Raw genomic sequence first — 144,179 nt, forward strand, 5'->3', positions numbered from 1 at the left:
GAAATATTTAAACAATCGACATATATCAGTATCATGTGATGGGAAGTCATCCAGTAATCGAGCATAATAATGCAAAGTTAGGATAACAAACAACACTAATCAAGTTTCTAAAGGAGAAAAGCGAAAGATGCCAAAGGGATAATCAAAATCAAAAGTCGAAAACGAACTGACAATGCCATGGCAAAAAAATGAAAAATGATCAAAAGACAAACAACAGTTACTGTATACAAAACACAACATAGAAAACTATATATAGACTGAGCAACACCATCAAAACCGGGGGTGATCACAGGTGCTCCGGAAAGGTAAGCAGATCCTGTTTCACACGAGACTTCCGTCGTGTTGCTCATATGAGTTCAAACCAAGTGATACTAGCTTACTAGCTTAACGACAAAGAATCATGCTGATTATTGTATTAGGTAGTTCGAAAAGCAGACACAAAATAAAAAGGAATATTCTACTCGTATTATTTTATTAAATTATATTGGAGAAATAAATTAAAATCAACAATCAAGAACTAGTTTTCCTATATTGCACCGATTATTTGTCTGCAAGTATTGTGATGAAATCATATAAAAGTAGTTTTGGAAGAAAAGCTAGATAAATAAGAAGTACCAGGTAAGTTGCACAGTATCGTGTACTGTTAATAATTTAATGTATAACAGTTTAACATAATTATGTACTTATTAACATTAGAGAAATTACCAAGATAAATTTCCTAATTGATCAATGAACTATGTGTGTGTTTCGACATTGATTGACAAGCTTGATGCTCTTGTTGGAAGAATTTAGAAGATTGTTCTGCATGGATAAAAAAGTTCTGCACCACTGATTATTATTGAATAATAATTATTGATACAAGATAAGGTATTCAAATTCATAAATCAAGTTAATGTATTATAATAAACAACCTCGAAGAGTTGCTGCAAGAGTTCTTAACGTGCAGAAAACGAGTCATCAGATTTATCACCCCTATTCTGACCAGACTTTGCTTTGCATGTCAACATTCAACACAGCCAAAAGTGACAATCTTTCTATACCGCAGACACTGTGGTGTAATATTAAAACATTCAGGGCTATTTGTATAACCTTATTTTATTTTTTTAATTTGAAAAGATTAAAGTTGATCTATACATAAACAAATTATTACAAATGTGTGATAAAATCTAAATGTGGACATCAGTTAAATAACCAGTCGAGAATTATATAGCTCAAAATCTTTCCCTTTTTAAATGGAGAAATTTACCCAAATTATGTATTTTTACAAACAGTGGTACCTACAACGTGCACAAAAGTCATGTCAAATAAATATATTTCATGAAAAAAGTATCATTGTCCAAATTGATCTGCCGGACAATCACTTCCTTTTTGACGACACTTCGAACTTTTATAATACCTACTGAGCATGGAAGTTTTCGTCACCTATTTCTTAGCTTCTGTCATAAGAAATTGATTGATATATGGTCTCGAACTATATTATTATGAGTGGTACCGTGTCACCGATTTCCAGATTTGCAGGGCAGTCAATTTCTGTTTGACGACACTTTGAATTTTTTTTAATTTATTTTGTGTACCTACTGAACATAGAATTTGTCGTTAAAGTCTAATAACGAAGCGGACCGTCTTTCTTTACACGCCATTGCTTGCAAATTAAATTAATAAATGCTTGCTCGGCATGTACATTTTTTGTACTTAAGAGGTGGAAGTCGACAATAGCAAAACCCATAAATCCTAATTTTGAGTTGACTGCTGTCCTTATAATTAGTTTTAAGAAAAATATTTAGATATTTAGCAAACCATTTTTGTTTATGTAGTATTCTTAATGTTCGCTTATTGGTATATATGAGATATCCGAAAAAAAGATTGTTAAGTAAAATGACATAAACGATAATATTTGAAGGGCGAGTAAGGGATTCTGCTAATGAAAAATATTTGTGTGTCTTTAAAACAAGTTTTGTTAAAAAAAAGCCAGTTTATTTCAATACAAGAACAAATTGACTTGTAGTGACGAACACTAAGTACCAATTGAAAGCTGACCGTCTGTTGTAATATTCATCCACCAGAAAGCTGTAAACCAAAATGTTCAGCATTTTGCTTGTGCGTACAGTCTTAAAGATCTGTGTGTTTGTTATTTGAAATCGGTCTAGAATATATAGTAACCCTGAAAACTGGTTTTCGCAATTACATAAGTACTATCCTAATATAAAAAAACACTATTTATTGAATCAATATATGTATATGGTCTTACTCTTTCGAAAGGAAATAGTAGATGCATTGTTAAGTGAAACGAGGATGATAATTTAAGTTGCGTTTGTTGGTTTATAACTTCTCCATTTTGAGTTTTTAATGAAAACTTTAGTACTTTCTCCAAGTAAAGTTTCAGAAAATGTTTGTGTCTTTTATGTCTAATTATTAAATGGGAATAAAAAATTTCTACTTTTCAATGATAATTGAACCAAAATTTGTCCTTTAAAGTTGATAGGAAGCGTTGTAACCTTCAATCATTTAATTGCAGATTACATGTGAAGCGTTTGGTCTTGATAGTATTTGATGATAGTGAATTATTTCTGAAGAGGAATTCTGGTATATGAAAAGACTATATTAAGCGAATGCGGAATCTTTCAAATTAAGGGGGAAATTACGTCATTTACAATACAGCTTCATAAAAGGGTCAGTTTTATATGAAATTAGGAAAAACAGGCCCAAGTATAGTATACGTTTAAGTAGTTCCGGCTAAATTCTTTCGCTGGTATTTATAATATTCATACGCTGAGTCCTAGTGGAGGTTTAAACAATATACTAACAGGTCGACAAGTAACCCTAAACCTAACCCTAAAGGGCAGCAAGTCGACAGGTCGACAAGTCAGTTACTGTAGGTCGACAGGTCAGCATATAAATAATTGGTCTCCAACAATTGGATTATTGAGTCAGCAGGTCGACATGTCGACAGGTCAGCAAGTCAGCATCTCGATAGGTCAGCAAGTCAGCAGATCGACAGGTCAGCAGGTCGACAGGTCGACAAGTCAGCAGGTCGATAAAATATCCTCACTAAGAAACTTTTTAAAAGACGCAGACTAACCCTTACCCTAACCCTAACCCTAACCCTAAAACTAACCCTAACCCTACAGGGCAGCATGTCGACAGGTCGACAAGTCAGCATATAAATAATTGGTCTCCAACAATTGAATAATTGAGTCAGCAAGTCTACATGTCGACAGGTCAGCAGGACGATAAGTCAGCAGGTCGATAAAATATTCTCACTTAGAAACTTTTTAAAAGCTGTCGACCTACTGACTTGTCGACCTGGTGACCTGTCGACCTGGTGACCTGTCGACCTGCTGACCTGTTGACCTGCAGACCTGTCAACCCGATGACTTGTCGACCTGCTGACCTGTCGACCTGATGACTTGTCGACCTGCTGACCTGTCGACCATTTAACCTGCTGACCTTTCGACCTGATGACTTTTCGACCATTTAATCTTTAAATTACAGTATTTTAAATGCATACAATTCGCATAAAATTGAAAGGAACTACAATTGTTTTATAAAATAAAAAAAAAAGAAAATAACTGAGAAAAACTCCTTTATATATATAAGAACCAATTTACCTACTATGAAAAAATAATAATCCGATGGAACTACAATTAAGTATTCTATACTTCATCCGAAAAACAAACTGTTCAAGGACGACTCTTAATTTGGTATATCTATTTTGGTGGAATAAACATTCTAATCATTTCGTTCGAGAGAAAACCAAATCAAACGATAGCTTTTGCCTTGGAGGAAGTCATTCAACAATAAAGAATTGAATTCGTCTGTTCATCAGCTGTTAAACTGTCTATCATTTTTGCCATTTGAAATCCTATTCCATATATGTTTATTACAGGAAATGAACTTTTCAGAATGTTTGTTTTGTTTAATCTGCATTTATTTGTCAATTTTACTAATTAAAAGATGATAATCTTTTCAATTATGCATTGATAGATATACATTTATATTGATGAGCAAAGCATACAATGGTCCTTTCGACAATGAGTTAAAACATAATTAAAAGTTTCTAATAGTAAGAAATTAAGTTATGTTGCAAGATTTGATTCAATGGTACACTTAATACCAGGAACCAACAACATTGCCTTAGTTTAAATGTGAACTTGAACAGAAAGGTAATTAAATGTACTATTTGAGAGCCGTAAACAGTTTCTTTTAACTTTTTTCAAATTAAAATCGACATCTTGACGTAAGGGGAATAAAATATTGCCTGTTGTCAATGAACGGCCTTTTCTTGAAAATGAACTTAAAGTTTATAACTACGGGATGTGAATAACTCAAGAATTGATCTGGTAAAATACTGCCTGTTGTAAATTAAATGGCTTTTCTAGGTAATAAACTTTATAACCACGGAATATGGAGTACTTAAGACCTGTTCTTTCGTGTGCTATTTGAGGCTGATGCTGAATTCACCGACATTTGTAAGTATGAAATTTGGGACCAGTTGGATTCGGCCGAATAAACCCTGCAGGAAAAATTAAATTCGAAAGTGAGCTATCTCAAACAAACAGGGAAAAAGGGGGATAATGAAAACAGCCATATTGTTTTGCTTCTGCAATTGTCGAAGCTGACAAAAAAGATGTATGACCTAAATTGGCTATTTAAAAAAATACAGTTACAAAATAGATATGATCCAGGGCCTTACAAAAAGAGATTTCATATACACATTAGCATCTTTGTAAAATAAATTGTGTAGCAACATTTATTTTTTGGTACATGGATATCATTGGTCTTAATCTATATATTAATGACAAGATTTCAAAATGATGATATATTTGCAATTTTTAAAACAACAATTATAATCCGATAGCTGTAACAAACAAATATGTTCCTTTTTGGATTAATTTTGTTGAAAACCATACCTCTACTAATTCCTATCTCCTCATACCTATGAATGCCTCCTTCTTAAATAAAAATGAAAATTTTTATGCTATCGTTGTAAGAAAAAATGCAAACCCTTTTCTGATTCAACGGTTATGCTAAAATTAAATCCAATAAACCTGACTTTTCAAACGTATACATTGATGGATCAAATATTTATTGCTGCCTATCGAGACCGAGTTGCAACGCTCCAGTTGTCTCCTGTTACATTCAGGATTACTACACAAAAGCAATGATTCTCACCTTACAGTTTATTGCTGCTTCTGATAAATCAAAATTTGTGATATGTTCTGATTCTCTTTCATAGCTTCATGATATTCGAATGCCAAAGTGAACCCCGTAAATTCTAAAATTCTATACATTTTGAGGTAATAAAAGGATTTGTAATTCGTAAAGAATTTCCCATGGGAACAAAGGTTTTAATTGTGTTTCCATGTGAACTTTATTTTCCCTTTGGAACTTGGGAACTCTAGCTTTTCCAAGTGAATATGCAATATTCCCATGGAAATCTTAAACTTCCCTAAGAAATCTTTCTTTAAAAGTACATGTGACCTTCTGAGGTGACATTTGTCAGATACAATTTTTTTTATATTTTTTATTCCCTTACTGTTGTAAAAAGAATTTTTACAATATCTCTTACCAGTAAAATGTAAGATTTGCCAATTCTGGTATGGCAAATTTGTTCTTTTGTGGTCTAGACATCAACTGACATTTACGGATAAACAAAGTTGTAGACCAGGAAGAAAAAAAATCCTATAAATATACTAATTGTATATCAAATATATATTAGAGAATATATTTTTCATTAAGGAAAAAATGCCTAGGGAAATGTCTGATACCTGTAACAAATTTAATGAAATAACACCAAATATTAGTGAAACATGAAAACTTGATATAATTTTGAAAAACGACAATACATACGTGTATCCTGCTATCAAAGTTTAATATCAATAACATAAATAAGGCGTAGTATGCTTTTGGAAATACTTAAGATTATAATATTGTTTTCACTTGAGAGAAAAATCGGATTATATTTCAAAATATTTATCTTTAATACATGTATCAGCTCTGATTGTTTTATTTTTCTTATCGCGATGTAATATAGTTTTATTTGCAATATACATTCATATGTCATTACGTATAAGGGCTACAATCTGTCGATACCTATATATTTTGGCATTGCACAAGGTCATATTCTTCTCTGACTGTTAATGATGTCTTTTTACTAAATCCATTGGATGTTGGATGACTTGTGTGTACTGCTTGATATTTTAGTCTTAAGATACATGATTTTTTATTAGTTGTTATTGGCTTTGAACTAGCAGTCAGTAACTGTGAGTACACTCAGATCTGTACTTAATGTGTTTTTTTGTTGTAGAAGGGGATGTATAAATACCCTGCCACGTCCGGTCTGTGTGTTGTTTTTTTTTTTTTTCTTTTTGTTAGTTGTTTTTTCTGCTTTGTATCGATCTGATGAGTTCAGCCCGTTTCAACTGATTTTACAGTGTGTTCTTAATAAATATTTTGCACTGTTACACCACTGTTCCCGGTAAGGGGAGGGCTTGGCGCCAGCAAACATGTTAAACCCGCCACATTTTGTATGTGCCTGTTCCAAGTCAGGAGCCTGTAATTCAGTGGTTGTCGTTTGTTTTTGCATACTATATTTTTTTTTTCGTAAATTGTTTTGTAACGCCGTTAGTTTTATCTTTTGAATCAATTTACATTTGTCATTTCGGTGCCTTTTGTAGGTTACTATGCAATATGGATATCATTTTGGTCATTGTTGAAAGCTGTACCGTACGGTGAACTATAGTTGTTAAATTCTTTGTCAAATATTTGGTCTCTGGTGGGGATTTGTATCGTTGGCAATGATACCACATCTTCTTATTTTTATAGTTTAAGAATAGTGAACTTTAAAGATCGCAATGTTGTTTAATTTGCACCCTTTTGTCATATATATATATAATGTTAAACTTCTGTTTTTCTCTTTGCGGAATTTGACCATTAAGCTTCTAAACCATCGTGACAATAACACATTGACTGCATCTTAGTCCAGTGGCCTAGAGCGCTTAGCACGGTGCAAATTGGCCTGGATAGAGCTGGATAGAGTTAAATGAAATTCTAAAATTGTGATCACTCGACGACCAGAAAATACAGGCCATTTGATGCAGGTGAAAAAAAAGTTCATTTTCAATGCCGAAATGCAGGAAATATTCTATCTTACAACAAGCGATTTGACCCTTTGAAAATATATATACTCCAATTACATTTTTTTGTATTCTTAATTAAAAAAAACCATAATGTCCATGTGAATTACAGAGTAAGTTATAATTATTCACTCAACCAGTAACATCTATCCCTATTTAATATATTAGTGCAGATACTATAGAGAACTTATCTGACATTTGTCATTACTACGCCAAATTAAATTGAGATATTGATAAATAATTCAAAAACACAATTTTTAGGCACTGTTGTTACGCGACAAATACACCCGCCCAGTAGTCAGCACTTTTGTGTTGACATGCATTATCATTGATATGGTCATAATTATAAATTTATTGTTTATAACACTTTGAATATTTCGAAATACTTAGGATTTTCTACCCAAGGAAAAGATTACCTTAATAGCTGTATTTGACAAAACCTTTCGGAATTCTTGGTCCTCGATGCTCTTCGGCTTCCTACTTTGTTTGGCCTTTTTGACTTTTTTTATTCGATCGTCACTGATGAGTCTGTTGTAGACGAAACGCGCGTCTGGCGTACAAAGTTTTATTCCGGACTTGTAGAATATTGTATGTCTTTTCGTCGTTTTCTATTTTTTGCCATGATCTTATCGGTCTCTCTTTGACTAACGAGTTTTGATTCTCCCTTTGGTAACAGTCACCTCTTTTTAATGGAGTTGAACCATATCCTTGCAATATTTGAGAGCTCCGCAAGGAACCAGTTTCAACATAGTTATTAACCATCATTATATTGGCTATTTCAAGTCCTTCCCCTTTATCCAGGACGAAATATTTTAGAGACATACTCAACAGATTTATTGTTAATTGAATTTATTCTCGACAAGAATACGCAAGATGTATTTGATACTTGACATAAAATAAACAAAAAGAAGTACATATCATTCAATCAGATGAATTGGAAGTATTGTTCTCTTAAATATTAGGTGGAAGTCAGCTCAAGAGAACCTGGGTCCACGGTTTATTTCCAGGATCTCAAACTATATGGAAACTCTTATATGATTTTAATACAAATATGACCCAAAATAATTTAGATGAAAATTGATTCAACGGTTATGCTAAAATTAAATCCAATAAACCTGACTTTTCAAACGTATACATTGATGGATCAAATATTTATTGCTGCCTATCGAGACCGAGTTGCAACGCTCCAGTTGTTACATTCAGGATTACTACACAAAAGCAATGATTCTCACCTTACAGTTTATTGCTGCTTCTGATAAATCAAAATTTGTGATATGTTCTGATTCTCTTTCATAGCTTCATGATATTCGAATGCCAAAGTGAACCCCGTAAATTCTAAAATTCTATACATTTTGAGGTATTAAAAGGATTTGTAATTCGTAAAGAATTTCCCATGGGAACAAAGGTTTTAATTGTGTTTCCATGTGAACTTTATTTTCCCTTTGGAACTTGGGAACTCTAGCTTTTCCAAGTGAATATGTAATATTCCCATGGAAATCTTAAACTTCCCTAAGAAATATTTCTTTAAAAGTACATGTGACCTTCTGAGGTGACATTTGTCAGATACAATTTTTTTTATATTTTTTATTCCCTTACTGTTGTAAAAAGAATTCTGGTATGGCAAATTTGTTCTTTTGTGGTCTAGACATCAACTGACATTTACGGATAAACAAAGTTGTAGACCAGGAAGAAAAAAAATCCTATAAATATACTAATTGTATATCAAATATATATTAGAGAATATATTTTTCATTAAGGAAAAATTGCCAAGGGAAATGTCTGATACCTGTAACAAATTTAATGAAATAACACCAAATATTAGTGAAACATGAAAACTTGATATAATTTTGAAAAACGACAATACATACGTGTATCCTGCTATCAAAGATTAATATCAATAACATAAGTTTTATTTGCAATATACATTCATATGTCATTACGTATAAGGGCTACAATCTGTCGATACCTATATATTTTGGCATTGCACAAGGTCATATTCTTCTCTGACTGTTAATGACGTCTTTTTACTAAATCCATTGGATGTTGGATGACTTGTGTGTACTGCTCGATATTTTAGTCTTAAGATACATGATTTTTTATTAGTTGTTATTGGCTTTGAACTAGCAGTCAGTAACTGTGAGTACACTCAGATCTGTACTTAATGTGTTGTTTTGTTGTAGTAGGGGATGTATAAATACCCTGTCACGTCCGGTCTGTGTGTTTGTTTTTTTTTTTGTTTTTTTTTTGTTAGTTGTTTTTTCTGCTTTGTATCGATCTGATGAGTTCAGCCCGTTTCAACTGATTTTACAGTGTGTTCTTAATAAATATGTTGCACTGTTACACCACTGTTCCAGGTAAGGGGAGGGTTTGGCGCCAGCAAAAATGTTAAACCCGCCACATTTTGTATGTGCCTGTTCCAAGTCAGGAGCCTGTAATTCAGTGGTTGTCGTTTGTTTTTGCATACTATATTTTTTTTCGTAAATTGTTTTGTAACGCCGTTAGTTTTATCTTTTGAATCAATTTACATTTGTCATTTCGGTGCCTTTTGTAGGTTACTATGCAATATGGATATCATTTTGGTCATTGTTGAAGGCTGTACCGTACGGTGAACTATAGTTGTTAAATTCTTTGTCAAATATTTGGTCTCTGGTGGGGATTTGTCTTGTTGGCAATGATACCACATCTTCTTATTTTTATAGTTTAAGAATAGTGAACTTTAAAGATCGCAATGTTGTTTAATTTGCACCTTTTTATCATATATATATATAATGTTAAACTTCTGTTTTTCTCTTTGCGGAATTTGACCATTAAGCTTCTAAACCATCGTGACAATAACACATTGACTGCATCTTAGTCCAGTGGCCTAGAGCGCTTAGCACGGTGCAACTTGGCCTGGATAGAGCTGGATAGAGTTAAATGAAATTCTAAAATTGTGATCACTCGACGACCAGAAAATACAGGCCATTTGATGCAGGTGAAAAAAAAGTTCATTTTCAATGCCGAAATGCAGGAAATATTCTTATAACAAGCGATTTGACCCTTTGAAAATATATATACTCCAATTACATTTTTTTGTATTCTTAATTAAAAAAAAAACCATAATGTCCATGTGAATTACAGAGTAAGTTATAATTATTCACTCAACCAGTAACATCTAACCCTATTTAATATATTAGTGCAGATACTATAGAGAACTTATCTGACATTTGTCATTACTACGCCAAATTAAATTGAGATATTGATAAATAATTCAAAACCACAATTTTTAGGCACTGTTGTTACGCGACAAATAATTGCTCACATGGGAGCACTATGTAATTATATCTTCTCTACAAAGATCAACTGCTGTATCAAAAATGAATATCAAGAAAAATTATTTGTACAAAAAATCCGTCATCATTCAATCAATGGAAATAAAAGTTATCTTAATATTGTCTAGTCTAGTGATGGAATGCACACATTTTTTTTGTCAACTTATATTGAAACTGTATCCCAAATGACTTAAAACATTTATTCTATCTTCAAATAAATGATGAAACGGGTCCATCCCATTCATATGGATGCCTAGATTAATTCAGTCCTCACTGACGGTACACCGGTATTAAGAAATATTGTATTTTCGGTTTCTTCAACTGAGGAGTGCAGCCCCCATCCACAATGTGCAGTCAGGTAGGGATAGGGGTATATTAGATCTGCTGCATCCTGTCGGGACATGCGAATGCTCTCTGCATATTTACTAAGTCTGTAGTGTTTTGATGAGTCTTTTGTGGGCGAAACGAGGGTCTGGCGTACTAAATTTTATTCATGGTACCTATGATGAGTCCACTGCTGGTGGAGGTTTCTCCCCGAGGTTATCACCCGCCCAGTAGTCAGCACTTTTGTGTTGACATACATTATCATTGATATGGTCATAATTATAAATTAATTGTTTATAACACTTTGAATATTTCGAAATACTTAGGATTTTCTACCCAAGGAAAAGATTACCTTAATAGCTGTATTTGACAAAACCTTTCGTAATTCTTGGTCCTCGATGCTCTTCGGCTTCCTACTTTGTTTGGCCTTTTTGACTTTTTTTGATTCGATCGTCACTGATGGTGAGTCTTTGGTAGACGAAACGCGCGTCTGGCGTACAAAGTTTTATTCCGGACTTGTAGAATATTGTATGTCTTTTCGTCGTTTTCTATTTTTTGCCATGATCTTATCGGTCTCTCTTTGAATAACGAGTTTTGATTCTTCCTTTGGTATCAGTCACCTCTTTTTAATGGAGTTGAACCATATCCTTGCAATATTTGAGAGCTCCGCAAGGAACCAGTTTCTAACATAGTTATTCACCACTATTATATTGGCTATTTCAAGTCCTTCCCCTTTATCCAGGACGAAATATTTTAGAGACATACTCAACAGATTTATTGTTAATTGAATTTATTCTCGACTAGAATACGCAAGACGTATTTGATACTTGACATGAAATAAACAAAAAGAAGTACATATCATTCAATCAGATGAATTGAAAGTATTGTTCTCTTAAATATTAGGTGGAAGTCAGTTCAAGAGAACCTGGCTCCACGGTTTATTTCCAGGATCTCAAACCATATGGAAACTCTTATATGATTTTAATACAAATATGACCCAAAATAATTTAGATGAAAATTGTTCGTATTTTTTAAGCATTAAAGTATCATTATGATATACAATACTTGTACAAACAGATTTATGTCCCAGATGGTTAGGGAAGGTTGAGCGCCTACAAACATGTTTAACCCCGCCTCATTCTTTATGTGTCTATCCCAAGTCAGGAGCCTGTAGTGCAGTGGTTATCGTTGGTTCATGTCTGTCATACTAAGCATTTGTTTTTCGTTATTTGTTTTATTATAAATTAGGCCGCTAGTTTTCTCGTTTGAATTGTTTCATATTTTTTTTTATTTCGGGGCCTTTTGTAGCCGACTATATGGTATGGGTTTTTTCTCGTTGTTGAAGGCTGTTTGGTGGCTTACTACCACTTAATTTAACTCTTATGAATAGTTGTCTCATTGGCAATCCTACTACATCTCTTCATTTTTATTTTATAAATGTGACACATTGTTGGCTTTGAACTAGCTTTCAGTAACTGCGAGAACTCTTAGATCGGCACTTTGTATCTTTTGTTTTATGTTAGTTGTTTTTGTGCTTCGAGTCAAGCCATTTCCAACTGATTTTTAGTTTTTTTCTGATGTTGTGCTGTTACACCACTGTCCAAGGTTAGGGAAGCGTTGAGCGCTCACAAACATGTTTCACCCAGCCACATTCAATATGTGGCTGTCCCAAGTCATGAGCCAGTATTTCCGTGGTTGTCCTTTGTTGCCGTCTGTTATTTTTGTTTTATGTTAATTGTTTTGTCCTAAACCTATAAATACTTAATCCCGCTTCATTTGGACTCTGTTGGATAGTTGTCTCATTGGCAATCATACACATCTCCAATATCATATTGGAAACAAATTACATGAACGCTATAATAAGTTAAGTACATGTTCATTGTACTGTGTGGATGCGTTTTTAAACGTGTATACATGTTTTGCAGATACATTTTAAAGGGTAACACACAGGTTTTTTAATAATAGACAGGTATCTACAATATGTCTAATCTTTTAATCGTTCTGAACCGATAAAAGTTGTGCAAAAATTTTACAGAAACAATCAAAGATCTGTTATTAACACCATAGACTCAACTAGCGAAAAACTCTAAACTATGACATACGATAACTGCTGACGAGGTTCCTGACCTGGAACAGGTACATGGAAAAGTGGAAGGATTAAACTAGTCTTTTACGACCTCAACCCTCTCCCTTTTTAGTTTAGGTCAGCAAATTAACAAAAAAACACATAATAAAAAGCAGAAACCAATCTACAGCGGAAACAATCAAATGCAGTCGTTTTTATTCGTGAATTATTTACTTATGGATCCCATATGGGAAATATTTCATTTTTAAATTAAGCTGAACAAACTTTTGTACGTAAGCAGCATATAATATTGATAGACATATATTACATCTTTCTCACCTTATTGTTTGTTTTATGAGAATTTTCTTTTTCTGACAGATCAATGCAAACAAACCAAAAAATTGATCTGTTTAATTAAACTGTAAAACTGATATATTTATTACTTTAGACGTTGTTAAAGCAATGATCTTTTGTGTGTTATAAAATGTTTTTGATGAATCTGACAAAACTGATGTATCGTTGTTTATGTCTTGGCTATGATTTATACATTCTGCTGGTCAAACTGTTGTTGTTCATTTGGCATTGACCACATACATGTAAGCTTAAAGATTTTGTAAATATCATTTGACGTGCACAGAGCATGACGAGTTCCCTACTGCAGTAATTGCAGTAATGTCCACATTTTAACTTGACTTGTCTATGATTTATACATCCCAAACGGTTGCCACACTTAGTATGGATTTACTACCAGGATGACCATAGTGTTATCCTGAAGTGTAAGCTGTTCCATCTATACCAAAGACACCAGTCATGTTGCTCATGATTGACAACTTAGAGATATATATTCCGTATGAAGTTGAATTATAAATCTAAACTACTATTATGTAATAAAGGTTTAATCTTTAATATAAATGACCTGACATTGCTACTGACTTAAAAAATACTTTTCAAAAGACAGCTTGCAAATTAATACCCTGACACTAAAACGTTGAAAGTAGTTGTGCTTGATAAATGAAAAAAATATTCATGCAGCATTGCCTAAAAAAAAATCGTTCCACGCAACTTTTGTTCACGTATCACAAGTCCCAAGTTTTTACAAACATATATTGGAGGAATCGGCTAAACTCAAAACAGAAAAGACTACGTGCGCCGACAGGTTAAGCTCTTTTGCTTATGGCGCAAACAAATGTTTTATTTTCGCTTTCCAATTCGACGTTTCAGAATCTAATGCATTTTGGGTAATACTTTCAAAAGCGTACACCAAAACGTTGTGATTGGTTAAAGTCCCTTCAAACAATAGACATTAATTAAATGACAAAACGGTAATTCATTTGAGGGTACGAACAATGAAATTACCCATAGTTCTTAAAATCTCAAAACGGCGAATTGCTGGTGGATATTTATTCTAGAATCACGTGCCCTGCGCAGTGACACTGATTGATTGATTCATAGTTTACCAGTGGTGTACTGAAATTGATTGATTGATTAGCGTTTGCTTTACCTCTAGGGGTGCACTGAAATTGGCAAAATACATCTATATATTATTTGTTAGTCAACGTCTATTCCCACTGTAACAATAACATACTAGAAAATATGCATTCGAAAAATTTCCTGTCTCTTTTCTCTTAAATAAGAGTATATAATCTGAAGATAATTGGAAAAGTTAAAAACAACATCATTGAATAAGTGCATTATCTGGTGTTTATTAAGTTTGTTTGTTTTCCTTTTGTCTAATTCTGTTTGTAAATCGTTCTATTTTCAGAAAAATAAATCCTAAAAACAAAATTAAACGTGCATATACTTTCATGAATTTAAACGATTATTTCATTATGCTAGAGACATAAATACCACACACAAAACAAATAGTTGTCATAAATAACTGCAAGTACTGTTTTTTTTCCAAAGTTCAGTTCTTTCAGCACTATTTTGTTTTGTTTCATTTCTTTTCATTTTTTAAATTTAACGACTACTCTATTCATAATTTTTAAACTGCAGTTGGAAAATGGCCAATTTATATAACAGAATTTAAAAAGTATTGCGAAAGTTGTGAATAATTTAACAATTACGAACTTATGTCACATGAATATAACTACATGTAAATCTTTGGATCATGTTAATGTATAGAACGTTTATTTTTTCCACTGCAACACTTTTAAAGAAAAAGATACCAATCTTGAATCGGTGTAAGGTTGAACGCTCGTTAAAAATGCTCGTTTCATAATTTTCATGTATAGACCTTTTATAGCCGACTATACGGTATGGAATTTTCTCATTGTTGAAGGCCGTACGGTTGCCTATAATTGCTAACATCCACTTCATTTGAACTTGGATGGATAGTTGTCGCATTGGCAGTCATACCACATCTCCTTATTTCTATATCGTTAGAAACTTTCCTTTTTAAGTACAAGTCTTTCCCAACCCATTTTTCGCCTTTTGTTTTATGTTAGCTACGTTACATTTGTATGTCACTAAATATCAATGATCAAACCATTGTATATGTAATTATAACTCTGTAAGTACATTGTGTATAACACAACAGTATAACAATAAACAGTTTTTATTCAGGAATTTGAAACAATAATAAATATATGTAACACAACAAATGAAGAATAAATACTATGATTTATCCTACAATGATAATGGAAATTGATAAAATGAGCAAGACGAAGCAAGCATGGTCACACATGAATTAACATTTAGAGAAATAATGAAAGCAGCAATGAACTTTGTTAATATATATATTATGAATTTAAAAATAATGATAACAATAAAATGTGAAGTGATCAAGAAGTTCTAAATTGTAAATAACATTATTGTTTATTATTCAATGTCAAATCAATGCTTCTTTAGGTCCATTAGCACAAGTTACCACACATCTCAAGAAGGTTACGAATGGATAATGTCAGTATTAATGTAGCTCTTACACAAGGGTAGGTAGAGCAATTTTAAAGAGCATAATCATTTCCAATTTTTAGAACCTTGCATGAAAATACATCTTCTTTTTTCCTTTTTCCTTATTAGGAACTGACATTATATCATGATTTATTTATTTTCCTTGTTTCTTGCTGCAATCCTATGTCTCTTTAAAGACGATCTGTTGGTTGTCGTTTGCTTTACATTCACAATCAATCTTGAAAGAAGATAATGTTCACATCAGTATATATGCAAGGCACTTAAATATGTCTTGACATTTCTTCATCAAGTTGCCGATACTGAAACTGCCATTATAAAAATGATAAAACTAAGTGTGGACAATGCTGCTTTGTTGGGCTTGGCGGGTTCATCAGATAGTTCTGAAACGATAATGTAAATATCAAATGAAAACATTTTGTAACATTTCGATGTGAAAAATATAATAACCATACAAGAAGTACTAACTTTACAATAAGGTCATAATATTAATTATACGTACTAGTATGCAAAGCAGGTCACGTACAAGTCTGATAAAGTAGACTTCTGATCACATTGGACTTCGTTTGTTATAGTTCAATCCCGTCCATCTATAACAAACTGCCAGTATAGGCCAAACTGTTGAATTTGTGCCATTCATCTATCATGCATAGTATTACCTTCGTACAAATTCTTTATGTGCATTTATTCCTGCTACACTTGTACATGTGATTACTACACTCCAATGGTTGAGGGAAAGGGATGTATGAAGTTATAGGCACTCGAACTTTCCCCCGAAAGCATTAAAACTCGTATACAGGAGGCGTAAGTTCGGCTGTGTGGGATGAATATACACTGTATAAACAGCCATGCCCGATTGCTAGTTAAGTTCAATCGTATGCCCAAGTGTTGCGTAAACAAAGCCCTTTACATACAAAAGAACATAAAGGCTTGTAATCCAACTATGGGAGTATGTCTCTGACCTATTATTGTTAGGCAAAATATCTGCCCTACCTCTCATTCTGTCCCCCCTTATGCCAGTCAATAAACTTTACAAATCCTACCAAATGTATATTCTGCTAAATTTGTTCTAGTGTGAAGTATTAGCCATTCACCATGTATACGTGAATACATTTAATTAACATAAAAAAATACTTTAGTGTGCAGTTGTATTCTTTTGTTCTTTATTATAAATTATAGTTGCATGCCAGCTAGAGTTAGACAAGCTCAGTTTATAGATTTTGAAAGAAAATACAATCGGAATTCAGATTTACATAAAGAAAGAAGTTAGTACTCACTATTTCTAACCGCTCGGCTAGGTGGATTGTTATCTGAAATAGTAAATAAATGATAGATACAAGTACAGAATATTACAAAAGGAGTAGTCAAATAAAAAACAAAATTAGAAAGCTTCTGACTTATTTTATTTTTTACGATGGTCAATAGTCAGTTATAGTTTCTGTATCACGTACTGTTTGAAGTGGAGGAAGAACGAATCTATGGAAAGTTAAACATACATTTTTTGAAATTTTATTTCAAAGCCAGCTTACCAGGTACAATACAAAACTATATTGTCAAGGAAATAATCAGATATATAATTGTTTATGTTAGTTTTAGAGAAGATGTGGTTGAACCAGATTGATTTTGACAAATTTAGATATGTAAAGATCAGGCGGTACCCGATGGCTAATATGACACTGTACATATCGTCCCGAATGTACAGAACATTTGAATTAATACTATTTACATGTAATGTAAATGAACAACATTAAGTCAGCCAGAATATTCCAGTATGGTCAATCACTACATCTTGTGTCAATAGTCATATTGATCTACTCATAAATACCCGGATCAGTCTAACATAGGTCCTACAGAACTATATTTTGTGGCTTTATCCCACACACAGATTTAACGAATTCATTTAATGAAAGTAACACTTTGGATAATTTCGTGCGTCCCAAGCGCTTTTTTTTTTGGGGTGGGGGGGGGGGGGGGATTTACCTTTATCAAGAACACTCAAAACCAAATATTTCAGACGTATAAGACCTGACAACATGAGGATCTATATAACCAATAAGGGACGTTAAAAGAGTAGCTAAATTCATCATAGGTCAACCTTGCCCGAGGGAGTTGGAACCTTAGTTTTTAAATAATTTGTAAATTTTTTAACGGAGAATTAAAAAAAATGATGTCCTGAATTATGTCAGTAATGGAGAACGGACTATTGAGCTGATGATACTCTGGGAGACTAACAGTCCGCCAGCAATGGTATTGATCCAGTGATAGAAAATGAATATATAACACTTAATATAGTTTCATGCGTCCGAAGCACTTTTCTAGATTTACTTTTATTAGGAACGTCAAAAACCAAAAATGAAAGCTAACTAAGGATGACTGTATAAGACCTGTAAACATGAGGAGCTATATGACCAAAAAGGGATCTAAATGAGAAACCAAATTCATCTATGGTCAACTTTGACTGAAGGATTTTGAACCTTAGTTTTCATGTGTGTAAATGGGGTCATGGACAACCAACTTATCCAGAAAAGTAAAGTCAGGACACAGCGTCTTCATACGCGAAATATGAATACATGTATATGTAGTCTAGCTGTCCAAATGGTTGAAATATAACATCCAATTACCTTCTAAAATATGAACTTCTATACTTTTCATTATTTTGTCAGGACTTCTACATATATATGCTCCCCGATCTTTTAATGTACTTCTTTCTATTATTAGCTGACTAATTAAAGAACGTCTTAGAACATCTGCTTTCATTGAAATCTTCACTCTCCCTGACCACTTGGCACTTTGCTGTCTTATAATACTGCCTTCATGAAACCAATCCACACTCTCTGGTGCTCGTTCAGCACCAGTTGCATTGCATGTTATTATGATTGTCCCTCTGCTGTCTAGAAGTGTAGTTCCTTTTAACGAAACACCTAAAAAGATATGTATTCCATAATATGATCCTTCAATAGTGATTTTTCAAGCATGTTATATGCTTTAGGTATTTATCTCGTCTATAGCAGCATATAAATACAAAATATGTATTTACACCATGGTTATGTTACAGCAGTTTTACTGAATTTTGTATAACCACAATAATTGATTACGTCTCAATTTGTTGCATTATCGTTGCTAATATCAACATGCAAGTCATACAGACAATTTGAAAAATAAGTTTACTTTATACCTATACCCTAAAACGATGATTCCTCTAAATCAATATGTTAAATGGAATATTTTATATTATCATGAATCTAAGCAAATGTCCCATAAAATCCTGTTTTTAAATATTCCATTAAGATGTTTAGCTTTGTTTTCGGTTGAAATAAAGTCATGAAAGTCATAACAATAAGGATAAATGTTTTTTTATTTAATTTTCGCATTTTTTATAAAGTTTAATTATAGTTGGTTATTATAATAAGTTCAAATGAACTATGGACCACGTAATCTATTGCAACGTATTGCAGCCTGTCGTAATTAACTTGAACCATTTTTCTCTTACAGTCACTGGGCCAGTTTGTGTAAGAGTGGGCCTGGCTATTTTATAGAGATTTGACTTGTGCTATGGTAAAATGTTCTTTGGATATTGGTTTAAAACTAAATATACTTATCTTTCGAGAAGTTGTGTTAAAAATTGCTTCTTTAAAGCAATTGGATTCGTTTGAAAATAAGCTTTCTTAAAATGTCACGTTAACCAATGGTTGGTGTTATTAATTATGCTTTCAAGATAAAAAAAAAACTAGTAAAAAAAACTAATATCTATTGAATGTAAATCAAGTCGCAGACACGGAAAACTATCTGCTTGTCAAAGGGATGATAAATGACTTAAAATGTCTGTTTTAATTCCAATTACACAGTATTAGACGGCGTATTTGTTCGGTTAAACATGAAGACAAAACATTTTAATCGCTAGATTTTACCAGAGATATATAATATGATATGTTTTATATGTCTCTTTTTAACCGAATATATAGTAAGATTTTTTTAATAAGTCGCAAATAAATCAGTGTGATTTTTCAAAAGCTCTCTAAACAAATAGTTTTATTTTTTTTTATTTTCATAGAATCAACCGCTATGTTGATGGTCCTCATTATAAATCAGATAGACAGGGTTGCTAAGCTAGGTAATTGGCAAACGACTTTTATTCAAATAATTTTCCCTTTAAGAAAATAATATTATGTAGAAATATATATGTCAGGTAGTAGCCGTTGTTGAATAAGTAAACAATGACCTTCATAATCTAACTTAAAACGAAGAAACCAATTATATCGTTATTTGTGCTGGGTTGCTGTCTTATTTACTTATGTCCAACATAATCTTATATTCATGATAAGATTATGAAAAATCCGTTAAACGCTTCAAGATATCGGGGATATATTTGTGACATAACACTACAATATCACTTAGATTTAGCAATACCTGGATTTATTTACATCATAATCCTATATAACGTTTTCAGCCTGAAATTTTTAATAGAAAGGATAGATCATTGATAACATAGAGCATTTTATTGATAACTTGGTGTTAAATTAACTTGCGCTCATCATCTCCAACAAGTTGTTAGAAAAAAGGAAAGCAAATTCTACTACAGTCCAATGTACTGGAAAATCCACTTAACTCAGTAAAATTATAGACACTTCAGGATCAATCAAATGGTTTAAGAGCAATGAGTTAACATTGATCATAATTGACGAACACTGAATCGATGATTGGGATCGTTGGGGATTGTTTTTTAAATGTTGCATACCAGTAGGTAAAGCTTGAGACCACTTGGTAAGATAAGACGTACTGGTATGAGACTTAATTGTTACACGTGTAAGCTTTTGACCACTGGATAAGATACGACGTTTAAGGAACTGTTTTTAACAACAGCTATTTCCCCTGGCTAGAAATTTGAACAGCAATTTGAAATTAAAAATGTATTCAATATAGCATTGAAACCAAAATTTCACAATAAACATAATATAACTTCATCACCATATTCATCAACACTTATATACATACATAGATATCACCTTTAAAATAAAAATAAAACAAGCTGATCAAATAATCTCAAAACTGAATTGTGACTAATATTTTCAATGTTATTCAAAATTTTTTGAATGTTTCAGATATATTTTATTGTTACTGGACAATTTTCACCATTAACTTAAGCCTAGTATAGATTTATGGTGTCAGTCGAGTTCGGTTAATAATGCAGTGAACATTTTTTTTATTTAAATATATATAAAATAGCATAAAAAGCAACTTAATAAATTCAAAAATGACACCTTTGTTTTGTTAAACCAAGAATTTAATATAATCATGATAATAGAACTTCCATAGTAATCCTGTGATAAACTTTTAAAAAAGGAAATGTGTTCCAAAGTTACAGTAAATATTTATTTCAATTAAATTTAAATAATTTTTGTCAAAATTAAAGACATGGCACACAAGAAGCACTTTAATAAGGTTTAATTACCTCAGTACATGTGTGTTTTACAGGTAAAAAGAAAGCCCTATTTTTCTTAAACTCGTGTACTACTTATCTAGTGAATTCAAAAGGACTTGCGATTTCAGTTTCACAGGATGTTGCAATTTTGAATGAATGTTATTTAGAACTTAATAATCTCTGACCAGGTGTGATCTTTTTCATGAGTTGCTAAATAAACAAGAATTAATTTATTGCACATTTAATATTAATTTTATAGAAGTATAAAAAAAATGTTTTTTAAATCATTTGATTAATGCACTTTTGATTAAAAAAAATTTATTTCTGATTTATGAAATATATCTACAATGTTACGTTATTTATAAAACAGATTTCAATACCGTAATTTTAATTACATTTTCTCTATAAAGTTTTTGAATAAATAATGCATGCAATTTAAAAAAAAAAAGGTATAAACTCATTTACATTCTACACTTTACACGAACTTGTTGATGGAGAGATTTTTCCAGAAGTCTTTACAATTTTACTAGGGAAGTCAGAGGACATTAATACAACATTCTCTGCACTATTGAAGACTGCTAACACCCAACGTCAGATTCACCGGAACCCAACAACTTCCTTTTTTTGATAACGAAGCTGTTGTCTAGAATTCTGCCAGATCAGCCTTTCTAAGAATCAATATCAAAGGTTGTTTTTCCAATATTCCCAGTATATTTGCCATAAAGTGCAGTCAACAGGACTCGTCACCAACTATAAAGAAGAACCAGACTTCCAAAAAAAAAAAGATGTGGTATGATTGCCAATGAGACAACTCTCCAAAAAAGACTAAATGACACAGAAATTAACAACTATAGGTCACAATACGGCCTTCAACAATGAGCAAAGCCCATACAGCAGAGTCAGCTTTAAAGGTCCCATATGAAAAATGTAAAAAAATTCAAACTAGAAAAACTAACGACCTAATTTATGTACAAAATAATGAACGAAAAACAAATGTGTTACACAGTAACAAACGACAACTACTGAATTACAGGCTCCTGACTTGGGACAGACACATACAGAACGTGGCGGGGTTATACTTATTTGAAGGCGCCAATCCTCCCACTAACCTGGGACAGTGATGTTACAGTACAACATAAGAATAAACTAAAAAAAATAAGTTGAAAAAGGCTTATCTCATCAGATGGGTACAGACAGAAATACATCTAACAAATCACAGAGTGGACATGGACGTGGATGGCTACTTATACATCCCCACAACAAAGACAGGTTTATTCCCGATTGTCCCACTTTTTAAAATTTTAGAGTTCTGATTGTCCCACATGAAAAGTTCTGATTGTCCCACATTATTTTATGAAGTAAAATGTTCTTAGATAAACAATGTAACTGTTGTTTGTTTTGCTAAATAAACAAGAATTAATTTATTGCACATTTAATATTAATTTTATAGAAGTATAAAAAAAATGTTTTTTAAATCATTTGATTAATGCACTTTTGATTAAAAAAAATTTATTTCTGATTTATGAAATATATCTACAATGTTACGTTATTTATAAAACAAATTTCAATACCGTAATTTTAATTACATTTTCTCTATAAAGTTTTTGAATAAATAATGCATGCAATTTAAAAAAAAAAAGGTATAAACTCATTTACATTCTACACTTTACACGAACTTGTTGATGGAGAGATTTTTCCAGAAGTCTTTACAATTTTACTAGGGAAGTCAGAGGACATTAATACAACATTCTCTGCACTATTGAAGACTGCTAACACCCAACGTCAGATTCACCGGAACCCAACAACTTCCTTTTTTTGATAACGAAGCTGTTGTCTAGAATTCTGCCAGATCAGCCTTTCTAAGAATCAATATCAAAGGTTGTTTTTCCAATATTCCCAGTATATTTGCCATAAAGTGCAGTCAACAGGACTCGTCACCAACTATAAAGAAGAACCAGACTTCCAAAAAAAAAAAGATGTGGTATGATTGCCAATGAGACAACTCTCCAAAAAAGACTAAATGACACAGAAATTAACAACTATAGGTCACAATACGGCCTTCAACAATGAGCAAAGCCCATACAGCAGAGTCAGCTTTAAAGGTCCCATATGAAAAATGTAAAAAAATTCAAACTAGAAAAACTAACGACCTAATTTATGTACAAAATAATGAACGAAAAACAAATGTGTTACACAGTAACAAACGACAACTACTGAATTACAGGCTCCTGACTTGGGACAGACACATACAGAACGTGGCGGGGTTATACTTATTTGAAGGCGCCAATCCTCCCACTAACCTGGGACAGTGATGTTACAGTACAACATAAGAATAAACTAAAAAAAATAAGTTGAAAAAGGCTTATCTCATCAGATGGGTACAGACAGAAATACATCTAACAAATCACAGAGTGGACATGGACGTGGATGGCTACTTATACATCCCCACAACAAAGACACTAAGTACAGATCTTAGAGTATTCGCAGTTACTGACAGCTAGTTCAAAGCCAATAAAAACTAATTAAAAAAATCATGCATCTAAGACTAAAATTTTATGATTTCATATTATATTCCATGTTTGATGATACTTCAATTGTACCTACTACATGTATGTGCAAAATATAATATGTTAGTATTATTATTTGTTCATGTTTTTTTTTCATATTTTATAAGTTACAGTGATTAGTAACTTGTAATTAACTGACACAGACTATAAAAACAAATTAATCACTATCAAAACAATTCCCAATTGTCCCACATTTAAACTTCCCAATTGTCCCACAAACATATTCCCGATTGTCCCACAAAATTTCATTACTTTTTTACCTGTAATTTCAAAAAGTGGGACAATCGGGAAGACACCATCAGAAGAACAATTTTATTAATTTCTTTAATTTTTATCCCTTTTTGATATATATTGTATAGAATATATCCCAAATTATAATAATAGATATATTTCTAAAATAAGGTTAAACAATTTCAGTGATTTTGTTGGCTGTTGTTACCTCATTAAAAAGATAATTATACATTGTATAACTATTGTACATTTTTTGTATGTAACCATGAAACCTATGTAGTTCTTATTTAGGAATTTAGGAAAATTAATTTAAAAAAAATAACACATGCCAAACAAGAAGCACCTAAAATATTTCAAGATCTTTCTCTTATATATTCAAACAATTGTCAACAAATTATTTGTGACTTTTTGTCCTATCAAATTTGTGACTTTATGTCTTGTGACTTTTTGTCCTGTGACTTTCTGTCCGTTTACCAGGTTTAATTACCCTCAGTATAGGTGTGGTTTTTAGGTAAAAGAAACTCTTTTTTTTAACAAAACTCTAAAACTTTAAAATTAATATAATTAAATTATTATATAAGATAATTTGATTTAACTATCTCTATTGGATAAATCTGAGAATCATGTTATAATGTAAAAATCTGTTTTTATAATATATCTTTATTTTATTGTGGCTGTTGTCATGTAAGTTAAAAAGAAACTTATTTTAACAGATAAAAATTAGAAAAAAGTAGAGGTTATTTGGTCCAGTATGGTTCAGACTGGTCGAGTATTGTTCAGACCTTTGGTCGAGTATGGTTTAGACTGAAAAAAATAGGTCGAGTACAGTTCGAGAATGGGTTAAGACTGTTTCAGACTGGTCGAGTAATAGTTCAGACTATTTTCAATGGCAAAGATAAGGGTCAAGTACAAATCAGTACAGTCGAGTATGGTTAAGACTGGGGTCGAGTAATGTCGAGTAAAATTCAGACCAATTCAGACTGGTCGAGTAAAAATCAGTACAGTCGAGTACAGATATAGGCCATTTCAGACTTTTACTGGTTTGTAGTGACATGTAAGCTTGAGAGCACTTGGTAAGATGATACGTGCGTGTATGGGTCTAAATTGATAATATGTAAACTTAAGACCTCTTGTTAAGATGAAACGTACTTGGATGGGTCTTATTTGTTAGACATGTAAGCTTGAAACCATTTTTGGGTCCTCAATGCTCTTCAACTTCGTAGTACAAAATTATAAGCCTGATCTCTTTAATATTCTTTTTTGTAAGATGAGACGTACTAGTTTGGGTCGTTATTGTTACATACATTTTATGGACACCATCACAAATTGGTTGATCTATACGATGTGTCTGTGTCTAAACTAACTAATGACATTTTTACCACGTCTTAGATTGTGTTTTAACATCTATGTCGTCTGTCTGCTAAGTACCGAACGTGACCTATTCCCGAATATGACTGTTTTGCCGAGTGTGAATTTGCATTGCTATACGACGTGTCTCGGTATTTTATACATCTAACATTCATGTATTTATTTATGATGTTTCTGTTGTGGTTTTGATTGGATAATGTGTTATGTCTTATCGTTTGTAGTCCAAATACTTATAAAATAGCCTTTCAATACCGTCATTATCATGATAATTGTTTGGACTAGTATTGTAAAAATATTTGTATGAATTTCAAGATTATATATTCGTTACAAAAATACGTCACTGTTTGATGTCCTGTGCTGTCTGTCGTTAATGGAAGATGTTCTTTGTTATTCTGTTGTTTACATGTTGTATCGACTATTATATTATTTATTTGTGCGTTTCTCTGTGATGAGTGTTCTTGCGTGTGTTTGTGCTGTATTTCTGTCACGTAGTGTTGTCACTTTAGCGATATTTTTTAACATTGCCATATAAGCGGGAGGTTTGGCTAGCCATGAAACCAGGTTCAACCCACCATTTTTTCTTAAAATATCCTGTTACAAGTCAGGAATATGGCAGTTGTTATCAAATAGTTCGTTTCTGTGTACGTTGGCTTTTGTTTTTGTTGCATATCAGTGTTTCTGTTGTTCCTTTGTTTTCCTCTTATAGTTGATGTGCTTCTCTAGGTTTTAGTTTGTAACCCTGATTTGTTTTCTCTCAATCGATTTATGACTTTTCAACAGCGGTATATTACTGTTGCCTTTATTAACATATGTAAGTTTGAGAGCACTTGGTAAAATGAAAAATGCATTTACTTGTTTGGGTCTAAATTGGTACACATGGAAGATGGAGACCACTTTTGTAAGATGGGACGTACTTGTATGGGTCTTAATTGCTACACATGTAAGCTTGCGAACACTTGGTAAGATGAAAATTTTTAGTATGGGTTTGAATTGTTACACATATATTAAAACCACCTTGGAAGATTAGACATACACGTATTTTGTTTTTTTTATAATTTCCTCAATATAATAATAATATTAAGGGTGACATATTTCAAAGGATTACATACGATATCTGTGTTATTGTCTTTAAGAGAGTCGAAACTAATTGAGTGTCAAAAATGAGAAAACATTTTGACGGCAATTCCCAGACAAAGATAACACAAAAAATAAATATTTAGTGCAGTGAACACGCAATAGAAATATAACGCGCGGTGACAAATAGTTTATGCATAAGACAGAAAATTTTGAATTGAGCAGAGAATGTGCAAAAAAAAAAATGAAAACAAGCTACAATGTATTAGAAAAGGGGAGGATTAATAATAACAAAACTATTACACAGTTGCACAATGTTCCCCGCCGCTTTGTAATTGTGCGATTTAATATTCAAGAGTACTAGACTAGACCAAAGATCAACGGCAGATACATGTAGTCTATAATAACATCATGGAACGTTCACATATTATGCCAAAAGATTGAACGTTATTGATAGTTCATTAATATATTCATTACCAGAATATGAATCATCATACACAAATATAACTCACAATACAACCCCGTCACATAATATGAGGTGCTTGCATGCAATAAGTCAAAAGTTTATTAGATAAATACCATGATACCTCCTGCATAAATCATTTAATCGAAGTGATAGTGAAATACCTGATGACTAGCAAACCTAGTAAATATGAAAGATATCTGACAAAAGAACCCATAGTTGCATTACGCTACAACAGGCCAAAATGTCGATTTAATATTGTCCACTACACATGATGATACGCATTCTAAGTATAACAGATTTCGGACTTACGGTTAAAAATTGAGTGGGGTTTGCAAGTTATGCCTAAATACGCAAAAAAATGGAAGAAATGATTTTATTGTATCATATAAAAATGCAATATAATAAAATGCAAAATATATTGCAGTGTATATAAAAATGGCAGCCACACAAATCCACAACTAAATGTTGTAAGAAGACTTAATTAAAAGGCTTTTTGTTGGAAACAAGATATTAATGCCAGATCTTGTAAAGGCTTACAACTGTTCTAGGACCTGAACGATTTAAAGCTTGACACATTGTATTGAAACATAACTATTGTTGAAAACCATGCATTGACCCCTTGGTGTTTTTGTTTTATGTGTCGTTGGGCTGCTTTATTATTAGCGTAAACCCCGCATGTACTTTTATTCATAGTATTACTTAGACTTTTCTAAATTAACTAATTAACAATAGATTTTTAACAATACATACCAGGAGATATTTTTCTCTGTGTGGCTAAAATAAAATACTAGACATCAAATAAAATTTACATTTTATATTAAAAACTCTAAACATAAATTAAGGAAGGTTGTCAACCAAAAGATAATAAAAATTCATTGATCAAACACATAAAACCAATTTCAGACTTTAACACACGATTCTGAATTAGGGTACGATTAAGACCAAAAGTTTTTGAACCTAAACTAATAAATCATTAACACATTAAGCACACTTGAATCAAAACAATATTCTGATTTCTACAGACTGAAAGTAGCCTTAATCGATGTCATGATTATATGATTTAAATTATACGTTGTCACACGATTATACATAAAATGGTTCATATAACTCAGCTCTTTTGTGTTAAATATTGATGAAGTTCAATATAAATGTAATTCATACACAAGTCTACAAATGTTTGAGAATAAACACTGCAAATTGGTTACAACTTGTAAAATATATTGTAATAGGATCTCTTACTGTCGTTAACATTTTTATTTTTCTTATTGTGTTTGCCCTATGTATGTTTGATACTATATTTTTAAGTCTTTGGTTTAGAGGTTAGGACTTTACTATTCGATTGCTGTGATGTTTTACGTTTTCATATTCCTAAGTATCCTTGAACTACATGTACATTTTGTACATGTATGTTTTTCTGCTATCGTCTCTATAGTATTATTCTAGAATTTTGTTTATTCCATTTAAATACTTTTTCCACCTTTTCCTTATCATTATGAACGCAGAATGTACTATGAAACTAAGAAGGGAAATTCACGCAATTTGATTGGACGAGGAGTTGTAAATATGAGCTAACTTACGTAATACTGTTAAATGAACTAAACGTAGTCGTGTTACAATAGAGGATATTTGACATTCGTAGGTATTTGTATCTTTCGGTTGCACATTATCTATTACGAGGTTCCATCTTTCTACTGTTCTGTTATAGTTTGACGAAGATACACTGAAACGTTTATCTGAAGTCCAGGTTAGATCACCTATTGTTAGTGGATGACTAGAATTCAATATGCCCCACTGAACCTGTAATAAACAAATGGATTAATATTAATCAACACTCCCCAAATAAACTATATCAGTAGTTTAATAAATAATAAAAAAAACAGGAATACACGAAAAGGGGCAATCAAATATCATAAGTCGCATTAAGACAGACAACAAAGTGACCAGGAAAAAGGATGAAAGTCAACCAAACACGTCCTACACTGACAACTAAAGATTGAAACCTACGAACCTTAAAAAAAAAACGGAGTGAATATAAGTGTTGTGTGAAGGTGAGTAGTTTCAACCGCATGAGGTAAAAAATCGCGAAGCAAAATCAGATAAAAAAAACAACCATATAATTGGTGATTACAGACGACAAAATATTAAAACATAAAAACAATATTAGGTAGGTAATATCCAAGGGTTGACAGGTATTATAGAAATACAATTTATGATCACCTAGACTTTTCTCATTTGGCATTAAAACCAATGCTAAAAAGGGACGTCCTTTCTGGCTGCTCGGCATGTTTTAGTACGCAGCTACGTCAAGCAAGGAAAAACATAGGATGTTAAATTCGATGCATCGTGTAACAAACAGTGCCACGATTTATATATGGCATATACACCATTGTAACAACTTTATGGGGTCCGTAGATGACCTGTCTCCGGACAAAATTTCAATGCCTATTAAAGATAACCTTATGTTCTTGTGATAGTCAATATTTCCCGAAATAGTTCGACTGGACTTAAAGCCAGCAACAATCAATAATTCTAGATATATCGGATAACGCCGAATTCAAGCTGATAGTGCTTAAAACTTCTCTGGTAACAAAGCAATTATAGTTCATCTTTATATATATTCTTTTATCTGCAATCAGCCAACTATTGTACAAATAACAGGTACACAATTAAATTTTTGCTTTCTTTGCACTTGTACAAATAAAGTTTCCTGTTACCCCGCTTCCATGTGTGAGCAAGCGGTAATGTGAATATTTCTTATTGCGTGACAGTTCATTTTAGGGTCCTCTTTGCGGTCCTCGTTTAAACTATGCCGATGTCTTTGAAAAATCTGAGACAACTATTTGGATTTCAATAACTAAAACTTCAAGTGCCGGTGTAAATTGCAGGATAAAAACAATATATGTACATTGTCGGAATAATAAAATGTATTTGTACTAGATAAGAAACAGAAGAAAAGCTTTGCGAGCCTCGCTTTTCGTCCTGTTTTGAAAGCTCGTAAAATAATGTTTATATTTTCCGACAATGTACATATATTGTATATATACAAGTCTAAATTGAAAACATATATATAAATATGGGTTTCACCTTTTACGTTGGCTGTTGTTATTCAAATTAGATTGTGTCTTGAACAAAAATGACTAACGAACAACACGATCTCCGCAAGTTAATATAAACATTCCTCTTATTTATCTAATGGACAAATTTCATGAAAAAAATCCATCAAACAACCATATAAAATCGATCAAGCTTTACTCGAGCACATTTGCATAAATTTATTTTGCATTGGTCTTGAATGTACATAATTTATTTCCTTTCCTACTTTAATTGTCACCCCCAGAAAGGCCGCCATAAACTACATATCGACAGAAAAGTTGGAAATTCATATTTGATCTCTAATTTCTCACGGGATTGTATATAAAGCCTAAACTATTGATTGTCTATTGTGACCTCATTTATATTTTACACTCGATGTCCATCAATTAAATGAAAACAGAATTTTAACAGTAATTACAGGATGCAACTTGTGAATGACAAGTGCATTTTTTAATGATTTTTCCAATATTTTATGTTACTAATATTACAAGCAAAAGTATATAGTTTAACGTTGCAGGAAATCAAAAAGTAATACAACAAAAATACCGAACCCCATGGAAAATTCAAATCAGAAAGTCCTTAATCAAATGGCAAAATCAAAAGCTCAAACACGTCAAATAAATGGAAAATAAATGTCATATTCATGACTTGGTACAGACATTTCCTTATGTAGAAAATGGTGGATTAAACCTGGTTTTATAGTAGCTAAACCACTCACTTGTATGACAGTCGCATAGAATTCCATTATATTGACAACAAAACATTTTGTATTTACATACATTTAGAAACGGTTTTAATATATTAATTTACGTTTCAGGGCTTTCGTGGTCGAGTGGTCTAAGTAGTTCAACTACTGTATCACTAGCCTGTCAACACTGATGTTGTGAGTTCATTTTGATAAGAATTGGGAATTCCGTCCATTCATGTATAAAAATGAGTCAGAATTTCTCCCGTTTTTAATTGTTTAGTTGAACATATCATAAGAACATGCATGTTTTCTCCATGTCAGAGATATTCAGTCAAACTACTAGAGTGGGGATTAAATTAATCCTGGGCCATACATTTGAAAGAAGTAGGAAGCTGTAAAATCAGAAAGTTGTAAACTCTTGTTGGAATTAGAATATAAAAGGGTCTGGATAGCAATATACTTAAATCACGGGTAAAGGGGTCACTTCAATTCTTTTGTGGTAGGACATCCAACATCCCAACCATTTCGTATATTTTGAATATCAAAAAGTACATAGTTACATGTTTCCGCGTTTTGCAGTATAGCGGAAAAATACTGCCTAAAATTTCGATCATATTTTGTATGGGCCAATGATGTATGATTTGGTACGTCAGGTGACCTAATGTTTTGTTATGGTAATAATTTCTCGCGGATACGAGAAAAAATGCTTAGGTGGTCATTCTAGCCGTAGTATCAAAACTACCTTTTCGTGTCAGTTTTGATATTGTCATATTCATGATGAAGTTCGGCTTCTTTACCCAGAAACGGTTCTTGCATTGCCCCGCGACGCAGGTTTCCAAAATATTTGTTTTTCCTGGGCGAGTGTCCGTTTATGACGGGTATTCATAATATGATATTTAATATTAGGATTTTTTTCGAAAGTATATAGAAATTTACTACTTTTGTTGCTGCATGGTACATTTAGTATATTTTTGTTTTACCAAGTTGTGTGTGATTTACTTTAAATAGATTCTATCATTGTGATAAAGTATGTATGCATATAATGAGATTACTGTATTGTTGTATTAGATGACATAAAATTTGATTAAATGCTGGCTCCAGTCTGTCTGCACGGCAAAATGTATATTTGAGTTGAGTCTAATTTAGTTTTCCAAAATTATAGTGTTGTTAAGACATTACCCTATCATATATGTTTTGACAAAAAATAGACTAAACGCTATATTACTCTAAGTTTAACAAACATCAGATGCATTTACAACTGTGGTTTTAATCGCATCTTTAAAAAATACTAACATCTGACTCAGTTGTTTAAGATACTAGTGATGGATTCCGCAACCTTATCATACATTTTATCTAAATTTCTCACCCTTATAATATATAATGAAGCGTTAAATAGTGACCTATTCCAGCGCCAATACTGTTGACGTTACGAACGTTCACAACAATATGATAAGCAACTCTGATAAAAAAAAATCCTACATTTAACAGGTAAGCTATATTTTGTGTTTTGTATCTATAAACTTAGTATGTTTAACATGTATAACGACCGTTTCTTAAAATCTATCAGACTTGATCTTATTTCTTTTAATGATTTTTATCAAAACGCGAAAATGGTGCGTGCCAGACGGTTTCGTTACGAATAATAAACTCTACAGGCGTGTTTCCGCTCTTCAGAAGAATGCATAATTTGCGAATGAATAATAAAAATAATAATAATAATAATAAAATTTGAATGTTCTATGGCATATCTTATGTATGGTTTCATTATCGAATTTACGGTGATTTGTCGGCCAAACTGATTTTTTGGCAAAAACGAATAGTTTTCACAATGGCCATATTTCCGAAAATGTTAAGTTATCAAAATTCAAAGTTTTGTTTAAATATACGTTGATATGTTAAATGATGCTTACAAACGTAATTTAAAAGCTGGCGTTTTACAACATTCACGCCACAATTAAATTTCCAGAATTTCCAATGCTGACTTTGGGCGCTCTTTACAGGTTGCTGCATCATGATTGATTAAAGTATTCTATTTCAAGTATAACTTTTCCGTAATTTTACTTGAAAGCTTCAAAACGAGTACATACCTTTTGATAGTTTGCTTACTCATTAAGACATCGTTTTTGAACACATCCAATGTCTTGCGAGTCTTTCCACTTAACGATTTCCGTACGATTTGAAATTGGTCGGTTCGGGACCCTATTAATGTTTTTTTCGAAATCATATCGAAAGGTTTTCATATTCCTCATTTTAACGTTTTTTAAATATGTGAGCAATTTAATGTTTCTGCGATAGTGGGTTTGTATTGTTTAGATACTTTTGAAGTAAAAAGTATAATTGATCGACTCTGAGACATATTAAATTGATAGTCCCTGTTCGACCTCATTCATTTTAAGATAAAGAGAAAAAAAAAACAGAATATAATAGGTTTGCAGACATTATCTGTTAACCAAGTTCTGTTCTTTACCTGTTAATAAATTACATCAAATTTTGGAGGATTGCAACACAATTCCATATTTCAGTCCTAAGTATGAAATCGTCCAAATTATAATTGCATATTATTATTCTAAACTGTTTCCCAAAATTGATCGCCCTGGTGAAGATCATAAAAAACATTTCGTTAAAATCAAATATATCAATAAAGGTTTTGATTTTGTAAATATTGCCGGTATTCTTAATGATCATTCCGTTAAAGAACAAATTCCTGGTTATTTTGATAATACTGAGCTCCCTCTTATTTGTTATGTTTACAAAAAATCTACCCGGAAATATGAGTTTAATTATAGCGAAGTGTGTAAAGATGTTAATATCAGTGACAATACACTTACGTCATGAAATTGCAGTAATTCCAAATACATTTATGGCCCCAGTTCCCATGTTATAACAGGAGAACTTAATATCGTCATTCCTTAGTTAAGGACCTAAATATCGTCCTCTTTTTAATTATCAAATAGAATGAGTGTCGTAACATTATCCAGGACTCACTCCCAACTTACTGTACGAAATGGATAAAACGAGAAAAAGCTGACAAAAAATCCTTTAAAGTTAATTTTTTTTTTAATTCAGTAATGAACATAGTTGATATTCGTATTTAACCTTTTAAAGAACATTTTACTTCTATAACAACAACCATTATAGCCCTATTTCTCGTATCAAACATAAGATTAAGAACTCGCCAAGGATTTCTTTTGTCCCGGCTGAATTGGCTGCCAATAATATCAATATTGTTTGACGTAAATTTTACATTGAGGTTCTGCAAAAGAAAATCACGAATTCACCAACATTCCAACTGACTTCATTTTCGGAAAATGACATCTGTAACAAACAAAAACGTTTAGCTACCTCTTTACAAGCAGAACCAAATAACATGAAACTTCCAACTATGTACTGGCTTCCGAAGCTGCACAAAACAACTTACAAATACAGATTTATTTCTTTTTCAAGCTATTCTACTACTAAACTGTCATATCTACTTACTAGTACACTTGGTACAATCAAAAACCTGGTAAAAAATTGTTCAAATAAGTCCTTTGAACATAGTGGAATTAATTACTTTTGGAGTGTTAAAAAATCGTTGGAAGTTCTTGATAAATTGCATGCTCATATTGGTGATTTTGAATCTGTTCAAAGTTTTGATTTTTCTACCCTATATACCACTTTGCCTCATAATCTCATCAAGAAAAAAATTACATACCTAATCAAATGGGCATTTAAAAAATCAGAATGCGAATATATATGTTAAAACTCTTATAGGTCAGTAATATCAAACAAAAGAACTATGCCAATTGGACCTGCTTTGATACCATAACTGCACTTGAATTTTTACTAGATAACATTTTTGTTCGCTATGGAGATTCCGTATATCGTCAAGTTATCGGAATTCCAATGGGGACTAACTGTGCACCACTTATTGCGGACCTGTTTCTGTATTGTTACGAGTTACAATTTATGACTTAAATCAGCAAAGACCCATCGAAACAACATCTGATACAAAAATTTAATAACACTTTTAGATATTTGGATGATATATTGGCTCTCAATAATGACGACTTCAGTATGTACACTAAAGAGATTTATCCTGCTGAACTGACTTTAAAAAAAGCTAAGACTTACAATGAACACTGCTTTTTCCTGGATCTTGATATCTATGTCTTTAACGGGAAGCTTAATACCAAAATTTACGATAAAAGAGATGATTTTTCATTTCCTATTGTTAATTATCCATTTTTAGATGGTGACGTTCCCTTGTCACCCTCTTATGGTCTTTGTTCGATTCGTTCGTGTATGTAACAACGTATTTGCTTTTAATGAAAGAAATCTCAGTATAACTGAAGCATTATTACACCAGGGTTTTCGATATCACAAACTTGTCAAAACATTTACTAAATTTTATCATCGGTACAAAGACATCATTCGTAAATATAAATCAACATGCAGACATCTTATACGTTCAGGTATTTCACATCCAATCTTTTATGGTAATATTCTATACAAAGCACAAAAATATCGTCATTCACCTCAAAAGCTAACCAAACTTTTAAACAGACTTATTCAATTGGGATATAGTTACGATATTGTTGTCAGGTCATTAAAGATGGCATTTTTTGGAATTAATATTGATTCACTCATAGGGGCTTTGCATTGGAATAATTACCTCTATTCTAAAACCAGTTATTGGCATGATACGGGTTATGTTCTTCTCGTATATTTTATGATGGTATGATACTAAACCCCTAACGGGAAGGATTGTGCTTGATTTTCATATGATGAAAACATAATCTTTCAATCAGTTTAATTGAGGTCTGGAGCTGGCATGTCAGTATCTACTAGTAGTCCTTTGTTAATTTATGTTGATCATTTACTTAGTTTTTTTTGTTACCTATTCTAACTCGGACTTCTTTTAAACTGAGTTTTACTGTGCTTATTGCTGTGTGTTTGTTTATTCTACATTGGCTAGAGGTATAGGGGCAGGGGTTGAGATCTCACAAAAACATGTTTAACCCCGCTGCATTTTTGCGCCTGTCCCAAGTCAGGAACCTCTGGTCTTTGTTAGTCTTGCATTTTTTTTTAATTCTGGTTGTTCATTTATATGTTTCGGAGTTTAGTGTAACGTCCATTTTCTCTGAACCAGTATACATTTTTGTTTAGTAGCCAGCTAAATCCCGCCTCCGGGTGCGGGATTTTTTCGCTGTGTTGAAGACTCAATGGTGGCCTTGAGCTGTTTTCTGCTCTTTGGTCGAGTTGTTGTCTCTTTGACACATTCCCCGTTTCCATTCTTAATTCTATTGATTGATTGTTGTCTTAATTTTATTACTCTCATATTTTATATGCAAATGATAGAAACGAAGATAAGAACAACAACGTCATAATTAATAATTTGATAAATATACTGATATAATAAAATATATAACAGTTAAACATTCTGTGAATAAACAAGTAACATAATAATTCTAAAACTTCAAACCTGTGGACAAGAACCACAAAAACACCAAATTATAGCCAGACACTCCGATACGAAGCTTCTAGTCCGATACCTACATGTATAGTGATACAACTGTGAAGACTGTTTTAATATAGTGATAAGCGATTGTTGGGAAACCCAATTTATTGGAAATTTAGAGAGAAAAGAATTAAATGATTCAAACTGTAAGCTACTCAAATTCTTATGCAAATGAAGACATTTGCGATATGAATGAAAATTTTGTCGGAATAATTGGTGAATAAGATATGGTGCATGGTACATGTAACGGCTTTAACAGAGGATCAAAATTATGAAAATAACATCAAGGCCATTAAAAAATCGAACAAAGGATTTTTATGAATTGTGCTGTTCGTTCGACCGAGGTTCAAAAGTTGTCAATGAAGTCTATTCTGATAGAATTAAAAAATAACCATTTCTTTTCAAAATAATCCATGTTTAAATACATTTCATACATGTATGCGCGGAACTTGAAAGTCAGTGTACAACATGTACCTGAAGATTTGCATTTCGATAATTACAATTATATTTTCCCAAAATTCTGATCTTTCTAAATCTAATTTACCAGTCATTACTACATATGGTGAAGTGTTGACTATTTAAGTATAGGACTCTATTCACCAAGTCTCCACTACTTCTTTCAAATGGGGGGAGGGCTTATTCCTACTTTTCGGAAGTAAATGGAAATCACTGAATTTTACATTTCTAACCCTATTATCTTACTCAAACATATGAAAGTATCTATGTAATCCATAAACAACATTGCCGACGGAAGAAGAAAAAAAATCTCTCGATTATCGATGGAAAACGCCAAATTATGTCTTTATACCGATTGAGACGCAATATCGCGTGCATGACGTAACTAAAGTAAGACCCCCCTTTCTAACCCGGGCTTAAAATACAACAATGCGGAATTCTTGCAGTTCGCTATTGCATAATAAATCAGATTTGTGCATTGAAATATAAACTGTTTATGACATCTGATATCTTTACTCATTTTTAAAACAGACTTTATATAAATAATCTAATAGATTTAACTCGCTCGTGTGTTTAAAAATAATAGACAACGGTCGTAATACGAGAAGATAGAAAATGTAAATGAGAAATCATTAAATATGGATCTGATAATTTATATTATTTGTTTATCGCGTCCCAATCAGTCGGGAACTGTTTGGATACAATTCAGTTCGCTGCATCATTATAAAATCTTTAATGCATATTATTTAACGGGCTAATTCTCGCTTTACGATTTAAAGCAATTAAACAATAATTAAACTTCTGTTGTTTGGTTTCAAGTTAAAGGTATTGATTTTCAGAGTGCTTTGAATAAATAAAATATAAAAATTCAGTTTTAAATGAATTGCGACTATTTAAACTATATATTGACGGTAACGAGAAGAAACTGGAACATTATTGTAACCACATTGTTACAAAAATGTCTAAAATGCATAGTACACTACATATCACGTGGATGTTGTCATTTCCACCCCTACATGGTTGGAGTAGGTAAAACCTGTAGATATGTCCTGTGGCCATCCTTTTGAGTGGGATTGCCATGCCGTTAGAGTGGGTTAAACCTGTATATGTTCAATTTGCCCATCCCTTTGAGTAAAACTGCCACTTCTTTATTTTAATCATAAGCATTGATTATACAATACCTTTAGAAAATAGGAAAAGCTATTGTATTCAATGTTTTACAAAAATTAAATGTTAAATGAGTGGGCTTCTCACGTTTAAGGTAGGTAGGTAATTAAGTTGTGTACACATGTAAACATTAGTCAACAATCGAAATTAACGATTTGGCGATCTTCACTCCGCCTTGTAACCGAAAGTTCCTAAGCCAGGTAGCCGTACTGCTAGTAAAATCTTGTGATATAAAGTGACACATCAGAAAATATGACTCATCGTGGAGAAAACAAGCTTCTATACACTGTTAACAAACACCATCTTCTGTGACAATACAATCAACTTTCTTTGCCTGAATAATTTTCAATCAAAATTATATCGGCAAATTAAATATTAAAACAAGAGTGCACACGCTGAAATGTCTCGCCTGTTTTACGTATCATTGAATTTATGTTGAAAGCCTGTAACATGAAAGTTTTACTACAAGTATCACATAAACTTAACATTATCAAATGAAGTACATTGTAACCAACAGATGAACCACGTCAGACAGACATGTACTGTAACACCTGACAATAGTTCCATACACCAAATATAACTGACCTATTGCTTAAAATTTCTGCGAAATAAACCAAAACACAAAAACTAAACATTGTCCAATGAACCTTGAAAATGAGGTCAAGGTCAGATGAAACAGACCAGACGGACATGTATAAATACCTTACAATCATTCCATACACCAAATATAGTGGCCATATTGCTTATAGTATCTGTGAAATAGACCAAACCACAAAAACTAAACATTCATTTTTTGTCCAATGAACCATAAAATTGAGGTCATGGTCAGATTAAACCTACCAGTCGGACATGTACACCTTTCAATCACACCAAATATAGCTGACTTAATGCTTATAGTTTATGAGATACGGACTTGACCACGTGACTTTAAATAAAGGCAACATCAGTACACCACTGTTCGAAATTCATAAATCTATTGAGAAAAAAACAAATCCGGGTTACAAACTAAAACCGAGGGAAGCACATCAAATATAAGAGGAGAACTACGACACAACAGAAACACAACATTAAAATGTAACACACACAGAAACGAACTATAATAATATAACAATGGCCGTTTTCCTGACTTGGTACAGGACATTTTAAGAAACAAATGGTGGATTGAACCTGGTTTTGTGGCTAGCCAAACCTCCCGCTTTTATGGCAATGTTAAATATAACATTAAAATGACAACATTACATGACAGGACTACAATACAAATAAATGGGAGAACATATAGGACAGAGAAACATACGAATAATAGCTAACAAACTTTAACCTTGATTACGTATCTATGAATCGAGGTCGAGGTCAGATGAACCTACCTGATGGACATGTAGACGTTGCAAGGAACCCATATACCAAATAACATAATTATCCTATTACTCATAATAAGTGAGTATTTCACTTGTCACAAAAATGTATTTTTTTTTCAAGCAGTCACTGAACAATGACAATGAGGTCAAGGTCCAATGGACATATGACAGACGGAAACTTCGAAACATAATGTATCTGCATACAAGGTATGAAGCATCCAGGTTTTCTACCTTCTGATATTTAAAGCTTTTATTTAAACAATAAGTTTACGCCGTCGCCGTCGGATTGTAATCCCTATGTCTCGCATTATACAACTATCGTCACAGGCGAGACAAAAACTTACATTTTTTGTTCCTCTGTGCCTTATTGTACAGTTCAAAATTGCCCTGTCATTTCGATGGACGGTTATATTTTGAGCATCAGCGAGAATTTCTGGTGGGAATCCAACTCGTAATTGTCTTCGATCTAAAATCCTTTTGTAGGAAAATCCACCTAAAATGATAAAAGAAAATATTGTCACTTGAATAGTTGATAAACTGTCGAACAAATTTTCAAGAAATTTCAGAGCTCTTGCAGAATTTTGTTAGCAAGAGAACAAACAAATATTTTTTTATTTATTCTTTTACATTTTAGAAAATGTATTTGTCAGGGAGTTAAACCATTTGTACAACAAATTATTTAGTATAAACGTATCTAACTTTATAAACCATAAAGAAAAAGACTTCCATTACGCATAAACAGGTACACAAAAAAATAACTTAAACTAAAACTTAGGAAGCAACGTAAAACTAAAACAGACCTAAATAGTTTGTACACGAACCCTGCAAATAACACTGCATTGTTCGCGTATAGTCTTACAATTATAAAGATGAAGATTACAACGCTAGATCAGAGCATGAAGCAAATGGAAATTTAAAATGTGCATCTTAAAACCGAACTTAGCACCAATTTTAACGTACCGTTAGCAACACAGCGGATAATCTAAGAGTTCTCCCAGTAACTGAATTCGAGTTGAAACCAAATATCAATAGAGACGCAAAAGATACCAAAGACAAAAACAAACTGACAACGCCATGTCAAACTAAGAAAAGGACCAAAAAAAACAAACAACAGTATATATAACACAACACAGAAAACTAAAGACTAATAAATAAACGGTGTTTTCCCAGACTAAATATTAATCATGATACATCAACGTATTTAGTGTAAAGACGTCATAACCAGTATATGAAAAGCACGACAGTGCACGCGCACAATATAAGTTTCGATAGGATGTAGGACCATAAGTGTATGTTACTGTATAGCAATTATTATACATATTTAGTTATGTTTTAAATCATTAAAAACATGATCAAATTTTGTTCAAATAAAGACAATATTCAAACATCTTTAGTTAGTAATGTTTTATTGATAACGTTAAATAACAAGCTTATTCAAGGGATTACTAAGTTTACCTTGAATAGAATCTGTTGACACAAAAAAAATGAATATAAAAATAAGATGTGGTATGATTGCCAATGAGACAACTCTCCACAAGAGACCAAATGACACAGAAATTAACAACTATAGTAATGTAAAAGACCTTTTTAAGAACGCAAAGAAGACCACAACAGAATATAAGCGCACTAATTCTGTAATTCCACTCTTTTTTGAATCCCCAAAATAAGTGAATATATTTCTTGTTGTAGTAAGAATACAAGGTTAAACCTTTTTGATTAAAGTTCAACCAACTAGAACCAAAAGTCTAACGCTTACACGGAACTTCAGCTTTCTACGATGCAAACATGATTATGTGTTTAAAGCACAGAAGACTAGAACGAATAACTAATTCGTTTTGATGAATGAAAACGCTGCTGAAATACATAGTTACATTATTTAAGATTAAACAGTAATCTTGTTATCCAAATCGATGCAAATTATATTGCTGTAATTGTTTGTAAGTAAAAACTATAAGCGTCAATTTGTTTGCTGCTATTCAGCTATAACTGTATGCATGCATGGTTCTTCGTTTCCGTTCGTCTTATCCAGATTTAGTTGCTGCATGAAAATAAAACAAAGGAAGGAATAAGTTTGCAAAGTTCCATAGATATCTTTAACCGGAGTTGTTAAATTTCGAAAATAAAACATTTCGGAAATCAAAAGGTCAAGATTGGTACTAGTCGTTTCTAGAGTGCAATCTGATTAAAATACAGATCCGATGTCCAAGCTTTACTTACAAGGATCTGAAAACGCTCCGTTCTACTTTCTGTTTTAAAGACCTTTCGGAATCCTCTTGTTTTGTCGGATTAATACACACCTTCGAAAATTTGAAGGCTGCAATTTCATTGGTTGATGTAACAATTACAAAAAAAAGAAAGTGAAACGGAGTGTTTTTAGATCCTTGTAAGCAAAGCTTGGAAACATGATCTGTATTTTAATTAGATTGTTCTTGAGTGTTGAGTGCTAAGTTTCAATAGTTGATCTGAAGGTGTAACACTTAATCAAAAGTTTGGACGGTCAAAAATACAAAACGTTTAACAAGCATAAAAACAATAAGGACATAAACAGAATAGGCGAAAACCGTCTAAAGTTTGAGGGATTTAAAATTTACATATAAAATATATCTAAGTCACGCCAATAGGCCGAGAGGCTAATAATGCTAACTGGGCTGACTTACTGGTTATTGTTGTATCCGGGCTGACTTACTAGTTATTGTTGTATCCAAGACTTTTTCTCAATGATTTATTACGAGGAATGCATTTTGAACCATTTTGGATAGAGGTCATTTTAAATGTGCTGTCAGATATTGATATTTTGGCATGAAGAAGACATATAGAGACTGAGGATATATCCGGAAATAAATTTTATATATATTTTGTTTTTCGTGTTATTCCATATTTGTTCCGGTGGGTATAATATTCATATCGTTGATAAAGAAAAATCGTAATAGTTTTCTTAAAGAGAATGATAGCATGCTAATATAACTACAAAAATGTACAATTCCTGACAATTCATTATGATATTCTCGTTATAACACCTGTCACAGTCTTTTTAAAGCATACTCGCCTGATGATGTAAAGCCATAGCTCAGACAACTAATGATATTCCCATTATGACACCTGTTACAGTCTTTTTAAGGCATACTCGCCTGATGATGTAAGGCCATGGCTCAGACAACTAATAAATTTTACAACAAACATGGGAATATAAAAATTCACTGATTGCATTACAGGATCAAATTATCCTTAAAAAATAAGTTCTACTTTCCTGCCTTCATAAGATCACTCACACACGTAATATGATTAACGACAGGAAACTGCCGTCTCCATCTGATATTGGGACACTTTGTCAATAACAATTATAGAGCTTAGCTTTTTATTCTCTTGCATTATGGGGAAGTACAGCTGTATGGCAATTAAACAAAAGAACTGCTTTTATCTCATGGTTCATGTGTATTATTTTCAGCAATATCCTGATTTTAAAAAAATAAAACGTTTTACTACCAATTAAGTTCTAGAAAGCGTGTTGTTATCTAAATAAGCCATTACTTCGATACGGCTGATTTTAGTTCATATGGTAAAATGGGTCAATATGATGTTTTATAGTCCATGTTATTTCATTAATGATGCTTTATCAGGTAGGCTATGTATTATTTGATTACGCCTTTCTTTGTGGTTTGTTGTACAATATACATTTATATCAGGTTGATGGATTTTTAAAATAATTTGTATCATTTTCACAAATTGACACGCTAAAATAAGCCACTGGTTCATGTTATAATATTCAGCGTTTATCGAACTGAACTGTTAAAGCATTCTACATAATACATTCAGATTATAACTGTTCCGTAAACGTGAAATTGATTAAGATTTTTTTTCATTTCGTGCATTAAGTTCCAGTCTGATATCAAGCACACACTCAGACAAATCCGTCTTGCTCCAAATAAATGTATTTACATAGAATGTCTTTATATCTCATTCGTCTTCGTTTGAAGATGTGATTCAAGTAACAACGTCTCAACAACTGTAATTTCGATAAATGTTATTTTGGAAGAAAGCTACATCACAATAACGGATAACCAATTAATTGTAATGTATATTTAATGACGCTGGTGGAATTCAAAGTAGAGATTAATCCAGCAATGTCTTTCAACGTATTACTTTCTTGAAGAGTAAGATTTCTCAAATTGAGAATTAAGCGCTTATTATCAGAATGCGATAAAAAGTGAATCCTTCAGAATAAGGCAATCTATAGAATCTTAGAATGGGTTTAAATATATTCAAATAAGGTAAAATATATTCATTTAAAGCAGACAATGATCGGAAACTGTGTAACGTGTGTACTACCCGTCATTTGTCATTAATAAAACGTTCAAAAATTGAAAATTCATGACGGTCCGTACTTTTGTAACTTATAGAGTTTAATTTTAAATATTTGGTCAAATATCACAGTACCCGAGTTTAAATAACTTATATTGATTGATTGATTGTTGGTTGCTTAACGTCCAGTGGCAAATATTTCATGCATATTCAGGACGACAAATAAATAACTTAAATGTCCAAGCCTAAGTTTTCCACTTTTAAAAAAGACATACTATGTGATAACATTGAAAGCTACTAATATTCAAAATTAGATTTTAATAAAGAATATTCGTATGTATTATTCATTAGTATTACCTTTTATAAATACAAATATTAAAACATTTGAAACTGGAGGTGAAATAATGTCAAAAACGATCTTGAAAATATTTTGCCATTGCCATTGAAATGTATGTTTTAAAAACATACATTACATAGATATAAGAAGTATTTTATGTTTCATTATAATACGTTATTTTGATTGGCTAACAACAATCTCGCGTCATTCTGAAATTAACCTTCATTTCAAAATGAAATGTAACATTCTTGATGACACGAGTTTCCACAATAAAGTGCACAGGTAAACAAAAGAAAAACTTGATAGAAATCGTGTTTAAATGATCCTAGTAAAAAACTGTAATTATAAGTATTGAATGCTTCTTTTAGTAATTTTATAGGGTTGTAAAAGCGTTGACCGTGCGTACATTTTTAGAATGAAGCGCTTCCGCGCTTCATACAAAATGTACTTCGGTCAACGATTTTACACCCCAATAAATTTACAAAAAGAAACATTCAATTCTTAAATACAAAAATAAAGGGATCGCTGCACTAAAAGATTTAATGTATAATTGTCTAAATACAAAAGTTTTGTGTATTGTAAGGAATAAGTCTATCGAAACAAATAAAATAAAGGAAAATGAATGTATACTAACTGATCAACTAACACAGACCTATACGAACAGTGAAAACACATATGCACATTGAAGCTATGGCAATTGGAATTCCAATCAAATACATGATTGGAATCAGGTGACGTAGTATAAGCAAGCGATGGGTCAATTTGGTAAATGACAAAATCAGTGCAAATCTTTATGACACATTCCTATATCATATATATATTATTGAACCGTTGGTGATGGGAATATAAGCCTTTATATTGATGAAGTTACATAGTTTAGGCTGAGAACACCCCTGACCGAATTAGTTAAGTGAAAGTGAGTGAGCTGTCTCAAGGACATGTCTTTAGTAATATTGACACATGTTATTGATAAACAAACGAACTGTGATGTATATCCAGATAGGGTTGTTGCTTCTCAGATCAGGAAAAGTCCGTCCCATGATATCTTGGACTATTATACTAACGTCAGTATAATAGTCCCAGATGATATCTACGAATAAGAGAAAGTCCAACGATGAAGAAATTCTTTGGGTTTTAGTCGTAAACCTAATATCTATTTGGATTGATGAGATGTATAATTATTATCTTTAATATAATACTTGTATTTTAATAAATAATAACCCTTTGACAAATCTGATTTAAAGAAAAAAATTAACTTATTCATAAGAAGAAGTGCACTTTTTTAATGATAAGTTTGTTGTTTGTATAACTTCTTTTTTTCTGCTGAACATACTTTATAAGTAAATGAAATTAAACCTAGTAGAAAAATATTTCGTATATTAGTAATTGAACAAAAAAGTATTATGGATTTTTCTTTGCAATGAACGGGTACAAAGGTAAACCTTTAAAACGATTTTGTGAATTCCACAGACATATTAGAATACATTCTATCAAATTTTAATTGCAATATTTGAGATAGTGTGTATATTTTAACAGTAGATTTTAAGAAATTTGGCATTTATAGGGTGAATATTTACAAAACTGAATTTCTTTCCTTATTGTAGTAATATTTATTAATAAAATAGTTATAATACTAATTTTATTCCGTTTGATGCTTGATAGACTTATAAATATACAGCTGCCGTCTTGAGCTATTCAAAAGGCAGAGATTGAGAAAATTCATAACATTTTAATACATTTCTAGTGGATATCTAACAAACATAACTAGAGTAAGGATTGAGAGCTCACCCACCATATTTTGTATATGCCTGTCCCAAGTCAGCAGCCTGCAATTCAGTAGTTGTCGTTGTCTATCTAATTTAGTTTTGTACATAAATCAGACCGTTTATTTTCTCGTTTGAATAGTCTTACATTTTGTCATGTCGGAGCCTTTTATAGCTTACAATAGGATATGGATTTTGCTCATCGTTGAAGGCAGTATGAGTACTTATAGTTGCTTACATCTACGTCATTTAGTCTCTGGTGGATAGTTGTCTCAATGACAACCATTCCACATCATCTTATTTTTTTATCAAATGATATAAGTTATTTCCCTTGATACTTGATACTTAATAATTACAAATTTTAGTAATCAATATAAAATAGGATATGAAAAAAAAGGAGTGTAGTAGCCAGGATAACACATTGCTGTACTAGAGTAAAGAACCATGGCCTCCTGAGCGTCTCCCATCAGGCAGTAAACCCTATGCTAAGGAAGGGCGTCTGTTTGGCTGTGTAGGAAATATATTATATCACAGCGATGTCCATATGGAATGGCGATGTCAAAAGCCAAGACTCGTGTACGGAGAGTGCCTCGTTCTCTACGCATTAAAGATACGTACAATATTTTGTAATACAAGATTAATAAATTTAAAGCTTATATATCATAAAATTTGATTATGAAACACAATTGCATAGCGTCAACATACATTTATCTTTATTTTTCAGAAGAAAAAAGGAAGAGAAAATCAATGTGCATATCAAGACATATATCCAAAGGCGTTGCATTTTATATAACCAATACAAGACGACATGATTTTTTATTTTTAATTGGCTGTCCTATTTCCTTAAATGTCATATTTATAGAATAACTAATCGAAGAATTCAAATAGAGAAAAATATATTCAAAGAGTGACCGAACAACACATTAATTCAATAATGCGCGTAGCGCATGAGTTAATTATTAGTGTTGTTCGGTCACGAGTTGAATATTTTTCGATATTTGAATTCTTTGATTAGTTATTCTTTTTATTACATTGGTAAATGGCTTTTTTTTATGAAATTAATGTAGAAAATGTAAGGAACTATATCTTTTTCTACGCATTTACAATTTGTTTTGATCCGACGTTATCAACGTCTTGACAACGCCTATTGTTGTATGACGTCAGAGGAGTGAAATAACCACGTTTATTTCACATGTGAAATTATCGGTTTTTATTTCACTGGGAAATCAATGTAATTCATTGCAACCAATGTAATAAATGATTATATATATATATATATTCTAATGGCCTTCAAGACGCAGACATTCTATTTATTATTGCTGCGTTTTCCAAATATTTCGCCTAACCCTTTGAATTAATTTTGGTAGAGACGTCCTTCGATGCATAGTTTAAAGAAACCATTTAAATTTGTAATTCAACAGCAATCTGCAGCAATGAATTTTTTTATTTTGTTTTTATGTAATTGAAATATGAAAAAATATGATAATTTGTTTGAGAATTACTTAACTCTTTTATATTCGAATACTAGAAAATTTTAATAACTCAGATTTTGACCAAAACAGTGAAACATATGCAGAGGAAAATGGCCCTAACTCTTTAATCGATAATATTCTAATGTAAATGTTTGGGACTGTAAAGCTCAACAACTGATTTCCTCTCTGTGCATAGAAGATTTTTGATAGAGAAAATTTCACACAGTTACTGTATCTAGCAATTTCCTTTTTCATGAAAGACAATTAACGTTAAATGGACAATGTTTGGGTGCCAAAAGGCACATTTAAGAATAAAACTTTTGATAGGTGACCTATAGCTGCTTATTTCTAAGTCATTTGATCTCTCAGTGGTGAATGGTTCAATCAAACCATATCTTCTTACTTTTATAAGGACCCTTATAAAATAAAATACAATTTCTGACGTATATCTACGTCATAAAGGCTGTGTTGGCGTGATGGACAGGATTGAAAGTAAATACAACACATTAGAGAGTGTTGAAAAAAGCAAAAATAGTGTAAAATAATATTTTCCAAAACCACGTAAAACATCGTGCTATATAACCACTGATCTTTATCCTTCCAGATTAATATGATTTCCGTCGTATAATTAATTCTCAAAACATTGTGCTAAACATTTCATCAGATTACAACGGTTTCCTGCAAAATGATACGCACGGGTTTCCAAGGCCATTCATTAAAAAACAATTTGAGAAATTTAAAATCGAATAAACCGTAATTATAGCGGTTATCGTCGATAGTAAATATTTAACGTTTACGTAAACTATCTTGTGCATTGACAGTTCTGCGATTGTATCTGTATACTCCACTGGGTCATACGTATAAATTATTCAATATCAATTTTCTCCAAGACATTACTTGATTGTAAAAGCGTACTTTTATTTGTCCCAGTCCCAATATGAATCAATGATCTTTATTACGATTTCCTCCTTAAACCTAAATTTGTTCAAATATGCCTTCTGTGATGTATTACAGAAAAGTTCATGCTGTTTATATCGATCAGCTACATTTTTGATTTGGGTAGTGAATTTGATGCCAAACGGTTGTAATACCATTATGCTGAAGATAAGTCACACATGTATCAGGAATGATTCTTGTTCGAGGAATTATACTTTATAGATTATGATGGATACCCAGAATTTCTGTTTGTAGTATGGACAAAAGGCAAGAGAGAACGAGCAAAGATGAACATGAAATAAAGCCAATTAAGTAACCTGATAGATAAACTCAAAAAGAGGTCACTATTATATTGTAAGATAATACTTAAAAACAATTTCTGCAGATTTGTCTAGTAAATGTTATGTTAACACCAGTGAATATATAGTGTTAACTGGTATAAGACATTTTGTTTATTATCATTTTTCTATATCGCCTCCCACTTTTACTGAAGAAGGCCATGTACGCATTGTCTGATTTGAAGTTGGGTTTGTCCATGTCATTTATGCATCCACACTTTGTTTTAATATTTGATCCAAATGCTAGTTAGGTCTTTTTTCATAATAAAAAAGAACTAGTTTATCATTTCAGAGATAAATTCGATGGCAAATCACGGAATTTGTAGTACCTACCAGCCAGTTGGGCATATGTATCCACATTTAATCTTAACTCAAATAATGGATTATTACGGATAATTTTTTTATACTTGAGAAAATGCTCGTTATTCGAATATTGGAGTAAGGTAACCATAGTTTAGATAAAGGATACATTATACAATAGTCAAACGGAAGGAAATGCAAAAGCCATAAACAACTCAACTATAAACTACGCATAATTTGCCACAGCTACATACATGATGGAATTGCATTTTTTTAAGCTCTGATGGTCACATTTTGGTATCCATAGGTCTTCTATTAATTTCTGCTGATGTTTTTTTAAGTAATTGTTGTTGGGCTACCTTATTAGAAGAACAAAGACATTGTTGAGTTGATACGTGTAAGCACCAATTGAATAGGCCTTTACATGTCGATAATCCAAGAACGTAACGGATCTTGGGCAAGGAAGTCCATTGAGATATTGAAATATGCCGTACATTTTAGAGTATACTACGTGCATCGCTAACAATACATCACTCATTTAATTTAGAAATTACTGAAATACAGTAATGGTTGTCCTTGCAAATAACAATGTGTAGTATAATCATTTCTAGATAACACTTCTTTCAACTGAAGATTCTTTCAGATAATGACAAAAAGTTAATGTAAATGATTTAAGACGTTTATCAATTTACAAAGGTGTATATTATATCCCAGTTGACCTCAACTAATTCCAATTTATTAACCTTTAATGTGTGAATGGTATGATTTCAGTTAAAATCTAAATAATTCGATTTCTTCTATAACTTTTTTTTTTAAGCATTATTGATTTTAAATAGTAATCGACTGTAAATTTGAACGAAACCATGCTCTCTCTCGAGTGAAATTAAGCCCTACATATCAAAGAAGAATATCGACATGGATATTTTACAAAACGTAAAAACGATAATGGACACGCTAGCCACAAGGACGGTGACGAAATATTCACTTTACATCAGCACATACAATGTCGTCTATACTTTCCTTAATTTCAATTGTGGTGTTTTAAATTGAAACGTAAACGAAAATTGCAAAACCTGCCACCAGAAACGTCGAAAGACTAAATTATTGCAAATAAATTAAAGTCTTGTAAATGTATTATAATACATTTATAGATGGATACCATGCGAATATTTACCGCCGTACATTGTAATACATAAAAAATAACAACAGGAATTATATGTACAAAAATAAAGCACAATACAACAGACCACAACAACCACATACACTCGATCCCTCGAGAAAATAGTAGTATAAACAAAGACGATCAACACAGTGATGTACACGTACGTATGTTATGCAAATTTCAATTACCATACCGAACACATACTTTTGCTTACTAGTACTTTAATTTTAAGTTCTTTCAATTACAAATATAGATTATATTTGATATCTTGATAAAAAGGTCAATTAAAGCTAATGCAAAAAGAGGCAGAACACTACCAAAGGAAAAATAAAAATTTAAACATATCCATGATCATCTGTGACACAGATACTCCACAACGGTCAACTTTACCACTAGGAGTCCTTCATTTAATAGCTTCCTTCAAAGAAGAAATCCGTTACAAAAAAGAAGGAAAACATCCTTTAGAATGTCTTATCAACTGGAGTATATATACTATGTGATATGCTATGTATCAACTATCTACCGACTTAAAACTGTTTGAAATCATTCTGTACCGACTTTGTAGGTTACAAGATCACCATTAAATGAAAACGCCTTATAAATTTCGTGTGTCAGAAGCGCTTTTCTTGATTTACATTAATACATATTTTTTGCTGTTTATAAATAGTTAAAAATTTAGCAATATCATACACTACAAACAAATGTGTTTGTGATAAGTTATACTGTTTTTGCCTTTAAAAGAAAGTAATACTATCTACACTATATCACTCAGCATATATTTTAATTTTTTGTTTTATAATTGCTGTTCTGTTAATAATGATTACGTTCTATGGTTTTAATTTGCAATTTACTATTGCAATGCTGTAACAATAGTACTGCAGTCAAATGCATTTATCAAATATATAGATACATAAAAACACTCTAAAATCAAAAGTGAATTTTAATTATTTACAGAAGGTAGGGTATATAATTATTGATTTATCTCACATTTATACTTTCTTCATTGTTCATTCTGCAAGCCGGGGCCAAAAAAATGATACATGTTTTGTTTTACCTGTACCTCAAAAGATTTGATCGATATTTGTCTACCTTCAAAAAATGTGGGAGAAATACATGATTAATACACTACTTTTCCAACATGATTATAGGCCAGATAGCCAATCTGTTCGTTTTTGTACTTAGCAAAACTGTTATTTTACAAACAAGTACAGCGTTTGCATCAATGAGATACGTTAATGTGAGCTTACGGATGTCGACGCTATTTTCTTTTTAGATCAAAGTTACTTAAAATGTTACCATTCTGTTAAATTTACTATGGTATTGTAATCAAGGAACTTCTTAAAATTTTGTTATTTTCATTTAGATTTTTAATCATTTGTTGGAATCCGGTTTAGGGAATTATGAAGAGCATGATTGTACCTAACAGTGTCCCTTTTTGTACACTTTCTATGATGTGAGAATCGGGTAGTTCCATGACCATTCATGCGTCTTGTAACATATATAAGTTGATGTTTTTTCCTATTTTAAAAGGGTCAATTTCTCAATTAATCAATGTACAAAAATCTGCATATTTAAAAAAAAAAAGATCGCAACAATCGGACCGAAAAAGCAAATATGGTAAAATAGGATTTAGTATAAAGATTGATTGATTGTTGGTTTACTTAACGTCCAGTGGCAAATATTTCATACATGTTCAGGACGAGAACAAATTAACAATAAATACACTAGGTAGGTCTTGTAATTGAGGCCGTCTAGGATAAGGTCGGGGAAATTTCGACTGCAACTGAAAAATGAGGGTTTACATTTATTAGATAGGAATAGAAATTTGGCCTTGTAACAGGCCACCTACGGACCCCTCAAAGAGTTGTTGCAAGGGTTCTTAACGTGCAGAGAGGGTGGCACTCACTCTACACGAGACATCGAATTTAACGTCCCCATTCTGACCGGACGTGACTGCGTACTTGATACATCCCGCACAGCCAAACGAGTGCTCCACTTTAGCGAGGGTTTTACTACCGGACGGAAGACCAAAGTGGCCATATTTCTATTCCCCCGTCACCGTCGGGGATGATTTAGTATATAAAGTACTTTGGTTCCAAGATGTAGGCTTCAAATGTGATTATCCTTTCGGATATTAAAGAGGAGTGCAGTCCATATTTTTCATATAAAGGCACCAATTTTCAAATGCTCTGCTGCCTGATAACATTCGATAAAACTTCACATGTGTACAGAATTACCCGGATTACGATGACGAGTTAAAGAGTTCCATGGTGCTACTACATGTCTCTGGTACAAGTTTGGAAGCGTTTGGTTAAAGCATGATACAAAAACTCTTCCTATAGATAATGGCAATTACATTGTCAGTTGTAGACGATCATAATATGGTAACCTCTGTTTGATTTAGAGATTTTATAATAATGGAGTACACACAGAATGTGTCCATATGTGATAACTAACACGCTTCTGTTTGATCATTTTTCGTGGTTAGTTAACTGTCTATGCATTGTAGCATATTAAATAGGCCGAATAAATATGTCTTTTTAACACCTGATATGACATAAACTGTATAAATATTTACATATATGTGTATCTTGCCAAATAGGTGTACATAATGCTTGAGAATGATCATATGAAGTCTTCATTATTTGGATTGTTTTTAAATTGCAATAAATCTTTGAAACCTTTTTATGGATGACTGAAGAATAGACTGTTTTATTTTGTTATCACGCTTCTTGAAAATATGATTTTATCACTTTTTTTCCCCTTTTCGGCCAGCTTAAAAGGCAATGCCTTATTCATTTCCATATTTTATTTCTAGACAGGCTTTTGCTGCTTTAAATTATCACTGTTAATCTTTTCAGATTTGTGGTTACAATAAACTCATCAAAGATACCAGGCTTAAAATTACGTACGCCAGACGTGCGTTTCATCTACAAAAGTTTTAAAAGGCCAAATAAAGTACGAAGATGAAGGAAAATTGCCATAAAAGCCTAATCTATGTTTGATATAAAAGCAGGATTTCAATTTGTGATCCGAAGAGTTTACTGAGGAATGAAGAAATATGGTCATCCCTAGACCTCTCATCTGTTAGGCTGTACTTCGTTAATTATAAATACGCATGCACGTCCAGTCGGATCAGGGTGTTTAATCCGATGCCTCGTGTAGAGAAAGTTCCACACTCACTGCACGTTATAAGAATTCGACCCTTGCAACTACTTTATTAGGAGTTCGTGGTTTGTTTGTTGCAAGGTCAAATTTCTGCCCAATATCCAACATGCCTTTTCCAGTGTGTCTAAATTTCCAGCCTTTCATTATAGTGGTAAACTTGAAATGGTTTGAATCTTTATGCCTGCCCACAGTGAGAACCTATTCATTTAAATTTAACGAGTTCAAAATTACTACTAGTATTATTATTTATAATATCTTATCCCAGGATCACCATCACTATCCAATAGAGAAGCAGAGGTTATTTATAATTTTTTATTATGTGTTGGACTCAGATCGACGTCCAATCTGACGTCGTGATAATTTTTGTTTGTTTAAAGTCCCTTTCGCTCGCTAAAATCAACGGTAAACACTTTTTACTTTGGTAAAAATAAAGCATCTTTAAATTGGATCCTCGATATTTTTAACGCCTATTAAGGAACCAATAGATTCTTAGTCTAGTATATTAAACGTCTTTTAGGGAATCGTTATGTATAGAGATTATATGAATGTATCGTGTTACTAAGACATACACTGATGAAATCTGTGAAATATAATATCACCAGGGAAAGCATAAATCAGACAAGAGACAAGAAATTGCCGGTCCACAAAAAAAATCGAACACTTAATCAAACGAAAGGCGATACGGTGGTCTCTTTTATAGTAAATATCTTAATGTATTTTTTAGGGATATTGCTCAACGGTTAATCAATACGTGACACTTTAATAAAATAATTTATTATTATTATATGTAAATATTTTAGTGTGAAATACAAAATTCTATCACGCGAGATATCACACGTGATTTCATTAAAATTAAAACGTAATTTGTAATTGGACTCTTTCGTCTCGGGAGTTCCTTAATGATAGTGCCCAGGAACGATATAGGCCTTGACTTGTTTCGTATAGATACAACTAATACGAAATTTATGTTTTCGTTGAATACATCAGTGTGAATAAGTTATTTCATGCAGTTTTTGGTAAATTATTTTTTTTGCGATACATTGTGTAGTTATTACCATAGTAATTTTGATTGCATCAGAATTCATAGTAACAACGTAATAAAATAAGAATAAAAAATAATTTTACGGATCGATTGTATCAAAATCCACATTTTTCTAGGTTTCTTTCAACATTACGGAGAAATAATTTTCTACACGATTATATATACCATCTTTTCCGCAAGGTTATTGTTTTCTGTTAAGTATTAAATTCATAATTAAGATACATTTTTTACATCGGTGATCCGTTTATTTGGCAATCGCCAATGGCAGTCAGCAGGGTTTAAGAACATTTGTTGTTCGACCTGTAAGTCAAATGCGTTTTGTTAAAATATACTTTTTCACTTTTTTGGTCTTTTGGAAAATGTTGTTTGTGTTGTATTTAGACCCCTCTACGAAGAAATATACATATATATATATAAGTCTAGAGATTTGCACTAATATAAGATGGTATTATACGAAGATGTTGTTAATAAATCGTGTTGACAAATATTTCGGCTTAACAAATAGCCTTCTTCAGTGTCAATTATTTTAACAATACTGATTATATGTATAAAAATAGCTCAATAATGCAGGTAAGTTTTGGTCTATTGATTTAATCCAAAATCCTGGACATCAGAATTCATAGTAACAACGTAATAAAATAAGAATAAAAAATAATTTTACGGATCGATTGTATCAAAATCCACATTTTTCTAGGTTTCTTTCAACATTACGGGCAAATTAGAAAAACAACTCCTTGAATGCCAACATATTTATGGGCAAATTAGAAAAACAACTCCTTGAATGCCAACATATTTATGGGCAAATTAGAAAACAACTCCTTGAATGCCAACATATTTATGGGCAAATTAGAAAAACAACTCCTTGAATGCCAACATATTTATGGGCAAATTAGAAAAACAACTCCTTGAATGCCAACATATTTCTAGACGATCCGGTACATAGTAAATTTGCTGGTTGGTCCTTTTTATAGACTTCTATATATAATATATATATATATATATACAAACAAGTCTAAATTGAAAACAACGTTCAAACCTATGAATGCGTTGGATAAAAACCGCAATTTTTATACGTGTGCATGCAAAACAAATTTCTTGTTAGAGGGGTCTAAATGGGTTGACTGGGGTATATAAGTATGGTCATCCTCGAAATTTTCTCTTCCGGCAGTAACTTCCTTGTTAAAGCGGGGCGTTCGTTTTGCTGTGCGGGATGTATAAATACACAGCAACGTCCAGCCAGAATGGGAACGAGTCTGTTGTGTGACCCTGTCCAACATACCCCCATTTTCCGGTGACAGTAATTTTTTCGCCCTTCAAACTGGTTGACCTATCCCACGGAACCTACCAAATGTATTACAATGTAGTTAATTTGAAATATTTGCCATTGGACGATACACAAGCCAATTAATAAACCAATATGTCCATTCATTTGTGTTCAGTGATTGTCATTTAAACAATACTTGTCCTTTAAACTATTTGGTTGCTTCTTTGATAATTGGGTGTTTCCTTCATCTTACAGTTTTCTTTTTTCAAAAATCAACTAAGCGTTTGTTGTTTGTCGTGTATTCTATTTAAAAAAGAATAATCTGTGGATTAATGGTAAAGTATTTTTTGGGTTGTAGATTAGAGTAAAATCCGAACGAACTTTAATCCAACGATACATTGAGAATCGATTAGAGGATAAGAAATTTGGATATTGATTTAAGACTGTGACGTTGGATCGGACACCGATTTGACGTCGATACCAGTCTGACATGTATGCATGGAACAACATTAAAAAGTGATTAAATGCGACAACAGGTTTAACCGATTTGAACAATAAAACAAATCGGAAACAATGACAACGGACAGACGGATAGATCGGCTAAACTTGGCTATGCAGTGGGGACATTTTTTTTCTATTCTGAAGGCATTCATATTACACTGTTAACATAGTCTTTTACTGTTGTATTCAATAACGTCAACTGTCAGTTATATGAATTTTATACAAAGATATGAACCATATACTTTTCTCTAATAGTTTGTAAGATTGAACAATGATTAGTTTCGTGCCCTTTTATTGGTTAAAACGAAAGAAGTTAGATGCTGTATCTTTAAGGGCTCTGATTTAAGGCGAGACTGGAACTATCACTTGTTATGTAATGTACCATGTAAGTATCAATTATTGTGCCAATTTTCCTCGCAATTATGTCTCCAGGCCTAAATCCTTGGTACAGTAAATGGATTTCACCTTTATTCAAACACGCCAAGTATGATGACTTGAAGAATAAACATTACCAACAATCATGGATTGATTGACTGCTGTATGCATAACGTCCAATGGCAAATATTTAATGCATCTTCAGGACAAGTACAAATTAACAAACAATGAAACAGGTAAGTCCTGCAATAGGGTGTCGACCTGGTTGAAAAGCGGGAAATTTCGAATGCCACTGAAAAATGGGGTAAATTGAGAAAGGATAGAAATTTAGCGTCGAACAAGCTACCTACGGACCCCTCAAAGAATTGTTGCAAGGCCGCTTCTTATAGTGTTGATGCAACAGATTTAACTTCCTCATTTAGACTGGACGACGTGGCTGCGAATTTATACAGCCACACGGACCCCCAACGTTATCAAGGGTATAACTGCTTGTAGAAAGAAGACAAAAAGTGACAATATTTTTACACCCTCTTCCTCCTTTGGGACTACATTAAGAGTGTTTTTTTTTTAAGTTGTGCTTAAAATTCTTCATTCACAAAATATTCACAGTTGTACAACAGGTTTGTATTCGTATAAATATACAACCTACGTATATTATTACTAATTCTAACATGACGTTCTTCAAACGCTTTGAGTACACACCCATGGTAAAATATGAATATATTGTTTGGGCTGTTCCGATCGTACTCCCGCGTCATATGTTTTTTTATGAATGAGCTACCCGACGTCATAGAACGATGACGTAAGAATATAAGCATTTTACGGGAAAATACACGCTTGTGAAACCGAAAATCATCACAACAAGGAAATGTAAACAAACGATGCTAAAATGTGTTATATAAGCCATTTTTTGTATACATATAAGTACAATTACCATTTAGATTTATCCAAACCTATCTAAATATGTTATTGTAAATAGTTTAAGCATGTCATTTATTCAGTTTGCTCCGGTCTTTTACGTCAATTTAATAGTGCGTTTATTTATGGGAACGGCAAATAATGCCTTCATCTAGAGCGCTTCGACTCCAAACAATTGCAATATTTGTCCTATTAGAATCGAAATAATTCATGGGGGCTTGAATATATCGTGATTTTACCACGGGTTGGCCCTTTATGACAAGCCCCCATGAATTATTTCTTAAATAACTGATACATTTCATTTTATGAGATTTATTGTTTATGGCTGCTAACAAACGTCCAGCACCAAGTATTACATGTGTCTACAGGACGGTTTTATGTTATTTTAAGAAGATAGCTTTCGTTGTTTTAAACAGACACGTTAACTCGTAATTTTGTTAGTAGCAACCTCAAATGGAGTCGACCTTTTCTTGCTCTCTTTCTGAAATGATGTGCGCTTTTCGGAAAAAACATCAAATATTTGGTTATAGCCATCATTGGATCTAATCCATACCCATCGTCCCTCTTGAAATCGAGTTGTGCATGCAACTACGAGACCACATTGGCCGTTAATGAAATTTTCAAGATGGTAATACATCTGAAGTGTATTTTTTGTAGCAATTACAGTATCTCGTTCAATGTATAAACTTAAGATAAACAATTTAATAATTCTAGCTGCTATAAAACTAATAAATAATATACTGGTGGCTAAAATATTGACGATAATAGGATTAAATTCTACACGAAGCTAATAGTATATATTGATCATAGTAAAGGCCCTTTACAAGAATTCATTCCGTTAAATCATTTCTTTTTCTATGAAAATATCAGAAAACATGAAAAATGTTTCGAGGTAATTTTTTAATCAGTCAAAATTTAGGCCATCATATTTCAATTACATATATATAATTGATCAACCAAAACTTATTCATTGCATTATATTTATATTAAAGTATTAATGGATTTTGTGAATGAAGTTGTGCACATACAAGAAATTTAAAAGGCTCGTCGGAGATCAAAGTTTAAATCTTGTAATAGATTAAATTTTGTTATAGACGATATCAAGTTTTACATTTCCTAATGCATGATGTACACTGTTGCCGTTTAATTGATAACAACATATCTAATAACAAATAGTAGAGATAACTCATTTGTTCATTGTGTCTGATAATTGAATTTCGTACATAATCGTTTCAGTTTATGAATGTTAAAGACATCAATTACTTCCTGAATAAGCTTTAAAATTAAAAATAAACATTGTTTTGAAATACATACCTTCAGTAGAAATCAGGAAAATTATAAGAAGCTGAACTGTCCATAAAAATGATCTCTGAACTAACAAATAGTATAACTCCATAGTTTCAATATTGACAATTCAAGCAAGCTGGTATCTTTTAAAGTGAAAGTCCATCGTAAACACTTTACATAAAAAGTAAATACCGTACCAAACTTGTTTAAAAAGTGTAATATATTCTAATACTAACAGTTCTCTGTAGTATTGGTAAGATTGATAACTGTCCACTTAGTTCGATAAATCAAGTATAATTCAACCAGACATTTATTCTACCGGGTATTTTAACGAATACTTATTGTTTTAAAAGTTCCAAGTCAAGTTGATCCAGACAACACGATAGTCGTAAACGTATATATTTTTGACCATATAAAATTTCAAACATTGACTTTTACAAGTAACTTCTGTTGTGAACGATGGCTTTGGACATTGCTTCTGTCAGCTAACGGTACTTCGTTAATCGATACTCATTTTTCACAGATACAAGAAAATTCCTCCGAGGCTGGTTTTGTTAACACATCTCTAATACTGATTTCCCATTAATCCCCATACTATACGCATTGTTCTTCTAATCACCAACTTGAAAAAAATCAATTAATTTGTATCAACATTAATAATGTTTCCAATTACTAAACATCCTTATAAAGTTCACATAACAGTGTGGTTTAGACTTTCAACTTTTGTTGTATTTTAATTTGTTGTAACTTACACTATGTTGATGCTAATCTTCGCTCTGTCTAATCCACATTAAACAGTTGGTCTGTATTTCAAGTAGCTGCGCTTCGATATTAATGAAAAACTATTAATTGATTTTTGTTTTCAAAAAGCAATTTACCAATCATGTATTCCGTGTGAAAAAAAAACGAACTTGTATTTGTCGACTTAATTAGTGTGACTGAACCCCGTAAGTGTTTTATTTGAACAACGTTTAAATCATTAAAATGCTTAAATCATGTAAATACAACACAGTACTACAGGTAGAATTTAATTAGAATCTTAATCGACAGGAAAACCAGTTTCATTTACCTTCAGTAGTCACGTTTATAGATAAATCCATCCAAACACAACCATGGATTGTATTCAGATTGCGATGAAATTTAATATGAACCATAATTAGACGGTTTGATTTTTAAAAAGTATTTTATTACATTGTCAACACGTAGAAAAATAAACGAAATTTTGAGAACTTTTACTGTTGACTTTTGTATATGCCATCATCTGAGTTCTCAAGAGGCAGGCAATTGGCTTATTTAATTTTCTTTTCTTTTCATTATATTATATTTTTTCCTTAAGGAAACACCCCAATAATATTGCCATTAATCAAGTAGTACAAAGTACGTTTATAACAGGTGACTTTTCTTTATACAAACTCAATATATTGTACAGTCAAATACAATATGACCGAAATTAATCTGTACGTTAGTATAAAAATAGTGTAGTTACACAATATCACTTTGACTATGATTGATGAGAAATGTGGGTTGATGATATCACGTGCAAAATAATACCACCAAATCATTTCATCACGGAGGTCTCTTAACCAATGATTTATAAAAACCCGTCCGCCTTAGCTTTGTTATGTTACTAAATACTGGATACAATGGATGTTATTTTAATGATTTATAGCTTCGATTCTACAAGAGGTTCGTAAAACTTGATGTCGTCCCATGTTCGTCTGTTTTCGTTACCTCACCCAATTTGTCAGTATAACGGAACATTAAGGACATGTCATACAAGTGGGAGGTTGAGATAGCTATAAACCAGGTTTAATCCAACATTTTCTTCGGAAAATACCTTTACCAAGTCAGGAGTATGACAATTGTTTTCCATTCGTTCCGTTGGTTGATAAGTCTAACGTTTGATATTGTCAGTTTTTATGGACTTTCCATTTTCAAATTTTCCTTGGAGTTCGTTTTTTTTAATACTTTTTTATGCACATATTTTGTTTAATATGAATCCAAAGAAAAAAAATATCTGCCCGAAATTCGAATGTAAAAATAAAATACAACTTAAGGTCAATTCAGCTTAAATTCGTATGAATTATGCTAACTGAATGGTCACAATTCTAAGTATTGTTGTAAAACAACTCATGCGTGTGGGAATTGGAAAATGTGAGGTAGTAGGATGCTTCTAGCCAAGAGACTGAAATGAACGCTGTAAACGAAGGTTTAAGGTTTAAGGTTGATCGTTGACTTTTGCTTGTTCAATTACTCCAATTTGAAGGTACCACAGGGATGACGGCGAAACCATGGGATGAAATTACATGTTAAAAACTTTTGTGTGGTGAATTTTTATGGAAAGTAGTGATTTGGTCCAGTTAAAAAAGGTCAAAAATTAGTATGTCTGAAGCTGTCAAACTGAATTGCAGACCCCCTTAACATAGAATTGTCCATATTTTGAGTTAGAGCTGGTAGATTTTTCTATAATTTTGATATGATTTGTCCCAATAGTAGTACACTACACTGTCAAAATCTTTTTGAGATAGAGCAGGTGCGATTGTTTTAATTTGAATTTATTGTCTAAAAGAAATGCACTACGAAATAACTGTTCTCGGGCCATATCTCGTTAAGACCTTCGAAAGGACAGAAACATATTTGATCTAACTTAATGGTAATGTGCACGAAATTAGTATCTCAAGAGGCATTTAGAAAATAAAACCATAGATATTGCCAGGAGGTGTTATATTTATTTCAGAATACCCATTAAACGATTTGTACTCATATTGCTGCATCAAATGCACATTCTAACTAATAATGTTGATTTGTGTTGCCCAAAACAGAAACTCTACTGGATCAGAATGCCAACCAAATCGCCGAAACAGACGAACAGAACCAGCATTAAGAGCTTCACATTATGTCCAGGAATACAAAATATGTTTTGGATCCGTAAATAAACCATTGAGTCGTTTGATTCATTCAAACAATAAACAACAGACACGGCTTCCTCCGTCTCATTTTTAGACTTATACCTCGAATTTGACATAAGCGGTCATCTCAGTACCAGAATCTACGACAAACGAGGCGATTTAAATTTTGAAATTACCAAATTTCCCCCACCTTAGTAGCAATATACCAACTTCACCTGCATATGGGAAATACATTTCCCAACTCCAGAGCTTGCAGCTACTACTCAGACTTTATAAAACGTCACCAGTGTCTGAGCAGAAAGTTGATGAACCAGGGTTATGTCACAGAACGTCTCATACTTTTTCTAAAAAAAAATTCATCGAAAGATACAAAGAGCTTGTTGATAAATATTACGTATCAACTTCCCAAATAATACATGATACGCTCTTGAAGTATATGTTCTATGACGTTGTTTATCATCTTTATTACGTATTATAGTTTTCTTTTATTATATACTTAGTAGTGAATACATGTAAATTGTATATGTAATACGAGCAATGGCAATCGTGCTGTATCAGCCATCCGTTATGATATCGATATCACTCACGGATGCATAGGCTCTATCACATCCTTAATCTGTATGACGTCACGTCATCGACATCAGTCACCATTGCAAAGGTCACGTCACATGAAAAAAAAAAACATCTGCTTTGGATATATAATAAAGTATATATGATATGGCTTTTTCAATACCACACACCATATCAGAGCTCTCGGGATTATATTGGTGTCTCGGGTTGATACGGATGTGATATTTAAAAAGCCATATAATATTCTCTATTTATTTGCCTTTGTATATAATTAACCTTTACTGTTTAGTCCATTTTTGGCGTGGCTCGGTACTTATACATACCGCCATTGTGTTATTGTGCTATGGTCATTTTTTGAATTCCTGTCGGTCATTTTTGCTTATGTGCTTTGTCTATATGCCATTTTGTTTTTCTTTGTTGACATATTTGTTTTTTTTTATAGTGATTAAGATTATAATACAATGTCGACTGCTATACCCCTATACTTGACATTTTTACCGAGTATGTCTGTTTGTTTTGTTCACACATTGTTGTCTATATAATGGATTTCATGCAACTGTTATACAAGTGAGAGGTTTAGCTAGCTATAAAACCAGGTTTAATCAACCATTTTCTACATAAGGAAATGCCTGTACCAAGTCAGGAATATGACAACTGATTTTCATTCGTTTAATGTGTTTGGGCTTTTGATTTTGACATTTGATAAGGGACTTTCCGTTTCGAACTTTCCTTGGAGTTCGGTATTTTTGTTATTTTACTTTGTACGTATTATAATGATATCAGGAAATGTGCCAGAAATCTCCAATGCATGAATCAGGATTCTATATTGAAAATCATATAATACACAATACCATAAAAACAAATATGATTTGATGCATCATATGGTTATCACTTATATAAATGTCTATTTGAAACAAGATTAAACTAAGAAGTTGGATGGTGCTCCTGTCAAGTTATAGAACTATCGAGTTGACATTTTGGAAACGACTCTAGAGATCAAAATGAAGTCAAAATATTAATCAAATAATTATAGATCACAGCTTTTGCTACAAAGAGGTTTCACATTTCTTTTTCAATCTATTATTGGCGATAAATGTTTATACATGTATGTAGAATAGAGAATTTGAACAGTGCTAAAATAATGTTCAAACAAGATGCCTTGTTTTGTAGGAACGTGCGGTCATTTGCCAAATCAAATGTTTCCATGAACTATTACAAGTGTTATATATATCATTTGATATTTTTGAAACAGTGACCAAAGAAATTGTTGATGCTTTTGTTGTTTTGTATTTTTTATCAAATGGTAATGAATGCGACACACGCTCAACTTACAACTGGATGAAAGGTAGAGTATAACAAATGAATAATAAAAAATATCTTCATATTTATCTTATATGTCAATTTCTTACAAACATGCGAATTAAAGCACGGTTGCAAACGTGTCGTTAAAATAATATTTCATATTTCCAATATATTCCTTATGTAAAACCGCTAATAAGATAGAGAATGTGAAAGGTTTGGATTAAATACACAAATCTTAAATTGCTCGTCGACGTGGTGCCAATTTGGTTTATTTTAAGTAAATCTTGTAATACCATATTCATCTGGTAGTAATCGGTGTCATAAATAAATTTAAATAAGTAATTACCTTATTAGAGATAAATATACTGGTTTCAACAATAGACCAGTGTCTCTTTTAACGCAATTCAACCATATTAAGAACACATGTTTTTATTTTTACGAACGAAAACTTATATACATGCGTAAAATGTTTAGCTCACTGAAGTATACAAAATGATTTATCCAATAGAATAAAATTGAGAAGAACTCTATATATAAATATCGAACTGATGATCTAATATTACTTTCATAACTGCTTCAATGTTTGAATAAGTTTTCAAATATGTTGGCCTCGAACATCATTGAAAAGACATTGATTGTCGAAATGCGCATCTGGTGCAGTAAAATTGGTACCGTTAATGTTATTAATGTATGACAGACTAGAACTGTAGCTTATGATTTGACACTCACGATTACAAACTAGCTAGGATCGGAATCTTTATATCATGCACACTATTGGCATTACGCCAAAAGAAAAAAAACAGTACCGAGTAGGTTGAACGTCCGAACGTTAGACTTGTCGTAATTCACATACCTCAAGTTCGAAATAAAAAAGTTAATATTTAATAAATTTCAGTGCACGATATATTATTTATGTATTTCTAAACTATCAAACCAAGACGTTATAAACAGCTTAAAATTAATGTTATCTCTCTCGAAGTAAAATTCGTCGTAATGTAATCCTCTCAAGAGATTTCTGTAATTCTATTTTCCAACCAGAAAATCCGCTTACATTGTAATATTTGATTGGATTAGGTGTAATGAATACATATTAAATTTGTTGGACTCGATCTTAAAACATAGCAATACTCTGTATTCTTAATACGAAATAGAATGGAATCACTGAATTTCAAACTGGAAGAGTTGTTGATCGAATATATATGTATATATATATATAGTAATATATCTTTTTTTCAATTTTGCAAATATTGGACGAACTATAGTTTTCGTGAATTACTGAACAATACTTCGTTAAATAAAGTATCATTAAAATGATATTTATATCCATTGTATTTTAAACTATATTTCATACATATAAAAAGTACAATCTAAATAATTGATGTTTGAGTTAAGTGGCTTCTAATATCTTGATTTAGGAAAGGAAAAAATAACTTTTATAAATCAATCAGTCTGTTTCAAACAAAAATGTATCTAAACCGGGTAAAATTAAGATATTTGATGTTTTTATTGGCAGGAAATTTGTTATGTTTTGGATGTATTTTTCAACAAACTGTCTGTATATCTATGGGAAACAACTGTACGACGGGTTCCTTAAATCTTGAACTGAATATAGAAATATGTATCTCCTAACTGATACATACAGTTGCAGTTGCCAAATGTTATATCATGGTTTCCAAGATAGAGAACTGCTTACTGGGAAACTATTGAACCGAAGATTTATGGTAAATTTGAAGTTTCACTTCGATAGTTTTACAGACGCCATCATATTGATGACCTTCATAAAAAATCTGTGTCAAAGACTACTACAGATATGTTCAACTTGTCGTAGTCACAACCCCATCTTTTTTTGTTTCATGAAGCTATTTCGATTAATTCAGCATCTTTTCATTTGACTCATTGGGTCACTGTTATTACTAGATGAATTTCAGGCCACGAAGGAGACCGAATCATATCTGTAGTGTCCTATATTGAACGTCCGTAATTAGCGATGCAATATGAAGTCAGAAAAATAAGTTATAAGACATATCGTTTTAAGGTTAGTATGATGCTAATTTTTAAATATTTATAAGAACAGAGGCGAAACATATCAAAGGGAAATTCAAATTCGCAAGTTGAAAACAAGCTGACTATGCCATGGCTAAAAACGAATAAAAAAAATTCAAAAGATAAACAACAGTACACAAAACACAACACAGAAAACCAAAGACTGAGCAACACGAACTCCATTTAAACGGGAGCTCTGCTCCGTTGCTCCGGAATTTTAAGCACATGTTGCACCCGTCGTGTTGCTCATTAGAGTACAAACTTGGTGATAAGTTTTATTTGGTAGGTCACATTCGAGGAAAAGCATATCCGTCGTCATCTGTGAAACAGATATTCCATAACGGTGAACAACTTGGAACGTTTTGTTATATAGGTAAGCAGCAAACCTCAATCACGGGAATCACGAAAGGAAATACAAGTTCTTGAATATCGTATCAATTAAGAGAAATATACTCCATATGCAGGCGTTGCTGGAGAAGGTACATGTATGACAATTTAGCAATTTCGACATTTTTCAGCAATATAATAAACACTATTGAAAGTTTGGAAAAGAAAATTCAAACATTTACAACAAACATTAGTTTAAAAAGTTGAATATACTAGATCTGATAAAAACAACAGTCTAGTTGATGTAACTGTATGTATACTATTATGAGATGTATCTAGTTCAAGGGACCGAAAGAGTGGCATTATCATACATTCTTTTGTTAAACCTGCATTGAAGATGAACAGCTTTTCCAGCAAACATTGGTTATTTTGTCGTGAATTGATCTCTTATTGACATCTCAATAGAGTTAACACAATCAACAAATACGCAAAGTGTAAAGGTTTGAGCATATTAACATGTTTTAGAACAATGCCCCAAACATTAAAATATGGAAACTAATGAAAGTGTTTATTAAGTCAGATAAAGATTTAAGTAGCATTCCTACTCGGCTACAAATCATAAATGATTAGTATTTCAGTGACTTTATACATATGTATGTGTATAGGAAGGGGTTGGGAAGTAAATATAATATCCAAAATAAATACACTACATTAATCATAATAAAGTAATCATAAAATTAAAACCATTTATCGAAATAAGATATCAGAACCGCTATTACTCTTCAATTCATATTAAATCTTTACAACAATGCTAGTATCTACCAAGCTGGAAGATTTCAAAAGGGTAATTACTTTGAGTAAAGTCGTACCTAAGCATTATTTATATGGATTCGGGAACTTATATTGCAGTATCATTATAAGTCAGTTAAAAATTCGCAACAAAATCGATTTAAAACAAACACATAAAGCACAATTAAGGATACTGCCCAACAAAAGAAATTAAAAAAAAAAATGAAAATACTCACTAATTCAAATTAAGGTTCAAATTACACCCTTCTCTAAATTCTTTGGATGTTATAGATAAATTAATGTAAGTGCTTTTGATGGTCCTTCAATTCGGTTGACAGTTATGATTTTTCTCTTCAATACACTTCCATATAATTTAAAAAAAAACACAAATTTTCGTATTCAATTACATTTCAAAACTAATATAATTGCCTTCTACTGACTTACTGCAAATGTGATGAGATGGTAAAAGCTGTAAATTTATTTTCCCGGCAAAATCTTAGATGTTTTGGCAGTAAACCTTATCAATAGATTGTAGGCACCCTTTAATAGTAGACCTGTTTCTATCCTGTTATTAATTGCAGTTTATGGACACGCTCAGTAAGGATCCGTCTTAATTCTATTTGATAGAATAATTTAATGATTCTTTTGCTTTAAATAATGAAGAACTCTCTGATCATAGCGCGGAAACTACCCAAAAAGAACACACTTTAAATAAATCTTATATAAACAGCATTAACTTTGTTTACATTCCTTACTGCTAATTTTCCCTTTTATCGCTCCTGACCAAAAGGGCCAAGTGAGCTTTTCTCATCACTGGCGTCCGTCGTCGTCCGTTAACTTTTACAAAAATCGTCTCCTCTGAAACTACTGGACCAAATTTAACCAAACTTAGCCACAATCATCATTGGGGTATCTAGTTGAAAAAACTGTCCGATGATCCCACTTGCCAAGCAACATGGCTGACATGGCTAGAAATAGAACATAGGGGTAAAATGCAAGTTTTGTCTTTTATTTTGAAAACCATTATAAATAGAGAAAATCTGACAAAGCAGAAATGTTCAGAATGATGAGCTCTACCAATTGTTTATATATGTCAAAACTGTCAGACCACTTCTTATAGGAGTTATTGCCCTTAAATGACAAAGTTTACCTTTTATTTTCTCATTTTTAACTATTATCATGAAAACTATAATAGATAGAGTGAAACTTCAAATGCAAAAATGATCAGCAAAACAAGATCTACAAATAAATGTGGATGGTCGAAATCGTCAGTCGACTACTTATTAGTAAGAGTTATTGCCCTTTGATTTTACCTTTTTTTTGCGTTTTTGCCTTATATCTTAAAAATTATAATAGATAAATAGAAACTTTAATAAGCAAATATGATCAGCAAGACAAGATCTACAAATAAAAAATCGTCCGACATCTCCTCATTGGAGTTAATTGCCTTTTAATGCAATTTTTACCTTTTTTGTTGCTTTTTGCCTTAAATGATAAAATTATAAAAAAATAAAGACACTTTAAATCACAAAAATGATCAGCTAGGCAAGATCTACTAACAATTTAAATTTTGCCGATATAGTTAGTAGACTGTCACTTTATAGGAGTGATTGTCCTTATATGAGGATTTGTTTTACCCTCTTTTGTGTTTTGATAAAAAACTCAGGAAGATAGAGAGAAACTAAACAGACTAAATGATCAGCAATACAAGATCAACAAAACAGATTTTTGTCATGGATTCATTCTCATCTACAATGTTGTAGAGTGTCCTTTTTTAAATATGCACATAGACCAAGGTGAGCGACACAAGCTCTTTAGAGCCTCTAGTTTGACGAATATGTTTCTATGAACCCTTCGTACGGTGTGTAAATTTCCCAACTCGTTAGCTCTACCCGTGTCTACAGTGATGTTATAGATTTTAATGAACGCAATTTATATATTGCTGGTAAACTGTTACGGCACAAATTTCATTAACGCATATTATTTATAAAACCTTTATTAAATTCTTCTAAGAATACAAAGATTTGGTTTGGAAGTTTAGCTCTATCTTTAGGAACGTTATTACAAATTGCCTATATCAGCCTACTTTATATAGAGCCTGTAAATTTAGATACTGTACATGCTAAGTTATTGATGTTTTGAATAAACTTATTTAAAGGGTATCAATTTAACATTGTAATAACCTATTAAAATATTGTCTGTATTGATACTAACATTGGATTGGTTTTTATAAATAATGCAGGATCAGTAAATTCCTTATGAGACATGAGCGAGCAAAGCTCAATGCCCATAAGAAATTTACTAACACCATATATATCGTAATAGGTCGCAAGCGTACAGTGTTGTATTGATAAAGAGTTACGAACACGTATGGTCATTCAGTTGGTCGTTGGTCAGATTGATCATATTCCTATGGTCATTAATTGCACCAGTTTTGGCTGCTGGTTCCCAATTTTTGTCACATTAACCTATGATATCTGTTTGGCTTACTCACCCAATTTAGTTAATAAAACGGAACTATAAACAACTGTAATACAAGAGGGAGGTTAAGCTAGCTATAAAACCAGGTTTAGCCCAGCATTGTCTTCGGAAAAGGCCTGTACCAAGTCAGATATACGACAGTTGTTTTCCAATCGTTCCGTTGGTTGATATCTTTTAATTTGGTCAGTTTTTATGGACTTCCCCGTTTTTAATTTACTTTGGAGTTTGTTTTTTTTTTTTTTTACTTTTTGTACCACTTTAATAGTAGAACTTTTCTTGTATTGTTATGAATCACAGCTAATTGACAAACACAGAAAAGATTAGTCTGATTTCATTTTAACAAAAAATACACAATAACACTCACCGTCAACATGTTTATTTTTTGCTTTAAATAATCATGAACAATTCTTTAATATACTGTGCAAGTTAACCAAGGGAACAGACTATAAACAAATCTTATATAAAGAGCAATAGTTGTCCTTTTTTAAATTTTGATATGTTACAAGGCAAGCTCTAGCTCGATTTATACGACAAATGAGACAATTTTTCGTTCCCTGCTTTAAATGGCCGTTTTTGGACGATATTGCTTTTGTTCTTTATGATGTTGTGTATATTTCCCAATTCGTTCCCTATGACTGGGTCTGTGGTGACGTTTATTATTTCAATGAACGTAATATAAGTATAACTAGTAATTTTTTTTGAAAGTCACGTATTTCGTTTCTACAAATCAAGTAAAACCTTTTTATTTCATAGATACAAAAACTTAACAGTTTGACAGAAGTTGTAGAAACCAGAATCATAAACAAAATAATCACAATGTCACCCTAATTGTAATGGTGCTGTTGTTCAAAAGGCCCATTAATTTAAATACTATCCATGTAAACGTATTGATACTTTGATAAAACTTATTCTTAAATTCTTAAAGACTATCAATTTACCATTGTAGTAAGATCTCTGAATATTGTCTTTATCGATACTAGCTTGAATTAAAACATAACTCAGTATGTATTGCTATTCTGTAAAAGATAGTTGATTCTACACCCTATATTTAATCATAATTTGGCACTGCACATGGTCATGATTTTCTATGACTATTTATGACGAATGAAGCGTGTTTTTCGCTGGTTGCAGTCTGTCATATTTTGTTTTAACATAAATAAGGCCGTTGGTTTTCTCTCTCTCTCTCCCATGACTTGGTTTACATGTTGTCAAGATATGGTCATTTATAGATTACTAAATGTGCATTTTTTATTGTTGAAAGCCGTACTGTTCTATAGTTGTTTACATCTCCGTGTTTTGTTGTTCTTTGTATCACTTTATCTTTATGAAGAGAAATTATGATTTACATTCTTAGGTGGCATTCTGCTGACATTATATTGTGTGTTCAGTCACTGGTGTCTGGTAGTCCGAACTTAGTGCATAAAGAAAACTTTCAGATTTTAAGTAATATGATACTTCAAGTTTTAAAAAAAGTTGAATATGTTTTATATACTTGAATTGCTAATTTTGACTATGAAACACGTGTACATGAACTTTCCTTTAAAAGAACAACTTTTATCTTTATCACAATCTTCAGAAATGCACTGCTATTGAATTATTGTTTTCCCGTACTTTAATTTGCCTATACATTTTCCGTATGAAGGACCTTAACCACGAGAATTCTTGTAAGTACTTCGACAACCGTATAGCGCAAATGCGAGGGAAAAACCATGATGAAAGAAAAGGTAAACAAACGTGGAAGTTCGATAGTGTTAATTGATTGTGAAAGATCAATGTTGATATACAAAATCATTTAACAACTGTTATGACGAAGTTTAATTGCATGGAAAATATAAAAAAAAACCAACAGCATATAAACATAGATAATATATTGCATGTCTATATATCATCTCACTTATTTTTCACGTGCTCTATAATTCTGTGTTGATAGTTTATTTATGTCACGTTTGGTAAAAGTGTCAGCAAAAAAACACAATAGTTAATCTGTTTTATATGCAGGGAAAGATTTCACTGTATGCAATATTTATTGTCGATTATGTGTTACAGATTTGTAATACATGTAAAAAGATCGTGCATAGAGGACTTAGTTTAGCATATATACTTACAATGGTTCAATGATTTCATTTCCGTGGCGTTATAATTTCAAGAAACTCGTTTCATTTGACTTAAATACGTTTGAGAGATTTCATGGAATGAAATACTGAAAAGTTTATTTGCAATGCATTCACATTATGATCATCATTACCAATTTAACAACCGCAAGCATTGCTTTGTCAGCCTTTTTTACCCTTAAACTCGAAATTTCTAAGTAATGCATGTTCATGCAAGCATTTTTCTGTTATATATTATAAATCTATTAAAATGCAGGTATACCTGTTTATTTTGCCCGATACTTTACCAGTTTAAATGGCATCCACGATCTTGATAGCATCGGCGTTATTATTATTTTCTGTACTTCAACAACTAATCCTAGACTACATTTGTCATAGGAAATTATGAAATTGATATAAATAAGTAGATCGGTCTGTACTTATAATTGATGATGCTATATCCAATATCAACCAGCCTTTTTGTAAGAGCAATTTGTCCTGGACTAAGTACTCTTCGATCAACTTTATTGACATTTAATTTTTTGTCTATAAATATCACTCAGTCTAAAGAGTCACGAAACATATCATAAGTTTCTCATGTGAAATCCACAAACAGATTTTACTCACCGTTCTGGGGATTTATGTTAGCTTTAATTTCTTATCTACATTATCATATGCTACTTTTTATACAAAGATTATTGATTTTTTCACTTTATTTGATTATCACTTTAATCATATTATTTCTATCATTCCGAGTTGTTCGTTGCTGAATAGTTTGTCATTTTCTCTGGAGATGTATTGAAATCGAGTACAATCCTACTTGGAAAAACATGCAATTTTTATTAGAACGAGAACTCCAAGGGTTGAATAGAGTATAGAATCATAATCACCTGGATGTCTCCTGTCTTGTAGAAAGACTCAAGACGTGCAATCCGTTGTCTCTGCAGGATGTTCAAATATGCAACATCACCCGGTCGAAATGGAGACGTTGAATATTATGCACCGTGCCTAGAGCTATATTTGCACTTTAAGATCACTTACCGATTTTTTTTAAGGGACAATAGAAGACCTGCAAGTAGCAAGTCACAAATTCTGTCGATATCCATCATATTCTCTTTTTCAATTGACAGGTTAAATTATCTGCTTTTTATCCCGTTAGAATCAGATTGTATACGATAACAAACAACTAACAATCATCTCAGAACGAGAGCAAGGTATTTAAGATGACTAAACCAAATGGGGAACATGTGTTAAAGGAAGTTTCAGTTTTATCCAAGTATCAAAATGGACACACGTATGTTCTGTTGCTACATCACAACGACACAATTAAAGGATTACAAGGCAAAGACAAACTCTATATTAAAAAATAGTTTGAACGTATTAAGTAAATCCGTTTGATGTAGTCCACTCAGATAAGCAATTCATTATCATTCGCATTATTTGTAATAAATCTGTGTTTACAGAACATTAATCACTGACCGACTTGTATGGACAACTATTTCGATGCAAACTGTCAACATAATTTATTGAGACAATATTGAGGATTTAGACAACTGGCTGTTCACATTATCCAAGATAACTGCATGGAATAGCACTGGAGCATAGGAGGGTAAAACATATATGTATTCGCGCTATTGACCAGTTTGTGTCAATGTCATGACTCTATGAAAGACTGAATCAAGTCCACACCCGAATTAGCTTTTGTTTCGATGATACTGTTAGAGGGATACATGACTCGATCAATTTGCCGAAAAACTGCATGAGTAATCCGACTGTCAATACGTATATTCCGTATATAGTATAACGGTTACCAGGTAACAAAAAAAAAAGGAGAATGTTCGTTCGAGCACGAGGATGAGACACGTCTTGGGTCATAAAATATAATCTGTTTATCGCTATTTATATTGCAACTCTACTATTTGAACAATGTTAAATGCATGGATGATATATACTTTTGCTTTATATTATTTATTACTGACTGTGAAGCAGATGATATGTTAAGGTAGTGTTTTACCTATGGCAAAGTCTACAGATTTAATATTCACGGAATTGTTACGATGTCATCTTCAGATTCATATTAATGATTGTAAACCAAAATATTTCATCTGGAACATTTTCAAGAGTTGCAATATAAAATTGGCCTACGAAAATATAAAATAACCATACATTGTCACAAAACTTTAATTTTATTTGTACTCGAAACATTGCAGAAATGCTCGACAAACCTCGCAGTTATCTGTTTCTCTGCTTTGTACACATGTAATGTATATTTCGAGACAATGTATGGTTATTTTATATTTCCATAGGCAACGTCGATGACTTGGAGGTTATGGCGTCATCGCATACTCGCTCTTTTCGACTCAGTAAAAACCTATCTCAGTCGTATGCTGAAGATGGAAAATCATCATAAAGAAAAATCAAAGGAAAAAATTGAAGAAAATATTATCTCATAGGAAGGTCTAGATAAAGTAGAGTAAGTAACAGTCTACGCGCTTTATATAGAAAATCAGTGATATTTGTATTCTGTCAAATAATTCTTTTGTTTTTATTTTCTTATTTTGCAAATCAAATCCATCAACCCTGGTTGTATGATACAAAGTTATCTGAATGAGGAAAATTATTTTGTTTTGAAATGAATGCGAAATGCATGTGTCCGAGATACAGTAATAGTCCTGTAACATATTTTATTAGATAGACAGTAACCATATCCCTTAGAGACACTTTATGTTTCAATTCTGACCAAAAACTGTTCTGATAATCACATCGCTTTTAAGTAAATATCTTCATAGAATTGAAGAGCACTCTAATGTAACTATGTCATATGTACTAAAGCAACACAGGAGCGGTTTATATCGTGTGCAAATGTCTACTGCGACAAATACAGCATCGTTGTTTTAAGAACGAAACATACATACAGGAATTCTGACAAAAGAAGCAAATATGTAATCGTTCCGAAGTACTAGTACTTGGGTTCCCTGAAGATTTTATTGAAACAGAAGGAAAGACAAAACATTATATTAAATCGGATGAAAACCTTGTACACAAATGTATCAATGTATATGTCGATTCCACTGGGCAAAACCTTTAAAATCTATAGAATGCAAGCATAATTTACTTAAAGTATAATGTTACAAATGGACATTAGTTTTTCATCTTGGCAACAATCAGATTAACAGAAATTTAACAGTCATTATTAAATGCAATAGTTGACAAAAAATCAGATAAATGAAGTCCTTGCGGATAATACTCTGTTCAATATACTTAATAAACTTACACCATAATACAGTAAATACGACTATGGGCAGTTTATTTCTTTTAATTGTAATTAATACTAACATAAAAGTAGCGTTTTCTGTTTTTTTCCACTTTACGTACTGAAGTACATAAAATTGATAATTACCACATACAAGACGAAGACTATTCCATGAGAATATTTGACATTAATGTCGACACCAGTCTTAATTCAACTAGATCATTGTTTACAACTTCTAATGGGTACTTATAACTTATTTATTGCTTTCAGTTGAATGTTAAATTATGACACCTTGCCTCAAGACAATCCTAGTGGTAAAGCAAATCTGCAGTGTTTCTAGAATATTCAATTTTTCTTTTGAATTACAAAAAGAAACTGCAAATTTAAATCAGAGCAAAATATACGCAAGACATTAGAATCAAGGTGTATTCTTGTTGCATTTACCCGATTTGTGGATGCTTACCGATAATTGAATGCCTGTGTTCCTTAACATATTTCTCTTGTTTGAAAATTTTTTAAAACCCGGCAAAATGAAGCAAAGTTGACCTGAGATGAGTTTGTCTATTTTTATTTTGTCTCGTTTGATCGTAAAGCTCCCTACGTTTGGATGTTGTAATATATTCCTGGCTTGCAAATATTAAGATTTGAGCGTTCCTGATTTAGGCAAATACAGAAAACCGCTTCAGACGTCGTAAATATATAGCCTGTTATTATTTTTATTTACTGACACTGTGTTGATAGTACTTCTGGTAAACTGTTAGTCCCCAAAGTGTCATCAGCTCAATCGCGAGTTCGTCGGTACTGACATGATTTATAACAAATTCCACGTTGACAAGATTAAGTAATCATTACGTAGCTAAGGTTCCAACGCCTTCAGGCAAAGTTGACCTACGATGAATTTGGCTATTTTTCCTAGTCCCTTTTGGTCAAATATTTACCTACGTTTTTTCGTACTTATATATCCCTGGCTTTCAAATGAACTCCAAAAGGAGCGAGACCAGGTACGTTGACATGGTAAGCGTTTCCCGCTATACATGCATCAATAACCTTAACAATTTAACCTTATTGAACCTTATTGAACCCTAAAACAATCACTCATCTTATCTTTTTCTGGCTAAATGTACAGGTATCCCAAAATTGAACGAAGTCAATGTTATGTTCATAGCTAAATTTTAAGTAACACACGAAAGTAAAAGACTTCTTTAATGATAATAATGAGTATGTTAATTTATCAGAAATATTCAATTTTTTGACTATTTAATACTTACTACTGAGACATTTACCCTGCTGCATCCTGGCTTCCTCCATTTTGGAGTTCAAGCAATTCCCTAAGTTATCTTCTTCTGGTTTGTGTTTTCCAAAGTGGACTGACGGGTGATAACACTGTTATTTTATTTTGTTATATTGTATTTTATAATCAACATCAAAGAGGTAAATAAGAATATTTCTATAAATATGTATTTACAAAATGTTTGAAAAAAGATTAGCCTTTCTTATCTTTATATAGAAATATTGAGATCTGGAAACTCTGTAAATAGGTACTGAAACTTTTATTTTGTTTTAATTATAAATTGTAAAAGATTGCTTATATATTAAAAATCAGAAGTGTTTGCCTGAAGAATAGTTTTATACCTTAATTATTACTTATGGCGCTGCCCAGACAGACATGTAGATATTTTGAAATTCTTTCAATGTATCTTGATCCACAACAGCCTTAAAACAGACAAGAATCAACTTCCCAAGAAAGAAAAAAAAAATAGAATTGTGTTGTCTACTTTTCCATTAATGTCCGGAAATATTGACTTCAGGTAACCCATGCGCTGTAGTCCCATCCAAGATGGCGACTTCCATAACTCAGTTCTGGGCATGTGACTTTGATTTCCGGTCGCACATGAACAAAACTCATCTTCAGTCCTTGATGTATTGCGTCGTTGATTATGTCACTTCCGGTGGATGACGTTACGATTCCGCTGACATGCGACTTGAAGCGTGACTCAATAGTACTTTGATAGTACATGATTTTCCACGATATAAAAGGGGACCTAGAGATAAAAGACAACCTTTTTCATTTTGCGATAAGTATACAGATTTGAAGTATAGGTTGTACATTGATAGAAGAATTTTAAGAAAAAATCATAATATGCGATATAGAGTTTGAATGACAAACATATATAATTCTTCAAACTCTTAAACGGTTTTGCAAAAAACAATTATGATCTAATGAATAATATTCATTTTTTCTCTCGATTTTTAAAAGCAAGGATTTTTACTACTCATACCATTATACTATATGACAAAGTAAAGTTAACTCTACCAATTTTACTGCACCAGATGCGCATTTGGACAATGATGTCTCTTCAGTGATCCTCGAAACCAAATGATTTTAAAATTCAAACTTATTAAAAGTTGAAGGGCTGATAAAACCAAAAAGCACAAAGAATATAGCCAAACCCAAACAACAAGGAATCAGAGCTTTACACGAGGGATATATACTCCTTAATTTATTCAAAATAATTTCAAAAATTTTGTAACAGCAAATTTTGATAACAAAATATCCGCATTTTCATGCCAGTACCTAAGTATCGATTCCTCGGCAGGTGATACTCTCATAAACTAATAGACTACCAGCAAATGTATCGACTTAGTGGTAGTAATAACATTAACGTTACCAAATTTATTGCATCAGATGCGCATTTTGATAATAAGTGTATTTTCAGTGATGCTCGAGGCTAAAATATTTGAAAATCTAATACTAAATGAAAAATGAAGAGCTCATAAAACAAAAAAAGACAAAACATATAGCCAAAGTCTGGCAAGGAATCAGAGCTTTGCACGAGGACGATGTATTCCTTAATTAATTTAAAATAATTTCAAACATTTTAATAACACAATATCAGTATTTTCAACATGTCCTTCAAATAAAAGTGATTGCTTGTTCGATTATATGAATATGATACACATTCTGCTTTTTTTGTTTTCCAGTGAAACATTTATGTCTTTAGTCGCAGATAGTCATAGTGTATGCAGAGCTTGGCAGATTACACATTGCTGTGTCTGTAAATTTGTGAATGATTAATTTCTGGAGTAGACTTCTTAATGGAAAAGAAAGTAAAATTTGTGTTGTATTATACAAACTTGTGTTTTTATATTATAATGATAACGGAATAGAAACTAAGTGGATATCATATATAAAAAATATTTTTGATAATTGTGGTATGTTCAATATATGGAAAGCATAGTTTGCTAATAAATGGGTGTCAAAATGTATTGAGCAAAAACTCAAAGACCAGTTTCAACAAGAATGCTTTGCTTTTGTTGCAGAATCGCCTAAAACTTTATGTTATCGTATTTTTAAAAAGAATTTACAATTTGAAAAATATTTTTCATTTTTACCTAGTAAATTCATTTATCAATGTTTATACATTATGCAAATATAGATGTCACCACTTGTCGATTGAGTCTAAACGATGGCAGGGTTTACCGAGAGAAGACAGAATCTGCTTCTCTGTGACTCAAACGACATTGGTGACGAGTACCATTACATTATGAATTGTGTGAAATTAGAAAGAAAGAAATTTTTACCGAAATACTGTTGGTCAAACCCTAATATCTATACATTTGATCAACTGTTTAACTCATCAAATATTGTAATATTAGAAAAACTAAATTTATCAAAGTTATAAATGTGAAAGTCAGTCCTCCAAGTTAATGTTATTGTATTGTTCACACATGCATGTAATAATTGTACCTTACAGTTATATTTATGTATGTTCTCTATAACTATGTAATTGTAGTTTTATGAGAAATAAAGTATATATATATGATAACAAGTCTAATCGAGACTACTAACGTCCTGTTTAAACTGTTTATTTAGGTCAAAGCTTTAAAACTCTTTTTTCTTGCCACGACATAAAATTTTGCATTACAAAAGAGTTTATGACACTGAATTGGCATTTAAATTTAATTATGAAATTAAATTAAGTTGTGTTACAGTCTTTGAACTTACGTCTTCGTTTTAACATCAAAATAACCCAGGAGTAATAAAACATGACACAAGTAGTAAACCAGAATGAAATGGATAAGACAGTATATTAACCTTGAATTAACGTCACTTCGCTGGTGATTGTAAAAAATAACAAGTTTGTAAAAGAGCATATTTAAAGTTATTCATTTAAGAAATTATATAAACTAAAGCAAAGATATAATAATTATATATTTGTCCGACGCATGATTTTGAATTAGATTGTTGTTTCCTGAAAACAAGACATCTGTTGACTAATTATTATATCTTTTGCAGAGATGATTTCACTGTCAACAGTGTTAAATCTTTTGAGACATAATTTAACCCGATGTATTTTAAAATTTATTAAAAGTTAAAGTCAAGGAACAGTGAAAGGTTACCAATTCAACACTATAATTAGATCTTTGAATATTGTTTTTATTGGTGTTAATATTGATTTTGTTATCAGTAAATTAAAATCAAACTAAATATTATTTTTATATACATATGAACATTCATGGCTGTACAATCTGTATCTTGGCATTGCACAAGGTCATGTTTTTCTCTGACTGTTAATGACGTCTTTACACTAAATCCATTGGATGTTGGATGTGTACTGATTAATACTTTAGTCTTAGATGCATTATGGTTTTTTAGTTGTTATTGGCTTTGAACTAGCTGTCAGTAACTGCGAGTACTCTCAGATCTGTACTTAGTGTCTTGTTGTTGTGGGAATCTATAAGTACCCTGCCATGTCTACTCTGTTTTTTGTAAGATGTTCTTATGTTGTACTGTTACACCACTGTCCCAGGTTAGGGGGACGGTTGCCACGCCTTCAAACTAGTTTAACCCCGCCACAATCTGTATGTGTCTGTCCCAAGTCAGGAGCCTGTAATTCAGTGGTTGTCGTTTGTTGCTGTGTGACATATTTGTTTTTCATTCATTATTTTGTACATAAATTACATAAATAGTTGTTAATTTCTGTCATTTGGTCTCTTGTGGAGAGTTGTCTAATTGGCATTCATACCACATCTTTTTTTTATATGTCACAATTTTTGGTAAAATTTTGCATACAACTTTGGCTTGTTGAACTGTAAATGAAAATAGAAAAATTGATGCATTATCTCTTTTATTCTCTGAAATATTACTGATTAATTCTTTCAAAATTGGTAAACACTTATATAGAAAGCACATAAAATCGGCAGGAAACGTCCTTTAATTTGTCTTAAAATCATAAAATCTCCAATTTCAAATCCATATTTTTTTTTTAAACTATGGGTTATTGATTCATAAATTCTTAAAATTCCCTTATGTTGAAAGAACTTAATCAGTAATATTTCAGAGAATTAAAAAAAAATGCATTATTTTTTCGATTTTCAGTTATAGTTTAACGAGCCAAAGTTGTATGCAAAATATTAAGAAAATCTGTGACATAGCACATTTACTGTAAAAGAGAGACGAACGATACCAAAGACACATTCAAACTCATAAGTCAAAAATAAACTGACAACGCCATGGCTAAAAAAGAAAAAGACAAACAGACAAACAGACAAACAACAGTACACAAAACACATTATATATATTGTAATTGCGTGAAGTCTTTGTTGTCAACAACCTGTGATACACACGATAACATCTAATTACTATGTGTCCATGTCCACGCTGTTATGAAATTCATTTTAAATAAATATAAAACCTTAAAATGCACTCGTGGAAAACGCAATTTACTACAACTGCCTTCAATAATGTAGGATGATGTCGTTATGATTGAGATAACAACTCCAAACTTTCATAACACATATTTATAGTCTTTTATTATATATTTAGCAATCAAAATATATGTCTACCAAATGGCTAATTGATGGAGAATATAATAATGAATTTAAAATGAATTATGAATGATAATACCAAGACATTCAATTAAACTTAGGTTTAAATCCTAAAATAAAAATGCTAAATAGCAATTGTAACTCATTTAAAATTCTATCCTGTGTTTGTTTCTCAACCACACCGAGAAAATAGCAATAGTATGCAAAAGGGTTGACACGCAAGTATGTCAAACTTATAAAAGTATTCTCCCATGAATAATTTGAAAGGTAGAATGTTCACAAAGCATGCATTCATACAATGTAATACATTATATACATGCTAATTGTATTACGAAATGTAACTTATTATGTCTATATGATGTAAAAAAAAAAGTGGTTACCATAAAAAGACTAAAGAATTAGTTTAGTCCACGTGTATTACTAATATGTAAGTAATTATAAACTACGTATGCAGTGAAACTTCACTCTTAGAAACAGTAAAAATTCTTTAGGAAAATATAATATGGGACAACTGAATATCAGACAAAAAAACGGTGAAAAATTAAGATCAAACCAATACGATATACTTTATTTTTGTTGTTGTTGAGTTTTGGTCTCATTGGCACATACATGTAACTCCTTATTAGGTTTTTATTCATGTCTACATTACAAAAAGAGATTAGATCGTCATTTTACGATGTCAACGTTTAAACCCCTATGTGAATTTGACATAATGCTCTCAAATCTTTTACGTATTTGGCCTTCTAAACTTTGATTTCGAGCGAAGGTTATTCCACGATAACGTGTCTTGCGTAGTGAATTTTAAAGTATCATATTTAACATAAATACTTACCATGAGTTGTAACGTTCCTGTTGTTGGTACACAAAGATAAGTTTAAATTGTTTATTTCCATTTTAAATATAACATCACCCTTCAAAAAAGTTGACATTGAACAGGTTTGAAGAGCTAACACGATGAAAGATATTCGAAAAAAGCGTATCAAGGGCACTGACATTGTTATCATTGTTTAATTTATTATTAGAAAACTCATAATTCAAGATATAAACTTGGTATTACGTGCAGAATAAAACAAAACGTTCGTTTTAAACTAACGTTCTTCAATACGGGACAATCACATTAGAATTTGTCTCGACAAATTTTATCAAGCAAATCTTAAAGCTAAAAACATGTTTATAAAAAATATCAAATTGAATATAAATCTGCACATACAGAAGTAAAACAAAATATCGATATTTATCCACAGAAGAAAATTGATGTTATAAGATAAAATTCGCAGACTTACGACGTACAATAAACTCTAAAAATGTCACAAGATAATGAATATATGTAGCAACTTAAAATATATCACCAAATGGGTAACAAAGGTATCCTAGTGAAATGATAGTTTAACCCACAATATTTTTCCTATAAAAGAGGGACGAAAGATACCAGAGGGACAGTCAAACTCATAGATCGAAAACAAACTGACAACGTCATGGCCAAAAATAAAAAGACAAACAGACAAATAATAGTACAGATGACACAACATAGAAAACTAAAGACTAAGCAACACGAACCCCACCAAAACTGGGGGTGATCTCAGGTGCTCCGGAAGGGTAAGCAGATCCTGCTCCACATGTGGCACCCGTCGAGTTGATATATAAGTGATCCTTCGTGTTTTTTCCAGAGAATGTCATCGTGGTATTTGATTTCTATCTTGGGTTTGTATGTAATAGTCTATGCAATGGTCGAGTTATACAGACGAGAAGTAGCAAATACGCTTAAGGACCTAATTTTTCTATGTACATGTATAAAGTGTAAATAGAAGTAAGCGATTGTCTATTGTTCATAAAAATGACAAAATTACTAATAAAAATGACAGGCACCAATGGTTTTTTTTTTTTGTCAAATAACACTAAGTTCTATAAATTGTGCTGTAGTACAACCCCGTTTAGTTAACCTATAATAAATCTCCCATTATACAAGTTAAGTCTATTTGACTGTATAGGTGGCAAAAAAAAGACAAATATTAGTCGAATTGGGAAGTTAAATCTGCTGACCCGGCCAAACACATCTTCCTTTTCCAGTGGGAGTCAATGTTTCTAAATCAACCTTTTAATTCATCTTCTTTTCAGAGAATCGTAAATTGATTCATTGTACAGCTTGTTTCCTTCCTAAATATTGTTACGGTTCGGGTCATTTTATTTCGTCAACCTTGGTATTAGGCTCAAAATTCTGACTACTAGTACTGGTATTGTAGACAAAGTTACTGGTCTTCGAGCATTAGTAGCATGGCTTGTAAAGGCAATGATTTCCTGTTTTATGGTTTCACATTAAAATGATAATAGAGTAAAAATCAACTAATGATCAGTTTGGTATACAACTATAAGTAATATTTCATTTTCTATTCCCATGACTGGCGGTTAACGTAAATGATGGCTGCCTCCAGTTGTCGAATGACAAAGTCGGGGAAAATAGGTAAAATAGGACAAGGAGAGCTACCCTTGTTACAATATATAATACCTATGTAAAGAAACTATAAACTATTTTGTCTAGCCTTGCTATTTAGTTCTAACAAAGTATCATATATTTCCTTAGTGATTTTTATACCCTAAAATTTATACCTAAACCATGTATACTATGGATGTTTGCAAATAAGGGATAAAGCAGATTTAAATGTGCCAGTGTCACAAAAGTCCAACCGTTGTCCTTAACTTTGGTTAGTTTGGTATATCTGTTCTTAAGGAATTTATGGTATGTTTTCTTTTGTCTATTTAATAGTTGAAATTGTCTAACTCAGCACATACCTTCGTAATAGAAGTTAAACTATTTATAAACACAAGTATATTACATAGTGGATGCATAATATTTTGGTTTCTTTTATGTTTGTGTGTGTCTTTACTTTAGTATATGTATTAAACCATGTAATGTTCGTGTTTTTAAACCATTTGTTTATATTCATCATTTGTCTCTTATACGCGTTTTTTTTTTCTTTTTTTTTTTTTGTATCGTTTTTATTTCTTTAGGTGTTTGTTCGTCCGGTATTTTATCTTTTGCTAAATTTTCTCGTTTTTCGGTTCTAATTTATTAATATATATCGTTTGGGTAAGGCCTTTTGGCTCAACCCATCGCAGATTATTGATTTTTCCAAATTTTATAAAGGAAAGTAATAAGGCTTTTGAGAAAGATTTGTTACGTTTTAGTCTCTCTCTTGAAAGTATTACAAATCAAACTTAATTTTAGATCGAAATCAGAATTAATGTTTTATTTCAGGACTTAAATTGACTTTTGTAACGTTAACGCGGATTATTTCATATATTGGACACAATGATGAAAACATATTACCATATATTAAAAATAAATAGATTTGAAGATTTATCACAAAGCGAACTATAAGTTTCATGTAAAGAAATAAAGTTTGCAATTATCTACGAAAAAGGAAAAAAATGTAGAACAAATGAGTGTCTTTTTTCCAATTACCACCAACTATTCTAAAGATAAATACTGTTGATTCCAATCTTAAACCTGTGTGAATACATTGGGTTAGTTTTCTGCCAATAGGCTTCTAGTAAACTCTGCTAGAACAGTTTAGACAAGAACAAAGTAGAAAGGTTTGGTAAAGAGGAATGGCACATGATATCTTGTAAACTTGAATCCTTATTATTGATAAAGGTTTTCTGGACTGAATTTTACTGCAATGTGTTTTGCTGAACCGTTTGCCATTGCAAGTTGTTGGGGGTAGTTTTCTGGGGCGTATTCAGGTGGGGACGTGGCTGGCGTGCGACACCCTAAAATTTGCAAAAGGATGGGTTTTCCTCAGCTTAATAAAGTATCCGAAGAGACGACGAAAATTAATGTCGTCGCATTCCATTTGTTTTAACATTCAAAGTATATAAATAAAGGCAACAGTAGTATACCGCTGTTCAAAATTCATAAATCGATTGAGAAAAAACAAATCCGGGTTACAAACTAAAATTGAGGGAAACACATCAAATATAAGAGGAGAACAAAGACACAACAGAAACACTAAAATGCAAAACACACAGAAACGAACTATAGGATTACAATAGCCATTTTCCTGGCTTGGTACAGGACATTTTAAGAAAAAATGGTGGGTTGAACCTGGTTTTGTTGCAAGCCAAATCTCTCGCTTTAATGGCAATGTTAATTATAACACTAAAATGACAACATTACATGACAGGACTACAAATAAATGGAAGAATAACAGGACAGAGAAACACACAAATAAACAGTAAGTTTAACAGAATCAACGTGATTACCAATCAACTGACCTACGGTTTATTTAAGTTCTATATATATTTCTCACTTGCAACCTAAAAGTTTTGCCGAAGTATGCATAAACGATGAAGGCCCCCGACCCGTACTATCGTATTATATGGGATCCGAAGAAAATAATCATAATTTCGTAAAAGCATCTGAATCTGATTTTAGTATACAAATCTATTACCTCATTACTTTATTTCCCCCCTAATATATTAGATTGACTAATATGAATGTAACACCAGTTTTCCCAGCAATCATTGACATAACATTCGCTTGATTTTTTTTAAATGGAGGGTCAGCTTGTGTACTCCAAATTGAGGTTTGTTTTAATTCTACTTGTCTTCAATCCCGTTTTCTGGTAAATATATGGGAGTAGTCTCAATGAATAGAAGTTCCCAGATTTCTTGTTAATTATGGGGATTGTAGATTGTTGTCAAGGGTGGATTTAGGCGGTTTTAGGTTGAAATTTTATTTTCTCGCTAATTTTACCACAAAATATTTCTTGCCACGCTTCGCTTGGCGAGATATCTATATTGCACCCACTCTAGAAGAATATTTCGATAATTTTACCTAAAAAAAAATAAATTTAAGTTTCCGCCCCTAACCTAAAATCCTGGATCCGCCCCTGGTTTTGAATACTAAGTCTTATTAATCTAGTTCCATTCCTAACATGCTAACTATAGCACACTGACACGACCAGTTTTTAATATCGTCAGTTGTTTTCTTTTTCTTTTCTTATATTTTACTGCAAGATAAATATTCGAATAAGGCACCCGTTATTAAATTTCGTTAACACCTTGTCTAAACTATGGACAATTTAGACACATGAGGTTTTAACGCATATCATATATAAAATTTAAGGTCCGACTTTATTGTTCTTCTTGTGGTTTTGTCTTCTGTCTCATTGACGTTATTCCCACATCTTGATATTCCCTTATATTGAATGATAATAAGATTAATGTTAACAATTTACTGTACGGTATGGATTTTGCTCATTGTTGAAAGTTGTACGGTTATCTGTAGGGGCTAACATCTACGTCATTTTGGCCTCTGGTGGATAGTTGTCTCATTGACAGTCATACCATATCTTCTTATTTTCATTTTTATTTCAGATTTTCTGGTAGTGACATCATAAAAAAGTATAATGTTTTCTATTAACAAAAATATTTGTTGATGTAAAACGATCAATTTAGTATATTATTATACCAGTTTTCAGTATGGCATTGATAAATTTAATCACTTAAAGCTTCACTGCACTCCAATTGAAAATAGCATGCAATCTCTATTTGGTTAAGTTTACAAGAAAACTATTCCGCTAGAATTATTATCTTAAAATAACTCTAGCTAAAAATGGAAAACAGTTCATATTTAAATTGTAAATATGCAATACATATCAGTTGGTATTTGGAGCTGAAATAATATAATCAAATAGATATGTGCACAATATTCGTACATGTAATATTTACGCTTAATTTAATATAACCTGTATGCATTTGAGGAAATATAATCTTGCATAGGTCAGAAATGTCAATCATTGCCCTGAAGTACATGTCCCTTCAGTATAGTTGTTTTCTGTACATCCGGAACACATGATATACCCCCGATGTTGATGGGGTTCGTGTTAAGTTTTCTATGTTACATTTTGTGTACTGTTGCTTGTCTTTTGGTTATTTTCGTTTTTGTTATTTTTTGCCATGGCACTGTCAGTTTGTTTTCGACTTATGAGTTTGAATATCTCTTTGGTATCTTTCGCCTCTCTTTCGCAAACATACTCATCCCTCTTTTGAATTTCAACTTTATCGTAAAATATCGAAAAGGTCATACTTTTGGTTCTTAAAAGGAGTTAATTCAAAAGCCTTAATTCTAAGTATAACAAATCTTTTCACACCAGTATATTATAGGCTTTAAAGTAAGCATATTTTGGATGTTGACGAAACACGTTGAATTTTTGCATGTGTTGGACTTAAAGGCTAGAGAAAAAAATGACTGCAGACGACGACCCGAAATGTTCGATAACCTAATGGCGCAAAGGGGTTGCTATCAAAGTTGTCTTTACTAAAAACTGTTATATATTATGAAACGTTATACTAAAACTGACGTTACAACACAAATAATGCATTTGGGTTCATAACTTTGTAATATATATAATGTGATATGCCAAGAAGAAGTTATTTGTTTCACTTGTTATATCACAACTATTTCTGTGTACATGTCCAATGCACAATATTGAAATAATATTGTCGACATTGCGATATTAACAAATGAATGTTAACACGATATCATGTCAACATTGTTAACATTGTAAGAACTATTATATACTGTTTACATCGTTGACATAAGAACTATTATATAATGTTTACATCGTTAACATAAGAAATATTATATACTGTTTACATCGTTGACATCGTTAACATCATATTGTACAGATATTGTGTTTACATCGTTTACATCACGATTTTTATAATGTTAGCACAATATCGTGTCATCATCAATTCTTAGTCATTTTATAAAATACTGATAACTTGTACAACAATTTTGTAAAAATTATAATGTGTACAACATTACAATTGGTGCACACAACACACACATGTGATATAAACCCATATACGTTTAGCAATGCAAAGTGCTGTAATCAGAAGACGTACTCTAATGGCATGATAAATGTTATGTTGTGTAATATAATTGTTTGTTGAATTATATAGTCATAGTCAATCCTCTTCGTTCTTAAAAAAATATTTGTTTTGTGATTTATTGATACATTTATGAGTTTTATTGAACCGTTTGTCATTACGCTGATCAAGATATGAGGGTAGGGTTGAGTACTTGACATGACCAGTTTTTAATTTCGTCAGTTGGTTATTATTTTTTTTATTTTATTGCAAGATATATATTCGAATTAAACACTCGTTATAAAATGATGTAACCACCCTGTCTAAACTATGTACAATTAAGATACATGTGGTATTGCCGCATATCATTTATAAACTTTCAGGTCCGACTTTATTGTTCTTCTTGTGGTTTTGTCTTCTATCTCATCGATGTTTACCGAACATCTTGAAATCTTCTTTACTTTGATGATAAGATTAGACAAATGATGAGTTTTGATTGACATCTAGGTAAACGTTTATCCTACGTAGCTTTTAACTTGGAATAGTTTTGAACTAAACATGTTTAATATATTTTATATGTGTAGGACTTAAACTACAAAAGCATAAACTTAAGGTCATGTCAAAGCCTTTTAAATCGTACTGTATGGTATAGATTTTGCTCAATGTTGAAGGTCGTACAATTGTCTATAGTATCTTTCAGCTACGTCATTTGGTCTCTGGCGGATCATGTTTGTCTTATTTGCAATCATACCACATCTTCTTATTTTTTTTATTGATTTCAAATTTTCTGAAAGGGGCATTAGAAAAAGTATAATGTTTTAAATTAACAGAAAATGTGTGTAAAGTACGTGCTGATCAAATAATGTCGATACAGTGTATTATCATGGTAGTACCGTACAAGTTTTTAGTAGCCTAGTAGGCCATTGATAGATGCATTCACGTATAGCTGCACTACAATCCAATTTAAAATAGCATGCAATCTCTATTTGGTTAATTTTACTAGAAAAATATTCCGATAGAATTATTATATTCAAAATAACTCTAGCTAAAAACAGAACACAATCTACATTCAAATTGTAAATATGCAATAAATATCAGTTGCTATTTGGAGCTGAAATAATATAATCAATTAGATCTGTGCACAATATTAGTACATGTAATATTTACGCTTAATTTAATATAACCTGTATGCCATTCGAGCAAAAATAATCAGACATTGGTTGGAAATTTCAATCATCGACCTGAAGTACAGGTCCCTTTAGTAGAGTTGGTTTTTATACACCGTTTGCACTTACGCTTAAGTCCTTTTTTGAGGGAGTGCTCATTTACCAAATTCCATTGTTTTGTATTTTGTTCCCTTTTCCGACTTTATTTTACCCCTATATCCCCCCTACCCTCGTTTTTACACCCTATATCCCAGATCCCAAAAGCGTGTCTTATTGCGTTAAATATTGACGACTTTTATATAGAGAGATTAAATCATAGGCTCAAAAGTCAGCATATTTTAATGGCTTTCGAAACACGATGATTTTGTCGGGGATTTTGTGCATGATTTAAAATTAAAAGCTTTAGAAAAACATTAACTGCAGCCTACGATACAATATTTTCTGTAACCTAACTAAGGGTTGCAATCTAAGTTTCATATACCAAAAAAGTGTTATGAATTCTGAAAAGTTATTCCAAAACTGACGTTACAACATAGTTAATGCATAATTTAGGGATCATAACTGAGAAAAATATAATGTGTTATGCCAAAAAAAAAGTTTTTTTGTTCTACTAGTTATATCGCAATAATTTCTTACAAAAATAGAAATTAGGCTAGATTAATTCAAATCAAAATCTGAAGGTCAATATTAACCCTTTGTGAATCTACTCTTTTCTTCCTCTACTCAGCATTCCATATTTCTCAAAAGTCACCTAATTCAAGGTAATTTCACAAAATATTGATAACTTCTACAATAATTCTGTACAAAATCATAGAGCATTGCAATTTTTACACAACACATAGAAGTAATATTAACACATAAAGGTTTAGCAAAGTACTGTAATCAGAAGACATACGTTAATGACATAATAAATTTTATGTAATATAATAATAATTAATGTTTGTTGAAATATATAACCTTTTATAATTCTTGACATCATTGTCAATTCTATTCATTCTAATACAATTTTCTATTTGATTTATTGATACATTTCTGAACATGTTTTATTAAACATTTGCGGACTTTCTATGTGCCTCTTGGTCATATAGTTTCTCATGTGTTCAGATATTTAAACATCCTTCGGATTTCGAATATTTCGGTTTGAGCATTCCTGGTGAAGGTAAATCCAGAAAATCGCTAAGGACGCAAATAATTTACAAATGCTATTTGCATACTGAAACTAAAATATAGATTCATAATTGGTTTTTTTTATCAGCAGCAGTAAACTGAGTTACTGTTACTGTAAAACTGTTTTAGTTGGCTGTACGGACCCTTTTGGAATTAATTGTGAAGCTTATAAAAATCACATTTAAAATCATTATTTCTTTAAATTGTTCGGTGTAATCGGGTTAAAACACGAAGTTTTGTAAGTTTAATGGAAAAATTGACAAAAGTTTATATGCTGTTCTGTGTAGCAAAAATGTACGAATGCTCGACTGTAAAATCGTTACATAATTTATAACCATTGCCAATTCTGTTTCATCCTTTTATCTTCAACGAAGCTCAAATAAAAGATTCATCTTAAATACTTAGTTTCATCATATCGAATATTCAACTTTATAGGTTTTTAAAAGTAAAACTGTTTCAGATTAATTTAAAGCAATATATAATTCATAAATAATAAAAGTGTAACGCAATTAGTGCAGTGTAGAAACCCAAGGAATTATGTCATACGGCAGATCAACATGTCATCTGAAAAATAATTCATCTACGCGTAACATCAATTGTATTCTTATATTTGATTTTTGAGTTACATCTATCAGTTTTGAATTTGACACTGCCTTGAAGAATACGATATCAATCGCGCCACTTCCTCTAAATTATAGAAAATTAACACTGGGGTGGTTTAGCGTAATTCTGTTAAATGAAAGTAATGTTTAATATGTTCATAGTGTCGGATATCAGAGTTACAGAAATGACAAAGCGTCCCTTAGGAATTGTCTTTAATTGAAAGACTTTGTTGTTACAAAATCGTTACATTCAAAGGCACATATTTCAGAGATTACTATAACTTCAGTTAATGAGTCACTAACACTGTGTCACTATATTAAAACAAAATAATCAAATTAACAACAATATGTTTTGCACAAATATTCAAACAAGTCAAGTGTTATAAAATCTAATAAATGTAATAATTGATATTCAAGGTTAAAAGGAGAAAGTTACATCTGATATCTTGCCTGAATGTTAAAGTTTATATAGTTTATAAATTAAGAAAAAATATGGAACTTAAATTGGTTGTGGTTTTTTTACGCCATAGCAACACCAAAAGGTATTTCAAGTTGATTAACACAAAAAAAATGGTATGGAATAAAAAAGGAATGAAATTTGATACAAAAGGGGAATGACATTTGACTGTTTCTTGAAATATATAGCGGGAAAACCGGTCCAGATGAGCAAACTTTCAACAAATAATGCTTGAGGGATCGTCTGGTGCCCAGAACGTGCAACTCTACCAATTCAAAAAAAAAAGATGCGTATTGATACAAAAGGACAAAGGCGGACGCTTTTGTCGGGAAGGGAACCCTTCGAGGAAACTAAATAATTGTATATCATTTCAGTCTATTCAGGCGTGTGACGATTAGTGAATGTACTGTAACCCGGTAAGATTTAAAAAGCTAATGTCCAAATGCAAACGCGAAAAGTCAACTAAATCAAAACAGAATGATAGTGGGTGAATAGGTGCTTCGATTCCAATTTCATTAAAGGGCCATCATTGTCTTTTAAACCTTAGAAGCAACCATGAAGATATTGAACAATAAAGCATGTAACACTCCCATGGTCTCTCCCAAATTTCTTCGGTATTATCTTAATAATGACTTCATGCAATTTTTCGGATTATTTTTTATTCTTAATATTATGCTGAAATATGTAACACAAATATTAAATGTCAAGTTCATGACGATGATCTGAAAAGCTTCAATGAAAATTGTAGGATGATTTTCAACTGAATAATTATTTCATCATGCGCTTATTGTAGGATCAGCATGACATCATATTGAATGAATTAAGTACACAATACATGGTAGTTCATCCAGGTATTGTTGGAAATGATTACGGTGCATGACCTAAAAGAAAAGAAGCTATGAGTAGGAAAGGAAATAAAGCAATATCAATTCCTACCTTATGATAATTACAATATCATAACAACTGTATAAATTAATACTTTCTAGACAAGCATCTCAAAGCAACGCATTTCTTTCTTTAAAGAAAAACTACCTTCGTATTTGAGGTCTTATTTTCAGTTTCTACAATTAATGAACCGATTGCTATAATGTTTTAATATTTTCCTGAAAAAATTATATTACCAGATATATAGTCTCTGAACAACATGTCCTCTTTTATCGGTAACATTGTTGATTTCAAGTTCTCCATCCTGGTTATACATATAATTGTATTAAATAATCAACTTGTGTGTATTCCAGAGAATACTATAGCTGCGACCGGACTTTAAACAAACGCTAACCAACCAAGTATGATTATCATTATATTTTATATACATGATCCTAATAGAAAATGAATAACTAGTTCGAATCAAACATTTACTACTCCGTTTACTGTCTACCTATTCCTGGTATCTTTGATTTACTATTCCGTTTACCTTCTACATATGCGGGGTATCTTTGATTTACTACTCCGTTTACTGTCTACCTATGCCTGGTATCTTTGATTTACTACTCCGTTTACTGTCTACCTATACCTGGTATCTTTGATTTACTACTCCTTTTACTGTCTACCTATACCTGGTATCTTTGATTTGCTACTCCTTTTACTGTCTACATATGCCTGGTATCTTTGATTTACTACTCCGTTTACTGTCTACCTATGCCTGGTAACTTTGATTTACTACTCCGTTTACTGTCTACCTATGCGTGGTATATTTGATTCACTACTCCGTTTACTGTCTACCTAAGCGTGGTATATTTGATTCACTACTCCGTTTACTGTCTACCTATTCCTGGTAACTTTGATTTACTACTCCGTTTACTGTCTACCTATGCGGGGTATCTTTGATTCACTACTCCGTTTACTGTCTACCTATGCCAGGTAACTTTGATTTACTACTCCGTTTACTGTCTACCTATGCCTTGTGTCTTTGATTTACTACTCCGTTTACTGTCTACCTAAGCGTGGTATATTTGATTCACTACTCCGTTTACTGTCTACCTATGCCTGGTAACTTTGATTTTCTTCTCCGTTTACTGTCTACCTATGCCTGGTATCTTTGATTTACTACTCCGTTTACTGTCTACCTATGCCTGGTATCTTTGATTCACTACTCCGTTTACTGTCTACCTATGCCTGGTAACTTTGATTTACTACTCCGTTTTCTGTCTACCTATGCCTGGTAACTTTGATTTACTACTCCGTTACTGTCTACCTATACCTGGTAACTTTGATTTACTACTCCGTTTACTGTCTACCTATGCCTGGTATCTTTCATTCACTTCTCCGTTTACTGTCTACCTATGCCTGGTAACTTTGATTTACTACTCCGTTTACTGTCTACCTATGCCTGGTAACTTTGATTTACTACTCCGTTTACTGTCTACCTATGCCTGGTATCTTTGATGAGTTTTGCTTACAAATCATTTTGATGACGTAGTAATAGTTTCAAAGTGCAAATTTACATTGAAATACAAGCAAAATGCAATATCCTATAAAACTATGTTTGACTATCCCATCAGTGAAAAAAACTTCGGATAGAATGCTTTTATAACGAGGATGATATTAGGCAGACATGATGTGGGTTAAACATCAAAGAGACAGCGAACTAACAATAAATGTAAACCAAGCTTAGACATTCAGATTTGGTCAACTAGTACAATGAATAGTACAAACAAACTTGGGTTTTATATTCATGTCATACTAATATAAGCTCGGGTTGAATATATTGGACTTGAAACATTTGGATATAAAAAAAATGTTTAATTAACCTAATTTTTTTTATCCATTCAAGCCGAGATCAAAAAGACTATCGTAATTCGTGCAGGTTATATGTACGGTGTAAGATCGACATTTTGAAAATATAATATGCATTTTGAAAATTACGCAAACTTGCTATTGTAATTTGTTATTGAAATTGATACGATAGAGCAAATGATACCATAGCAATACATTTTGAACATTATCGCAAAATGCATATTTGATAACGTTCCATATGGTTTGATTATACGATACAATGAAGAATTCCCCAAACATATAATCTGCTGTGTTAAAGTTCGTGAATAATTTACTAACTTGACAAAAACGAAGACAAAATAATAGTTGGAAATGTTACCGACCTTACTTGATGCACTGATGGCCATTGTATACTATCTGTGTCATTATTCTCAAGGTAATATATAAATAAAATACTCCATTTTAAAGAATATAAATTTAGACAAGATCACCACCTAATTTCTACACGACATATATATGTTTTTCTTCTGTTATCTCATAAGCATCATAATTTCAAACTTGGTTGGTGTGTTGACAGGCTGAAAATTACTTTCATAACGATTGCACAAGAGACAAGGTTCCTAAATTTGACTAGGCACACATTAACATACTATTCTATGGTCGGGTTGTTGTCTCTTTGACACATTCCCCATTTCCATTCTCAATTTTATTGTTGTGTGTACTCCATTCCTTTTAATTTTCGAGCATTGCACTTATAAAGTAGGTATGCTTATATAGTTTTGTTGACTTTGTCAAATGTAAAATACAAAGTATCAATTATCATCTGCGTAAGAAATTAACCATATCTTTTTTCAGTACAACTGATCCAGCTATGTATGTTTTTTACTTCAACTATTCAGTTAAGTCAACGAAGTTACATTTGAAACAGGAACAACAAAATTATTTATTTTGTGAAAATTATTTCAGTACTCCATGTATACCTTACAACAAAATTATTTGTATTTACCTGTGTACGTTATTTGATTTGGTTTTCCTGTTTGAATGGTTTTACACTAGTCATTTTTGGGGCCTTTTATAGCTTGCTGTTTGGTGTGAGCCTAGGTTCCGTGTTGAAGGCCGTACTTTGACCTAAAATGGTTTACTTTTAAAATTGTAACTTGGAAGGAGAGTTGTCTCATTGGCATTCATACCACATTTTCTTATATCCGTTTATTGTTAACTGATTGTTCTTGCTAAAACGAAATTCAAGCAATGTGCAGTATTGTTAATATCTTCGAAAACAATGTCCTCATGATTTAGTGCTTTACAAACGAAACATTGATTAATGGGTTGTACTAACATAAGAGGACGGACTCCCAACGATAAGTACAAAATATAAATGACCCCTTAACAAAACATTTAAGTCTTTTATTTTAAATATTAGACAATATTCGATATTGAAATACTTTTTTATGATCACTCCAAGCCTTAAACTATGTTTATAGGTGACGGTCAAAGGAATGTAAATTAAATAAACATAATTTTGCTAAACTGTTGTTACAAAAGTTTTAACAAGAAATAATGTTTTATATACGAAACGTAAACATTTGAATATTAAATGTAATTTCAACATCATAGTAAAGCACAGAAATCGAAACATAAACGTATACATGAAGTGGATGTACTTTGTACCTAAACATGGACCAACTGTTTGCATTTAGGTGTATGTCGGACTTTTCTTTGTTTGCCCTCAAAACGTTTTTGGATTGCTGTGACAGTATCTCATTGACGTATATCCACACAACTTTTAATCATATTCCATGTATAAACATTATAGAAACTTAATAATTGAATAAAATGTTTCAATCTTAGGATGAAATTATTCAAAAACACCGCCAGGATATTCAAAAATTACAAGAATGGGGAATTGCTATTTGTAATGATATTAACCCTCATTTAAAATCCGTTTCATATATCGTGAAATAATTAATTTTCTTTCATATTGCCTTTTTTTATAAATAAAATATTAGTAAAACATGATGACTTCGCTAATTCCCAAAACGGACAATTAGCGCATATGCAAACAAAGCGTCAAATATCACGTTATTAATAATTTACACATTTTATATTAGTATGTAGCGTAGGATGACAATGAGACAACTTTTCCACCCAGATATGTTCTGGGTAATTTTGTAATAAAAGTCTATTGCAAAAAGAATTTTCTCAAGCACAGTGTAGTGGAAATGAATCTTTGTATGGTTTTGAAACATTTGACTGAATATTAAATGAATATATTTTTTTTTCTATATATTTAATTGTTAATGATCATGATGCATCCTACGAATTCCATCTCACTTTTAGACATTAACATGTAATATTCATTATATGGAAATCTATATGGACATGTATATAACTCACATATTACTAATATGACAAACTGAAGAAAGTAATTTCATATATATATATATAAATAAGAAGGTGTGGTATGAGTGCCAATGAGACAACTCTACATCCAAGTCACAAGTAAACAATTAAAGGTCAAAGTACGGCATTTATCTCACTTGTATGAACATTGAAAAGAAACATTAGATAGATAAGCCAACATAAAAGATCTAATTTTACACATGAACAAAACATAAATGTCAATGGAAAACTTAACTAGCACGAAAAAGAAGATGACATAAATTTTCCTATAGTGAATTTGCCATTTTAATATAACAACTTTCCGCAGTATTTGCATACATTTCCAGTTGCTATGATCTTCAGAGCTGTCGTTTTCTACTTTAATATTTTTTATTGGAAAAAGTGTGAAGACTTCTCTTTGCAAATTTTGACAGCTGACCACTGTGCTATTCTATTTGGCATGGCAGTTGTCTTCATTCCTCGTGTATCATGTTCCACAACTTGCGACTTGTAATGTTGCATACCACAAGTACCACAGGAAGGTCATTATCTCTTTGTCCCTTTGGTATTTTTCGTCTCTCTTTTACGACATTTTTCAATTGTGAACTTTCAATTTTATTTGTAACAATGTTCCGGCAGCACTTGCATTTTAAATATAAATATATCTGCTGATACGTTATTCTAGAGCTTTCATTTATTTTCATGATAGATGATTGTCGATAACAAGGAAATAAGTGAACCCAGTGTTCTTAAAAGTAAATATAACACCATTGCATCGAACACATTACGTATTGGTTGACTGTAAAGGAATATATATATCGCAATGTCGCAAATGACCACATACAATGGGCATAGGTGCACCAATCTCAATTAAAAAATTGTAGAAGTATTTAACGAATAATTCTTTACTTGCAACTATATTTTAGTTAGTTTATTAATATTCATATCACAGCTGCTGTAATTCGTTTGTATATTTATATTTTGAGAGCAATGTACTTACAAAAACAGTATTGACCTTGGTTGACTTGGATAGTGATTAAGGTTGACGCAATGAAAAAATCTGAAATTGCTTAAATTCAATTTGATGACAGACACATTAATGTCACTTTTCCCGTTACCCATATTTGGTACATTTATGTTTCACAGATAATGTCCATTTTACAATACATCTCAAACATAAAAAGAACAAAATAATTTACTGTAGTATAGGGAATAAATTAGATTATTGATTTATCACATACAAGTTCAACAGTCCTAAAATAAACAGACTATAAATAAGTTCCTTAGGACCATGATTACCATATTAAAGATGTTATATAGATCAATATGTACATTAACTTAACTTACTATTTGGACTTGAGTTGAAGATTGAAATAAATTGTGAAGTATATTAGTTTTTGCTCACGTCAAAAGTGTTATTCAATAACGAAACCATTAACAGACTTCTGAAATGTTGTATTGAAGGGACCATTGAACTACTTATCAATGGAAACAATTGAAAACGTTAGAATGTGTTCAGCCAGAATGTTTTTTGTGTTTCGACATGCTATGTTAATTAAAACCTAATTGGATATAAAATCAAATAAAATTTTAGGTAAACGCCAAAAGCAACACAATCGAATAACACGATGAATTAAAAAATACATCAAGAGGTTAAACGGTTGTGCAATTCACAAGTGACTTAACTAAAGTCAAACTCTAATAATTGCAATAAGTCTAGAAAAGAAACAATTCTGTCCAAGTTATACAACTGCATTTTTTCTTATTTTTTAATCATACAGTAATGAACATGACATTTTGATTAGTTAAAAACAAAAATCAGTAAGAAACTTTATTAAGGTTATTAACATGGAGTACAAGGACCTCGTTTCACGCGACAACCTGGTGATAGAAAACCAATAAGTGCTATTGTCCTCCCTCTGGTATTAAGGTTCATGTATTACAGTCATGTAGATAGTCGTTTTTTCTTTCAGAAATGAACAATCTATATACATATATATCAGCGGAAAATGTGCTATACATTTCATCTACTGTAACATATATAAATCACAAAAAATGTAATTATGGTATCTGCTAATGAAGACAATCCTTATAACCTCTTACTTGAGCAGGACTGTTCTTTTGTAGCGTCTGTTCAATACAATTAAAACATGTCGAGACACCGGGCGATTAGAGGCTGGCACTATCTTCAACTAGAGGTCAAATGTATAACCTCAAGATGTCAGATTTGGTTTGTTTTCCATGCTTGCTCCACATTGTCAAAATCCCACGTCTCCTTTTAGTCATACTTCAAACATCTATATAACGTACAAATACAAAGAGCAAATTAAATTGAACTTCAAATATATAAATAAACAGGAGTTGACGATTTACAGACGAGAAATAGTCAAGAATTTAGATAAAACGATTCATTTGGTTTTTCTATTTGAAGTATATGACATATGGTCTAGATAGTGAAAGGATAAGGTTTTGGCACACGTCAAACTTGTTAAATTCCACAATATTATGTACATGTACCAAGTCATTTGTGTTGATAACTGTCATAGTTTGTACATCTGGTTTTTTTAACCAGGGGAGTCGGCTGTTGGTGGTTGATATTGTTTGTTAAACTTTCAGTATGTTTTTTTTATTCCTGCTATCCTTTTTATGTATGAATACTATTTGGCATTCAAGCAAACCTGTTTAGACTTCTTTGTCTGTCTGTTTATAAATTGTTACTGGTTCTTACTTTTTTTTGTATTCAAACTGCAATTGGAATTCTAGCTTAATGTTTTGATTTTTACGATCACATTAGTAAGTTTCAAAACATTGAGTCAGTATCTAAGATTTTAGCAAATGAATGTAAAAATGCTCCTCTCAATCGATGGTCATATTACATTTTGTAATGACCAAAGTTAATTTCGACATCCACTTTATTTAATTGAGATAGAAGTGATAAATGGTTATTTCGTGTTTGCTCAGGTTACTCTATTGAAATGTTCCAGATATAGTTTAACTTTTTGTCAAACAGAATTCTTCTACATTACTTAAAGTTTTGTATCTTTTTGAGTTAAACACGATGAATAGTATGTATGTATTTCTATTTAATTTCTTTTGCACTTGAGATCACACGGATTTTGGATGGGTTCGTGTTCGTCAGTCTTCAGTACTTTTTGTTGTGTTTGTTAACTGTTGTTTGTCTTTTCGTCATTTTTCGTTTTTGCTATAGCGTTGACAATTTTTCTTTGACTCACGGCTTTGCTATCTTCCGCTTCTCGTTTGAATGGGTTAACAATTAAATATTTGCTGTTGATAAATTATTATCACTTAATATACGCGCTTAAATTAGTTGTACGTTTTTTAACTTAGTTAGATTGGTTGATTCGGTTTCTTTAACATCCAGTGGCAGGTTTTTCTATATTTGTTAATTGCAATAATAAATCTTATAACTCGATATGTAATCTTAAAGATAATTCCAAATGAAGCATTCTCAAGCAAATCTTTTTCGACGCTACATATCCATATAAGTTTTACGGCCACCATCACGAATTGGTTGACTAATACGATACGTCTGTGTCTCAACTCACTGACGATACTTATTTTCACAGTCTTAGAACCTTAGATATCTGAAAAGTCCTCTAATTTGTAATTTTAACGATTGTGTCCTATTCCCGATTGTGACATTTTGATTGAGTGTGGAATCGCATGGCGGGTGATGTGTGCATACGTTTAACAGCGGACAACTACCATGTCGACACACTCGGTTTAGCACCTTTTGTATTGCCCGCTATTCCCTCATTGTCTATTTGTTTGCTACTTTGATTTGTTATTTCTTAATCGATTTGTGATATTCAGGCATCGTTCAACTATTGTTGCCTCTAATTTGACTAAATATAGATTGGGGTAGATTGTGTCGCATTTTAAATCAGCAGAAAACGCCTAAATTTATATGTACCATTAAAACATAACGTTTTCATAAAATGATTGTGATGCAATATGTGGTATATATGTAGGACTCTAAAGTGCGGTGGTATTCTAAAATCCGATGGTCTACGTTAAAGTGCGATTGTTATTTGGTTTTTTTTTATGTGCGATTATATGACACGCTCAAGTGCGTTGGTATAACACGCCAAAGTACGATGGTATAGCTCGCTAAAGTGCGATGGTATAGCACGCTAAAGTGCGATGGTGTAACGGAAATTGTGTTTAGGCAATAGTTTTGTTTAGGCAATGGTTTTTGTTTTTGCTGTGTTTCTGTTAGTTTTTCGTTTATTATTTTGTTATAAATCAAGCCGTTGTATTGCTCTTTTGAATTGTTTTACACTGGTCATTGTGTGGCCTATATAACGTCCTATGCGGCATGGGCCAAAACTCCTTGTTGACGGCCGTACGGTTATTAGTTGCAAACATCAACGACGTTTGGCGTTGGGTGGATAGTTGTCTCATTGGCAATTATACCACATCTTCTTACTTTTATTAATGTACGATAGTTATCAAAAAAGTGAAATAAAATTGAGAATGGAAATGGGGAATGTGTCAAAGAGACAACAACCCGACCATAGAACAGACAACAGCAGAAGGTCACCAACAGGTCTTCAATGCAGCGAGAAATTCCCGCACCCGGAGGCGTCCTTCAATGATTACATTGCAGAAGCTAGTATATACTGTATGAACCCGTTTCAAGCCAGGAACCTGTAATTCAGTGGTAGTCGTTTGTTGCTGTATTCATATTTGTTTTTCATTTATTGTTTTGTATATAAATCAGGCCGTTTTTTTCTCGTTTGAATTATTTTACACTGGTCGTTTTGAGGCCCTTTTGTAAACACAAATAAACCAAATCAAGTTAACCTCTTCCAGCATCGACAAAAAATGTTCCGGGTAAGGATCATTTGTTTGTTTGGTTTTTTTTTTTTTCTTTCTCTACTAAAACCCCTGTACAAATATTCTGGTTTTCCGGCATGTCCAATTTTTGTTTGTACAAACGGCTTGAAATGTCAGAATGCTGTTTAACGTAGCTAACTTCCTTACTTTCACGAACATATGCACTTTAACGTGTTGAGGCATCGGACTTTAGCGTGTTCTATTGATCAGCACAGACCATCACACTTTATCGTACCAAACCATCGCACTTTAGCTTGACCATCGCGATTTAGCATCTACATCGCACTTTATAGTCCTACATATATAATCAAGGGAATTGCGGAATCAAAACTGATTAAACTCTCCTCATATTGTTAGCACTGCAAGTTTTTTCGAAGGAGTCGGGTGTTAAAGGTTTGAGTGCTTTGCTGTACTACCTAATACTTTTTGGTGATTCCTATTATCTTTTTGATGTATTATTTAAACATGGTTTACCATTACAAAACGTATTTGAAATTGAATAAGTTGCCGTACCATATGTATATAAATACTAATCTTTATATTCAAGGGGAAATCAGCGAAATTGAAACTCTAAGATTACATTTTCTTTTAATTCATTTTGAATAAATTAATATAGAAGTTAGAAATGTGAATTCAATAGATTGTATAACGAACGAAGCACTGTCTTGCTTCGATTGACTCATGACATGTCCCATGAGAGAAAATGCAAATTGATACAAAATATCTGATATATTAACCTTTAGAAAAATAAAACGTTATTCAATTTTGAGTGAAAGAAATTTATGGAAGTATTATAAAATAGTTTATTCAAATGAGGACTGACGGTGATTCAAATTACGTAGCTCAACTCGGTAATACAGTATGTAACTTACAAATAAATTTTCAAACGTTCAGACAACCACAACTAGTGATAAAATCAATAAACTTAGAAAGGTTTATACCACTGATAGGAAAAGGGTTCTTAACAAATTTGATATGTGAACGTAAGTTCAATCCGTAGTTACATGACTCATCATAGTTACTAGGATTAAAATTCTGTACGACAGACGCGCGTTTCGTCTTCAAAAGACTCATCGGTTCGAATCAAAAAGGCCAAATAAAAGTGTAAGAGCATTAGGAACCAAAATTCCAAATACGGATAGGGTAATCTTTTCCTGGGGTAGAAAATCCTTAATATTCCGAAAATTTAAAATTTTGTAAACAGTTATTTTATTAATATACCATATCAATGATAAGTCATGTCAACACAGAAGTGCTGACAACTGGGCTCGCCTGGTGGTACATATTTATTTGTTTTAAAATTTGATGTATCATATTACTTTAAATAGAGAATTAATCAGCAAAACAAGATCTACAAATAACTCAAATGGCCGAAAAAGAAACTTTAAAAATCAAAATTGATCCACTAGCAACGATTTACAAAAAAAGACAAAATTGCTTAAATCGTTGGTCAACTCTTTATAGGAGTCAGTGTTCCTAAGTCACACATTTTACCATTTTTTGCGTTTTTGCCTTTTATCCTGAAAATTGAATAAGCAAACATAATCAGCAGGACAGGATATGCAAATTGGTCAGCATAGATGAATTGTCAGTTGTCTTCTGAAAGGAGTTATTTTTCCTGATCGACGATTTATTTGTTTACCCTTTTTGTGTTTTGGGCAAAAACTATAGAAGACATAGAGAAATTGCTAACAGAAAAAATCAACAGCAATACAAGATCAACAAAAGAGATTAAAGTCATGGTTTCCTAGTCTACAATGTTACAGAGTGTCTATTGTTGAAGATTCATATAGACCTATGTGAGCTGCAAGGCTCTTAAGAGCCTTAAATTATGTATATATACAGAAAATACAAGATAATGCAAAAAGGTGCGCAAGCATGAAATGAGCTCAGGTGTACCAGATATTATTAGTTTTCATCTAATCAAGCATATGGTTTTTTCATATTTAATTACCTATTTATCAACTTTCCTTACTGTATATATGTAATGTTGATTTGTTATATGTATTTGTTTATTCGTATACCCCGGAGGCCTTTGTGCATGGGGTCTTGTATTAGAATAAAGCATGAAAACTTGAAACTTAAATGACATATTAAGTATATGATCTATAAAACCTGGAAACCCGATTACATTTCTTTCTATAGAAATTTATACCAATTCACCAAATACATGTTAACAGTTTAAACAGTACAATATTACTGAACATAGAGTATAGGTTTGCAATAATGCTAACTATTACGGAGACTTAATTACTTTTGATACTTAGTATTCTTCTTGAATAGTAAAAAAATTAAGCACGCATCACTCATTAGTGTATTGCGAGGCCGATTAAAATATATCACCTTCATTCATAATTGTATTCTAATGGATAATAAACTAATGGCATAGACGACACCAACCGTTGCTGTCATTTTCCTAAACACAGCAAGATTCTGAAGAACAATCTGATTTAAATCTAGCGATAAGTAATTAAATGAAAAATTAAGGCGTTTTCAGACGACTATTGAATGAATCTTATGGAGATAACCCATGTATGTGAAGTATGATATGATTTATAACAGACACTAGCTGTATATACTTACTTTATACTGACCCATTCCATTGTGAAATTACTGATATGGTGTGTTGTATTAAACCGAAATTTTTATCACAGCAAAATTATCAAGATAACTGTTTAGGTATTAAGTGGGCCTTTGTTTCCTCTGAGTTTTGAATTTTTTTATGACCCATTATCCCTCTGGTATAATTGTGATATGGACGAGTTATTTAGATTCAATGGAGTTTATACTGTTCGACTTGCATAGCGATATTATCTCAAAGTAAATCAATACGATATTTATAGCAACCACTTACATGGATATTTGTTAAATGTAAAAAGGAAATATCAAACATATTTCGTATTTCATTAACTTCTGTCCTCTTTAATTAAAGAACAAAATAAATATGTTGGTTCTCTCACACTGTCGCCTGAAACAAAATATATATAAAATCAGAATGCCAACTTCAGTTGATAGGATTGTATTGTGGTATTGTGATATTTAGTACAACAGTCATTAAACTTGTCTAACCCTTATACCTCTAAATAGTTCTAACTTTGTATGTCATGTACAGGCAGAACACAATAGTTTTTTTTTCGATATTTCTGAGCTAAAAATACTTTTATTATTTATTTATATAATGTATCATCAAAAGCCTCTATTTCATAGTCCAATGCATTTGTTGGATCATTTAAAAACCGATATTTTTGGGGGTCTTTTAAAGGTTACTATGCAGTATTATTTTTGCTCATTGTTGTAGGCCGTACGCTGACCTATAGTTGTTAATTTTTATGTCATGTGGTCTCTGGTAGAGAAATTTTCTCATTTGCAATCATGCCAAATATGTGAAATATTTGCGTACAATTATTTCAAAGAATCAGATTTATAATTGTCAAAACACCAATTCTCTTCTAAAATGACAAGTAAAAAAGAAAATAAAACATGATTAAACACTATAACCCTACCTTCGACAAGTAGTTGGTCAGATGATAAAGCGACAGACGATACCAATGGGGTTATCAAAAATTATAAGTCAGAGAAAAAACGGACAGTAATACAATGTATTGTCAAACGAAAAACGTAGAAATGTTCAAAATAATACATAAACAATAAAGGTTGTGGAAATAAAACCAAACTCTATCTAAAACCGGGATGGATGGACTAAAGTGCTCCTGAAGGGTTAGCAGCTCCTGTCCACTAGTGAAAGAAATGATTGTGTCTACGACAAATGGGACATATCGAGATCATGTGAGACACAGTTACTTAATAACAGAAAACTCAATTATGACGATGTTCATAAGGTTTCGAAGGGGTAAAATTAAAAAAAAAATGGTTCAAAAGCTTCCTTATTAGCAGCAATAGTCTTGATATGAATCGCAAGTCCTTTAATACCAAATGGGATATATATCTGTAATAATATAGTAGCGAATGTGCCATATTTTGTAAAACGCGTGTGTCCAATTGAAAGTGATACAGGTTATTGCATTAACACATCTACTGTTACAAACATAAATCTTTTGTCCATTTATTTGCAAATGCATTTTATATTTCTCCAAATCTGAGAAAACTTTTGAAATCTTTGACATGATGAATTGAACCCGTTATTATCTTTAATTAATTTTTTATATATATCTAATCTACAGGCAGGTTAAACTCTATTGCTTAAATGTTGCTGCACAATTAAATCAAGTTTTGGAGAACAGCGTTACCGTTACAGATATTTCCACATGGCGTCCCACAAAAAGGAATTGATATGAATTATATAGTTCTTGGAGTCAGTTGGTTGCTCATATTTGATTTTAATATTAAACTATGTGTGATATAGTATAGTCATACATGTCAATAATTACGTGTTTATGACTTTATATTAACATTTAAATGACGTTAATGCAATAAAGTGACGGAACTGTATCATCATTTTTCGCGTTTTGATCAATTTCATAAAAATGACAAAATATTGAGGAATGGTTTTGCTATTTCAGGAACCAAACAATTGTTCCTAACATTCTATCTGTTAAAAACGATATTGAATACCATTGAATGAAGTTTTGAATTAAAACGTAAACTTCATATCAGTTTCATTTTATCAAATTCGTAAATACTTAACGCTTTTGTACACAAGCACACAATTCCTGGTTTCCAAATAGATGCAAACTCCCTATATTCAAGACGTTTTTAGTAAAAATAGCGGATAAAGTGCACTTTGTATTGTAGATATACTCTTAAAATACGAGTAAGTTGTATCATTTCAATTGAAATAGAATGTAATGAATAATTATTGCTTTGCCTTTTAGTCACAAGATAACATGACATGTTTTCAGCAGTATATATGTGCTTTGTAGATTTAACCCATTTGTCTGACGTCAGTCTGTTGTTCTTACTATAGATTATTTTTTTAGAATCCACTGACCACTGTGTTTACTTAAGATTAATAATTTATGATATAACTTTTAACTTACGACATTTTATCCTCTCAAAAACAAGTTTAAAATGAAGGATTTGAACTTGCTCATATTTTCATCGCAAATCGTTACAGTCTATTCACGATACCACTAGACCACGAGTACTGACATAAAACATTATTTGATAATTTTCAATACATGCCGACACACTGAATTTCTGTCTCATTGATTATTTGCTTTTGTAATTTATGAAATATATATTATGTCTTGGCTTGTTTATGTTCTTTTCAATTGATGGTGGATTTGATTTTTTTTATCTTTATGAAGATTATGTTTGAACGCTCTTTGATTATAATTATAAAGCAATATCAAAATATAGACAACAATACAAGAGAAAAAATGAATCAAATCTTTTTTTAAATCATAAAAAAAGAGTTTATTTCGGATGTCAGGTTTGAACATTGGTCGATTTACATCATCGTTGTAATGAACTGAACCTTTATACGATTGTGACTATTACACAATAGTTGTAGCCACTATAAAAGAAACATCCATATGCCCATTAAACTTGTCACTTTTAACGACTAACGTCGCTTGTTGATTATCGTGTACGAATCCACTACTTAATGCATTTTTTTTTAAATGAATAATTGTTAATTTCATACCAGAATCAGCTTTTGTGATAATGCTAAATTGTACATAATTTGTAAAATTTAAACATGATTCCAAATGTCACATTTTTAAGCAAAACTGTTTCGTCTGAAATCGAGACTACATATATTTTACGGTCACCATGATCACAAATTGATTGATCGTTAGGATTTATCTGTGTCTCAATTCACTACCAATACGTTTTCCCGCACTCTTTGATGTTTAGATACCTCAATAATCGTCTAATCGGTACTTTTACCTCAATTTACTACCGATACGTTTTCCCGCACTCTTTGATGTTTAGATACCTCAATAATCGTCTAATCGATACTTTTACCTCACTTCACTACCGATCCGTTTTCCCGCACTCTTTGATGTTTAGATACCTCAATAATCGTCTAATCGGTACTTTTACTTCAATTCACTACCAATACGTTTTCCCGCACTCTTTGATGCTTAGATACCTCAATAATCGTCTAATCGGTACTTTTACCTCAATTCACTACCAATACGTTTTCCCGCACTCTTTGATGTTTAGATACCTCAATAATCGTCTAATCGGTACTTTTACCTCAATTCACTACCGATACGTTTTCCCGCACTCTTTGATGTTTAGATACCTAATCTAATCGGTACTTTTACCGGTTGTGTCATATTTACTATTGTGACATTTTGACAGAGTGTGGATTCGCATAGGATATTGTGCATGCACAGCGTGAGACGCGTAGCATGTCGAAGCACTTGGTCTCGCATCTTTTGTAGTTCATGCAATATGATCAGTTTTTGTTTGTTATCTCGATTTGTCTACTTAATTGGTTTATGTGATTTAAACATCGGTACTTCACTGTTGCTTTAATTCAATATACATGTTCTTTAAATGAATTTGACTGTCATGCGTGTTGAATAGCAGCTGTTAAAAGAAAATTAATTAATAATAAGTTATGTCATAATACAATCTTCTTCATAATCTTTAATCTGTGAATTCCCTTGTTGGTTAATAATTTTAGACATGTGTCTGATGTTGGTGAAATAATGATTTAACAAAATGTAGGTTGCACTGAATAGAATTATCATATATGCAGGCCAATAGGATGCACATCGTATTTGTTTTTCAAATGCAACCATATGCATGCAAATGAGCGAAACAGAATCCGTATTGTCGTTCAAAACTATGATGGAATAAAATATTTTATTGGAATGTACATCGTACTCAAAAAGATGTTTCTATTACATGGTGGGCTTGGCAAATAGACACAAATGAAAGCCTAATCATCAAATGAACTTTGCTGCAATAAAAATGCGTATTTTCAAAAGTGCAGGTTTTTGAAAGATGTGAATGATATTTGAAAAAAATACAAGCATTTCATGTTTTCCAATAATGAACCAAACATTAGGTTACGTATGATTATGATAATAAAAATAAAGAGATGATTGCCAACGAGACAATTTTCCACCAAAGACGGAATGACAATAATGTAAACAAGGATCGACTTAAGATATTACAAGACATGATGTAATAAATATACAGTATGCCATGTTTTTTAATATCTGCATGTATTGTTCTCTAATGGATTGGATTTACGACCCATATCTGCCGAATTTTTTATTTTTATTATATTTGAAATTCACGACTTTATTAGAATTGTACTTTGCCATGATTTCAATTTTATCAGAAATTGAAACAATAAAGTGACATTATTATCCCAACATTGAGTAAAATAAAAAAGTAATACAACATCCATTAACCAAGCACAATTTCTTCTAGCATTTAACAATTTTAATTACTCTTTCGTTCCTAAATTGAAAATATATTAAGTTTTCACATATGCGGCAATCTTTTGTAATTCAGTCGGATATTGGTAAAATGTCATTTAAAAGTCGATTTGAAAACAATTTTTATTAACCTGTACTAAAAATAAAATACGTAAAATGTGATTCAATACAAACATATATATGTGTGATTTCACAAAATCCCTAACATTAAAACATTATATGGAATCACACTAATAACGTTCGGTACAAATCATAATTATACTATTAATTACATACTCGAAACGTCCTTTTTTCAATAAGTGTCGTCTAGCGTGAAACAATTACAATTGACAAAATAGAGGATCATTTGCTTGCCATATCTTCCTATTTGATTATGACTGAAGATGTTTCCATGTGCTTAGCACGTGTTACATGATTAACCATCAGCATGTACGCTCAAGAATAAATATTTAAAAATCCAAATATAAAATGTTTGAGAGCACAAACACAAACATCACACAAATAGGAATGTATTCAGTTTCAAACAATTAAAATCAACCAGTAAATCACAGAAAACCATTCAGCAATGATATATCATTTGCCAAGCAACATTAAATTCATAATTCTCAATGGCACATTAACTAAAAACCGTTATAGCATACTCTTTATTACTTTAATAGCACAACCAACTTACGGAGTCGCGTAAATTTTAAAAGGAGTCAGACTAGGTGCGTCGACGTGGTAATCGTCTTATGCTTATGGATGCATCGTCAGCCATTCGAATAAATGACCAGTCAAAATGTAACAATTATGAATAAGACACAATCGATTAATTTACAAATCAGACAGCTATTATGTCGCTAATGAGTTGACACACACACACATCGTATCGGTCAACCAAATCGCAATGATGACCGTAAAAGAGGGACGAAAGATACCAGAGGGACAGTCAAACTCATAGATCGAAAACAAACTGACAACGCCATGGCCAAAAATAAAAAGACAAACAGACAAATAATAGTACAGATGACACAACATAGAAAACTAAAGACTAGGCAACACGAACCCCACCAAAAACTGGGGGTGATCTCAGGTGTTCCTGAAGGGTAGGCAGATCCTGCTCCACATGTGGCATCCGTCGTGTTGCTAATGTTATTACAAATCCGGTAAATAGTCTAATTCGGTAGGTCACATTCGTGAAAAGGGAAGGGTATTGTAGTTACGACATAAGAAACATATCCGATATCATCTGTGAAACGGTTATTCCATAACGGTCAACCAACTCGTGAGGGCATCCGTAAAATTTACGAAGGGGTGATTTCAACTTCACTATTTGGAACTCTTGGTTTAATAGCTTCCTTGTGAGCAGCAATCCTCTATCAAGGAAATCATGATAGGAAATACAAGCCCGGGAATATCGTATCAATTGGGAGATTTATACTCCGTATGCAGGCGCTGCTGGAATGTTGCTACATAGAAATGGAAAGTTCACAATTGAGAAGCTGAAATCATCTCTTTTGTCGTAAAGTTTTGTTTTCAACCGACCCGCATTGTCAATTTCTAAATGTTAGTCAAGATATGAGGCAGACTTAACTGTATCTGTAGTATCCTTTATCTCTAGTTCGTAAATGATTGTAGTGTAGAATTCAGTCGTGTCTCATAACTGCTTACACGGAAGCTATTAAACCATGGGTTGCAAGTGTCGAAGTTGAAGTCATTCCCTTGATAAGTTAACAAACGCCAATACGAAATGGTTCACCGCTATCGAATATTCGTTTTATAGATGACGACAGATATGTTTCAATTGTAGTTACTACAATCCTGTCCTCTTTTCCTCGAATGTGACATCCCAAATTAGACTTATCACCAAATTTAATGTATATTAGCAACACGACAAGGAGGATCTGCTTACCTTTTCGGAGCAGTCCAGGATCAACCGCGGTTTTTGTGGGTTTCGTGTTGCTCTGTCTTAAGTTTTCTATGTTATGTTTTGTAGTCTGCTGGTTGTCTTTTGTTCTTTTTTTTGCCATGGCGTTGTCAGTTTGTCTTCGACTTAAGAATTTTAATATCCCTTTGGTATCATCCGCCTTTCTTATTTAACACCATGCGACAAGGCTCAGGGTATACTACTGCTGAGAAATGGGAAGTAAACAATTGAAAAGATAAAATAATCAAAGGTCTACGATAGATTCTTTGTGTGACAGGACATCATCAATATATCTTAAAGATATCTTGAAATTAAAGAACTTGGCAAATTAGAAGAAATTATATAATAATGAAAATCGCTACTGGCTAACAACAGAACCAATTCGGTAAGGGCCCTATTTGGCCGCAATTTAAAACACATTATTTCATGATGAAATTGTTTCAAGTTGACGAATAACATGTAAGAAAGTGTAATAGAAATATTGTTGTCAAGCTTTTCTTATAAAGTGTTGACATTTATGCCTCAAATATGCTAAAAAATAGATATTTTGGTGAAAGTTGGACAAAATCGTCTTGATTTCCACCATTTTAGAACTAGGAAATAAAGAGCGCATTTTTCGAGAAACTCAACATACAAGACAGATAGGTAATTTTTTATAAGAAAGATATTTTTGTCCAGTCATAACAATAATAGAATTTGATCTATTTTCATTGAATGTCGTGGAAAATCACAATGTGTGCTAGTATTTGCGACTTCACGAAAACAATGCTAATATGTCAACTTCAACAAACATACTTATCTCTTCGTTATTTTAGCTATGATTTATTGTGACAATAGTTTGAAGTTTAAGCTAGAAATAAAGGCCATTTTGTGACCTTACCAAACCTACTCCTTTAAACGGATGAAAGCTAAAAAACAAACCTTAATGAATATTTTGTCAAAATTTTTATTAGATATACCTGGATGGTGCAGTTAAATTTTTCCAAAAAATAAACAAACATTTCCACTGTCATTTACTCTTGAAAATATTTTTGACCTCGTAATCCACAATGTGATTAAATCATCAAAATCGTGTTCAAATGGATTTTGATAAAGTGCATTCATAATGAAATGGTGCCAATAATCAACATTGAGTGCTTTAGTAAAGTTAAAGTTTTTTATTACGTAATTATACTGAAAATATAAAAGGTCAATGACCTCAGGTATTTGTTGTCGTGTATTCGACATAGGACGTATTTGACTGTTTGATCCTCCCAATAACGACATTATATGGTAAGGGGTGAATTTGGAACCCTCTCCAATCTGCTTTATTTTGTTATTAATGATAGACCTTGTAAACTTGAGAAAACAAGGATTTTTTATGTTCCAGTGAAAAGAGATTTGCCTAACAACGGATTTTTGATTACATAGTGAAATGGTCACGTCTTTCTTTAACTTTGCACATTTGCTCAATTGCAGGTCAGTTAAATTTCAGTTTTCTAAACTTACTTGTAAAAAAAACATTAATAAGCTGAAAATCATTAATTCCATTGTCTTTGACACAACCGATGATCAAATCTAACATTCTCACCCATTTTCAAAATAAGCACATAAACACAGAACTATACTTCGTTGAATTCCATACACATCTTATAACTGATTATATATATGATCTAGAAAACCCGATTTTGCTTTTTTCTGCAGGAAGTTATGGAAATTAACCCTTGAAGGTATGATAAAAGTTCAAGATTGCAAAATAAAGTTTGAAATCATATAAACTATTATTTATACTTAATTATTTTTTAGACTTTGCATTCTTCTTGAATTGGAAAAATTAAACACGTATCACTTATATGTGTATTGTGAGGGCTATTAAAATATATAACCCTCATTCATAGTTGCATTTAAAAGGATAATAAACTAATGGCACAGACGACACCAACCGTTGATGTCATTTTACTAAACACAGCAAGATTCTGGAGAACGATCTGATTTAAAGCTAGCGATTAGTAATTAAATGAAAAAGTAAGGCGTTTTCAGACGACTATTTAATGAATCTTATTGAGCTTATCCATTTATGTGAAGTATACGATTTATAACAGAGGCACTAGTTGTATATAAATAGTATATATATATATATATATATATATATATATATATATATAACTTTATACGGACTCACGCCATTGTGGATTTACTGATATGGTGTGTTGTATCATAACGAAATCATATCACAACACCATTATGAAGATAACTGTTTTGGTATCGTTCATAGGTCACCATATGAGTTAAATCATTTATATAAAAAAAAAGATATTCCATGTATTTTGGGAAAATATAGCAGGTTTAGTATTATGAGAAATTTGTGTGTACAAGTATTTCATGTAATTGTTGAAACACCGAATTTCTTCTATGAGACATCTAACACTACATTAATCGTTACCTCAGACAAGTAGGAGATAAATAAAAAGATAATAAAAGGTCAGAAGATACCAATGGAATGATAAAAAATCAAAACGGATAAACGGATAAACAGCACAATAATACGATTGCCAAAAGAACAAGAGGCTCACGAGAGCCTGATATCGTTCACTTGGCTGTAATTTCAGTTGCAGGCATTTGACTTATTTGTAGATCTGACTTTACTGAACAATTTTGTCATTTACACTTTCTCTCTTTCTTTAATAATATTAAACATAATACATATCCCAAAACTGTTAAATTTCCTAAAAATTAACTATTGCTGGACAGTAACCCAACAATAAGCTGTCTTACTGGTCTATGGATTACTTGACAGTTAGGTCTAAAACTGTTTAACACTTTAACCTAAGTATATCAGTTTTGCTCTTACTGCTTTAGTTTTTGAGATGTTTTAAGGGCAATAACTCCTCAAGGGGTCAACTGACTATTTTGATCATGTTGACTTATTTGTAGATCTTACTTAGATGAACATTTATTGCCATTTATACTTTCTCTCTATCTATTATAATATTACAGAAAATAACCAAAAAAAGTAAAATTTAATAAAAATAAACTATTTCCAACAGTGGGTTGTCGAACTCGTATGAAAATTTTAAAACAGATAATGACCCATTTATCACGTTAATTCTCTTTCACTTTTGATCTAACTACTTGAGATATAAGCCAAAACCTGCTTTTGTCTTTTGCTTATGTTCTATGTCTAGCCATGGCGGCCATGTTTGTTCGATTCGTCTGATAATTTCAAGGCCGATAGATCTTGACCAATTAAACAATTTTACCCCATGTCACATTTGCTCTAAAAGATTTAGTTTTTGAGATATAAGCCAAAAACTGCATTTGACCCTTATGTTCTATTTTTAGCCATGGCGGCCATGTTTGTTGATAGATACAAACTTTGGATACAATTTATAAACAAGATACCCTAAGGAACATTTAGTTAAAGTTTGAAGGTAATTGGCGCAGCAGTTTCAGAGGAGAAGATTTTTAAATGTTAGCAAACTTGATGAACAAATTGTGTAAATTTGTCTTTAAAGGACAATAACTTCTTAAGGGGTAAATTGACAATTATGGTCATATTAACTTTTTTGTAGATCTTACTTTGCTGAACATTATTGCTGCTTACAGTTTATATATATCTATAATAATATTCAAAATAATAACAAAAAACTGCAAAATTTTGTTAAAACTACCAATTCGGTGGCAGCAACCCAACAATGGGTTGTTCGATTCGTCTGAAAATTTCAGAGCTGATAGATCTTGACCAATTGAACAATTTTACCCATGTCAGATTTGCTCTAAAAGCTTTAGATTTTGAGATATATGCCAAAAACTGCATTGACCCCTATGTTCTATTTTTAGAAATGGCGGCCATGTTTGTCGATGGATCAAAACTTCGGATACAATTTATAAACTAGATACCCTAAGGAATATTTAGTCAAAGTTTGAATGTATTTGGCCCAGTAGTTTCAGAGGAGAAGATTTTTGAAATAGTTTACGACGACAGACGACGACTACAGACGACGACGACGACAGACGACGACGACAGACGACGGACGACGACGGACGCCAAGTGATGGCGTAAGCTCACATGGGGCCCTTCGGGCCTCGGTGAGCTAAAAATAAACGTTTCAAGGAGTCAATTGACTATTTTGATCATTTGACTTATTAATAGATCTTACTTAGCTGGACATTTTTGCTATTTACACTTTCTCTCTATCTATTACAATATTAAAGATAATAACCAAAAACAGTAAAATTTCATAAAAAATTAACTATTTCGGACAGTAACCCTACAATGGATGGTCCAATTGGTCTGAAAATTTCCTAGCAGATAGATCTTGACTTATTCATCACTTTAACTCCATGTCACTTTTGCTCTAACTGCTATAGTTTTTGAGATAAAAGCCAAAAACTGTATTTGACCCCTATGTTCTTTTTTTAGCCATGGCGGCCATGTCTGTTCATGGATCAAAACTTCGGATACAATTTATAAACCAGTTACCCTTAGAAACATTCAGTTAAAGTTATGAAGTATTAGGCCCAGTAGTTTCAGAGGAGAAGATTTTTAAATGTTAGCAAACATGATGAACAAATTGTGTAAAATTGTCCTTAAAGGGCAATAACTCCTTAAGGGGTCAATTTACAATTTTAGTCATATAAACACTTTTTTGTAGATCTTACTTTGCTGAACATATTTGCTGTTAAGAGTTTATCTGTATCTTCAATAATATTCAAGATAATAACCAAAAACTGCAAAATTTCCTTAAAATTAACAATTTAGTGGCAGCAACCCAACAATGGGTTGTTTGATTCGTCTGCAAAGGGCTTATAGATCTTGACCTATTGAACATATTTACCCCATGTCAGATTTGCTCTAAATGCTTTAGTTTTTGAGATATTAGCCAAAAACTGCAACTGACCCCTATGTTCTACTTTTAGCCATGGCGGCCATGTTTGTTAATGGATACAAGTAAGAAACTAGATACCCTTAGGAACATTCAGTTAAAGTTTGAAGGAATTCGGCCCAGTAGTTTCAGAGGAAAAGATTCTTGAAATAGTTTACGACGACGACGACAGACGACGGACGCCAAGTGATGGCATAAGCTCACATGGGGCCCTTCCGGCCCCGGTGAGCTAAAAACGTAGAAATCCTCAAAACGTAAAAGATTAAAGATTGTGGAAAACGAACTCTATCTAAAACCGGACTGGACTCAAGGGCGCTTGAAGGGTGAGCGACGTCTTCCTTAAAGTTTCGACGGGATACTTAACTTAAATTAAACTTTGGCTTAAAAGCTTCCTAATACACAGCAATAGTCTTGCATTGAATCGAAAATTCTTGAATACCAACTGATACACAAATTTAATAATACTTTTAGATATTTGGATGATATTTTGGCTCTCAATAATGACGACTTCAGTATGTATACTAAAGACATTTATCCTGTTGAACTTACTTTAAATAAAGCTAATACTAACAATGACCACTGCCCTTTCCTCGATCTTGATATCTATATCATTAACGGAAAGCTTAATACTAAAATATATGATAAAAGAGATGATTTTTCATTTCCTATCGTTAATTATCCATTTTTAGATGGTGACGTTCCCTTGTCACCATCTTACGGTGTTTATATATCTCAACTTGTACGATTCGCTCGTGTATGTAACAATGTTTTAGATTTTAACGAGAGAAATTTATGTATTACTGAAAAATTATTACACCAGGGTTTTAGATATCACAAACTAGTCAAAACATTTACTAAATTTTATCATCGGTATAAGGACATCATTCGTAAATATAGCTCAACATGCAGACTTCTTATACGTTCAGGTATTTCACATCCAATTTTTTATGGAAATATTCTTTATAAAGCACAAAAATGTCAGTATTCACCTCTGAAGCTAACAAAACCTTTAAATAGACTTATTAAGAAGGGATATAGTTACGATACTGTTGTCAGGTCATTAAAGATTGCATATTTTGGCGTTAATATTGATTCACTTATAGGGTCTTTGCATCGGCACTAAACACATTTATTTAAAAACCAGTTGTTGGCATGACACGGGTTATGTTCTTCTCATATATGTTATGATGGTATGATACTAAACCCCTAACGGGAAGGATTGTGCCTGATATTCATATGATGAAGACATAATCTTTCAATCAGTTTAATTGAAGTCTGGAGCTGGCATGTCAGTTAACTGCTAGTAGTCTGTTGTTATTTATGTATTATTGTCATTTTGTTAATTTTCTTTGGTTACATCTTCTGACATCAGACTCGGACTTCTCTTGAACTGAATTTTAATGTGCGTATTGTTATGCGTTTACTTTTCTACATTGGCTAGAGGTAAAGGGGGAGGGTTGAGATCTCAAAAACATGTTTAACCCCGCCGCATTTTTGCGCCTGTCCCAAGTCAGGAGCCTCTAGCCTTTGTTAGTCTTGTATTATTTTTAATTTTAGTTTCTTGTGTACAATTTGGAGTTTAGTATGGCGTTCATTATCACTGAACTAGTATATATATTTGTTTAGGGGCCAGCTGAAGGACGCCTCCGGGTGCGGGAATTTCTCGCTGCATTGAAGACCTGTTAGTGACCTTCTGCTGTTGTCTGTTCTATGGTCGGGTTGTTGTCTCTTTGACACATTCCCCATTTCCATTCTCAATTTTATGAGGTATATATATGTAATACTGTTGTTACGAGTTTGCCAGAATTTGGAAAACGTCTGTCTCAAATTGAAGGTGATACAGTTTAGATTGTATGTATTGCATAAGCATAACTACTTTTGCAAGCATTAACTTTTGTCCATCTAATTACAAATACATTTTGTATGCACTTTTGAAAATTGTATTCTTCAAAACTTGAAAACTCTTGAATTCTTTGACATGATGAATTGAAACTGTTATTATCTTTTTCTTTTTAATTTTATAATATATATAAATAATGGATCCATAAGCAGGTTCAACTTTATTGCTTGAATGTTGCTAAGCAATTAAAATTAAATATCATTACAGATATTTCCACATCACATCCTACAAAAAGGAAATGATATATGATATGAGTTATATATTTCTTGGAGTCAGTTGGTTGCTCATATTTAACTTTGATATTAAACTATGTGTGATATAGTATAGTCATGCATGTCAATAATCACGTGTTTATGACTTCATTTTAACATTTAAATTACGTTTATGCAATAAAGTGGCGGAACTATATCATCATTTTCGCCCTTTGTTTAATTTTATATTTGACAAAAGATTATCGGTTACACGCGATATTGAATACCATTGAATGAAGTCTAGATTTTAAACTGAAACATAAATATCACTTTAGTTTTTTTTATCATATCCTTAAATATTCAACGCTGTTGTACACAAGCATTTCAATCGATTCAAAATCCCTATATAGAAGAAGCTTACAGTAATTATACAGGATAAAATGCAGTTTGTATTGTAGAAATAATGTGTAAATATGACCAAGTTGTATCATTTCAATTGAAACTGAATGCAATTATCATTTATTGCTGAACCGTTCAGTCACAAGACGCCATGACATGTTTTCAGTAGCACTGGTCTCTCTAGATTTATTGCATTTCGATTTCAAAATTACTAAGTTCTAATTTTACACCAGCATCAGTGTTTGTCATAATGCTAAATTGTACATGGTTTGTAAAATTAAAACATGCTTCCAAAATCTTGTATTTTGAGTCACAACTATTTCGACTGAAATCGACAGTACGTAAATTTTACGGATACCATCACGATAAAATATGTCAGTGTCTCAACTCACAAGCGACACGTTTTTTCTTAGTTTTTGACCTTTAAATACATGTACCTGAATAGTCGTCTAATCGGTAATTCACGATTGTGATATTTTGGCAGAGTGTGGATTCGAATTGCAGGTAGTCCAGGCATAGCAGGAGACGCTTACCAGTTAGTTGTTATCAGTCAGTCCTTTTCTATGTATTTTGGCGTTTGTTTTTGTTGCAGTTCAGTGTTTCTGTTGTTCCGTTGTTTTCCTCTTATAGTTGATGTGTTTCCCTAGGTTTTAGTTTGTTACCCGGATTTTTTTTTTTGATTTTTTTTTTTTGCTTAATCGAATTATGACTATTGAACACCGGTATACATTATGTACTACTGTTGTTTTTATTTACCCTGTCGACGCACCCTGTCTCGCTTTCTATGGATTTCATGCAAGACCTTCGGTTTTTGTTCGTTCTTCCTAATCGATTTATCAGATTTGTACATCGATAAATAACTATTGCATTAGTTCAATATGCATGCACTTTAAAAAGAAATTAACTGCAATACTTTGGGGATAGCAGCTGTTATAGGAAAATTAATATCAATATTTATGTCATAATCTTTAACAGTTAATTCCCCTGTTGGTTAATAATTTTAAACAAGTGTTTGATTTTGGTGATATAGTGATATTACTGAATCTTGGTAGTACTGAATACAATTTTCATGCATGTATGCCAATACCATGCATATAATATTTATTATTCAAATTCAACCAAGCAATTGGGCACAACATAACAGAATCAGGTTGTTGATCAAATCTTTGACTGAATATTGCATATCTACGCTCAAAGATGATGTATCTAGTACATATTAAGACGGACAAGCAATAACAAATACAATATAGGAAGATGTGGTATGAGTGCCAATGAGACAACTCTCCAAATCTATTAATTGTATGAACTTTTGTGCGAAGTAACGTGTATTGTCTAAAGGTATTTCTTCCGTTGCAAGTTTTCTCAACGATGTGTAGGAAATTAAAAAAAAATACATGTATTTAATGCCTTACAATGCTGAATCCTAGTTGCGTACATTAAGTTACGAATGATTATAAAACTAAAGAGATGATTGGTGTTTGGTAATTGAATTATTTAACATATTGTTCGGTACAACTATATCTACCATTGCATTTTGTCAGCTTTGTTATGTTCCATTATATCATGCTCCCCTTCTATGATACTCCGAACACGTAACGCCTGTACTACATATTGCTTCTATTAAAACCATCATTGCATACTAAATATGTTACAATACATGCCATAATATGTATATGATGTACAATATGGCATGTTTTTTTTTCAATATCTATTGAATACCTATGTATTGTTCTTAAATGGATTGGATTTACAACCTGTATCTCCCTACATTTTTTATTTTATTATATTTGAAATTCAGGACTAAATTAGATTTCCACTTATCCCCATTTCAATTTTATCATGGGAAAACAATAAAATGTTAACTTCATTAATTACCCAACATTAAGTAAAACAAAACAGTCATATAAAATGCATTCACCAAGTGCAAATGTCTTTTAACATTTCAACATATAAGAGTTGAGTAAACGGCATTTCAGGGCATACGATACAGTTTTGATCCCATAATGAAAATTTGATGAAAATTTGCAAATAGGTTATTTTTTACCTGATTAAATCAAATATGCAATAAAAAATATACCTTCATGTGCTACTTTTTGAGTAAAATGAGTTCGAAATTTCAGATATTTGCTCAAAATTCGGATTTGTGGACGTATTTTTCCTTCCGACAGAAGTGCATAACTTTTTTGTTTTAAAAGATAAACACGAGCTGTTTTTTGTTAAATTATTTGTCTGTTTTATATAAGTATCCTATAAATTTAAGAAATCTTTTGTTTAGAAATAACTCAAATTTATCAAATGTTCATGAATGTAGAAAAAAACGTCATTTTTTGCTGTATATTTATCAAATTTAAAAAAAATTGCATTATTGACTTTTTCATGAAAATTGATACAAATAATCTTTATACGTAATCAAACCGAATGTCATTTTAAAAAAGAGGGGTCCATGAACTCGTTTTCAAGTTACATCAGTTTGAATGATAAAAATCAGTCGAAAAAATCATCTTTTCCCGATATGTCACAGTTTGACGTCGCCAAAATAACATTTTACGTTAGCAACATCATTACCTCCCCTGTAACTGTATCTTATGACCTTAACAATTATAATTACTCGTTCGATCCAAAATTGAAAACATATTGAGTTTTCACATATGCGGTAATTTATTGTTATTCAGTCGGAAATTGGTAGAATGCCATTTTAAGGTCGATAGGATAACAATTTTAACGACTTGCACTAAACCAAATACGAAAAAAGTTATTCAATGCAACCACATATCCTGATTTTTATATTTCCTGAGTTTTATTTCACAAGATCACTAAAACTACACAAATATAAGGAATCACACTACAAGTGCTCGGTCCATTTCATAATATATCTAACTACATATTGGCAACGTTCTGTTTATTTACCTGGTGTCGCCTAGCGTGATAAAAGGACACTTGCAAATGACTAAATAGAGGCTCATATCCTACATGTATATGAAAATCGTAGGATAAGGTTTCCGTGTGCGGAAGACGTGTTTCCGGATTTACCTTCATCATGTACGCTCGGAAATAAATGTTTGAAAAGCCAAAATATAAAATGTTTGCGAGCATGAAAACAAAGACTCATAAATAGAAATGTATTGAGTTTCAAAAAACTGAACCTGTCAATCACAGAAAATCCTTCAGCAATGATACCTCAATTTTCGAAAAAAACACTAAATTAAAAATACTCGATGGCACCTAACGAGAAACTGTTACAGCCTATTTGACTTTAATTGCGCAAACAAATGAGTGAATCGCACGAACTACAAACGGAGGGAAACCGGGTGCGTCGACAGGGTAGGTGTCTTCTGCTATGTATGCAACGCCATATTTGTTAACTAACGGTGGATTGTATAATACAAATTACAGCAATATTGGAACATTATGGCTACAAAATTTTGTCCGCATCAATTTAAAGTGCCTACATGTCCTCTTTATATTCAAAATATTGATTTGTCACCAAAATTAAGTGGTTTTCATATCTTTGGCTGGTTTATTTATAACAAAACTATTTGACCAATACTGACCAGATTTGCATTTTATTAGGAAAATCATAAAGCCGTATCATAGATCAGTATATTTGAATAGATTTTAAAACACAAATGATGGCACTATTGGTAAACAATAACTACAAAATATTGTCTGCATCAATTTAGAGTGCCAGTTGTTTCTCTTAGCATTCAAAATATTGAACCGTTGCTAAAATCAGTAGTTTTCATATTTCATGATGGTGTATAAAACAAAATTATTTCTTCCAACACTGACCATATTTGTACTGTATAATGAAAAGTATGAAGCGGTATCATTTAGGAATAGTATACTGACTGACACTATTCATGATATTTGCACTTTATTATAAAAATTATACAGCCGCATCACAAATTAGTAAGTTTGTTAACTCAGGATGGATTGAATGAAACAAATGACAGCAATATTGGTACATGTTCACAATGACTACAAAATTTGTTTCCACATCAGATTAGAGTGCCAACATTTCTACTTACTATTCGTAATATTGAACCGTCACTGAAGTCAGTAGTTTTCATATTTCAGGATGTTGTATATAACAAAACTATATGACCGCATCATCCAACTCTGACCATATTTCAACTTTTTAATAAAACGTATGAGGCGGTATCATCTGGGAATAGTATACTGACTGACTGTCAGTATATTATGTCAGTTGATTGATTGATTGATTGATGGTTGCTTGCTAAACGTCCAGGGGCAAATATTTCAAAATTGTTCAGAACGAGTTTGTTATGTGGGACGTCCAAGATATGATTTATAACCGGTAAAGATGAATCTGCCAAAAATGACGAGATGGTTCACAATTTTCAACATCTTATAAATCCGGAGACTTTACAAAAGAGGGACGAAAGATACCAGAGGGACAGTCAAACTCACAGATCCAAAACAAACTGACAACGCCATGGCCAAAAAAATTTAAAAAGACAACTTTCCTTTGAACATTCCGTCTGAAATAGAATTGTAAATACAAGGCAAACAAAGTGAATTACGAGGAAAAATCCAGGTTATGCATAGAATTATATTTTAAAGGATACTTCTTCTTCGTATGTCTTTCCAATCAGGAACATCCAAGTAAAAATCTTTTTTTTTAATTGTACTTAAAGGTTTCAGTAACTTTATACGAATAGTTTAAAATGTAAAATGGTTGAATGTTCCAACCCCAAGGTACAAGACAAAGTGTCATTAAATATATATATATATATATAAATAAGTCTAAATTGAAAACAACGTTCAAACATATGATGCGTTGGATAAAAAACGCAATTTTTATACGTGTGCATGCAAAACAAATTTCTTGGTAGAGGGGTCTAAATACAGCACAAACAACATTTTCCAAAAGACCAAAAAAGTGAAAAAGTATATTTAAACAAAACGCATTTGACTAACAGGTCGAACAACGGATGTTCTTAAACCCTGCTGACTGCCATTGGCGATTGCTAAATAAACGGATCACAAGATGTAACAAAATGGATCCTTATTATTAATTTAATACCAAACAGAAAAAAATAAACTTACAAGAGATGGTATACCGCAAACATGAGATGCAAAAATTTGTACACCATATCCGGATTTCGACAATTAATGTCTCTTCAGTGATGTTAGGAATCGAAACGGTATTTGGAAGGCCATATAATTTACCTCAATTTAGGATAGACTCTTGAATTTTGAAGAGTCGAAATAGGATGAACGGATCATATAAACCGAAGGAAAATATAATACTAAGCCCAAACGAAAAAATATGAATAAGTCTAAAGTGAAAACAACGTTCAAACATATGATGCGTTGGATAAAAACCGCAATTTTTATACGTGTGCATGCAAAACAAATTTCTTGGTAGAGGAGGTCTAAATACAACACACACATATATAAAATACTATCGTGCAAAGCAAATAGATATAAGAAAATGTGGTATGAGTGCCAATGAGACAACTCTCTATCCAAGTCACAATTTGTAAAAGTAAACCATTATAGGTCGAAGTACGGCCTTCAACACGAAGCCTCGACTCACAAGCAAGCTATATATTTACATCCGTTTCCTTTAGTTATACTACAGGTATGCTAAATATTTATAAACTAATCACACTGTCTAAAAATAGTAAATGTTCAAAGCTAGCAAGATTCATCTCCAGTTCGGATTAGTACAGACTTGAGTTAAAAGTTAGTTTTACCTGCAAATCACATAAAATATACTAATGTTTAAAAGGCATAGTTTGACTTCCTCACGTATACGTATATTTAGATAAGGATAAGTTCCTTTATTAAACAGTTTGTTTAAAAATAGAATCTCTAAATTATAACAGTGTTTGCTTGTGATCATGTGTATGGTATCTTATTCTTCCAGCCCACATTGAAGGGATTGTTGCAGTTACTTTATTATTACTGAATTGTGCTATGCTGGTTTGCAGTACTGTAGGCATGTTTCTGTTGCTATACGACAGTGATTGATAGATCTTTTCACCTCATTGACTGATGACCCAATAGATTGCCAAATTAGACATTGTTAGATGCGGGTTTCCAATTTCGACGTGCTCAAAACAGAGGTATTTTAAGGTTGATTTGTCAGTTGATTGATTTTTATAAATTGTTTACCAGTAGTTAATAATTGCTGTTTTATATTGATGTTTCCACTGTGATTTGTTCAGTTGATTATTAAGTAAAAATTCTAGATATTGTAGGTCATAAAGTTCTAAACTTTTGGATACTATGTAGAAACTTCCTGTGTTGTTGATGTTGATAGAGATCTGGCGTTGATTAAGTTGTAGTATACTTTCATTTTCATTGTTAAGGAGACTATACAGGAAGCTCAGTTGATGTTTGTGTAGATCTGCTTTTATGGGTAGTGCACCTATTAGTAGATAGACGGTACAGAGCGCTGTTCTTTGAGACAGTGATTGGAATTTTCATAGGCAGTTTATGTGAATCTTTGTAAGGCGGTCAATATCTATTTGTTTTAATGGAAGTCCAAAAAGAGGTTTAGGTATTACATAGCTCCGATATATTTAGTAAGAGGTTATGGAATTTAAACCATTTGATCCATGATGTTCACTGTTAATTAATGCGTAGAGTGTTCAGCGAGCTAGAGGCAGTCTATCCTCACCATTTATTTCAGTTTTTTTTAATTTCAGCTCTTATTATTCTTAAATATTTAGCTTTGTTGGTTGGTGTTATACAAGTAGTGCCGAGATTCCACTATAGGTTTTTCCTACCAACTTTGCCATGGTGAGGATGACAGCATTTGTTTTTGTTGGATGATTTGTGTCTCTGTCCTGTTTTACATTTCGTAGAACAGTGGTTAGCATAACTTGTAGTTCTTTCTGCATCATCAACCAGCAGTGCTTTATCATCTGTACATGTGGGTGTGCCAGTTTAAATATTGCCAATTTTCATTTCGATTTGTGTGATACAGTAAGTTTTCACTACATGTGCGACATATTAAATCATTTTTTTTTCATTGTCGACAAATTTTTGTCTGAAATTCTAGCCCATTTAAAGTGTAACCAAAGCTGTATTCACTACATTCTATAGTATCATTAAACGTTTATTGTGAATTTTCTTTGTTTGCCTTTGGACCATCTCTCTTTTTATTATATACTTGATACATCTTGTCAACACTGACCCCCTTATTGTCCACAGCGTTATGCTCTTTAATTGAAAAAGTATCTCTATGGTTTGTGAGAACTGATAGTAAAAGTTTATTGTGAGTTCATAAGCAGCAGTTCTTAGTAAGATAACTTAATTTTTAAAACTCTGCCATTAGATGTTGTCTGTTGCAGCCATCACTCTTTTTTGTAAAGCTTTTCCTTAATTGGGATTGTACTGTTTTTGAAGTGGTGCTGTAGATGAGATTGCATTGGAGAGAGGGTCATGCATGTGCTGGATGTTGTTAGCAGAAGAATGGCGTCTAGTAAGCATGATTGATATGTATTGATTGCAACTCTAGTATAGCGTAGAAAACCCACACAGACTAGGTCCTAATATTGTGTATTATTTCAGTAGATATCAGAGTTGTCTTTATATCTTTTTTCTTGATGCTACTGTCAACTAGTATAGCGTAGAAAACCAACACTGACTTGGTTCGACAGTGCACCGAAGCTGTCATTATTGTGAATTATTAAGAATGACATCGGAGTTGTTTTTATTTTGTTTTCCTAAGGTGCTTCTGCCAACCTAGCGTAGCGTAGACAAACCCACACTGACTTGGTTCTATAGAGCACCTGAGCTGTTAATGTGGTGAACTATTTAGGATATCTGAGTTGGCTTTGGTTTGTTTGTTTGTTTGGTTTTTTTTGCTTATTACCAGCAGTCAGTTTTCATTTGTTTCAGTATCTTATGAAGCAAGACTTGTGTTGGGTGTATATCGTCCAGGTAAAGGTAAAAGTTAAAAAAATGCCCTAGCTGCAGGGCTTCGTTGGTTGTTTTCCACGTCTGTAATGTGATCGACGATATAAGTCACATGACAATTGACATGAATGTGAATTTATAGTTGAATTGTATAACGGATACAAAAATTGAGTTTATATAAATGGTCTTGGAGTTTTAAGTCCTGGTTTTTTGAATTTTTTGGGTCCAGATGGTCTCGTGATTTGTTGAAGGTCTCAATTGAGAAAACTGGAATTTCTAGAAATGTTAGTTTACATCAGGATACTTCTGAATTAATGTTGAGAATTCTTGAATGTAGTGTGTAATGTTTAAGACAGTTTGTTATCTTCTTAACTTATTGAGATATATTTCCCTTCTTTTGTTGTAATATTTACAGGTTTATATCTGCAATGAGTTGGTGGTTGTTTATTCTCGAACATACATAATATCGATGTCAGCAAACAGCAATGATTTGAATATCTAAAATCACATATAAAGTTTTTTAAAATGTTTAAAAGGCAGCCATAAATTCAGTGTAATTTGGGTCATGTACATGGGGGCAAGGAAAACGAAAATGTCTAGCGCGGGTTATTTTTTTATGTCCAAAAATAAGGTTCTAAACTTGGTCACGCTTGAATGAAATCGTTTATGTGTCACTCAATAAACATAAATGAATGTATCTGTACAATAATGGTGATGTAAAAACTATATGAACTTTAAAATTTAAAAGATTCTTGGTGCTGTGAAAAAAGTGCGTCTTCTCTCGTGAAAGTCTCGTTTACACATTTATAAAAAATGGGGACCTAAGAAGCGTAAACAATGTTTTTATATCAATCATATAAAAATATTTTACGAAGGAGTTGGGATAACCTTTTCATCCGCCTTCAAATAAAAAAAATACAAAACTTTCCTTTTTTTTTATGATACCTAGATATAAGAAGATGTGGTATGAGTGCAAATGAGACAGCGCTCCATCCAGGTAACAATTTGTAAAAGTAAACCATTATAGGTCAAAGTACGGTCTTCAACACTGAGCCTTGGCTCACAGCGAACAGCAAGCTATAAAGGGCCCCAGAAATGACTAGTGTAAAACCATTCAAACGGGAAAACCAACGGTCTAATCTATATAAAAAACGAGAAACGAGAAACACTTATGAACCACATCAACAAACGACAACTACTGAACATCAGATTCCTAGAACTGCATGTGTATATCTGTCGATCAACAAGTAAGAGACTTTATAGAAATTATGTTATGTATACAACAATATAAATTAGAAAAAAGAAATTTTTAATGTGTATATATGTATAAAGAGTCAAGAAATGTTTAATGTGTATATATGTGGAAAGAGTCACTAACGTGTATAGTAATTTGCTGTACTGGGCAAAAGAACAATACGATTATTGTTTGTATAATAAAAGCTCAGGTCTGATATAAAAAGTCTTAAACATGGCAATCTGCCATAAGCAGACATGTACCAGGAGCTGACCAATTCCCAGGAATGATCAAAAGAAGACCTGTCCTCCGGTCTGGTCAATACCAAACCTGTCCACAGGTCTGGTCTGGTGCAGTCTTATCAATAGGCTTGCAGAAGTCCTAAAAAAGCAGACTACCACCGATGAAGTTAACTTGCTTATCTGCAGGATTAGATTGCAAATATGTCAACCTTACTTAAATTGTCAATTAACTCTAAATAGAGTTATTCTCCTTCAATGGTGATTTTTATTTTAAAATGTCATTGTTGAAGATTCAGGTGAGCGATACAGGCTCTTCATAGCCTCTTGTTTTCTTTGGGATCGTTCTGTAAAATTCTGCTTCATATGAGTACAAAAACAATTCAGCCAGTACCCATTTTAATACTGACAGTTGTAAGAATAGGACACCATCGGTACATTTACAGATAACTGTTCTGGTATTTTAAGACTTTCTAAATTCTTTAGAATATTCAATGTTAAACTATTGGCAGTCTATCGGCTGATTGGAACCGAAAAAATAACAATTAGCAAAAATTAAACACTTTATAAGATGGATATTTCTGTGATCTTTTTTTGTGTCAGTTGCCTGATTGAACAAAAACATTTCCACAAGACATAAAGACATAAGACATTTTATTTCACTTAAGCCCCCAATTGGGGTATGCTAGTACAAAATTTTAACAAACAATAACAGGGTGACATATTTACATTAGAACAACATGGTAAACAAAGGTGCAATAATAGTATAGATAATGAATACTGATATGTGACAGGTAGTACAAATTATAGTAACATGATTAAGCACATGTATTAAAAGGTTTTGATAACACTTTTGCAAAATTTTGCTATTCCAGTAAGTGTAAATAGACCTGACGTATTCATCAGCTCTTTAAATTTTAAAACATGTGGGTTATTGCATATATTTAAATATACTTACAACCCAAATATGCCAAAAATAGAAATTTTGTGGAAAGTTCGTCTGGATTTCAACAACATTTAGGCCATAGAAATAAAGATCGCATGCTTTGATGAAATAAATATTCAAGTCCGAGGTAAGTTGTTTTAAGAAATTCCAAAAAATCAATAGAAATTGACCTGTCTTCACTGCATTTCGCGGAAAATCAAAATGTGTGCTAGTTGCGACGTCATGAAAAGAACACTAACACGTTAATTTTCAACAAACAGATATATCTGGATGTTTTTCAGTTTTATTGAGATTATAAATAAATGTAGAATGTTAGCTAAAAATAGGGTCATATTGGGGCCTAATCAAACCTACTCATTCTACTTTGGATAAAACATTATAGACAATCTTAATAAAGAATTTGTCAAAATTTTATGTAAAATTTGGCATGATGGTACAGATAAGTTTTCCCAAAAGTAAACGAAATTTTTCACTGTCATTAAACTTTGAAAATAGTGTTGACTTCGTAATATTCAATCTGATTATAGCATCAAAATCGTGATAAAATGTTTTAAATGGAACTATGACAAAGTGCATTCATACAGAAACGATGTCAATAATGAAGACTGAGTGCTTTAGTAATCTGTTTATGGCATGATACGTTTAACTTTCAAATTTTGTAATTCAACTGAAACTAAAAGGGCAATAATCCCAGGTATTGTTTGGCTGTAATATCACGTTTGATGTTGATTTTCAAAAAATTTCATGCCTTGAGATTTTAAGATATTCGGTCTCAAACGTACATATGTATGTTACGTATATATTCATCTGCTGTTGTTGACTTTTCATATTGCTTTTAAAACTTTCTTTAAAATCAATATAAAGTTTTATTTACAATATATTATTAAGTATCAGTACTAGTTTATGTCGTAATCACCCTCATCCTACCATTAACAAAATAATGGAAAATGATCACGCTCTTAAAGTGCATGACATTATTTTGATAGATGTGACCAAAATTAATGTCTGATTGACTTTCATTTTTAAAACTATCATTAAGTACTGTTTTTACGCTTATTGATTTGATTATCTCTATTTTGGTTCCCATTTTTCTGGACAACCCTAGTAAATGTCAAGTATTGCAGACATGTCAACGATTACTGACAGACGTTAATTAAGTAGTGAGTTGGCTGGTAATTGGGTAATGCATTATCATTTTTGTCTATAGGGATTCATTGAGCGCATATATAGCAATTTATAACAATGTTTCAATTTTATTTACAGTAACTTATATCTTTTTTGAAATGATACAAGTTTACGGCCATCTGATTTGCAGTTATTCATTGAGGATTAACATCCCTTGATATTAATGATGACGTGATAGATTCCCCAGCGTTTCTTTTTTGTAAATTTTATGTTCAATTTATTAAATGATTATTGTAGGGTTTTGTCCGATACCAACGAGCACATCGTTTCCCACCTTACATAATTTGAGCTCTTGTTCACTTTAATAACTTTTGAAAATTTTCAGATGACAATATTTGGTTACTTCGTGACAATAAACTGTTATTTCATTGACATTTACTTCATATGGAGATTTTATATGATGTAAAGTATTGCTTCTAGTTATGTTTCAACATTTAAATGATTGATAAGTCATGTAAATTAAGATTAAGTGACAATATTCCAATTGAACTTACAAACGCATAATCAATAAACACAAGGTAAAGATCCCTCCTCCCTCCCCCCATTATTTGCATATACAATGCCGAGCAGTGGAAGTAAATCTTATTAATAAAATGTTCAATATATTATGTTTAATATTTTAAAATATGAGCAACACGACGGGTGCCAAGTATGGAGCAGGATCTGCTTACCCTTTCGGAGCAACTGAGATCACCCCCGGTTTTTGGTGAGGTTCGTGTTGCTCGGTCTTTAGTTATGTATGTTATGTTTTGTGCGTTGTCAGTTTATTTTTCGACTTATGAGTTTGAATGTCCCTTTAATATCTTTCGCTTCTTTTTTTTTAACCAAAAACAGAATTCCTGCATATTGAAATTCAAGATTACCAAGTTAATTAATATATATTATAATCAAAGTCATACTTACATGTATATACATGTACACTATTAAAGAATAATAAATTTACTTTCAAGGTATATGATATCGTATTTAGAGCGTTACAATACGTGTTTTCTTCATTGGGTGTTCATGTACCAAATGCTTGTTATGCGGTATGGGTTTTGCTCATTGCTGAAGGCCATACGGTGACCTATTTACTTCTACGCCATTTCCTCTCTGGTGAAGAGTAGTCTCATTTGCATTCAAACCATATCTTTTTATATCCAGGCCAAAGGTGTGGGTAGCTTAATGAAACCCTGAAGAGCACCAACATAATAAGGGCCTAAACAAGACAGCAAAAATCTTCTTACTTTGCACGATGGTCTTGTAATCTAATTCCACTGTCTCTGCGTAACACGGGCGTTCCTGTTATAATCTTTATAAGACACGGTCAGGACCTGTAGTGTGACTAGCCAAAACTATAAACGTTTTTATTTAAAAATTTTAAAAAGCCTAAACAGATAAGTCATATCCATCAAGAATCGATTTCCCCTGATAGGTTTAGGACAATTACATGATTTATGACCAGTGTACGGTAAGTCTTGTATATATATATAAAAAAAAAAGTAAATATGGAATGTCAGCAAAATTCTAGATTAAAATAGACAAATGAGCACTGAATTGAGTCTTAAAGGTAGTAAAAACTGTACTTGTAACTTTAATACTGAATCGACAGAAATGTATATTATGTATACTGACAATAATTAATTTATAATACAATTGATTGAGCGGTGTTTTGAGAGAGAGAAAACCCGTCGTTTTTTTTTAATTTACTCTCAATTCATTGCAGTTGTTGCCCTTATCACAGTTAAATGCTTATTCAGATTCGGAACAATGTTGTTGCTTTTGCATTTTTTGTCTCATTACTATTCAATGGATTTTTACCTTTTTGTTTATAAGCATCACAAGATTTGATAATAAATCAAAAATGTTTAAACAAATATCATCCTCTACGGCGATGTCAACATTGCCATTTTGTTGTGAGAAGACGAACAAATTTACGGTTTACCTACTTGGAAGGCCTTCTACATGTAAGAATCTACGAATGATTCCGATGACAGAAATAGGCGTGTTATACACTATTTTGTAGATGATTTAATGTATATTTATGACATAACAAGATTCATTTGGGATAGACATACCTGGAGTATAAATATAACAAAAGTTCGCGACCGAGTGTCTTTTCTCAAAAATGAGAGTTGAGTACATTGTCACAGTGTTATAGTAAGGTTTATATGTAAACTAATTTCAGATACAAGAGCCTGTGCACCGTAGGCCTTCAATAGTGATCAATGTAGTTCTTTTAGTAGCATTAGTAATTGTTGATGAATATGCATCTGTCTTTTTCAGCAATTCTGGGTTTAGACACTTTAAAATGTTCATGTACTGGTTTAAGATGTTTTAGGGTTAGATAAAAAACATTTACCAATATTGTGATATAAGATGCATTATCTCCTTATATGATTCAAACGCGATTTTAACCAAACGTATAAACACACGCGTTCAGTATTGAGTTTTCTTTCATGAAGTTCAAGATTACAAACTAAAATACAAAATTTAATACCTGTGCTATAGCATTTGTAAAACAATTGACACTGAAGAAGGTCATTTGTTTGTTTATATATATACAAATACCGTTTTGATTCCTAACATCACTGAAGAGACATTAATTGTCGAAATCCGGATATGGTGTACAAATTTTTGCACCTCATGTTTGCGGTATATCATCTTTTCCGCAAGTTTATTGTTTTTCGTTTAGTATTAAATTTATATACACAGATTAATTGTGGAAGTGTGATTCCACCTGTGGTAATTTGGTAAAAGTAAAATTGGCATCATTTTTCTATGTTAATATTATTTATAAAGCCAAAACGTTTATAAATTGTTCTTCAAGACTATCTTTAGCTTCATAGGCTTTATCAACGTCATAAATAGACTTGTTATCAATCACTTCGCCTGGTATTTGGGGGATAAACATAAGTTCGCATATTTTATTTGAAAAATTAATAAAGTGTTTTATCTGCATATTTTGTTATTTATCATTGCAAAATATCATGTCTTCTTGTACTGTTCGCGGCGTTGTTGTATGAAATCTTCTATGAAGTACAGCAACTGATATTAAGTGTAGGACAGCATGGTTTTATGTTGGCAGTTTAAGCAAGAACTTTGAGCTTGCTTTCAGTAATTGCTAGCATTGTTTTACTGTATAAATTGATTTTGTGTTTTTGTTATCAATAGTGATTATACATTTATTATTATACTGTCAATTGATTTTCCGTTACTGATTTGTATTGCAAGTTCTTTTACATGTACATGTATGTGCGTTTTGTAAAGCAATGATGTGGATTGAAAGGGGACGAGGGTTGATGTTTCGAAAATTTAACCGCATGTGCCTGTCCCAAGTCTAGAACTATGGTTTTCTTACATACAAATAAGAAGATGTGGTATGAGTGCCAATGAGAAAACTATCCATCCAAGTCACAAAGTGTAAAAAGAAAACAATTATAGGTCAAAGTACGGCCCCAAAAAGACTAGTGTAAAACAATTCAAACAGGAAAACCAACGGTCTAATCTATATAAAAAACGAGAAACACTTATGAACCACACCAACAAACGACAACCACTGAACAACAGGCCCCTGACTTAGGACAGGTGCATAAAAATGCAGCGGGTTTAAACGTTTTAACAGGCACCAACCTTCACCCTAACCTGAAACAGTGGTTTGTATGTCATATCTTAATGTTAATTGTTATTTGAAAACAATGGTTTTGATGGCAGATCTTGTTTCTGTTTTAGTTTATTCGCAACTTTTAGAGAATTGAGAGGATTGCAAAAATTGGCATATTGTAAAGACACCTTTTTGAAGATTGTAGTTGACCTCTACATGTCATTGGCTATTTGGGTTGTTGGGTTGCTGTCTCATTATCATATACTAGTATCCAAATCTCTGTTATTTCTTTTTTATCATAAGAAAATACATTTGAAACAGATGTCATGAACGAAACTGCTTCAACAACAACACATGGTTACATAAATTTCCCCTGTTATCATGTTTTCTATTCGATTAAAGGCAACAGATGAAGGAGATGGATGATGGCCATAAACCTTATATCTGTTTAGGCCAAACAGGATACCAGTCTTAGACAGTTACTAATGAAAAAAGGAAGCAGTAAAAGCGTTGTTTGGTTGATATTTTATAAGATTTTCGTGTTGTGAATATCAATTAATATCCTTATTTTTCATTGGAAAGCATCTGACTGGTCTACTGAATTGTTTCCTGTTATTATTTATTGAACTTGTCCATCAATATTTTGTAAGAAGTGTCAGTTTAGTAGATTTTATCAGGGTCTGTATAATATTTGCTTCATTATTCTCTGTGGAGTTGATGTGAATATTTCATGTACTGTTGATTAATTAGTCTATAGAATACACAATTGTCATCTATAAAGTGAAGACTATCTTATAAAATTTTAGAAACTTTGCCATTTTCAAGCAACCGTTAGACATAAGCTGAATGCAAACCAATCACAGACGGCAAGAAATTATTATATTGCAATTACAGCTATTAATATAGATGACATATACTATGTTTCAGTCTTTATTGGTCCAAGTTGTACGAAAATGTCACATTTGTGCCATGCGAAAACAAAAACCAAATGTTTTTTACATTCGATAAATATGACAATTATATAATAAGTCGCTGTTATGACGTAGCATTTCTTATTGCAACATTACATACCATTATTCGGATATAATATATGTCGTTGTGGTATTTCGACATAGTACAATGTATAATCGGCATTATGACATAGCATTGACCATGTCGTTCCTTTGATAAACTGTATCATATTAATTTTAGGAAATCGTTTGTCATGGTTTCAAAGTACATGAGATAATGAGGGTCACTGTGGCGATTGGTTAAAGAAAAGTTGACGATATATCCATACATTATGTTAATAGAAGATGTAACGTACAATTTGCCAATCCAAATCGATAAATGAAATAATATAATAACTTGAAACACTTCATACATTTCGTGCATCCGAAGCAGTTTCTGAATTTACCTTCACCAGTAACCCAAGCCTAAAATATTTAAAGACAGGGATGAGTAAAAACGTAGAACGTAGAACGTTTAAGAGCTATGTAACCAAAGGGTCAAGGAATATAAAGTATTCTTCGAAATGCTGTTGCACTTTACTTTTCTTAACCAACTGACTTGCTCGAATCGAATGTAAAGAATCCATAACTAACTTTGCAAATTCGGGTCCATAGTCAGACGAAAAGTCTATATATGGTTTTTCAAGTGCCATATGGTACACTGCATCCAATAAATAAATGACAAATTAGACTTCAAAGACCGTCTAAATATAAAGCAATGTATCTTTGCGTATGTTGTGAACAGCATGACGAAAAAATTCCTCTTTGATTACAACAGCATGGCATTGTTATCTTCAAAAGAATTATATATTAATATCTTTAATATTTTAAACAATACTTAAATCGAATGGTTAAAAAAAGATTGATTAATGGTGTCTTTTTTTCCTGCAAATTTTGATATTGATATAAAAAATCCTTTCTGTATATTTTAATAGTGATATCAAAACTAAGGAATACCCGCAGGAATTTGAAGATAGATCCATTGTTGCACTTATCATTCATTTTGTTTTAAAAATATATATATACATAACAGTAAAGTACGGCGACATTATTATCCGCCCTTCGTTCGGTTCACGAAACGTTATTTTTTTAATGCCTGGGAGATTTCAAAACCTAAATAATTGTTGAATGTTTATACCTATAGGGACTGTTGATTCATTACATAAATAGATACGTGTGAAAATTTGATCTTCAAACAAAGGCTTGTTCTGATAAGAATACAAATAACTATGTTTTCGTGATTGATTGTGGCTTGCTTAGCGTTATTTTCTATTCCTTAGTCACCACTTGGTGTTATATTTTCAATCCATTATGACAATACATTTGTGCAAAACATGAAAATGAAATTCTTGCTTTCAGTATTCGAATACAGTTTTACTTTGATGCAATAAATATTTTAACTCAAGTTGAACTAGTTCCAATATCAAAATGTACTCCATAGGAATTTTCATCACTGGATTTCATTTATGACCTCTGCAAAAAAGTATGATACTAATTAAATTGTAACAGTTATTAAGCTGCGTTTTGTTGAAATAAAATCTAAAAAAAATATTAGGTTTTCAACCGTCTATACTGATGGATCTAAGGATTGTGATAGATTGGCATATGTTGTACAGTTATCCATGGAGAGAGAGACTTAGTGTCTACCTGTGTCAGCTTCTGTGTTCACTGTAGAGTCTATACTGATGGATCTAAGGGTTGCGATAGATTGGCATATGTTGTACAGTTATCCACGGAGAGAGAGAGAGACTTAGTGTCTACCTGTGTCAGCTTCTGTGTTCACTGTAGAGTCTATACTGATGTATCTAAGGAATTTGATAGATTGGCATATGTTGTACAGTTATCCATGGAGAGAGAGACTTAGTGTCTTCCCGTGTCAGCTTCTGTGTTCACTGTAGCGTCTATACTGATGTATCTAAGTCTCTCTCTCCATGGATAACTGTACAACATATGCCAATCTATCACAACCCTTAGATCCATCAGTATAGACTCTACAGTGAACACAGAAGCTGACACAGGTAGACACTAAGTCTCTCTCTCCATGGATAACTGTACAATATATGCCAATCTATCACAACCCTTAGATACACCAGTATAGACTCTACAGTGAACACAGAAGCTGACACAGGTAGACACTAAGTCTCTCTCTCCATGGATAACTGTACAACATATGCCAATCTATCACAACCCTTAGATAAATCAGTATAGACTCTACAGTGAACACAGAAGCTGACACAGGTAGACACTAAGTCTCTCTCTCCATGGATAACTGTACATCATATGCCAATCTATCACAATCCTTAGATACATCAGTATAGCTTCTGTGTTCACTGTAGAGTCTATACTGATGTATCTAAGGAATGTGATAGATTGGCATATGATTGCTGTATCAAACAACACCATATTCATTATTTGTTAGAATTTTTTTCTGTCTTTAGGCAATCGAGTATATTCAAAAATCTGAATTCATTTATATTTTTTTTTAAAATCAAGCTTTTCGCAATTTAATTATTCTTAATATTCTCCCAGAAGTTCATTTTTGTTACGCTTTAAAGGCGTGTTTTTTCTCTTATTTTCTTTTATTTGTGAATTGTTTTTTCCACGATATTATTCATGTGATGGTTTTATGACTGACATATAATTTTCTAAAAACACTAAAAAGTACCATCTAAGAACACGTACTAGAAGTAACTGAAAGCTAGATCCCAGTGTGGCCGAATTCTACTACAGCTGTAATAAGAAAAACCAAGTTAAATGAACAAATCAACATTCATTTGTAGGTATTTGTTATTCTGGAGATTAATAGCCATATTTAAGTGAAAAATGGGAATAGCATTGTTATGTAAATGTGAATTCCAATCTATCAGTCAAACCTACTTTCTTTTTATTTGTTCTTATGTCAATACTTTACTGCCTGATCGGAATTGACAAATGACACGGATTAAATTGTCACTGGACCTAGCGGACAAAGCTTTAGAAATGTCTGCTTAATCAAATAAAGGCGTTAGATTGGTCACTTTGGCTTTAATTACATGTACATCATAATAAATTGCCTCTGAATCCGGCGCAAGTTGTCTGTCCACAGAAAAATCATTTTATGGTAGGTCAACGGTATTTCCCTTTATAATTGCTACACTTAGATACATATATATCTTTCTACTCTCTAAATAAGTAATTAGAACTGTTTGTTATTTTTAATGTCTCCTTTTTTCAAATAAGTTCTCACGACTTGTATGAATTATATTCACATCTCTATAATGGCGTTAGATATCCTAAACACAACTTGTCTCGTTTTTTTATGTGACGCCAAAAAGTTGAGACATTTCCTTTTGATAATCCATTTGGAGTTTTTTTTGTAGGTTTGTGCCTGTTTGCAACTAACTAATTTCTAGTGTCAAAAACAATAACCCAAAGACTTTTCTTACATGATATTTTTGTACTGGCTCTCAGTGTATATTTGATGTCTATAGTGAACAAATTCCAAACATTGCTGTTTTATCTCCTCTGTCTGCTATATTTTAAAACGGTACGTGAATATAAATTATTGTTTTAATGTAACTATTATACGTTTAAATTAGCGTCGTGTGCATTCTGTTCTGTTGTACACATTCTTAAAAATAATATATTTTATTAAAATATAGAATATGCAACTCTGTAGAATAAAGGATTCTGTGGCATAAATGTTTAATTTTAATTGATACTGCTAAATGATAACATGTTACCATGTAATACATGTAAAAACAGACCAAGCACGTCTTGATAGTAATCAATACTCATTACGACTAATGGTTCGAGTCGTTTAGAAAAACTAGACATAAAATAGATTTTAGAAATAATATTTTGTTAGATTTAGATTTAACATTCAAAGTAATCTTTTGCAAAAATCTGCTAAGAACATTGTCACAACCACTTGTACACGATTTAAAATTTGGCATTGTGCGACGCATCGCTGGATACTGAAGGACAAACGTATTAATAGGAACTGTAACTTTGATAACATTTGCTGTCGATTAATTTAGTTGTCTGTACTGCGCTAATCAGTTTTGATTTACATGATTTATTGTTTGATATACCAGAGATAATACTTTAACCGCAATCGGACATAATGTGACGTCATTCGATCTTTTTGAAGAAGTCTTTCTTTGTCCAAACAGACATACTAATCAACATAACTGCTTGCAACATCCAAATTTCAGTTTTGATAGATTTTTTCCCACTTTACTGCGATTCAAATCTTATGCTGAAGGCTTCAATATTTCCAAAGTCAAGTAAATATTACTTACATATCTCATTAGTTTCTATGTTGTTTTTTGTGTACTGGTGTTTGTCTGTTGGTCTTTTTCTTTTTTAGCCAAGTCGTTGTCAGTTTATTTTCCACTTATGAGTTTGAATGTCGCTTTGGTATCTTTTGCCTCTCTTTAACAATCTTTACACTGTAGTACATTGTGTTTTTATTGTGTCTTAGGATTTATTGCTCTCAATAATTAAAACTTTAGTATTCTCTGAAAGGAGGTGGCTCATTATGGGTCATATTTTGTCCTGCAAATTTACAAAAAAAATCATACAATATATAAAACAATTTCTGATCAAAAAAGGAAATAAATTCAACTTCAGTAGAAAGTTTATCCAAAAATTTTGATATTAGCCGACTGTTGACGACGCAATATTTGACGTCTATAAAACTAATAGTACAATGAGTAGTTCTCCAATGGCCGCCATCGAGATTCAATAGTTCTCTTTTTATTGACATACATAATTTATTGTGAAAGTTTTATTTAATTCCTTTATAAAGAGAGTTATTTCATTGAAGAAAAAATCCTGTGATCCAGCACAAGGCAATATTTTTAAGTATTGTTATTTTATCATTTCGCAATTTAGATGCTTCAGCATCAGGTCCAGAAATTATATTTAACACTGGAAAAGCGGTTCCGTGTTATTTAAGTTACGAGCCTTTGACGGTCGAGGACGTGTGGGAATTCAATGCTATAATTTTCTCGATTTTTCTTTATTTCGCATTGTTGTTTGTCTGAATGTGTACGCCAGTCTGTTGTCTCAGTCGGTTTTCATTATTTAACTGAAGATCAGGAAATACCATGATATAAATTACGACTGTTACTTGTACAAGCTGTAGATTGGTAAAAAATCGTAACACAAGAAAGATAATCACATGTTGAATATCAACATGACTATATTAAGGAAAGAATTAAGGCGACTTATTATGGACATATTTGCAAATAAATAATTTTATTTTTTTCTTAGTAGAAATCCTTCAGATGTCGACTTCATCTTGAAATTTTAACTTTGGCATTCTTGAAATTTTAATTTTGAAATAATAGTGCAATGCTAATTTTATTTTTAGTATGCCCCCAATTTTTTTCCTAGATAGATACTCTCTCTCTATCTAAAAGCATCTTGGTTTAGGTTCAAAGAAGCAAGGGAGTAGGAGCTTACAGGGGGGTGGGGAAAAATTATTGAACATAAAAAATGAATAAGCCTACAAAAGACCTTAAAACACATATTTACTTCAAAATATATTGCCCTTTTTTTTAGTCTGCACAATTCACCGCTTTAGTTGCCATATTAGTCGGGTCATAATTGCTACATCATTATCGCATGCTTTGATCTGATTTACAATAGAAGTACATTATCTGTTGTTTCTTTTATGCAACACATAGTTCATTTGGATGAAATTCAGTATTACAAATGATGATTATTCTAGCTAGACAGGCTAGAGGGCAATTGACTATGAAGAAAAATTTCACGACCTTTTTAGACTTAAAACTATCAAACTAATAACATTTGCAGCAGCAAAACAATTATCTATCTATGTTAAGGGAACAAACAGCCGTTCAGAAAGGATATAGAGCGGCATCAGCCACTAAGAGATACTTTCTCCGTCAACGCGAGGACACCGTCTTTGATGTTTTATTAACATATTACAGAAAGTAGAATGACTTCTCCTTAATTCTGTCAATACGAAATTCCAGGAGATTCAAACATAAATACAACCGTTGTATTCAAGCGACGTCTCAATGGAAAGGCTAAACACCCAAATAAAAATGTTACCCGATATCGTCACGATGGACACAACTTGCAGTTTGAAGATGTAACACTGATTGACACAATTTTTCAGTATACGAGTCTCTCCTCTGTCACAAAGAAATAACTGTCTGAGGTTGATACACTGTAAATTACTGAAAATATATCGAACTGCGCCTGCTACTACAGGAACATCAGAAGGAAGCTTCTCATCACTCACTGCTTTTTTGTGCTTCTTTGTTAAATATTTGTTTGTTTTTGTTGTGATTACGATTGTGACATGGTGTTGACTGCTGTACCCCTATTTTGACATTTTTACTATTATGTCTGTTTGTTTTATTCACGCATCTTTGTCAATATAATGGAATTGAATTTGATGCGACTGTCATACAAGTGAGAGGTTTAGCGCTATAAAACCAGGTTCAATCCACCATTTTCTACATAAGAAAATGCCTGTACCAAGTCAGGAATATGACAGTTGTTGTCCATTCGTTTGATGTGTTTGTGCTTTTGATTTTGCCATTTGATTAGGGACTTTCCGTTATGAATTTTCCTCGGAGTTCAGTATTTTTGTGATTTAACTTTTCACTCGTATTAAAAAATACTTTAGAAGTAAGATGACCCAAACCCAATGTCGCCTTAATATGTATGCTTGCATTAATTCCTTCATAAGAACTTAACGGACTCAACGGTTGTGACCGACATCTTTTGTCAGTTAAGTACGCAAAAGAGAAATGTTCTTAAATTTTTTTGATTCAGACAATAATTATAGACGTTAGTGTTCTGTTTGCCTTTAAAAGGTACTGACTGAGAACAGCATTCTTTTACACGCTGCATAAAAGCTTGTAGTTACAATCGATCTGTGTTTATTTTTTTTATCTAGAGCAAAGAAATGGACAGTTAAACTGACTCCCGGTAAAAATGGAAAAGTATTAGTTTCTTTATATAATAGTAAATTCTATTTAAAGCCATTTTTTTTGGCAAAAGGACGCATTTTATAGCCTGATCTATTACAGTGATGTAAAACAAATGAAACTTGAAATATAATTATTAATTAAAAGCAGATGTGTTCCAATATCAATCAGTGTGTTTTATACAGATAGAAAATTATGTCCAGAGTAGAGGACACAGACTTACTTTTATACTATTTGAATAAAGATGTGTGTGGTAGGTTTTATTGTTGCCTTGTTACTTTCAGAAATTCAATTGTATATAAAAAATGTAGCGATCTCATACAATAAATAGCTATGTTCTGAAAGACTAGTTACAAAAAGATTATGCAATGTCATGAAACCATATGATACGTATATTTTGACTTTTTTATATTTGATATACTGCTTCTAATTAGAATACCTATCCCGACAAATCATTTCAACGCATAATATTGAATAGTTTATTGTTCAAACATTCATTGGAGTGCATTCCACCAGGGACTGACAGTGTAACAATCCTGAACAGATATAAAGGATAGGAATAATAGTTGATCAAATAAAACATGTATAATTAAACAATTCCCTTTAAAAACTAAAATGTGTTGGTTATTTTTCAATCATTCGTTTGGTGCATATTTAATTAATTTTAAACAGGTACTTTTGAAAAAAAGTATAACAAAAAAACCCAACTCAAAGGTGAATGTTGGCTTTTAAGTACTGAAAATCTAAATAAAAGAAGTACTGTAAAATGTAGTGTTCGGTGTGAGCCAATGCTCCGTGTTGAAGGCCGTACCTTGACCTATAATGGTTTACTTTTATAAATTGTAACTTGGATGGAGAGTTGTCTTATTGGCACTCAAACCACATCTTCATATATCTACCTAAGTAAACTAAAGGTCGAGCCACAGCTAGGAACCCATCAAAATGAAAATGATGAAACAGTTTTTGGTCTATTTGTGGTACCCGTCGTCTTTTTCAAGTAAAGTAAAATACTGACGATAAGGCGTTTTCTATGATGGTCATCAACGATGAAAGGAAGACGCTTAGGCAAATGAAACATATTCATTTTTCATCTCGTGATAGTCCATAATAATCAACTAAGTCGTGAGGGCATCCGTATAATTTTCAAAAGGATGATTTAACTTTACAATAAAGCAACTTTGTTAAGTAAATCACGATTTGAAACTCAAGACATGGAATATCGTGGTAGGTGACATGTCTTCTAACGTACTGTACCTTGTGAAGTAACAAGTTAAAAATCCAGTTTCAGATCATGTTGTTGTCCTGACATGCTTGTAATATTTGCCTTTGTTAAACACCAAACCATCCATCCATCAACCCATTGTCAGTAAATGAGATTTCTGATTTCCCGTCCGAAGTTCCTTATATTCTTTTAATCATATGCATGAAAATACAAAATAGCTTGGAGTTTTAAACACAGACGTACCAAGAAATGACGTATCCGCTTTTTGTTTTCGATTTTTTGCTGTTTTGGTCCTTGAGGCAACGGCTGTATGAATATCAGTAGGTCCACATCATTCGTAGTGCACTTTATTTTCTAAACAACAATTAATCAATCAATCAATCAATCAATCGATCATCTTATCATTAAAAATAATATGCTATCTAGTACACAATTTGACTTTCAATATTAAAGACACAAAGTTCAATTCCATTTTGGTCAGCTAAATAAGACTCATGGTACTACAATGTTATTAGTATAAATACTCAAAATCAAAACATCGTCCTGAACATGCATGAAATATTTATCACTGGACGTTAAGCAACCAACAATCAATAAAATCAATACATACAAAGGATCTAATATATTTCATCGATTCATAAATTATTTTTCTTTACAAGAAAACATTCGACAATTTACAGATTTATAGGAAATATGTCTCAAAGCTGTAATTTATCTATGTCTTGATATGAATTTTACACCACACAAGTTAACGACTGTTAGTAAAACTGATACATTGTAGTAGTAAACAACATTTGGTACATGAATAGTACATCTTTGTAAATATTGTTTGTTTACTGTATGAAAAAAACAAAACATGTAAGTTTCGTGCTTACCGGTATTCAAATCATTAACCGTAATTTTGTAGTAAAGTAGTTAACATAAAGAGATATCGAAAATTAAGCATCAATTCACAATATGGAATCACTTTATATTTTAAAATGCAATTTTAAAATCTATTATGAAATAAACGTGTATTCAATTGGTATTTCAGCTGAAATTGAATTTTCATCAGTTATGAATGTTTTTTATATTTCATTGTTAGTTTTAGTCAATAATTTCAAACTGTCATGACTGAACTATTATATAGAATTAATAATTCTCCATATTACTTAATCAATTATTTTGATAGTATGAATATGCCATTGCAATCAACTGTACATGTATGTTATAAATAGTACTTTAACATCGGGTTTATGTGTATTTTGTTATTAGATAGAATGTTTATGGTAAAATATTATTTTTTTGGTTCATTTAATCACACGTGTAGCATGTGTAGTGTGGTCCCCGTCTAGAATTTTACAGTAAAATAAAGGATTATACTTATGACTTACTCGTTCGACTCCGATCTTAATTGATTAGTAATGCAATATATGCCCTTGAATTTTTACTAGATAACATTTTTGTTCGCTTTGGAGATTCCGTATATCGTCAGGTTATCAGAATTCCAATGGGGACTAACTGTGCACCACTTATTGCGGACCTTTTTTTGTATTGCTATGAGTTACAATTTATGACAAAAATCAGCAAAGACCCATCGAAACAACATCTGATACACAAATTTAATAATACTTTTAGATATTTGGATGATATTTTGGCTCTCAATAATGACGACTTCAGTATGTATACTAAAGAAATTTATCCTGTTGAACTTACTTTAAATAAAGCTAATACTAACAATGACCACTGCCCTTTCCTCGATCTTGATATCTATATCATTAATGGAAAGCTTAATACTAAAATACTAGTATATGATAAAAGAGATGATTTTTCATTTCCTATCGTTAATTATCCATTTTTAGATGGTGACGTTCCCTTGTCACCATCTTACGGTGTTTATATATCTCAACTTGTACGATTCGCTCGTGTATGTAACAATGTTTTAGATTTTAACGAGAGAAATTTATTTATTACTGAAAAATTATTACACCAGGGTTTTCGATATCACAAACTAGTCAAAACATTTACTAAATTTTATCATCGGTATAAGGACATCATTCGTAAATATAGCTCAACATGCAGACTTCTTATACGTTCAGGTATTTCACATCCAATTTTTTATGGAAATATTCTTTATAAAGCACAAAAATGTCAGTATTCACCTCTGAAGCTAACAAAACCTTTAAATAGACTTATTAAGAAGGGATATAGTTACGATACTGTTGTCAGGTCATTAAAGATTGCATATTTTGGCGTTAATATTGATTCACTTATAGGGTCTTTGCATCGGCACTAAACACATTTATTTAAAAACCAGTTGTTGGTATGACACGGGTTATGTTCTTCTCATATATGTTATGATGGTATGATACTAAACCCCTAACGGGAAGGATTGTGCCTGATATTCATATGATGAAGACATAATCTTTCAATCAGTTTAATTGAAGTCTGGAGCTGGCATGTCAGTTAACTGCTAGTAGTCTGTTGTTATTTATGTATTATTGTCATTTTGTTTATTTTCTTTGGTTACATCTTCTGACATCAGACTCGGACTTCTCTTGAACTGAATTTTAATGTGCGTATTGTTATGCGTTTACTTTTCTACATTGGCTAGAGGTATAGGGGGAGGGTTGAGATCTCATAAACATGTTTAACCCCGCCGCATTTTTGCGCCTGTCCCAAGTCAGGAGCCTCTAGCCTTTGTTAGTCTTGTATTATTTTTAATTTTAGTTTCTTGTGTACAATTTGGAGTTTAGTATGGCGTTCATTATCACTGAACTAGTATATATATTTGTTTAGGGGCCAGCTGAAGGACGCCTCCGGGTGCGGGAATTTCTCGCTGCATTGAAGACCTGTTGGTGACCTTTTGCTGTTGTCTGTTCTATGGTCGGGTTGTTGTCTCTTTGACACATTCCCCATTTCCATTCTCAATTTTATTTTTACCGAAGGTCGGTGCTTCTCTCCGTGCAACCCGGCTTCCTTCACCAGTAAAAACTGTCTGCCACGATATAACTTCTGTAATACTGCTGAAAATGGTGTTAAACACCAATATTCAATCAACATTTACTACCTTCAAATAACTTCATATCATCATTATCGATACTCATTTGTTTTGTATAAATATAACCGTTTAGTGTCTAGACTACTTTGATATTGATGGCAAAAACTATACTTATATCTATTAGATTGTAGTAAAAGATGCTACCATCGCTAATATTAAC

At 32.1% G+C, this 144,179-nt stretch overlaps 1 protein-coding gene across 1 annotated transcript; it reads right to left on the reverse strand.

The window, feature by feature from the left end:
- Positions 1 to 15,377: 15,377 nt before the first annotated feature.
- Positions 15,378 to 59,287, reverse strand: LOC127734430 (fibroblast growth factor receptor-like 1). Its single transcript, XM_052244275.1, has 7 exons — positions 58,320 to 59,287; positions 39,475 to 39,623; positions 28,449 to 28,668; positions 27,622 to 27,645; positions 18,368 to 18,667; positions 17,024 to 17,056; positions 15,378 to 16,129 (listed from the first exon to the last, which is right to left on the reverse strand). The coding sequence occupies exons 1-7, from the start codon at positions 58,399 to 58,401 to the stop codon at positions 16,035 to 16,037; spliced, it is 903 nt and encodes a 300-aa protein (XP_052100235.1). The 5' UTR covers positions 58,402 to 59,287; the 3' UTR covers positions 15,378 to 16,034.
- Positions 59,288 to 144,179: the final 84,892 nt, after the last annotated feature.

The sequence above is a fragment of the Mytilus californianus genome, unplaced genomic scaffold, assembly GCF_021869535.1.
Source record: "Mytilus californianus isolate M0D057914Y unplaced genomic scaffold, xbMytCali1.0.p SCAF_3, whole genome shotgun sequence".
NCBI classification, from domain to species: Eukaryota; Metazoa; Mollusca; class Bivalvia; order Mytilida; family Mytilidae; genus Mytilus; species Mytilus californianus.

Excerpts from the sequence above, each read along its gene's own strand:
- LOC127734430 (XM_052244275.1), bottom strand. The coding sequence starts at position 58,401 with ATGGAGTTATACTATTTGTTAGTTCAGAGATCATTTTTATGGACAGTT. Across the intron at positions 27,646-28,448 it reads AGTTCATTTAACAGTATTAC|CCACACAGAGAAAAATATCT; the intron begins GTAAGTTAGCTC and ends ATTTTATTTTAG. Across the intron at positions 18,668-27,621 it reads ACAGAGAAAAATATCTCCTG|GTGTTTCGTTAAAAGGAACT; the intron begins GTATGTATTGTT and ends ATATCTTTTTAG.